This window comes from Passer domesticus, chromosome 6 (genome assembly GCF_036417665.1).
Source record: "Passer domesticus isolate bPasDom1 chromosome 6, bPasDom1.hap1, whole genome shotgun sequence".
Lineage (NCBI taxonomy): Eukaryota > Metazoa > Chordata > Aves > Passeriformes > Passeridae > Passer > Passer domesticus.
Genome location: NC_087479.1, coordinates 70111629 through 70232821, shown reverse-complemented (window position 1 = coordinate 70232821; position 121193 = coordinate 70111629). Strand labels below are relative to the sequence as shown.

General features: G+C 47.6%; 5 protein-coding genes and 3 long non-coding RNA genes across 17 annotated transcripts; 6 read left to right on the top strand and 2 right to left on the bottom strand.

The window, feature by feature from the left end:
• Nucleotides 1–16814: 16814 nt before the first annotated feature.
• Nucleotides 16815–23179, bottom strand: LOC135303958 (uncharacterized). The gene is made up of 3 exons (XR_010365386.1): nt 22804–23179; nt 17818–18063; nt 16815–16859 (listed from the first exon to the last, which is right to left on the bottom strand). It is a non-coding gene; the product is annotated as an uncharacterized LOC135303958 (long non-coding RNA).
• A 70-nt stretch (nt 23180–23249) lies between these two features.
• Nucleotides 23250–36117, top strand: LOC135303956 (serine/threonine-protein kinase PAK 3-like). 2 transcript variants are annotated; one of them, XM_064426262.1, is made up of 13 exons: nt 23250–23488; nt 24433–24470; nt 25260–25391; nt 26962–27297; nt 27710–28001; nt 28910–28973; nt 29666–29714; nt 30477–30589; nt 31258–31375; nt 32061–32160; nt 32610–32806; nt 34114–34251; nt 35600–36117. In XM_064426262.1, exons 1-13 carry the CDS (start codon nt 23410–23412, stop codon nt 35720–35722), a joined length of 1779 nt encoding a protein of 592 aa, XP_064282332.1. In that variant the 5' UTR covers nt 23250–23409; the 3' UTR covers nt 35723–36117. The 2 variants fall into 2 exon arrangements, with proteins under 2 accessions (XP_064282332.1, XP_064282333.1); XM_064426263.1 differs by lacking the exon at nt 34114–34251 and having other exon boundaries at nt 23251–23488.
• An 18086-nt stretch (nt 36118–54203) lies between these two features.
• Nucleotides 54204–56079, top strand: LOC135302212 (maestro heat-like repeat family member 5). Its single transcript, XM_064422646.1, has 6 exons — nt 54204–54373; nt 54558–54706; nt 54949–55096; nt 55311–55498; nt 55581–55717; nt 55997–56079. The coding sequence occupies exons 1-5, from the start codon at nt 54230–54232 to the stop codon at nt 55702–55704; spliced, it is 753 nt and encodes a 250-aa protein (XP_064278716.1). The 5' UTR covers nt 54204–54229; the 3' UTR covers nt 55705–55717; nt 55997–56079.
• Nucleotides 56001–57839, top strand: LOC135302351 (uncharacterized). Its single transcript, XM_064422721.1, has 6 exons — nt 56001–56111; nt 56282–56419; nt 56620–56796; nt 56924–57079; nt 57238–57401; nt 57731–57839. The coding sequence occupies exons 1-6, from the start codon at nt 56001–56003 to the stop codon at nt 57837–57839; spliced, it is 855 nt and encodes a 284-aa protein (XP_064278791.1).
• Nucleotides 57840–57885: 46 nt separating this feature from the next.
• On the top strand, nt 57886–59608 carry LOC135303955 (uncharacterized). 2 transcript variants are annotated; one of them, XR_010365385.1, is made up of 3 exons: nt 57886–57992; nt 58303–58550; nt 58642–59608. It is a non-coding gene; the product is annotated as an uncharacterized LOC135303955 (long non-coding RNA). The 2 variants fall into 2 exon arrangements; XR_010365384.1 differs by having other exon boundaries at nt 58303–59608.
• A 5248-nt stretch (nt 59609–64856) lies between these two features.
• LOC135303954 (serine/threonine-protein kinase PAK 3-like) lies at nt 64857–74986 on the top strand. 3 transcript variants are annotated; one of them, XM_064426259.1, is made up of 12 exons: nt 64857–65077; nt 65986–66023; nt 66425–66547; nt 67066–67593; nt 68542–68605; nt 70482–70530; nt 71680–71792; nt 72361–72478; nt 73117–73216; nt 73718–73914; nt 74502–74639; nt 74788–74986. In XM_064426259.1, exons 4-12 carry the CDS (start codon nt 67359–67361, stop codon nt 74875–74877), a joined length of 1104 nt encoding a protein of 367 aa, XP_064282329.1. In that variant the 5' UTR covers nt 64857–65077; nt 65986–66023; nt 66425–66547; nt 67066–67358; the 3' UTR covers nt 74878–74986. The 3 variants fall into 3 exon arrangements, with proteins under 3 accessions (XP_064282329.1, XP_064282331.1, XP_064282330.1); XM_064426261.1 differs by having other exon boundaries at nt 64857–65809; XM_064426260.1 differs by having other exon boundaries at nt 64857–65809; nt 65986–66547.
• A 530-nt stretch (nt 74987–75516) lies between these two features.
• Nucleotides 75517–86356, bottom strand: LOC135303953 (uncharacterized). Of its 6 annotated transcripts, none has more exons than XR_010365382.1 (4): nt 81772–86356; nt 81233–81410; nt 79891–79978; nt 75517–78480 (listed from the first exon to the last, which is right to left on the bottom strand). It is a non-coding gene; the product is annotated as an uncharacterized LOC135303953 (long non-coding RNA). The 6 variants fall into 6 exon arrangements; XR_010365378.1 differs by lacking the exon at nt 79891–79978 and having other exon boundaries at nt 81772–83194; nt 83363–86348; XR_010365379.1 differs by lacking the exon at nt 79891–79978 and having other exon boundaries at nt 81772–83194; nt 84476–86348.
• Nucleotides 86357–91593: 5237 nt separating this feature from the next.
• Nucleotides 91594–94859, top strand: LOC135302211 (zinc finger protein 541-like). The gene is made up of 4 exons (XM_064422645.1): nt 91594–91960; nt 92295–92383; nt 92912–92998; nt 94482–94859. The coding sequence occupies exons 1-4, from the start codon at nt 91897–91899 to the stop codon at nt 94488–94490; spliced, it is 249 nt and encodes an 82-aa protein (XP_064278715.1). The 5' UTR covers nt 91594–91896; the 3' UTR covers nt 94491–94859.
• Nucleotides 94860–121193: the final 26334 nt, after the last annotated feature.

The window sequence follows — 121193 nt, the reverse complement described above, 5'->3', positions numbered from 1 at the left end:
ACTGGGCAGCCTTTCCTCATGACCTAGCCCAGCTCAGTTTGGTCTCAGCAACCAAAGCTGAAATTGCTGTTGCCTGACCTATCACACACGGGTGTGCCCACCAAGTATCTGCAAAGGGACAAAAGCCCAGCCTTTGCTCACAGCCCTGAGCTCATCAGCACTTCCAAGTCACTCTGCAGGTGCAGGACAGAACAGGGCTCTCCTGGCTGACTCCTCAATGCTCATGCCATTCATAGTGGACGTATAGGTACTTTGTTGGCCAGGCACTCTCTAAGTAAAAGGGACTAAAGGAATTCACCAAACCATATAGCAAAACCTCTGGCTTCTAGCAGCATGAGTAGGAAACCAGAAGTAGGTTTCTATCTGCACAAGAACTCTCTAGGAGGAGGGACAGATATCCGGCCAATTAAATTACTGGAATTGGATGAACAAGACCAATTGCTACCTTTATTTTTGGCTAACTAAGCCAGCAGTGCCCAAATATCTGGGCACTCTTTAAAAAGGAAGAACAATCAGCCAAAAAGATCCTTGACAGGTTACAGAGGTGACTGGACAAGTGGGCAAGAATCAGTGCGCAGCAAGAATCCCCAGACACTGTCAAGAAGTCACAAGACCTTTCCCTTCTGCTGCTGCTGCTGTTTGTAAGCAGTTCTAGGTTCTGCACCATCCATCACAAGAGTCAGCTCTGCAGGCTCTCAAGATTTTCAGCATGACCCTCCAGCTTCACCTGAAGCGTCAGCGCCCTACTCACAACACATCTAAGAGCCTTGAATTCCAAAAACCCCATGTCAAACAACTTGGCAAGCAAAGATTGATGGTCAGATACACTGAAGGAGAAAGCAAAACCAGAGGGAAACTTCTGGATTCAGCAAACATCTGCACAGTGTTCCTGGTCCTCAACTGAGTGCCAAGTTGGCTTGCTTTGCACTTGTCACAGGAATGTGCAAGGGGTCCCAAGCAGGCACCCAAAAAAAGCTTTGAGAGTTGAGCTGGCAGAAAAGTAATATTCACATCACAGTATCCTTCCCTTTTTGCTCGTATCTCTTTGCTTCTCTGCCCAAGAAACATCTGGAGAGCACACAGCAGGCAGTAAATCCTGGCATAATGCTCACCACCTTTGTAACTACAGACCTTCAGTAATGTCCCACCCAGGGTCTCCTCCCTGCCTTTACCTGGCCTCTGCCAGCTGCTCTGAAAGGCCTCGCAGGTCCCGCTCCGTGGCTGCCAGTCGGGCTTCCAGGGCAGCGTTCTCCTGTGCCAGCACTGCCTTCTCTCTGCACACCTGGGACAGGGTGTGCCCTTGGCGGGAGAACTCCTGCAGCAGCTTCTCCAGACCCCTGTGGGCTGGCCGCTGCCGGCGGAAAACCTGGCAGTGGGGGGGCACCATTTTTCAAGAGGAACAACAACAACAACAACACAGACTCGGTCTCAGCTTGCTGCCAGAAGCAGCATTCGGGGGAGTCTTGCTAGGACAAATCCCTCTCCCACAGGTGCTGCCTAGGAACAAGGTGAGCGTACCTTTGGCACTGCCAGAGGAACCGCTTCCTTCAGCAGATCCCTCTGAGGCTGCCATTCCTCCGCTGTCGGTGCTGCCACTTCAGACGCCCTCTCTAGTGAGGAGTGGCGCTTTCTCTCAAATGCAGCCAACTCCTTCCACCTACGGCAAGCAGACAGACAAACAAGCCTTTAATTGCAACACAGTCTCCTTGCAAGACCAGGACTGCATACCATGTCCCACACAAGGCAGCCTCAGGGGCTTCCAACAGCCCTCTACTTCCACCTCAAGAGAATGCTGCAATTCCCTCCCTAGACCAGCATCTCTCTTTGTTGTTCCTGCAGGTGAAGGAGTCACGGCTGAGGAAGTCAAACAAGCTTCCAGAAGCCACAGAACACTTCCAGAAAGCTCAGGTACTCTCAGCGTAACAGCTTCCTGCCTGCTAGCTCTTACACTCCTTTCTGATTACAGTGGATACTGGACTTGTAAAAGTTCTTCTTTGGCTAAGACATGCTTGCTAAGTCTAGATGAGTACTGCCACAATTACTCTTGCTTTCACTAGTGAAACAAGGAAAGAGCCTGCAAGCCATAGCTTGGGCAGGAGGTGGGGACGATTTTCCAATCCAATCATCAAAGGATGGGTTAGGCTGGCAGAGATCCCAGGAAGCCTCTAGCCCAGGCTTCAGTTCCAAGCACTTGGGGTCAGCATCTGGACAGGCTGCTCAAGGCCCCATCCAGCTGGGGCTTTGGAATGTCTAGGGCTGGAATCTGCCCAAGCTCTCTGAGACACTTGTTCTGCTGCATGACTGCCTTTGCAGGTCAATGCTTTGCTCTCCTTAAGCCCAGCCTGACCCTCCCTTGCTTTTACTCTGGTCTAGTTAGGAATGCTTTTTGTCAGGGTTTAAGGAGTGAGTCCCAGGAGGCAGCTGTGCTCTAGGTTGCTCAGCAGCCAGACCTGCCCTGGGCTGCCTTCCCCCGTCTGTGCTGAGCAAGTCCAGCAATGAGAAAGCCAAATTTGTTCTTTGACACTGGGCCTCCTAAAGCCCAGCAATGCTCAGCCCTGCTCAGAGAAAGCGAGAAAGCTCAACACACACCTGAACTCCTGGGCACCGTGCACTCTGTCCGTGCTCTCCTGCCTTTCCTGCCTGGGCCCAGGAGTCCTGACTGGCAAGATCCTCTCCTAGCGGGACCTGCAAGGAATAGGCAGGGAAAAAGCACAAACAAGCAATCAGGAGCAGGGAAGTTGGCTCCTGAGAGCTGGCAGAAGCAGCAAGCAGCAGCTCCCCCTGAAGACAAAAGCTGTTGTGTGGGGCTGTTTATGTGGTGTTGATGTGGTGTTTATGTCCCAACTAACCCTGGAGTTGCTCTGGAAGTGTCTGAATAGAAGCAGGCAACACTTCCCTGCCCAGCTTTGCTCAACTGCCTTCCCCTCAGGATTTCAGGCCTTCAAGAGCAGCCAACAGGAACTGCATTCCAGCCCTTCACAGCCAGATTTTGTCTCTGCCATGCAGAGCTGCTCAGGAGTCTCCTCAACACACTTGGGTCATGTCAAAGTTAAGGGGGCAGTGGAAGCAGTGCCTGTAGCTACCTAGATAGGGTGTGGAGAGGGGTGGGTCCCTGCAGGCAACAGCGGCTCCTCAGCACCCCACAAGGCTGTGAACTGCACCTGGGGACCTCTCTCTGCTGACAGCAGGGAGCCTGCACAGACTCTGTGCACAAAGGGGCTGACTTCCACACCAGTAGCACTAAAGGACATCATGCTACGGCTTCTCTGACACCAAGGGAAGTTCACAGTCCCTGTGAGAATGCCAGGAAAATGATGCCTGCATGTCAATTTTCAGATGCCATTTCTCATGGGTCAGTGGCTGGGCTGAGGAGCGAGGTCATGGCAGGACTCCAGCCCCCAGCATCCTCAGCCACAAAGGGCAAGGGCTGCCTGCTCAGAAACTTGCAGCTCTGCACTGCCCCAAAGCTTTGCACTCAACCAACCAAAGCTGCCACTGATTGCTGTAGGATGCTCAGGCCCTGGACTGACAACACCTGGAGGTTTGTTGTCCTTTGTGTCCCCTTTAGCCTCTGGAGGAAGAGAGCGAGCCAGAGGAGGTTCTGCTGCTGCTGTGGTGCTCTGCAGACAGGCAGCAGTGTGAGGGACAGGGAGTCACCTGTCATTTAGAGCCTGATTTCTCCTGAGCTCTATTCCCAGCTGTCCTAAGCAGAAGTCATGAATTTGGGTAAAAGTGAGATGCTCAGGCATTAAAACTCAATTAAAAAGGGCTGATAAGTCTACTGTTTAAACAGGATTGTGCATGCTTCTGCAGGAGATATTTCAGGCTGGCTACAATCAGCATGCAGCCTCCTGTCTGCAAAGCTTGACTTCCATTAGTTAAAACCTCTTCAGTCGAAAAGGAGGAAAGGGATGGAATCCTTCTGGTAGTGTTCATGCAGATGCTGATGTGGACTTTCTTTCAGCTTGCCAGGCTGGCACCCTACTGCAACAGGCCAAGCCCACAGCTTTCTCCACACTCCTCAGACACCAGGAATGTCAAGGGTGCCCGTCCCACTCACCGAAGTGCGCGCTTGACTCCTTCCATCTCTGAGGCGAGCTGCCGGGGGCAAGGGAAAATGAACCAGGTGCTGTTAGAAAACTGTTTGTGCTGAGGAATCCCCCAGAACAAGTCCACCCCAGCAGAGAGCATTCTCCTTCCACAACATCCCTCCAGGAGCAACACTTCTTTAACACAGCAAGCAAGACTGCAGGCCAATACCCTAGGCTGTGTCTACCTTTTGTTCAGCTTTGCCACTAAGGAACTAGAAACTTGGCCGTGAAGACGCAAATTGTTCCTTAGCAGGCAGTGCCTACATTGGAGCTCACTGTCCAGCCTACAGCTAAAGCAGCTTTTTTCTCCTCTCTTTCCTGGACTTGCTTTTTCTTTTTGTAAATTGCATGCAGCATGTGCCATGTGGTTGCTGTAAACAATTCCCTACAAAAGCTTCCACCAAACCCCTCTCAGCACTTGCAGTTCTGTTGGGACACAGCACAGGCCCAGCTCCAGGCTTCAGGAGCACACACAAAGTGCTCGGCAGTTTGCCCTGCAGCGCAGAGCCAATGGCTCTTGGAGCACACAGAGGGGGTCCAGTTAGACAGGCACATCCTTTAAGGATGGAATGCAAGCAAAAGATGCTTTTCCTGAGTTCTGGAGAGACCTGCACAGTTTTTGGTAGGATGCCTGCAAAGCTCTCCCAGTCTGCATTTTGGAGGTTCCTACACCCTGCCGGACAAGAGACACCCCCTTCTCCAGCTGAAGCTCTTGACAGGAGCTTTACCAGACATATGGCATCTTTATGCCATTTTTGCTCCAACGTGCTGCCCCAAAGGAAAAAACAACTTCTATTTACCAGCCAAACGAAGAAAAGCTTTCCAAGAAGCCGCCAATGAAAAGGTGCTGCTGACTGCTCTACGGACTCGCTCCATCCTTTGAGCAGGGCTGCTCGAGTCCGTAGGCCAGGAAACAAAAATGGAAAAAAAAACCCCACTTGCACAAGTCTCGGGACTGTGCAAGTAAAAAGGGGGAAAACAGGACACTTGCACGAGTCCTGAGACTGTGCAAGTAAAAAGGTGAAAAACGGGACACTTGCACCAGTCCACGGACTGTGCAAGAAAATAGAGAAACAAAAGGACACTGGCTGTAATCTGAGAACAGCTCAGACGAGGTGATCCTCCTGCAAGGAGCACACCAAGAGCTGCTCTGCACACTGAGGCCTTGTGGGCACCAGGAAAACCTCCTGCTGACAACGCTGTGACGTGGCAGCCCTCTGCTGACATCACAATAGCAGCTGCTCTGGCTTGCTCTGTGAGTTCATGCATGGCAACCAAACCTTCCCTTCAGCTAACACAACAGAAAAGCCCAGAAAGTTCTCCTCTGCCCCAAAGCAGCACAAAACCCCCTTGCAGTCCACAACCCACAGCTCAAAGGATCCCAGAGTAACACAGAACAGGCACCAAGCCCATTCACCCTGTACACCAAGCTGAACACTCAGAAAGAGCCAGCATGTGAGGAAACCAAAGGCAATGTGCCCTTTTGCCCAGCAGCGCTTCTGACTAAAACCAAGAACATTTGTTTAAATGCTGTGGATGAAATCATGCTTTGCTAATATCCTGGAGAGTTCCCTCAACTGGAATGCCTGTCATTCCCACTCACTTGCTGCATGGCTAACATCAACCAGCAAACTGTAGGGCTTGCTGAAGGAAAAATGACACCTAAGTGGGGAGCAAAAGCCAAGTAACCAACCTGCTGCACACACAGCACACTGCTGCTGCACAATTACAGCACCTCAAAGTAGCCTTTGGGGCCTGTGCCTCACTTCTGGCAGCTTCCCTGCAGTATGCATCTGGCAGTCACAGGGATCTGACTCTAATGGACACACAGAAAGAAAGAAAAGAAGCTTAAATCCCAATGTGGGACAATGTAGAAGCTGGTGGGGGGAGGAAACCCACTAAAATGGGCAAGTCCCACCTAAAAGGGAGTTATAAGGCAGAGACCAAATAGCTCAGCTGGTGGCCACACCTTAGCAAGGCAGGCTCAGGAAAACAGAGCAACCACAAGCTTTCCAAAATTCAGAACTTTCCTTCCCCCTCCTCTCCTCCGCCCTTGAAAACAGGTTTTTTTCTCCCTCCTAAAAATACCTTCATGAGCATTAACAGAAAGTGCTTGGAAAAACCACCAGGTCTCAGTTAAAAACTAAAAAGAATGGAGAAAGATCTGGGCTTTTGCTGTTTGCCTGCTCTTGCAGCCATGGCAGCATTTTGGAAGGGCTCTACACAAGTCCAGGTGTTTCCCAGCCCCAGGACCACCTCTGGCATGAGCCCAGCAAGTGGAGTGGAGAGAGCAGCTGGTCAGACACCACATGTGACAGCTGGGAGGCTGCATATTGTCCTGATGCAAATTCCCTCTCCATGTCACACTGGAAGTCAGGAGAATTCTCCAGAAATGTCTGATTAGATCAGGAATGCCTGTGGATCTACAGACCCCACATTTGTGCCTTACTGGTGTCATAATCCTGAAGCTTTAAGGTGTTGCTGGGTGACCCTAATTTCCTCCAGGCTAGAGATCAGGGAATAGTTTCAAACATGCACTGCTTACAAAACAGTCCCCAAAGCCGTTTTCTGCCCACCATTCACAAAACACTGCTGTTTCCTCAAAGGAAAGCAACAGGAAGCTCCAGCAGCCTGCCCCCAGCCCAAGAGTGTGGCCACATTCTCTTCACAGAGAAAAGCAAGGCACAAATCTTCCCAGGAATATTTCTGGGTTTCACATTTTCTGAACATCAGAGAAAGAGAAAACACAATTCTTATGACTGTGTTGTGCCAAAGTAGAATGTAATATGGAGATTGTTTACCCAAAGTGAGGATGTTTTGTTCCCTTGGCCTATCAGGGCCAGGAGAATGTGTGTGTCGGGACTGCCACGAGACAGACACGAGAGAATCAGAGTGGATGCAGTTCTGTGCAGCTGTGAGCAAGGGTGAATGTGTGGCAGATTCAGTTTAGATGCAATGTATATCATATGGTATAACAAAGTAATTATTTAGCTTTCTGATAAGGTGGAGTCAGATGCATCCTTCTCTCTCCCTCTCCACAATGTCAGAGTCCCCTTGATTTTCCATACAAGAGTTTCCAACTGATTTTTTTCCTCTACTTACTTTCTTTGTCCTGTGTCTCAGCAAAAGTGGCTTCTGCCAGCACAATGAAGTGGACACAGACCATTCGTTTCCATGCAACAGCACGGGTTGGTGCTCCAGCCTGAGAGCTGGAACTCAGCAATTGGGTAACTCTGCTTTGAGATGCAACAGCAGCCAGAGAACGAGGCTGAGGGTGACAGCCTGGGGACAAGGCTGGCCCAGCAATGGCATGGCACACAAGCTGTGCAGGAGGCACTGTCAGCATGACAGCCCTAAGAATGCCACAAAACCTACACAGTTTTACACATTTGTGGGATGCTGGTTGCTCTGCATGTATGTCTGTACTGCTGCCTTTATAACCTTTTGGAAATGGTCAGAGCTAGCAGGATTCACCCCCATCAGGAGCTGATGCAGCCTGGCAACCTGCTGACTTACAGAGGCTTCTGGCTTTCCAGGTGAAGCCAAGGCAAGCCCTGCCGCTGCTGCTGCTGTGGCAGAAAGCCCCGTCTGGGCAGGGATGGCACCACTGTGCCACGGGCTGTTTCTCCTTCCAGAGCTGGGCGCTGCTTTTGAGCCACTGATGACAACTGGCGGCAGAAGGAAGGGGCCTTTTCCTGCACCAGCACTCATGGACGCACCAGGGCCACCTTCAGGGGAGACGTTCGGCCCCACAGAGTAAAGCAGAAGGGCCACAGCTGGAAACGCTTCCTTTGGAGCCTTCCTCTCTCTGGAAAGAAGGGAGCCGAGGGCCAGGACGAGCAGCAGGGCCCGACCCCGGCCCGGGCCTGCAGGGAGGGGCGGCTGCCGCTGGGCGGCGCCATGGGCAGGGAGTGCGCATGCGCGGGGCGGGCGGGGCCGGGCAGCCGCCAGGGGACGCCCGGGGCGGGGCGGGGCCCTGTGTGAGGGGGGAGAGCCTCGGGCAGTGCGGAGCCACAAACGGGACTGGCTCTGCTGATGTTAGTAAGCACTGCTGTCCAAAAGGAAAAAAGACAAAGGCCAAACCAGAAAGGAGCTATTCATTCCCAAGCTGAATTCCTCACAGGTGGAGGCAGGATTCCTCTGGTTCCCAGAAAGGTGCAGAAACAGGACATGAGGACACTATGTGCCCGTTACCTCCATGTCCAGGATTTTGCTACTGCGGGCCAGTGTAGCTCACAATCATATTCACCCCTTTACCCAGGTGTCTTTAGCTTGCTGGGATTTTCCCCTGAGAGCAGCTTGAGAATGCTGCTTGCTGTCACAGGGCTTTGTTCCTTCCAGGAAACTCCACAGACTCACTCAGCTTCCTCCTTTCTAAGACACAGCCCGGGTTGACTGCCAAGAGGATAAGCATTGTAAGCTGTTCCTCAGCAAATGCCATTCTCCCTAAGAAATGCTGATTCCAGTGGGATTTAGGCCCAAGTGTTGTTCTCAAGAGCACTGAAATTCAGCAGCAGGACAAGAGCAGGCAGCTTGGCAGGCCTCCTCCAGCACTCACCTGCCTTGCAAATTCCTCTGCTTCCTCCAGCCATTGGCTGAACTCCTGTTCTTGACCTGCGGCCTTCTCCTGTTACCCGTGAGGCTGGCAAGCAGGTTTGGCACTGCTTTGGGACAGTGTGCGCCCTGTCAAAGAAGTCCTTTTCATCACCTGTTTTTACAGAGTCTGCAGACACATGCAGGTCTCACTTTTTCTTCTTCTCTCTTGTACAGTCTGTGGATTTGTGCAGGTGTACCTTTTTTCCCCCCTTTTTTTGCTGTACATTCTGACAACTTGTGCAAGTGTCCTTTCATTCTCCTTTTTCTGCACAGCCTGCAAAGTCATGCAAGTGTCCTTATTTTCCATTTAATTGCATGGTCTGGGGACTTGTGCAAGGGTCCATTTTTTTCCTCTTTTCAATGCACACTCTGGGCATTCTTGCAAGTGGGTGATTTTTCCCTTTTTGTTCCATGTTCCACAGACTGGAGCAGCATTGCTCAAATGATGAAGCGAGTGCACAGAGGAGTGAGCAGCGCTTTCCCTGGACCGAGCTCTGCCACTCGACAGAGCAGCCACCCAGCCCGAGCCACTGGTGCCACATTCAGATGGGGATGCCCGGTATGGGGCGCTTGGTGGGCCATAGTGGGGAGGCTGGGGACCGTTCCCAATCCTGGCCTGAGCACTGACAGCCACGTCTCACCCGCAGAGAGAGTGCAGGAGGTCCTGCGAGAGCCGTTCCGCTGGGGTCACTGCTGCTGCAGAGTGGCTTCGGCACTGTCTACTCGGGGACGTTTCCCACGGATGGCACCCCGGTGGGTGGTGGGGGTGGGGCGGGGGGCAGAGCAAGGATGGGGCTCAGCAGGGCAGGATCTGAGCTCAGCCCGCTGCCCCCCTTGGCTCACAGGTGGCCATCAAAAGTGTGTCACAGGATTGCATCCGTCATTAGGGCCAGCTGGTGAGTGAGCGGGGCCAGCGGCAGAAACTGGGACATGACAGGCGGGGTTGGCCGAGGCCCAGCAGAGTGGAAGCCACCAGGACGCCCAGAGGGAGAGCGGGCGTGAGCTCTGTGGAGGGCTCAGAGCATCCTGGGCTGGGTGAGGGGTTCTAGACGCCTGGCAGGGCATCAGCCCCACTGACACCATTGTGGTCTTTGCAGCCTGTCGGAATCCGCGTGCCCAGGGAGATCGAGCTGCTGGACAAGGTGTCCCCTGGGTTCCATGGTGTTGATAAGCTCTTAGATTGGTGTGAGCTCCCTCACAACATCATGTTGGCGATGGAGTGCCCTGAGCACTCACAGGACCTTTTTGATTTCATTCTGGCATGGGGGCTCCACGTTGGAGGAGGTGGTGCAGGGGCTGTTCCTCCAGGTGCTGGAGGCTATGCAACACTGCAGCAGCTGTGGGGTCCTGCAGCGGGACATCAAACCGGAGAACATCCTCCGTGACCGGGCCACAGGACAGGCAAAACTGATGGACTTTGCATATGGCACCTACCTCCAAGACACAGTCTGCCCACACTTCGCAGATGAGCCCACCCAGGGCTATGCTCCTGGTCAGTCCCGGCATCCCAAGGCCCAGCCTGACTATGGCTCCGGGGATTCCCCTGTTTGCTGCCAGTCAGGGGCACATCTATGAGCCACACAGATCTGCCTGTATGAGACAGAAGGAAAGATCAGAAGAATCATTCCACTTTCTCTCGCTGCTAAACCACTTCTTCTCTTCCTCATAAAGACAAAATGCAGTATTTTCTATGCATCAATAGCAGCTTATAGCACCTGCAGAGCTGAGAGGATTTTTCCTCTGCTGCTGTGCTACAGGCAGATTTAGCAGCACTGTCTAACATGGAGATACACAGAGGGACCACAAGCAATTGACTTTGTGCCACTTAATCTCAAAGGGCACCACTCAGCAGATGGAGATTGAAGAGACTCGTGCACTCCCTGTTTGCTCTGTTGACACACATCTGGCTGGCACGGCTTTCCCTGATGGAGAATAACAACAAGGGACAGCTCCCTCCCAGCCCTGCAGCCCAGAGATCTGCAGGGCACTATCAGCACCCGGCTTCATAAGTGACCAGTTCTTCTGGGATGGAACCAACCACCAAATCCTCACTGACTTCAGCAGCAGCAACAGCAGTTGCTGCATCTGATCCCTAGGGCTGGGGCTGGGCTGGACAAAGGACACGCACAGCACATTGCCCCTGAAGAATGCGACTTTGGAAACAACCACCTGCCACTGCCTCCTGGTGTTTGTGCTAGAGTCACAGCAGCCTGAGGCACTGGGCAGCCCTCAATGGCACCTGGGACTGCAGATGACAGGCTCTGGCCTCTGGGACCAAACATGGGGGGAAGTCACTCTCCAGACAGACGGAGCTTGCAGATTGAAAAGGCTGCTGTGAGCAGCCACCTCAAAGGGCAGACAGATGAGGTTCTCCTGCACTTTAGCTGTGACACACAGCTACACAGCTCGACACTGTGGAGCACAGGAACAACAGAAGGCACAGAAAGAGGGACAAACCCACTCAAGCACAGAGATTTTTCATGATTGCTGAGCCCCAGACAACCCCAAGTGTGGCGTCACCCACCAGTCCTTACCTGTTGACAGACAGCAGGTCCAGTGGGTGCTTTGCGTCGCTGGCCAGGGTCCTGCCAGGTGCTTTCCTCTCTGATCTCCTGTACTGCCAGCAGACCTGCCCACCTTCTTGGTTCCACTTGCAGAGCCTCGTACCAATTAGCCATGGCTGCCTGGGAGGTGGGAGCAGTCACAGCGGGGACGTGCCGGCTACACCGAGCAGGAACCAAAAGCATCTGTGTGCACAGCTGAAAGCCTGTATATCCACGGGGTATTTTGGCTGTCCTGCTTTTCTCACTGGGTTTTGGCTGGAAATGCAATTGCACTTTCTTCCTCATCCACAAGTCCATGGCTGGGCAACAACTGGCCAATAGGCAGCATTCCAAAGGCAGTGTAGGTTGGAGCTGATAAAGGAAGGAGACTGTTCCCAATTCCAAACCACACCAGAACGCCCTTAGGAGGTGTCAGGATCTCTGTGGTCGAGATGACCCCAAGAATGTTAGAAAGTCTCTTTTTTCCCAGCCCGGTGCTCGAAGCAGGAGTCGTAATTCCTTGGCTCTGGTTTTCGAGGTTGTTTATTTTCTCTTATCCAATACATTCTTTTCCTGACCCGCTGCGGTCTGACTAGCAGGTCAGTTCGTGGCACACTGCACTGCCCTTTGGGTGGTGTCAACATTTTGTACTAAGAACTATGTGTAGTTTATTTATAATTATTTTCCAGTACCTATCACCTATGTTAGACAGTCGGTCTCTAGTCTAAACCAATCTAAAAGTGCCAGAATCACACAGAAGATGGAGGCTATGAAGAAGAAGGAAGAAGAAGGAAGAAGGACAGGGCACGCCAAAATACCTCCATCTTGCCTCCTGAACCCCCATTCGAAAAACCCCAAAATTCTACCTTTTCACCCTGAGACAAACTATTATTCTGCTTAAATTCTCGTGACTTGTAGCTCTTCACGTAATGTTGGCAATTTTCTCCATGGGTCAAAATCAAAGACACCTCAAAGGCGCAGGTGTCTTTGCATTCATGCCAGGGTCTCTGAGCCCCCTGCCAGGAGCTCGAGCCACCCAGGGCAGCCAGAGGGATGTCCTGGGTTCCGACAAGGAGGGACTTTCCATCTTTAAGAACGAATGACCAATTCAGAAGTGAACGTAGAGCCTTATTCCCTGACTGGCAAGGAAGGGAATTATCGCCCGCCAGGGGCTGTGTACAAATCAGGAATAGGACAGGACTGCTGAGGAACGCAGCTTGAGCTATTTTATTTTCCAGCATCAGTCTCATGACCTGGTTATGACAATGCAAAGATGCCATCAGCTCACATTCCAGGCAGCAGACCAAGAACTTAATGTTACAACTTACTTAAAAGTTTTTTGACTAATCACACAAAGCAAAAGCATATTGACAGTACTTCCATCCAGTCACTGCAAGCACACCTACCTTTAGTTAAAACAATGCTTGCTTATTTCTAATACAATACTGGATTGTAAGCCTTAAAACAAAATGCACAGAGCTCTATTATTAAGCTTCGAACTTCCTAATATCTTGCTAGATATACTTTTCTGCAGCTTAGGGAGTTATTCTAGCCAAGCATTAATACACAGACCATTGTTCTATTTACCCTTACTTTTCTACTTTTTACATAATTTTTCTGCTGACCTATCTTATGGCTACTGCTTAGCTCTAATCACAGTTATGTCTCTGAGACCTTCCTCTTGCAGATTTTCCAAAACCCTCTGATGTTATGGATTCCCACAATTCCCCTCTCAGTTCACCTAAAAAGAAACCTTCGCAACCGTGTCTTTTATTAACTGCCTTGCGTTTCATAGCTTTACTATAGTATATCTGCTTATTATTTGCTTAAAGCATCCTTTTTGCTCACATTAAGTGTTGCTATATTACATCACAAGAATTTTAATGCTGTAAAAGTCCAGTCAGTTCAAAGGGCATAAGTCATGTCTGATAGCAATTACAAGTCAATGTTCAAAAAATTCTCACCTGTTCCAAGGTTTAATTCAAAACCTTCTTCTATGTCAATACCTTCATCCACCATCTCTGTGAGATTTTGAGAACTCTCTGTGAATCCATTTCCTACTTCTCCCTCTCGTACGATAAAATCTGTTTTGATAGTTTTGTCTGGCATTTGTTGCACGCACCGAAGTATGCAAGGTATTACTACAGTATTGCTACCAAAACACCCAACACATATAGACCTATTTTACAAAGTTCTCTTTGCCAAGGTGCAAAGCTCCATCCTTGGAACAAATCATCTAACCAGGACCCACCATCTTCTTTAACTGGAGCTGTCAAATCTTTCAGCTTTTGTATGTTTTTGTGGATGGATTCAGAATGATCAGACAGGTTCATACAACACACAATCCTTCACATTCCTCACAACCATGTCCATATGCCAGTGAAAAAAAATCAACTGCAGCTCTATTTTGAAGGGTAGCATGCCCAACACTATTAACATCTGTCAGCATATCACTGATTGCAGTGGATGTGGCATTAGTTTGTTTACTCAGCCAAGATCCAACCTGATCTAATTGTTTCAATGCCCTGGCTGATTGGGGTAAAAACCTGCTGAAACCCTTTTGGCAACATTCCAAGGCATGAAATCACTCTTACAGTTTTCATGGTAGTGATGAGCAGATCTTGTTCCCCTGTGTTTCTTCTTAATGACTGCTTTAGCAGTAGGTGCTATCACAGTGAGCATTCCAAGGCTACATGGGGCACCTTCAGGGTGTGATGGGATGCCCTGCCAAGCCCTATCTCCACCAATGAACCAACATCCTTTTGGCAATTGTCGTGGATATTGGTCAGCCTCGGAAAGCACATCCCAACTGTTTGAATAATTACACCAAAACCTAGAATTTCTATATGCAAAATAATGGGGAGTAACATTGCACTTTGGAGGATCACCTTCTTGCCAATCATTAGCTTCAAACGTAAGGCAGAAATCCATTGTTAAAAGACCAAGGATTTCAAATTCTTTGGGTTCAGGTCCTGCTTTGGGAAGTTCTTTGGTCCAAACGTTCCAATCCACTACAAGATTGCTCCAATTGTCAATATCACCAGGCTTACTACTGAATTGCTTTTTGACCAAGGGCAAATCTTTTACTGGCACACCGACTAGACATGTAGAGAAAAGCTTTTCTGGTTCCAAATTAGACAAACTTATGGTGTTTGAGCCTGCTGCTTGGTGGCTAAAGTCACCCAAACATTTGTTTTTGGTTGTTCCGCTGGCAAATCTGCACTACAAGAACCAATTAAAACTAAGCAACACCAGTGTATAATTTGATTTCACTCCATCCTTTTCATGAGCTAATTTTCGGCAAAAGATCTTCCCATATATATCAATTTAAAAACTTTGGTTTTGACTTTTCATTAAAATTTTGCCTTTGAAAATCCAATAGAGGGGATCTGTAACATAAGAAAATAAAACTCATGCCTTTGCCAAAAAAGCTCTATGAAACCAACAACTGACACATTTATAAATAGCATAAAATCAGAGTTTGCAGGTTCCACTGATGAACAAGGAACGTCAGGCGTGACCTGTGATCCTTCTGTTTGGCTCACGTCTGCATACTTGAATGAATTGCCATAATTGCTTTTAATCAAGGAGAGTACATTGGCTATTTTAGGCTTGGAAATTTTCCTTTGGTTTGAAGAGGAAAGTAATAAAGTCTCTTTGGCCACCATTGATTTCACTGCCACTAGCACAGAGTTATTATTATCGTGGTGGGTGTATTTATCAAGACCCCAAGGCCCCTTGCCATTATGATTTTGGTCTATTTTTGATGGATTCTGCAAGCTGAGGTTTGAGTAGTTCCAAGTCTGTGTCTTATGTTTCTAACTGACATCTTTCAAAAGCAGAATGAGCTCTCTCATTCTGGCTTGTCAGCGTTAGAGCTTGGTTCTGCATGAACCACATTGGATAATGTTCATCTGATGCCTGGCCAAATTCCACTGTAATTCCTTGGCCTGAGGAATATCAGGAAGACCTGCTGAGCTCCATGAACACTGTCAGCTGCATGGAAGAGAACATCCTTGGCTTTACTGAAGAAACTGGAGCTCAGCTTAGGTTAGATACTCTTGAGCAGGAGAAAGGCTGGAATCGTTTTCCTGAGGCCTGTGTGCCCAGAGGGACTGAGATCTGGGGAGCAGCTGGGTGTTTCTGCACATGGATGTAAGGGGACTGCCAGGCAGCTGAAGCCTTAACACAGGCAAACACTCCCCAACTCTTCTCAGGCAACACTTTTCTTCGGGTTTCAAATTGTTCCCATTTGTCTGTCTGTGAAGATGCCCCTAAAACCACAAGGCAAGCCTCTCAGAACTGGTGTTACATTTCCAGCAATGAAGAAAAGAAACCCAAAGCCAACAAAGTTTCTAAAACAATGATTTTTAGAGAGGAACTTAATTCCCTGTGCTGGAAGGCTGGACATGAGGGTGTAAATGGCTCAGTCTCTTCTGCTTCTTTTCCAGTGCTGCTGAAACACCTAGTGACCGAGTTTTTTCTCATAGCCCAAGCCACATCACCAAGCCAGAGCCTGGTGATGTGGAGAGCCTGCCAAAACCTCCTGTTTGTTTCCTGGCACTTTTTGGGATGGGCCTACCATTAATGCATTGACTTGAGTAGCCAAATGAGCAGAGAGCGACCATAGGGATGGCACCTCTCCTTCTTCTGACCATGGAAAGTTTTCTTTTGCTGCATAAGGGAAGCTGAAATTTTCCGACTGCTGAGAGACGAGCTGCAGGTGTTTCCTGTGTGCCCAAGCAGGCATTTTCATCCCAATACATTTCTGCAGGCATCTTAATGTGTCTGTGTGGAATTTGAGATTTAAATGTTTGTTTCCTTACCTGAGGAATACCTGGTGGATTTCCTTTCTTTCCTTCCAATTACCATTGTTTTCAAGAACAAAGGAGAGAACTTGATGAGTTCTGTTTTATGGCAGCTGTGCTTAAGGGACCAACAAGCACTGCAGAGATGCCTTTCTTGTACTAATCCTTGGAAATAGCAGAGTTAGTATAGCAAAGTCCCTCTTCCAAAAAGCCTATCAAGCTGGTGTGAATTCCCAGAGAATCAAACGTGCTTTGCTGATGTAGTTCCCACTTGTTAGGTCTGTCATTGAAATCAGCTGCCAAGGCAAGATCTGCAGGATGTTGGAAAAGCTGTGTGGTTTGGGTTTTTTGTTGGTGAAGGAAAGTCATCTCTGTGTCTCTGCCAGGGCAGAAACTGCCACTGCAGAGTGGAGCTTAAACAATGGGCTCAGGGAGAGCAGTTACAGATGGGCAAAGCAGCAGGTAGAACCTCCCTGTTTCCTTTTTCCCCAGCCTCAAATCCTGATAGGCACAGGAGGGAAACTAAAGCTGCAGGAGCCCAAGATGTTTTCACCTTGCCTGTGTGACTTCCTGAGCTGCTGCCTGCAGGCAGACGAGGCGCGGCGCTGGTCTGCCAAGGAGCTCCTGCAGGTAAAATGAAAAGGGGCTGCAGGTGAAACAAGGTGTGAAGGATGGGCTCCTCCTCCATGGAAGTCCAAGGCATCAGATGAGCCCCCTTCCTCCTCACCTCCACTCATGGTGCTCTTCAAATGGAAACAGTGAGAAATCCTAGAGTGGGTTGGGCTGGCAGGGCCCTGTAAAGGTCATCTGGTGCAAGTGTCCTGCAATGAGCAGGGACATCTTTAAAGAGATCAGATTGCTCAGAGCCATTTTCCACCTGACCTGGAATGGTTCCAGGGATGAGGCACCTACAAGCTCTTGGGGACCCCTGTGCCAGTGTGGCAGAATGTTCTAAGTAAACAAGTTCTACCTAAGATTACATCCCCTTTGTGTTTAGAAATATTTCCCCACATTCTGTTGTAACTGGCCCTGTTCAAAAAAGGTGTCCCCCACTTTCTTCAAAGCCACCCTGAATTTTGGAAAATGGCTATAAAATCTCCTTGGGCCTGTTCTTCACACAACTGAATAACTCCACCTCTCTCTGTTTTTCCTGAAAGGAGAGGTGCTCTGTCCTCTGACTGTTTTCTGTTGCCCTGTTCTGCAATTTGGTGGGGTGCCCCATTTTATCCAATGGCAAAAGAATTGAAGTAGAGCAATGCAGGGTACAGAGACATGCAAAGGTGGTGCAGGAACCCAAGGAAGCCAGGCTGGCTGAGTGGTCAGAGATTTGGCTGTGGGCAGGAGGGGCTGTGGAGGGCTCACTGTGAGCCTCTGAGGGGCCCTGGTTTGTGCCCCCAGCCCACCCTTCGAGGTTTCTGGCACGCAAACAGGGAGAGCTGAGAGGGACTTGTCCCAGCCCCATCTGCTGCCTGGCACGCTCAAGCAGACAGGAACTGCCCCAGGGTTACTGCCAGCTCGTGTGGCAGAGAGGGAAGTGCAGCAGCCAGTGCCACTGGGCTGTCCCTGCTGGGAAGGAAGGTGCCATCCAGCACAGGAGGGGCAGGGCATGGAAAGGTAGACACTGCTCTGTCTCCCTGTGGGAATCAGCCCAGTGCCTATTGTTCAAAGACAAGGACCAATGTGAGGCTTTGGAGTTTCCTGAAAAGAAGAAACTCCAAGGACTGAAAGCACCATTTCTAGAGCACTGTCAGTGCAAAAATCCCAGCAAGATGAAAACACCTTCATAAAAGGATGAGTGGGATTCTGGGCCAGGTTTGTCTGTGATGGCAAGGTCTTGCACATGATGATTGAGGTGCAGATGGTCCATCTTTCTGGATCTTTCTAGGAGCCCTGTGAATCCTGTGAAGCACTGAGTTTGGAAAGTCATGGTTCATTGACTTCTCTTGATTTTCTTTTTTCCTTTGTGCAGCATCCATTTATAACATCTGCTGAGCCTGCATCCAGCCTGGTGCCACTGATTGTTTCCTTGAAGAAGAGGAAGGAGACAAGAAAGTGAAAATCACATCAGCACCACTTGTTTCTCAACCAGCTTAGAGCAGGATTGTAGGTTAGGACAAGGTTAAGGGTTAGGGCTTGGTTAGATTTAGGCTTGGTTTAGGCTTAGGTTTAGGCTTAGGCTTAGGTTTAGCCTTAGGCTTAGGCTTAGATTTAGGCTTAGGCTTAGGCTTAGGTTTAGGCTTAGGCTTAGGCTTAGGACTAGGTTTAGGAGTAGGTTTAGGACTAGGGTTACAGTTAGAGTTAGTGTTATGACTAGCTTTAGGTTTAGGGTTAGTGTTAGGGTTAGCGTTAGCATTAGGGTTACAACTAATCTTAGGGGGTTAGGGTTAGGGTATGATTGTCTAATAGGTCTGCTGAGTAGGATTTGAAATTAATAAAATTTTTAAAACCAAAACTCTCCTTGTAATTTCCTTCCTTCTTACTCTGTGAATAAGCTCAAGAATTCCTTGTAAATTGTCTGTTGTTTGTTAAAGGAGGAAGTCACCCCCACAGTGTCTTTGGCATGGTGTCAAATTGGGGAATGCTCTTCTTCATTTATCCCCTCCAGACCATGCTGCTTTTGGAATATGACCCACTTGTCTAGTTTTGGTCTGCTGTGGTACCTCTATTTGAGGTAGAAAGGGCAATGGCGTTTGCAGGGAAATACAATGGAGGAATGGGGCAGCCCAAATACTCTATGCGGATGCAGGCTCTCTGCTGTGACTCAGGAGCATTCGAGTTCCTGCCACTTAGATTTGTATCCCCAAGTGCAATCTCTTTGGCAGAAGGAGAGCCTTGCTCAAGTGAGAAAGCAGAAGGATCAGAGAGGGGGCTCTGAAAGGTCTCCTCTGGTGCAGAGCTGGCAGCGCCTGTGAGGTGAGAGCGGGCCCGGCCTTGGCCGGGGTGCAGCCCCAGCAGAGGCCTGGCAGAGCCCGGAGCAGCCTGAGCCTGGGCAGAGGCAGGCTGGAAGGAGGCCCTTGGAGCTGCAGGAGGCAGCAGCCGGGCCCTGGGTGCCTCTTCCTGGCAGCGGGCAAATCCTCCGCTCTCAGAGCCCAGGTGGCAGCTGGCTGCTCCCGAGGGGAAGCGTAGCCGTGCTGGGCACAGCCCAGACTGGAGGCATTGGCCGTCTGGAGTCTGCCCAGGAGCAGAGGAAGGCCAGGGGCAGCCGAGGGCCGGTGGCCTGGCTGAGGATTCCTACTCTTCTGCCGGCTGCCCTGTGACTCCTGGCAAAGGGCAGCAGTGTGTGCAGCACTCTGGGCAGCGGCGCAGGGAGCCGGGCTGCTGGGCAGGCTGGAGCACAGGGCAGCGTCCTTCAGGCACGGCACTTCTGCCAGGGCAACCCAGGCCAGCCTGAGGCACTGACAGCATGGCAGCTCACATCTGCAGGAGCCAGTGCCTCCCACAGCTCTGCCAGGAAGCGCCTGCAGGCCTGCAGTTCTGCCCTGAGCCACAACAAAGGTGTGAAATGCAGAGTGTTTTGCAGAAATATCCAGGGCCACCAGGCCAGCTTGCTTTGTGCTCTCTGGAGCACAGCAAGCACTGTGCAGTGCCGCTCTGAGCTGCTGGGAGAGAGGGAATCAGGGATGTGCCTGAGGTTGTACTTGAGTAGTGAACTGATTTGGAAAAGAGCAGAATAATTTCAGTAGGCAATCTGTGCTTTCCTGATTAATTTCTGAAAGAAAGTCACCATGTGTTGCACACAGGTAGGGGTATTAGAAAAGAAAGGCCTTATAAAATCAGGCCTTGCTCTGCTCAATTACCAGCTGGCCTGTTATGTCTTCTATGTGCAGCTAGCTAACTTCCCATGTGAAAAATTGTGAGTGCAGTTAGCACAGCAAGCTGTTGCAGTTAGAAAACAGTTTGCATCTGTAATAAACAGGAAATCTGACCCATGAGAGTCCACAAAGGAAAAATGTAAACACCTGAGTAAAAGAGAAGCTCTTAGCATGTACACACAAAAACACCTTCTAAGCAATGAATGGTGTGGCAAGGAAACTACCAGGCAGTTGGAGTTGAACATGAGGGCTGTGAAAACCGTATAAAAATGTATTATATGAATAAAGAATTGGCTTTCCCTGCATGAAGAAATGGAGTCCCAGCTGCTTTATTGACACAGCAATGTGGTGTCACTCAGCAAGAGCACTTGCAGGGTGTATTGATGAAATGCTTGTGTTTGATTCCCAGAAAAGGAAGGAGAGGCATGAAGTGTAACAAACGGGGCTTAGTCTTGTGAATTCCTTCAGCTTTAAGAGGCAGTGCTGAACCCTGTATTCCCCCATTGCAGTGATCAATGTGTGCAAGTGGCTATCTTAGCCTTGAGAATAAAGAGAGAGGTCTTGCTAAGAAGGCAGCTGGAATGCATTGAAAGGGAAGAAAGTGTTTTTAGGAGGCTCTTGACTAGCAGAGGGGAATTTGAAAATTGAGATATTTCCTAAATGACTGTGTGAGGAACAGGAGTCGTGTTGGAGTGTCAGAACCCAGGACATCCCTCTGGGTGCCCTGGATGGCTCGGGCCTTGGCAGGGGGCTTGAAGATCCTGTCAGGAAGCCAAAGACACTTGGGATTTTGATCTTAAGCCATGGAGCAAATTAACAACCTTGTATGAAGAATCACAAGTCACAGAAGTTGAAGTAGCATAATAGTAGTTGTTACAGGGTGAAAAGTAGAATTTTGGGATTTTTAGAAGAGGGGTTTGGAGTCCCAAGATGGAGGAATTTGGGTGTTCCCTGTCCTTCTTCTTTCTCCTTCCTAACATCCATGTTCTGGGTGATGCTGGCACTTTTGGATTGGTTTAGAGTAGAAGTAGACAGTCTAACATAGGTGATAGGTATTGGAAAATAACTGTAAATAAAGGGCATGTAGATTTTAGTATCAAGAGATAGCACTGCCTCAGGGCAGGGCAGTGTGCCCTTGACAGACCTGCAGATCAGACCTCTGCGAGTCTGAGAGAAAATATTTTAGATACTAGATAATGAACAATCTTGTGAATCAGAGCCAAAGAATTCCGACTCTTCCTTTGACCATCGGGCTGGGAAAAAGGGACACTCGGGTCATCCTGACAGCAGGAAACCCAAGATCCAAGGCCCTGCCATATTTGATCCATGTTTGAGCAGGTTGACAAGACAATGAAGAAAAGTGTGTTGTTTAAAGGGGGAACTTGACCCTTGAAAGAGAAAGAATGTATTGGTCAGTGGGTGGGCAGTTCAGCTTTGAAAGGGCAACAATGCATCATGGAGCCCTTGTTGGCAGGGAGTCATGGACTATGGTGAGCCATGGTGGCCTCATCTCACACGCCGGCCGTGTGTGAGCTGATGCTGTAACTGGGAAAATCCCAGTCCTGAGCAGGAGATAGAAGGCCTGGTTCTGGGGTGGAGGGGTGAGAAGGATGAGATGCACACCGTTTTGATCCAGGGGATGTCCTGGAAGTGCACTGCCTACCTGTGCCTCCTACTGAGCACCACGCTCCAGCTCCTTCTCCTGCTCAGTGGATGTTTGGGAATCCAGGGGTTGGTATGTGTTATTTGCTACTGCAACTAATGGAATAAATTTGCTTTGCAAGCTCAGTTGTGTCTTAGGTCCTTTTGTGCATGGGTCTCCTCCTGAACCTGTGGCAACCACCACCAGGGACCTACAAGACACTCCTACTCTGATGTCAATAAATTCTGAGAAGAGGTTTAAATATGTCAAATAATTTGGAGTAATGTTTAGCCTGTGAATTTCAGCAAAGTATTGACTATGTCTTAGTTCCATGGATACAAACTACTACGTCAGATTGCTGGGTGTGCAGGTGTTAGGGAAGTGAATCCCTACACACCCAGCGCTGAAACAAAGTATTACTTTCTTTCTAACCCTGAGCTGGCAGCAGGGATCAGGCCCTGCTTGGTAACCTTTCATTTTGGCAACTTCTGTTAGCAGGTAAGAAAGGTCCCAATGAAACCTTTTCCAGCTCTTTCCCTCTGGTTTCTCTTTTTAGGCTCCAGAGCTCTTTGCTACAGGTGTCCTGGGTGTGTGCCGAGCAGAGGAGCCCCACAGAGCCCTTGGTTTCCCACAAGTTGTCCTGCCTTGTTCCCAGGTGTGCCCAGCTCTGGCAGGAGAAAGAGCCCGCAGCACAGAGGGCACCGTGCCCTGCCCAGCTGGGGCTCCCTGGCACAGAGCAGCAGCAGCGCCAGCGCCGTTCAACCCGCTCCTGCCTTGCCTTCCCCTGGCACACAGAAGCCTCTGGAAATCAGCACCTCCAGTCACGTTCCCAGCATGGAGCAGCTGCTGCTGCTGGGCAGATGCTGCCAGCGTGACTGCTTCCAAAGGGGACTAAAGGCAGAGATGTACATGCACAGGAGCCCTGCGCATGTCCGAAAATGTGGAAATATATGGGGAGATTTTTAGCAATTATTTCAGCTGTTCTGCCAACAACAGTGTCTTCTCTCCTGGCTCTGTGTGTTACAGATGAGTAATGTAATGGTTGGCTCTCAAAATTAAGAGGTAAATATTATATGGATGTATAAATGTAAAGTGATGTTATTGTAATATATCCTCCCATTGTCCTCTTTCCCCTCCGCCTTGTAATAACCTTGGTAGTCAGGGCATTTGGGGAGGGCTGGCTTGTGACCAGGAGGTGGGGTGTGAAACACCTGACGTCCAATCAAGATGTAAGAAACTAGTAATGGTCAGCAGAGAAAGAGTTGACTGACCAAACTCTTGGAGGGGCTAAGGCTATCAAAGGCAGAGTACCTCTTTTGTAGATGAGGATGTGGCTGCAAGTCACAGAGACTGCCAGTGCTGAACATTTTTCCTTGTTCAGTCCTTTGTTAAGGTTTAATAAACCCTTAAAGTTTTCAAAGTGAGAGTCGTTTCTCACATGTGCAATGCTGTGGGCCATTTTCTTGATCTGGCTTCCTTTGCTTAGGTCCCATCTGAGTGCTCACTTGGGCTACAGGCTGTAGGTGCTTGGGGCACTCTTGGAGTTGCTCTTGGATCCCTTGAACAACAGGGTTTGGCCCAGGAGGGCAATTTGTGCTGCTGTGTGACAGAGGAGAACTTCCCAGGCTATTTTGTGTTTGCTGTGGGGAAGGTTGGTTATTGCTTTGTATAAAGTCACAGACCAGCATGGAGCGTTTGCTTTGTGATGTCAGGGCATGGTTGCCACGTCACAGTGGTGACATGAGAAGGTTGCCTTGGTGCACGGAAGGCCTCAGTGTCAGAGCAGTCCTAGGGCTTGCTCAGAGCAGGAGCACCCTGCGCCTTGAGGCATTTGTCAGTGGGCAGCTGCACACTGACAGGAGCCTTGTTTGTTCTAGTGTTGGAGCACAGCGTGCAAACTTGCACAGCAGTGCTACAATGATTCAGCAGCTTGCTGCTGCAGTGGTTACTGTTTGTGGTGTTACTTATTCCGGCTATTTTCTGACTCACCTGGCACGTAAGTAGAGATTTTCCCTCTACTTAGGTTAGGGTGTAACATAACCGGCTTTTGTATGTCTTCCTGCTCCTTCTTAGTGACTGAGCTGATTTAGAAACAGAAAGAGCATTAGGATGCCACTGGTTTAATAAAGCTCCTGTCAAGAGGTTCAGCTAAAAAGGGGGTGTCTGTAGCCACAGGGGCAGCATTGCCAGGGAACCTGCAGGGGTTCCCTTCCCTCCCTGGGAGAGTCTGTGGCAACAGGGTCTGTCATTTCCTCAATTTGCTGGGACAAGCAAGACAGCTTTGAAACTGTAGACTGGGAGAACTTCTCGGAAGGCCTTCTAAAAACTCTGTTGTTCCCAGTTGCAGCTGTTCCCAGAATTCAGGGAAAGCTTCTTTCTTTCTAAATTTGGTCATGAAAGAATTTGATTGTCCAACTTGACCCTTTACCTAGTGCTAAAAGAGTAATTTCCTTTGCAAAGAAGTGCAAACTCCAAACCAGTGAGTGTCTCCTCCTGAACCCTGCAGCTGCTGCTGTGCTGTTTCACAATAGAACTGCCAAAGCTCAGAGGAATTTTGGGGAAGCTTTTCTGGGCAACTGTTTACAGCAAGTTAATGAGAATTAGTGCATGCAACTGATTTTTTTTTTTTTTAAACCACCTGAAGGAGAGGATTTTAGAAGCTATTTTAAGTGTTTACTAGAACAGGAGTATTGAGTGTTAATGAAGTATTTGTATTTTCTTGATCATATTTGTATTATTTTGCTGGCTAAAGAGGTTGAAGTGTAGGAACAAGCAAGAACATTGTCCTGATCTCTTGGTGGCTGTGTGAATGAAATGTGTCTCCTGGAGGGATGTTGTGAAAGGGAAAATAATCTCTGTTTGAGATGAACTCTTGTGTGGGATTCACCAGGCCAGGAACTTTTCTCACAGCATCTGATTCATTTTCCCTGCCCACTACAGGTCACATAAAACATGTATTCAGCGGACCTGATCCTGAGGTGAGTGAGAAAGGAAGATTTCATGTTCCTCCTATTTAAAAATTCGGGAGCGAGCTGTCACCTTGACTAGACACAGAAGAGTATAGAGGGCCAGCAAGGACGGCCAAAAGAAAATCCAGAGAGAAAAGCCCAAAGAAAATAATTCCCATGACTTCAACAACAACAACAACAACAGAAGTGGATACTTCCTAATTTCAATCTCAGAAATCTGAAGAAGGAGAACTGAAGAATTTCCATAGATGCCCATATGACAGTGCTCAGCACAAGGGCTGTTGCCCTGCCAAACCTGCCCTCAGTGCATCCAAGTGCTTTAGACACTGGAATGGCTCACTTGCATCCTGTGGCTTGTAGGTGTTTTTGGTATGCCAGGATGAGAAGCCCTGTTCTTTTTCTCTTTCTCCAGCCAGCAAGGGGGTTTCTGCACAACATCTCCTGCCCTTTTCCAGCACTAGATGGGATTCTGATCCAGTTGTAGTTTTCCCTGTCTGCAGCAGCAATAGCAACGGCGTTGCTGGCTCTTTGCTACTTGTCCATTTCTGAGCTTGCAAGAAGTATAAGCTCTGTTTTGCAGAGACAACGTTGCTTGCTGATAGCAGCCAGGAAGGAATATCAAATTCATAGCCATATAGTGTTGAATTGGCCCATTTTAATGGGGTTGGAGACACTGAGAATGCCATTGCTAACACAGTTGATGAGTTCTCCTTACAAGATGTGGTTGTAAATGCCAGGAGAAATGAGGTTAGAAATGGTAGGTAACTGGCTGTCCCTCATGCTTCTCTCTTGCCACAGGAGACAAATGCAACAGCCATCTCTCCCCTGGCTCCCTCTGCTCCTGGAGAAGAAGCCAAAGAGGAGCAAAGGGAGCAAGATGACCACGAGACTCCAGCCGTGGTCACAGCCCAGCCTGATCATCCCAAGAGAGTAAGTGCCAGTTGTGGGTGCTGCTGTCTTTAGTGCAAGGCAGAGGTGCAAGTTTCTGAGCAGCCAGCACTTGCTGTTGCTGGCCGAGGAGGCAGAGTGCTGGAGTCCTGCAGGACGTAGCCAATTCCTGCAGGCAGTGCCAGCTGGAAATTGGCCTTTGCCCTGTCATGTCGAGGCACCGAAGAGCTGGGGGCTCTGGGTGGGCTTTTGGCTGCCTGGCTCAGTGAAGCTCTATGTCTGGGCTTCTGCAGTGCATTGGCCAAGGGCACAGGTGGTAGTGCTGGAGGTCCCAGAGCTTGCTTTTTTTGTTTTTCCTGAGTGGAAAGGTGTATTTGGCTTGTGGAAGAGTTCTGCAGTTTTCTTGAGGAGTTCTTCACTCGTACAGATTATTTTGGCCCAGCTGCCTTTTGCCTTCTGATAAGCTGCAAGGAGATGATTGTGCTGCCCGTGAAGCTGTGGGGAGCCATTCTTGTCCCCTGTGGCCAAGGAAAGGAGGCGCGTAGTTGCGAAGCCTTCTGGTGAGGCAAAAGGCAGAAGGGGTGAGTTTCTGTGGCTCCTTTTAGCGGTGAAGTCTGCAGCTTTGGAAAGTGCCTTGGAGCCTGGAGTGGGGGTGAAGCTGCAAGTCCTTGAGTGCTGTCTTGTGTTGCTCAGAGCAGGAAGGACATGTTGAAATGTTGGATGCAGTATTTGCAGTCAGATGGGCAACTTTGTGTCTAGGGAGCTGCGTGGGCCAAAAGGGGGCAGGGCTGCTGCCGGTCCAGAGCAGCTGAGCAAGAGCCAGCCTGTGGGCAGGTGGCCAAGAAGGCCAAGGGCAGGGTGGGCTGTGTCAGCAGCAGAGGGGCAGCAGGAGCAGGGCAGTGAGTGTCGGCCTGTGCTGGGCAGCGCTGCGGCCGCAGCTGCAGTGAGTGCTGTGTGCAGTTGTGGGCCCTGTGAAGCAGCAAGTCCTTGACGGGCTGGAGCGTGTGCACAGAAGGAGATGGGAGCTGGGCAAGGGTGTGGAGCAGCAGCCCAGAGACGAGGTGCTGAGGGAGCTTTAGCCTGGACATGGGGAGTCTGGTGAGGGACATTCAGATTTTGCTCACTCAATCAAAATATTTTAGCCACTTTTGGAATTTACTTTTTTTTCCTTTAATTAAATTGTTAATTTTTCTTTTCTTGGAGGATGAGGCTTGTTCATTTTCTTTTTTTTCCCTACCATGCTACTTTTCCTCATTATTTTCAGCCTTTTTACAGTACTTGTAGTGGGTCAGCTAGAATTTTATTTTCCAATGTGTCACTTCTGGAAAATTAAGTCGTTTTTCATGAGCTTGGTGCCGATGGATCTGTTGTGGTTCCAGGCTGGCCAGTATGGCATTAGAGATCACGTTCAGGTTATCAATGTCTGTTCCTTTTTGCAGCCCAGGGAATCAGAGTGTGTTTTGTTTGGGAATTGAGCAGGATATCAATGGCCTTTCATTCCAACTGGTCCTCAGAGATCAGAGGAGCAGGGAGGGGCTGTGCTTTATTTCTGATTACAGCAAATTTAGCAGTGTCATTGTGCCAGTCACTTGCTGTGCATTTGTGTGTACAGAACATCAAGTCAGAGCCCCAGGCAGAGCTGCCCGAAGCTCAGAGTGCCATCATGGCAGTGAAGAGGAGGAACAAAGATGAGATGAGAGGAATTCAAGAGGAGATGAATCGCCATCAGCACAGGAGCGATCAACAAAAACAGGTAAGTGGAAGAGTGGCAGCCACTCCACTCATGAAACTTCCCATGCATTGTTGTTTACAGACCATCAAGGAAGATGTGGAGGCAGAGCTGCAGGAATCTGAGGACAGGAACAAGGCAAGGGAGAAGAGGCTGGAGGAAGAAATGAAAATCATCAGAGAGAAACTTAACCGCCTCCCTAAGGCTCTACAAAATGAAGTGAGTGAGGGAGGGACAGCCACTGCAGTCACCAAACTGGTGCTTTCTGCCCTTCTTGCCTTTCCACTGCAGAGCAGCCGGGAGTGGGGCCGTGCCTCTGAGTGCCATCCTGGTCTAGTGTGGATCACAGTCTCTCTGAAGGACATTTCCTGCTGTGCTGAATCTCAGCTGCTGCCCTGGACAGTGGGACTTGTCCTTTGGCCTTTTGGCCAGCAGTCATCCAAATTGATTCCTGATGGCCTGTTGCTGCTCTCCCTGTTTCTTTGCAGTGGAACATGGTGACCCAGATGGAGGACTGAATCCCTGTCTGTATCCCTTGTAAATGGGTTCCTTCCCTTTCCTCACAGTCAATGACTCTTGGCTGACAGGGACAAGCTGTAGTCTCTGACTGCTTTGTTCTCTTTGACTTGAGGTGCAAGTGTCGACATCTCACCTGGCAGCCTGCAAAGACTTCCAGCAAACAACGGGCAATGAAGGGCCCCAAGGTTGGCGTGAGGCACAGGAACTGTCCCCACCAGAAGTGCGACAGGTTCAGCACATCATGGGCTCTGGCATTAAACCTGCTGCTGCAGCAGCATTACCTGGAGGAAGATATACTGTTGAATCTTGGAAGTCAAGCTCGGACAGTTCGTTCATCACCAGTTCTGACAGTAGCCTGGCTGCTCCAAAATGGGAGATTGAGGAGAAATATCTGCAGATACTGGGTATGTCCGATATATTTCTTATCTAAGGGACAGTGTACTCTGTGCACTTTTTCATACCTGATTCCCAATCTTTCCCATGACTCTTAGAATCCTACTCATTGGCCCAAGCCCTGCTCAGATCACTCTCTAGGAAAACACATCAAGTCCTTTGTGATTCTGCAGCACAACCCCATCAATCTGCTTCTTGCCCACAACAGCTGCCAGTGCTGTGCTCTCAGATAAGACCTGGTGGGGCTGAGAGCAGAGCCCAGTGGATTCTGGGTCTGCCATCACCTGTTGGGACAAGAAGGGCATTGATCTGCACCTCGCTGTGTCTGATCTCAAAGCCCATCCTTTGTGTCCTGAATGGGGGCAACAGCTTGTACGGGGCTCAGGCTGCTTGTGGCTTCTTCCCACTGCTTGTCAGTGCTCCTGCTTGGGCTTTGCTAGCCTTGTTGTGGTAGCTGCCCTGTCCCTGAGGGCTGGTGGGACTGCAGAGCCTGGAGCCTTCCTTAGCTGGGAGAGGGGCATCTTTGAGCTCAGCCTGCTCATGAAGGGTGAGGGTCCTGATGCTGAAAGCCCCGTCAGGATTGGTTATAGCTTGAGCTGCTGTGGTTTACAAACAGAAAGGCATTATTTTGGCAAACTGCTGAAAGATGGAAAAGATGTCCTCCTCTCCTGGGAATGCATCTCCCTGTGCTTTGTTTCCTGTCAAGAGAACTCTTTAAAGGACTGGACAAAGTCAGTCTCTGTGCCAGCCATCTGCACTGCAGGGCTGCATGTCCTGTTGCTGTTGTGGTTGTTGTGGTTTTTGTTACCCAGCTGACCACAAAGGACTCAGAGCCCCAGACAGTGGGGCTGCCTTTTGTATCTCCTGGAAGCTGGCATCTCTGCTTTAAAGTGAGCATCTTGCACTTTGTTTCCCTCAGGGAGAATGGTGACCATGGAAAATCCCACAATGAAATACACGGAACTGGAACACATTGGCAGCGGGTGAGTCCAACTGCAGTTACTTCTGCACAGCCATGGGCCAGGAGTTTTTCTGGTGGAATGTCTATCCAGCATGAAGTCAGGCCAGCTGCAAACATGTTCACACCCTTTGGATAGATTGTCCCATCTCTTAGCGCTGCTCAGAATTTGTGAGTGTGCTCAGAAGGCTTTGTCAGAGACATCTCCGTGCTGCCGAGGTCTTGCCTGCATCAAGGGACAGAACCTGGAATATCTTCTCTCTCAAGTATAGGACAGCATTGTGTTAATTTCTTTAGCGTTTTTGTATGTCTCAAAATCATAGTGCCACACTAATGAACAAAGAAGAATCTTGCTTGCATGAAAGAGCAACCTACCCCCTATCAAAGCTGTCAGGTTACAGTTCTCAGGAACATTTCTTTCCTATGGTTTGCTGAAGGAAATACTCTGTCGTTAGGATAGGAACCACACAGTTTAGAAACTGAAACCCAAGATGAAAGAACAAACTCTCTTTAGGAGCTGAGGCAGTGAACCCCAATGCTTCAGGAACAGGTCCAGTGCCCATGAACTTGAGAGGAAAATGCATCATCTGCCTTCTGGCAGAGCCCTCCTGCATCCTGCAGGTTTTGGGCATTTACAGGAGACATCTCCTGTGTGGGCTGGCTTTCACTCCAAGAGCTAAACAGCTTCTCCTTTCTCTGCTTCTGTTTTGTTTCTAGGTCTTTTGGAAATGTGGTTAGAGCACTCGACAATGCCACATGCGGTGAGGTAAATGTCAACAGCCCCTGCAGACTCTGCTGCATTCGAGGCCTTTCCCCTTTGCTGTGAGCTGGGACTGGAGCTTTGGGTAGAGCTGTGCTGAAAAGGCACAAGAAGCACAGACTGGTGCCAGCCTGCAAAATACATTTGGGGCTTTGTCCTTCTCAGCTGCCAGAAGGAAGGCACGGAGGGCAGCGGTTCCTTTCAGAGAAGGACGCGCTCACTCGCTCTCCAAGGCTAAAACAAAGGTGGTGCCTTAGAGCACCTCACTGCCCTTTGGGGCTACAGCTTCAGAGTCCTGAATTCTCATTTCTGGCTGCCAGCAAATACATCTGAAAGTTCCTGGCAGTTCCTTAGCCACCTGCAGTGCTGCACTTGGGAGCTGCACATAGGGAGAGATCTGCAAGGCGTCCCTAAAAGCCCTAAGCCCTGCCCATACCCCAAGATGTATCCACAGAGTATCAAGGCCTGGATTACTTCTGAATCCCATCCAAAGCAGCAGAGAGTGTGGTCAGAGGTTTGTGGCTGATAGTTGACACACCACGGATACCAAGTTGTCAAGGCAACATCAGTGGCCCCACATGTCCTGTAACTGCCCCCCAAGGGAGCAGAGAAATGGGCTGTTGGAATGTCAGTTCCTAATTACTGCAGTACTAATCACAAGGCAGTTTGGCACAGCTCAGCTGTGTCATTGCAAAATCCCTCACTCCATGTCTGTTGTGGTCTCTTGCCACCAACTTCTCAAGTTATTGGTTTTCAATGTCTCTTTAGGTGGCTATAAAGAAAATAAAGCTTCGAGGACGGAAAAGGAAGCAGCTAACCCTTAATGAAATCATGATCATGAAGAGGCATAGGAGTCCCAGTGTTGTGAATTATTTAGACAGGTGAGAGGTCATGGTCTTATCCCGTGAATGTGCATTTACATACAGGAAACATGAGAGGTTAAAAACTCACTTTGGTCAGGGGCAGAAAGTGGAGCTGTTAATTATTTCTTAATATTTCTCTTCTCATCTCCAATAGATGAGAAGAGAGTGCATCTTGTCTGCATGAGTCCTCCCTGGCACACATAGTTTAAAAATTATTCAAAAATATTCAAAACCTGGATCAGCTGTATCTTTCTAAGTCAATACCCTCAAAGATCACTGTCTCCACAGTTTTACAGGATTGATTTTTTAAAGTTTCTTCAATGCTGATGAACCTTCCTAAAGTGGATTTGTGGATTTCCCTTAGATCCTTGCCTCTCTTTGCCATTGCTATGCATGCCAGAAAAACTGGGTGCTTATTTCCAGAAGCACCATGCCTGACAGGTTTTTTGTCTGGGCTGTTACTAAACTGCACTTTTTGCTTGCTGGCCATCTAAGCCATCTCCTTTTTCACAGCTGTGCCTTTCTCCTTGAGACTGCACAGACTGCAAACAATGCCCAGCCTAGAGGGAATGTCTATTCCTTTGATTCTGTCCTCATCACAAAGGGACTTGGAAACATGAAACCCGGAAGGAAATATAAATGTAGCCATGCATGTTTATCTCCACGCCCTTGTTTCCTTCTTTCAGCTACCTTCTGGGTGAGGAACTCTGGCTGGTTATGGAGTACATGGACGGAGGCACCCTGAGCGATGTCATCAGCAAGAGCTACCTGTCTGAAGAGGAGATGGCAGCCATCAGTCGGGAGGTCAGCAATCCCATCTGTGCTGCCGAGGGCTTGGGCAGGATTGTCTGGGAAACAGGGGCTCAGGACAGGAGAGGTTTTATGTGCCAAGCTTTGTTTCTGTGTTGCTGCTACGCTGTGGGCAAGTAGAAGAATCTCAAGTGAAATGGCTGCCAGTGCCCCTGCACTCACTGAACTCAGTTCTTGTACTCTTATCTCCTGCTGTTGTGTTCTCGCTCTGCCTCTTGTATTTGCTCTTCTCCATCTTGCCTCTCTAAACTTTTGCCTGTCTTCACTGCATTCCTTGCCTGTAAAAGCAAAGGTGCTGGTGGCAGGATTTGAAAGGAACAGCAAAGGAAAAGAGAGAGACTCGTTTCTCTCAGTCCTCAGCTAAAAAGGATAGGAGTGCAGCCAAAGCACTGTTTGCTTCTGAGCACATCCCCTGCAGCAGCAGTCATCCTGGCTGGTGTGCAGGGGACAGTCTACAACAGCAGGAGCTGTTGCTCTTTCAAAAGCTGACATGCCTTTTCTTAGAAAGGTTCTGCTCTGCAAGTGTTGCAGCAGCAAGCTCTTCCTCTCAGTGGCACTGTCTTCTGCCATTTTTTCCCATTCCTCTGGAGAGGGAATCTTTTTGATTCTTTGTGTCCTTTCTTATGTGATGAAATCACATCACTTAGTTTTGCCTTCTTGTTTCTGTTTCCTCTCTCAGTGCCTGCAAGGACTGGATTTTCTTCACTCCAACCACGTGATCCACCGAGATGTGAAGAGCAGCAACATCCTCCTCAGAACCGACGGATCTGTCAAGCTGGGTCAGTGTATTCTTGGTCAGGTGCAACATTCCAGGGATGTGGGTGTGGGGCTGCTTGGAGTGACTGCCAGCTCCCCAGAAATGGTGCTGGTGACAGTGCAGGGACATCTGCTGTGAGCTGGTGACACGGCTGCAATGTGCTCAGAGGCATGACAAGGAACAAGCAGCCAAGAGTGGTGTTGCTCTGTGTGTCCCTTCCACAGGGAGGGAGCTACAGGTCTAAAGCTTCCAAAGAACAAAAGCCACTGCTGGAGGTAGTGTAAAAAAATGTGAGGATTTTTTAAGTCGCCAATGCCATATTTCCTTGGCTAAAGACCTGAGAAAACAGAGCAGGGACAGTTGTCCAGGACATTGAACAGCACATTCTCAAACTTCTACAGAGAAATTATTTTGCTTGGTTTCCTAATTGCACAGAATAAAATAACAACAGTTGTTTTGCTTTCTCCTCAGCCGATTTTGGCCTCTCTACTCAACTCACTCCTGAGAAGAATATACGGAGCTCGTTAGCAGGGACTGCTTGGTGGATGGCACCTGAAGTGGTGACGTGTCAACCATATGGCCCCAAAGTGGACATATGGTCTTTTGGAATTGTGGGAATTGAAATGGTGGAACAAGAACCTCCTTACTGGAACCAGAGTCCTGCCTCGGTAAGGAGCAAATCCTCACTGATCCCGCTGTCTTTCTCACCTGTCCCATGTTCTGTGTGCCATTGGACAAAATCCCATTGCCATCTGCTGGAAGTACTTCCAGCACAGTGCCCTCCTAAAAATGTCCCTGCAACACATCAGTGTCTGCTGTAGTTTTGGTTGCATCAGTGGGGGAACTCAAGCCTTACCACATGCAAAAAAACTCCATTCTCAGGCAACACTTGCCTTTGGGTTATAAGTGGTTCCAGTTATTTGTCTGCGTAGATGGCTCCAATAATATGAAACAAGAATCTTAGAACTACTCTTATGCTTCCAGAAATGAAGGAAGGAAACCCAAACCAAACAGAGTTTCTAAAACTGTGGTTTTCAGAGGGGGACTGCATCCCCTGTGCAGTTTCTTCTTTCTGGGAAGCTTGCCTGAAATCTGGGCAGGAGGGTGTAGAGACCACAGAGTCTCTTCTGCTTCTTGTGAAACACTCAGTGACCATGTTTCTCTCACAGTTGAAGCCACGTTCTCCACGTCACCAAGCCAGCACCTGGTGATGTGGTGAGCCTGACAAAACCTCCCAGTGTATCCTGGCACTTTCTGGGATGGGCCTACCATTAATGCATTGACTTGAGTATCCAAAAGAGCAGAGAGTGACCATAGTGATGGCACCTCTCCTTCTTCTGACCATGAAAAGCTTTTCTTTTCCACATAAGAGAAGCTGAAATTTTCAGACAGTTGAGAGACAGAGCTGCAGGTGTTTCCTGTGTGCCCAAGCAGGCATTTTCATCCCAACACATTTCTGCAGGCATCTTAATGTGTCTGTGTGGAATATGAGATTGTAGGTGTTAGTTGCCTTACCTGGGGAATAACTGATGGATTTCCTTTCTTTCCTTCCAATTACCATTGTTTTCAAGAACAGGAGAAAAAGCTTGATGAGTTTTGTTCTATGGCAGTTGTGCTTAAGGGACCAACAAGCACTGCAGTGATGCCGTTCATGTACTAATCCTTGGAATTAGTATAGTAAAGTCCCTCTTCCTAAAAGCCTGTCAAGCTGGTGTGAATCCTCAGAGAAGCAAACGTGTTTTTGTTGATGTAGTTCCCACTGAGTAGGTCAATGAAATCAGCAGCCATGGCAAGATTTGAGGGATGTTGGAAAAGCTGTGGCTGCATCGGGGTTTGGGTTTTTTGTAGGTGAAGGAAAGCCATCTCTGGGTCTCTGCCAGGGCAGAAACTGCCACTGAAGAACAGGATTTAAACAGTGGGATGTGGGAGAGCAGTTACAGATGGGGAAAGCAGCAGGTGTTTCCTTTTTCTCCAGGCTAAATTCATGATAGCCTCAATAGGGACCCCACAGCTGCTGCATCCCAAGCTCCTCTCAGCTTGGCTGCGTGACTTCCTGAGCTGCTGCCTGCAGACAGACGAGGAGCGGCGCTGGTCTGCCAAGGAGCTCCTGCAGGTAAAATGCAAAGGGGCTGCAGGTGAAACAGGGTGTGAGGGATGGGCTCCTCCTCTACTGAAGTCCAAGGCATCAGATCACCCCTTCCTCCTCACCTCCACTCTTGGTGCTCTTCAAATGAAAATGGTGAGGAGTCCTAGACTGGGCTGGGCTGGCAGGGCCCTGTAAAGGTCATCTGGTGCAAGTGTCCTGCAATGAGCAGGGACATCTTTAAAGAGATCAGATTGCTCAGAGCCATTTTCCACCTGACCTGGAATGGTTCCAGGGACAGGGCAACTACAAGCTCTTGGGGCAACCCATGCCAGGGTGGCACCATGCCATGAGGAAACAATTTCTTCCTTCGACCTACTCTGACTTGATCCCCTGTGTGTTTAAAATTTTTCACCCACATCCTGTTGTAACTTGTCCCGTTCAAAAAGGTGTCCCCCACTTTCTTCAAAGCCAATCTGAAGTTTTGGAAAGTGGCAATAAGTGCCTCTCTGGGGCCTGTTTTTCACACAACTGAATAACTCCACCTCTCTCCGCATTTCCTGAGAGGACAGGTACTCTGTCCTCTGACTGTTTCTGCTGCCCTGTTTCGTAATTTGATGGTGTGCTCCATTTTATCCAATGGCAAAAGAATTGAAGTAGAGCAATGCAGGGTACAGAGACATGCAAAGGTGGTGCAGGAACCCAAGGAAGCCAGGCTGGCTGAGTGGTCAGAGATTTGGCTGTGGGCAGGAGGGGCTGTGGGGGGCTCACTGTGAGCCTCTGAGGGGCCCTGGTTTGTGCCCCCAGCCCACCCTTCGAGGTTTCTGGCACGCAAACAGGGAGAGCTGAGAGGGACTTGTCCCAGCCCCATCTGCTGCCTGGCACGCTCAAGCAGACAGGAACTGCCCCAGGGTTACTGCCAGCTCGTGTGGCAGAGAGGGAAGTGCAGCAGCCAGTGCCACTGGGCTGTCCCTGCTGGGAAGGAAGGTGCCATCCAGCACAGGAGGGGCAGGGCATGGAAAGGTAGACACTGCTCTGTCTCCCTGTGGAAATCAACACAGTGCCTGTTGTTCAAAGTGAGGAACCCATGTGAGGCTTTGGAGTTTCCTGAAAGGAAGAAACTCCAAGGACTGAAAGCACCATTTCTAGAGCACTGTCAGTGCAAAAATCCCAGCAAGATGAAAACACCTTCATAAAAGGATGAGTGGGATTCTGGGCCAGGTTTGCCTGTGATGGCAAGGTCTTGCACATGATGATTGAGGTGCAGATGGTCCATCTTTCTGGATCTTTCTAGGAGCCCTGTGAATCCTGTGAAGCACTGAGTTTGGAAAGTCATGGTTCATTGACTTCTCTTGATTTTCTTTTTTCCTTTGTGCAGCATCCATTTATAACATCTGCTGAGCCTGCATCCAGCCTGGTGCCACTGCTTGTTGCAGTGAGGAAGAGGAAGGAGACAAGACAGCACCACTTAGTTATCAACCACCTTAGAGCAGGATTGTAGGTTAGGATAAAGGTAAAGTTTAGGCTTAGGCTTAGGCTTAGGCTTAGGCTTAGGCTTAGGCTTAGGCTTAGGCTTAGACTTAGGTTTAGGCTTAGATTTAGGCTTAGGTTTAGGCTTAGGCTTAGGTTTAGGCTTAGATTTAGGCTTAGATTTAGGTGTAAGTTTAGGCTTAGGTTTAGGTTTAGGCTTAGGCTTAGGGTTAGGCTTAGGCTTAGGGTTAGGCTTAGGACTAGGTTTAGTCCTGCGGTTACGGTTAGAGTTACTGTTATGACTAGGCTTAGGTTTAGGTTTAGTGTTAGGGTTACAACTAGTCTTAAGGGGTTAGGGTTAGGGTATGATTTTGTAATAGGTGTGCGGAGTAGGATTTGAAGTTAATAAAATATTTCAAACCAAAACTCTCCTTGTAATTTCCTTCCTTCTTCTTCTTCTTCTGTGAATAAGCTCATGATTTCCTTGTAAAATGTCTGTTGTTTGTTAAAGGAGGAAGTCACACCTACAGTGTCTTTAGCATGGTGTCAAATTGGGGAATGCTCATCTTCATTTATCCCCTCCAGACCATGCTGCTTTTGGAATATGACCCACGTGTCTGGTTTTGGTCTGCTGTGGTACCTCTATTTGAGGTAGAAAGGGCAATGGCGTTTGCATGAAAAAACAAAGGAGAAATGGGACAGCCCAAATACTCTATGCGGATGCAGGCTCTCTGCTGTGACTCAGGAGCATTCGAGTTCCTGCCACTTGGGTTTGTATCCCCAAGTGCAATCTCTTTGGCAGAAGGAGAGCCTTGCTCAAGTGAGAAAGCAGAAGGATCAGAGAGGGGGCTCTGAAAGGTCTCCTCTGGTGCAGAGCTGGCAGTGCCTGTGAGGTGAGAGCGGGCCCGGCCTTGGCCGGGGTGCAGCCCCAGCAGAGGCCTGGCAGAGCCCGGAGCAGCCTGAGCCTGGGCAGAGGCAGGCTGGAAGGAGGCCCTTGGAGCTGCAGGAGGCAGCAGCCGGGCCCTGGGTGCCTCTTCCTGGCAGCGGGCGAATCCTCCGCTCTCAGAGCCCAGGTGGCAGCTGGCTGCTCCCGAGGGGAAGCGTAGCCGTGCTGGGCACAGCCCAGACTGGAGGCATTGGCCGTCTGGAGTCTGCCCAGGAGCAGAGGAAGGCCAGGGGCAGCCGAGGGCCGGTGGCCTGGCTGAGGATTCCTACTCTTCTGCCGGCTGCCCTGTGACTCCTGGCAAAGGGCAGCAGTGTGTGCAGCACTCTGGGCAGCGGCGCAGGGAGCCGGGCTGCTGGGCAGGCTGGAGCACAGGGCAGCGTCCTTCAGGCACGGCACTTCTGCCAGGGCAACCCAGGCCAGCCTGAGGCACTGACAGCATGGCAGCTCACATCTGCAGGAGCCAGTGCCTCCCACAGCTCTGCCAGGAAGCGCCTGCAGGCCTGCAGTTCTGCCCTGAGCCACAGCAAAGGTGTGAAATGCAGAGTGTTTTGCAGAAATATTCAGGGCCACCAGGCCAGCCTGCTTTGTGCTCTCTGGAGCACAACAAGTGCTGTGCAATGCCCCTCTGAGCTGCTGGGAGAGAGGTGTTAGAAATAAACAAATTCTTAATTACCATTAAGTGGAGACAAAGTCATTAAAGCAAAAGAGAACCTTCTTCTTAGTAAGGATTCAACTGAGCCGGCTGTGTATCTCTGTCTCCTAAGAGCTGAACATGCACACACACCAACACAATGCTGCTTTTGATTGCTTTTCACAGCCTTGGGTGATCCCTGTCCCCTTCCCCTTTGGCTGGGTGCTAGGCAACTTCTCTTCTCTCCTGACAGCCTACTTTTCTGTCCCCTCTCCTCTTCTCCTACCTCTCTTTTACTCTGGTGTTCAAGCCTGCCCCTTTTCCAGCTCACAGCAACACCCAAGAAATCAACTGGAACAAATGCAAACCAGAACTAACACCACCTAGCACCAACAGCTTTCATTCTTTTTTCTAATAACCTTTTGGCTGCAGCAAAATATTACCTCCTAGCTCTCTGAGGGAATCACGAGCCTAATTTCAACATATTTTTGGGATGATGATGCATCTTCAGTGATTAGGTTTTCTTTTGGGAAGGGTATAAGGACATGAGTTCAAGGCTGCAGGACAAACCAGTTTTTGTTAGTTAGAAATTTTCATTATGACCATCCCATGCCTAGTTTTTAACCTTTCTGTAATATCAAATGACCTCAGTTCTGTGATTATTATATCTGCATACTGGCTGCAAAAACCCAACATTAAAAGCCATGGTCATATTTTGGTTGAAAATTAAGAAAACATGCCAATTAATATTTCAGTGATAGCAGTGGCAGACCTTTTAGGTTTAATCCTATTCCTGCTATTTTCAGAAACCTGCTCTTGACTTCAACAGGAGCTGGCATGAGTGCTTAACCATGAATAAATATGGAAGGTAGTTGTTAATGATTTTCAGCATGAAAATTATTTTATATCCACTGTAAACAGAAGTGACAGGTGGCAAATAGTCAGAAAACTCTGCAACTTAAAACCTGCTGATGAAGCACTTCTGTGTATACAGACCTAGCCTTCAAACACCTCTCAAAGATCTGTGGAGTTCATGGGAACCTCTAGTGCCTTTATTTATAGTACCTTTAGTTATAAAGGTGTAAATTTTAATTTAAAGTTGTGAACAGAAAGGGAATATTTAACCACGTGCAATGTCTTTAGACACTGCAATCAAGGTTTTCTTTTGCTCTACCATACTCCAGTGTATTTGGGAAAATAATCTTTATGCAAACCTGTGTGTCAGTGTAGTTAATCACAGTGGTATTGTGTGGATGGATGTACATACAAAGTCTTGAGACAGAAAATATAAGTTCAGACCTTGTTAATACTTAGTAATAGATTAGGAGTGCTTTGGTTGATCTGATTTGGTGGGGTTCCAGTATCTCTTATTTTAAGGCAGTCTGTAAGATATAACTCTCTACCTCACACATAAAGTAGGTGTTCTGTCAAACAAACAAAACAAAACAAAACGGCTTGAGACAATTTGAAGTTTTTTGAGAATTATAGCCCATGCCTTGTTTGTGTATAGTGACTGTTTAGTGAATTAGCACTCCCAAAAGGCAGATTTGGATGCAGCAGTGGGGAACAAAGTGACACAGATCCCCTCATGCATCTAAAGGAGATCCCTTTATTGTAAACATGGCACCCTTTTTGTGCCTTTAGTCCCAACCTGACATAACTGAAACCAAACCGAGACCTAACAGAACTGAAGAGAAAGAAGGCACCCATTGGCTGGTGCTCCCAAATGTCAGAGATGAGCTTGCTGCCAAGCCCCGGGATTGACTGCCAGGGGCTTCTCCCAGTCAGATCTCTTAGGAAGCTGCAAGCATTTCACTGGCCAGATGCCGAGGGGGTGTGGAGTTCAGACCAATGAGAATATGCAGACCGGGTCTTTCAAATGCTCTGTGTGAGGGGTAGGCTGGGAAATAAACCCTCTCTGTGCCACACAAACCTTGGGGCTGAGTGATCTCTGTCTCCTGCACCCACAATCCCCAGACATGACCTAACACGTGGTGAACCCTGAAGTGATAAGAACTCAGAAGCACAGAGCAAAGGAGACACACGGCGTTAGAGCTGGAAATCGGTGTACAACCGGATTACAAGCAGCGTAAGAGCTGGGAAACGGTGTGGGAACCAGATTACAAGAGCAACAGGCCCAAATTGGTGTTTGGAACTGGAGAAATACAGCCTGGGAGCTGGGAATGGTGACAGAGCTGATATGGTGAAAACCTGGGACTTTGCTAAGTAGCATAAAGTGCTGCGAGGTTTCTAGCCCTGTATTTGTGGACTGGAATCACTTAGGAGACCATGGGAGCTTGGATGTCAGGACCAGAAAACTCTGTAACGAAGGTACTGATTTTCGTCCTCCAAAGAAGAGAAATAAACCACGATGAGCGAGCTCTACAAGCTTTATTCACATGGTGCGAAAACCATGAGCTGCACGTATCAAAAGGGGATGCTTTAGATTTGCCCTTTTGGGAGAGGGCTGGACAAAATATATTTGAGGCAGTCTCATTTGGCGATGATGCAGCCATTGGTATTATAAAACCATGGACACTTGTTCTGGACTTATTAAAGAACTGGATTATGAAAGGCAAAGGGGGAAGGGCAGCAGCGCAGCCGCCCCTTCGTTCCACCCTGTGTGTGAGCTGGCATTGCCGCGGGAGCCGGCAGGCCCCGGCCGCTGTGAAAACGTGCTCTGCTACTGGGACTGTGGCTGACCAATGTGGAGCGGCTGTGGGAACCAGCACAGCCCCAGGGAGTGGGGGAATCCCGGAAAACAGAGACCATCCGGGGGCTGCCGGAGCCAAGGACGCCGGTGTCGTCCAGAGGGCCGGTGGCGCCGATTGCACAATCCAGACACGTGGAGAGATGGCGGCCGCCACAGTCCCGGCAGCTGACCCGGGCGGGCACACCACGCTGCCCTGCCCTGGGGGAGCAGACCATGTGGGGAACGCTTCTGCTCCCCACCGGGGACACCATGCCATGCAGCCGCTCCAAGCCCTCCCAGGTTACAGGGGAATTCCGCAGCCATTACACCGTGCCACGCAGCCACTGAGATCGCCCCCCACCATTCGCACCGGGGCCGCCGCAATTCCCATCACCACGGAAACCGAGTGGACTGGCTCCAAAGTCACCCCTCCCTGGAGCCCAGCGTGTCTGCATCGGGAGTGGCCCTGCCCCCGAGCCCCGAGCCTGCCTCCAAGGTCGGATCTGAGAAGAGCTGCAGACACCAAAGCCAGAAGCAGAGTGTAGGAAAAGCCCCTGCAAGGGCCCAACCAACAAAATTCAGTGGAAAGAAGCGTGCGAGGGTGTGGGACCGTGTCAGCAATAGCAAGCAAGCCGTCCTGAAAAGATGCTGCTGGCCACATGCCACGGCCATTTCACAGTAGCTGAGAGAGGGCCACTTTCTCACCAAGTCCAACAGAAAGCCAACATTGCCCTACAAAGCTTTTCAAATCAAGGCTGTCATGTTCCAAAAACTCTAACAAACACACTGAAGGGTTATCACACAAAAGTTAGAAAAATGTACAACTGTTTGTAAAATATGCCTTAGAGTTCATAGAACAATACTCATTATGACTGTTTGCAATTGTTAGGACCAAAATCAATAGGCCTATAATTGGGAAAATGTGCTATTTCTTCTTCAGGCAATAACTGCTGTGCATCAAGGAAACCTTAGTGTGTCTATTAATATGTGTTTTCCTAGTACTCCTACTAATTATTATTGCCTTGTTTCAAGAAGGATGGTTAAGATCCAAGGGATATCCACTAAGATACTAATTTTAAAAAAAAAAATATCAATTTGTCATAACCAAATTACTGCTGCAAAGTTCTTTCACTGAAGTTCTACCACTTGTCATCATTTTGTCCTAGATTGCAAGGTAATGTGTGTATTCTATTTGCCATCTGTTAGAGGTGTGGCTCTGTTATCTTCTCTTAATTGGGCAGTTTTCTTTATCTCTTCCATGACCAATCCTCCCTCTGGGGACACATCTGCTGTTAATGGGCCATTGAGTGCCACAGCATGACTGATAAAACTACATCATCCCACATTGTGAGAAGCTCTGCCCAGAGGGAGGAGCCAAGCATTCCTAACTGGATATCATCTGAGATTTTGGACACCAGGACAGCCTTTTCCACTGGATTCCCAGGCCCATCTACACCACCACTGGATCTTGAGAGGATGACTACACCTTTCTACAGGATCACTGCTTCAACAGAACCACACCTGACACTCCAGGAGGACGGCAGCCATCATTCCAATTGGACTGCTACCAACCCCCTGACCAACAGGTGTCTCTTGGAGTGTTGGAGGACACAAGGCAGATGATGGACTTTGGACCTGGTTAACATAAGAGATTTGATAACAGGATGCCTTGGCAAAAGCAAATGGAACTTTGAAAGTTAGATTGCAAGAAGATTAAATCAAAGAGGTTTACCAGAAAAAGAAAATCCCATTAAACTCTGCAAGCAGGAGATGTTGTTATATGCATAAGTTTGTGTATGTGATTTTAACCTAATCAATGTAGTACACATTACTAGTCTCCCTGAAGTAGTATATAATATAAAAGTGTTTGTATCCCACAATAAAATTGGATTCTATCACTGAGTCAGTCTTCCATCTCTCTCCATCGCTGACAGGTGTCAGGTTGTATTCTGACTCTGGCAGTGTTGTTTTGTATTACTGCATTGTTTATTTGACTTTTATTTTCTTCCCTAATAAAGAACTGTTATTCCTGCTCCCGCATCTTTGCCTGAGAGGCCCCCTTAATTTCAAAACTACAACAATTTGTAAGGAGGGGTTTCACATTTTCCATTTCAGTGGAGGTTTCTGCCTTCCTCAGCAGACATCTGTCATTTCAAACCAAGACACATTTTAAAAGTTAAAAGTCATCTATTAAATCACTAACAAAATGTATAACTTTTAACAAGGGGAGAAGGGTGGATTACTTGCACTGTTATTCATGTCTAAAGTTTTCGTGCACTAGATATTAGTAAAAGTTTGTTTTTAAAGTATAAATACAAAAAACCTCCCCCAACCAAGCTCATGATCCTGATCAAGCCATGAACTTGGCTGGTAAAGAAAAATATATTATTAAACCTAGATTCTCTTTTTCCGTTGAGAGAAATGAAAAAAGCCTCATCCAGAAGAGGTTTTTCTCAGGTTCTCATAGTGAAAAAGAGACTCAGGCAGAGCTCAAAACCCATGTTTTGTCCTTATTTTTATTTATTATACAAAGAAAAAAGGGGAAAAAGGGGTTGTTGTGAAGGTGCATCTTTGACTCTTAAGTAAATAATATAACAGTATAATAACCCTATGATATTCAGCTGCCTAAAATACACTTCAGTGGAAACCACAGACAAGCATCCTGAAGTCTACCTACCTCATGGACAGTTCATATAAGAACTTGATTTGTTTACAATCTATTCCTTAAAATATTAGACCACATCCTATTGTAACTGGTCCTGTTAAAAAAGCTGTCTCCCACTTTCTTCAAAGCCACCCTGAAGTTTTGGGAAGTGGAGCTAAAGTCTTCCTGGGGCCTGTTCTTCACAAAGCTGAATAACTCCATGTCCCTCCACATTTCCTGAGAGGAGAGCATTGCTGGCCAGGGGTCTGTGTCAATTCATCAACGGGACGGGAATGCTGAGGAACGCGCCTCGAGCTGTTTGTTTTCCAGCTGTTTGGTTTCCACTCTCATTACATGGTTATGACAATGGGAAGATGCCAACAGCTCACGTCCCCGGCAGCACACAAAGAACTTAATGTTACCTTACCTTAAAAAAGTAAACTTTTTTGACCAATCCCACAAAGCAAAAGCATATTGACAATAGTTCTATCCAACCCCTAGAAGCACAGGTACCTTTTGTTCAAACAATGCTTGCTTATTTGGAATGAAATACCCATTGTAAGCCTTAAAGTACAATGCACAGAGCTCCATTATTAAGCTTCGAACTTCCTAATATCTCACTAGATATACTTTTCTGTAGCTTAGGGAGTTATTCTAGCCAAGCGTTACTACAAAGACCATTGTTCCATTTGTCCTTACTTTTTTACGTCTTATGTAATTTTGCTGCTGACTTATGGCTGCTGATTAGCTCTAATTGCAGTTCTTATGTCTTTGAGCCCTGCCTTTTGCAGCTTTCCCAAAACCTTCTGATTTTAAGGATTCCCACAATTCTCCCTCTCGGTTTGACTAAAAAAACCCTTCATAACCGTGTCATTTATTAACTGCCTTGCGTTTCATAGCTTTACTATAGTATATCGGCTTTTTACTTGCTTAAAGCATCCTTTTTGCTCACATTAAGCCTTGCTATTTTACAACACAGCAATTTTAATGTTGTGAAAGTCCAGTCAGTTCAAAGGGCATAAGTCATGTCTGATAGCAATTACAAGTCATTGTCAGAAGAAGTCTCACCCGTTCCAAGGTCTTAATTCAAAACCTTCTTCTATGTCAATACCTTCATCCACCATCTCTGTGAGATTTTGAGAACTCTCTGTGAATCCATTTCCTACCTATGTCTCTTATATGCTAAATACTTCTTTGATAGTTTTGTCCGTCATTTGTGGCACGCACCGAAGTATGCAAGGTATTACTACAGTATCACTGCCAAAACACCCAACACATATAGACCTATTTTACAAAGTTCCCTTTGTCAAGGTGCAAGGCTCCATCCTAGGAACAAATCATCTAACCAGGAACCACCATCTTCTTTAATTGGAGCTGTCAAATCTTTCAGCTTTTGTATACTTTTGTGGATGGATTCAGAATGATCAGACAGGTTCATGCAACACAATCCACAAATTCCTCACAACCATGTCCATGTGCCAGGAAAAAGAAAAAATCAACAGCTGTTCTATTTCAAAGGGTAGCATGCCCAACAATCTTAACATCTGTTTAACAGTGATATTAAACAGATGTTAACATCTGTTTAATATCACTGTGTTATTGCAGTGATATTGGCATTAGTTTGTTAAATTGTTAAACAATTAAAAACAACCAACATCAGTGTATCATTCAATTTTGCTCCATTCTTTTCGTGAGCTAATTTTTGGCAAAAGAACCTCCCATATCTTCCTCAATTTAAAAACTTTGCTTTTGACCTTTAATAAAAACTTCACTTTTGAAAACCCAATAGAGGGGATCTATAATGTCACAAAACAAAAACCACACTTTTGCCAAAAAAGCTCTACAAAACCAACAATTGACACATTTATAAACAGCATAAAATCAGAGTTTGCAGGTCCCAGCAATGAACAAGGAATGTCAGGTGTGACCCGTGATCCCTCTGTTCAGCTGACGTCTGTGTACTTGCTTCTACAGTCTTGGACTCATCAACACCTTCTGGGGTGTGATATGGTTTGATGTTTTTCACTGGGATCCACTTAATTCCTGCACCTGTAGAGACAGAAGCATACCCTTTGCCCCAAGTGGTTAATCAGAAAGGACCTTCAATTTGTCCTGTCCCAGGGTTTCTAATTAAAACAGGGGGATTTTCTTTTCATTTTGCGTGTGTGTTATTTGAAAAATGCCTAAAAATTGGTGGATCAGGTTCTGCAACAGAGCAGTTCAAGAAATGAAAAATATATAAAGCTTTGTTCAATCTCATCTGTGGTGTGATCTCTACTCCCCCCCTCATTCTTGATCAAGAATGTGTTCTAATGTCTGATGTGTCCTCTCAACAATTGCTTGACTTGTGGGAGAATGGTGATGAGCAATCTAATCCTTTAAAAATGTGGCCAATTTTTGAGATATATATGTGGGACCATTGCAGACTTTTACTTTTTGGGGCACACCCAATGAAGCAAAAGCTTGCAAAAAAATGTTGACAAGCATGGTTACCTGTTTCACCTGTGTGAAGAGAAGCAAAAACTGCACCAGAGAATGTGTCTACTGAAAAATGAGTATTTTTAAATTTACCAAAGGAAAGGTATTTAGTGATATCCATTTGCCACAACTGCAGGCTCTGCAAACACCGCGGGTTGACCGCTCCTGTAGAAACAGGAGGCTGCACAAGCTGGCAGTCAGGGCAAGTACTGATGACAGCTTTAGCCTGACTTTTAGAAATTTGAAACATTCGCACAAGTGCTTGCACATTTCAGTGAAAAAGGACATTACTCAGTTTTGCTTGTTCAAAAATGTTTTGCAAAGTGTTTGAAATAACCATTCCCAGTTTGTCTGCTCTCGCATTTTCTTCCACTAGAAATCCAGGAAGTGAAGAATGAGCCCTGATGTGAGAAACAAAATATGGATTAGTTCTATATTGCAATGATGTATAAAGACAGGGAAGCCAACAATATAAAGTGTCATTACTAACATCCTTTAGAACTGATCCTTCTAATCTTTTAACCACATTAGCAACAGAATCTCTGATTAAATTAAAAGGTTGTGGGAAGAGCTGAAAAGCCTGAACCACAGCAGCAAGCTCAACAATCTGAGGAGATCCTTCTATTATTAGAAAATCTGATTCCCAGGTTTTAGATGTTTGGTTCAACCAAATTACAACTGATTTATGACTTTTCCCAGATCCCTCAGGGAAGAGAGTTATTGCATTTAAAGGTTCCTCACTTAACACAGGTTCCTCTCTAAAACTCAATTTTGCTTGCAATAATTTGTGAGCCACGTAAGGAACAGAACAAATACCTGTAAAATTTAATAATGCATATTGTAAATCATCAGAATTTTGCATTGCCCAATCAAGAGAATCTTTTTTTCAGTGGTAAATAGATAACTGCAAATTCTTGACTTGCTAAACTGAACAATCTTGTTCTGGCCTCAATGACAATTTGTGCTATCATCCCTAACCTGTAAAACTAGTCTTTGGAAACCTGTAGGGAAGACAAACCCATTCTATTCTCAACAAAGGATATCTCTCAGAAAGGTCCATTGAAAAATGAGACCATAAAGTCACATTTTTAATGTGACATTTTTAAAGAAAGAAGTCCAGGCTGAAGAGGTCCCATGTCTTCAGTCATTCCATTCATCTTCCTCAGGTCATGAAGCAACCTCCAGGAACCCGATGTCTTCTTGTGGATGAGGAATATTGGTGAATTCCAGGGACTATTCATGGGTGTGATGTGATCTTGGACCTCTAATTGCTCCTTTACCAATCTCTTAAGGATATTTAATTTTTTCTCTGTTAAAGGCCATTGATCAATCCTTATAGGATTATTGTGTGGCAGAGGGCCCTCGAATGGGGGGAATAATGTGCATTGACTCCATGATTGCAGAAGGCTGAGCAATTGCTTTATCGAGCTATACTATATTATAGTATAGTATAGTATAGTATAGGCTGAAGAATTGCTTTATTAAGCTATGCTATATTATATTACACTACTACACTATACTACTAGGAAAAACCCATCTCCATTCCCAGCCAGTCCAACACACTGGATCCAATTGGTCAAGGAATCCAACACCAGCACTAGAGTCCAATTAGGAAACTACCTTTTGGTAAACAACCTCCAGAACACATTCCACATGTGCACAACAACAGGTGCAGAGATTAAGAGAAGAATTAGTTTTCTCTGAGCTTTCTCACAGCTTCTCAGGAAAATCCTGGCAGAGAATGAAGTCTCTTTCTGTCCACAGAATATGTGAATACCACAAGAGGATGATCGGATTTCCAGTTCAGGTTTAAAGTGGTAGGTTTTGATGTGGTTTGCTCCCTTCCCTGACGGTGAGAAGCTTCTGAACAACAAAAGGACACACTGTGGCTGTCCCTTCTTCAGGAGCTCTGCTTTACACTGTGTTTTCTTTTTTTCTCTCATCACTCCTGTATCTGATACAGAAGAACAGGTAGTGTTGGCACAGTAACCAGCTGCCCCAGGAGCCCTGCCAAGAAAGGCGCAGGAGCAGAGCTCCAAGTTCTTGGCAGTAGGGTTATAAATAAGTTAGCTTTTGTAGGCGGGGACATGAATTGTTACTTAATGCAATCAATTGTTATACTTAATTTAGGTAATAAGTTATAGAGTAATAAGTTACGGAATTAAATGTGCTGAAATAGGAATGCATGCCCAGTAGAGGGAGGGTGGTGAGATCTGGGTGAGGGAATTTGCTAGAAAACTGCCTCAGGAGATGATGACATTAATATGAAACATGATTGCAAGAGCAAGCAGCCAATGAAGCCTCAGAACTCTGGAATGATTGGCCAGAGATGTACCATTTTATGGAGCAACCAACAACCAAGAAAAGGAGCAAGCAAAAGGTGGATTGAGAGTGCACCACTCCTGTGGCTTTAAGAGACTTTAAAAGCCGCGGGTGCTGAGCACCTGGGTCCTTCTGCCCAGCCCGTGCCCAAGGAAACACCCTGTACAGCACGCAGCATTGTTAGCTTGGAACTCGGACTTGCCGCCCAGGTCCCAGGCTCACCCTGGGCTTTCCTCTGCGCTTGTCTTGACTTTCAATAAACAGGCCCGAGCCTTTGGAAAGATCTTGGCTTCATTTTGCCAATTTCACTCAGCAGTGAGGCTCTTAAGACAGGGTGGCCAAACAAACTTTCTGCTTGTGTTGGGTTTTCACCAGCTATCGGTCACGCGAGTTTTTCAACTAGAAAATATTTTCTGCTGAATCATGACTCCTGTCACAAAATGTTAACTATCCAAATCTAGCACACAAATTCCACACTGAGAGGAGCTAGAAATAAATTTATACTTCTTGTACTAGAGGAATTACTTTCATCTATACTACAACACTTATCTTTCAGCCAAATGAGGCTGCCACATAAAGGAAGGAGGTCAAGGGCTTCTCTTTTCTTGGATACTTTTTTCCTATTCTTTTTGCTTTGTTTTGTGCTGTGGCCTCATCACAAACCAATATAGAATGAGATTGGTTTGCCAGACAGCAAGCTGGCACCTGATGAAAATAAATTGAATAAATGTGGAAAGCAGAAAATGGAGTGAAATTTCTTACATGGAGAAATAATTCAACTGTGTTAACTGTGCTATTAGACCTCTTAAAAAAAAAAAAAAAAAAAAAAAACAAAAAAAAAAAACAGCAGATGAAAAAGTCACTATGGCTTTCAGAATCCATTATGATACAGAGTTGGATATATAGAAACAAATAATGTAAAGAAAAAACCCTTTTCTTTGATTGCATAAAACAAATGTTAGTGGTGGAACATCAGTTACTGCATTCACCTACTACACGAAGAGAGCTGTCACATGCATGTGATATAGAAAACACCCACCCACTCAGCCTGAAATACCCACAGGCCCACTTTTGAGCAACTAGTGACATGTGCTCTGTATGCATCACCACTCTGCAGTCAGGTTTCTTGTGTGCCATCAGGATGCCTATTAAAGATGGATATCATAAAAGGATTAAGGAGTCTGTCACATGCATTGTTTTCTGCTCTATTTCCTAGCCTGAGGGATTAGTCGGTGTAAACAGCTCAAGATCTCCACATTTTCCAGATGAGTCTGTGAACAGAAAACAGTCATGAGAGCATCCAATATGAAACTTGAAAAGAAATGTGATTGAAGGCTGTCCTGACTTGCAAAATGATTGGTGCTAGTTTGCACTGTTGGAAACTCCTTGCTCTATGGAACCTCTTGTTTTCCTGACAATGAAGTCTGTCATTCCTGAGTAACAGCAGGCTCACACTTCCATAGCAAAAAGGTACCATCACAGCACCTAGGTGTATTTCCAGTCAATCACAGTCCATTTATATCTCACTAAGCCATTCTGAAAGCTTCCTTATACATTTTACATCTTATTAAAAACCTATAGTACTTGTTTAAATAATTTAACTTTGGAGACAGGAAGTTTTAGAAGTGACTCTCACAGCTGATGTTCTTTAAGTTGCTTGCAGCTGGTTACTGCATAAAGCAAGCTGCTGAGATGGATGTCAGGTCCCAATATCCCTAAAGATTAGTAGATGATATTGGTCCCAAGTGCAAAATCAGCATTCAAATGTCATGTATTATTCAAAGCATCAGATATTTCAAGTATGAAGAGACATGGGTTAGCTTCTTCTCTAACAAAAAGAGTTTCCTATCTTATAGGCTGGAGATGATTTAAACAATTTAGAAGTGATTTAGAAATCACTTGGGGTGATTTAAACAGAACTCTTCACAGCTCTCCCACAGCTTTCTGAAATATAGAAATAGTATTTAATTTATGCAGCCATTTGTAAAGAAGAAAAGAATTTCTTATGTTCAATAAACAGAAATTCTTTTATTCATAAAAGTCATCCTAATTTTACAGAACAATGAAAGTAAAATCAGAAAAATACATTTCTATTTACAATGCAATTTTCAGAAATCCTTTCTCTGCTAATTCATATTTGATGGGATTTTTTAACTCTTTCACCTGCACTTTCAGAATGCAGTCTGCTCAGAATAGTGAGCAAGTTTCTCCTAATTCAAGAAGCTGCTCAACTGCAGAGCATTGACAACTGCCTTTGTGAAATCCAGTATGAATTCACTTGTGAAAGTCAATTAGAATTTGGTATTTGGTTAGAGATTCTTATGCACACAACATCCAGACACCTCGCCAGTCAGAGTGTCTCAACACAGATGTGCACAGATTTATTTTACTTGCAGTTTGTTTCTTTACCTTATCACAGAATGAGATCCCTACCAACATAGGAACAAATTAAATCCCTTGCCCTTCAGCACTAGGGGTATTCAGCCCACTGCTGTCATTTTTTAGCAGCCTGCTGATTTCCTGCTTGTAGATAATTGTATTACAATATGCCAGAAACCCATCACAGAAGTAGCGTAAAGCATCTCAGTACTTCTGTTTCCCTTCTTTCTAAGGAATGCAAATTGATTCCTCCACCCCTCCTTGCACTCCTTTGACATCCACTACAGCTGCTCCTTGTCATATCTTATGGGCACACAAAGAGCATGACACAGCTGACACAGCTTCCAGCAGTGCAAAAACAAAGTGCATAAAGTTTTTGTTGTCTGGTAAGTAACTTACCATGGCAGTCATGATGTAGATTACAAACAAAACAAAACAAAAAAAAAAAAAAAGAAAAAAAAAAAAAGCTGAGATAATATTATAGATTTCCATAGACCAGAAAACAAATAACCGAAACAAAGAAATGTAAAAAATAGATAGACAGAAACTCTTAAGCTATCAAGAGACCAGAAAATTTTAAAAAGCAAACAACAAACAAATCAATGCTAGTCAAGACTTTTTTATTCTCTGTTCCTCCCTTTTCGAGCCCTTCAAGCCCTGAGCGAATACGAGTGCCCCTCCTTCATAAACCAGTTTGTCAAGCTGACCTTCGACGCAAGATCTGCCGAACTTCATCTGCAGGCTCAGAAGATCCAGTGTCCTTTGGCCACTCCCACTTCCCACTGAAGATGGGAGCACCTGCAGAGCAGAGGGGACCAGCTGCAGCTCCAAGCCCAGCTCTTGCTGGTCACAGCTGAGCCTGTGGCAAGCTCCAGGAGCTCCTGCCTTCTTGCTCCCTGTTTGCAGCTCCCTCCCTCTAGCCCCCTGGCCCTGCCCATCCACGTTTTTCCCTCCCAGTTCACCCCTTTGCTTGGCCTTCCCTTAATAAACACTTTGGCTTTTTCACTTGACCCGTGGCTCCCTCTGTGGAGCTGAAGCAGCACAAATCCTGAGCCCGGGGACACACAGGGCCCTGCTGCCGTTCTCTTCCACGCCGTCGTCTGTGCATGGGCAGAGAGGAGCAAGAGCAGCTCAGGCTGCAAAGGTCCCTGTCCTGCTGCTCCAGTTGCACAGCACCGTGGAGTTAAAGGTTGTGCTGAGAACACTGAAGGGAACAAGGACCCTGGGTTTTAGAAGAGCCAGCTTGAGTATGCTCTTCTATGGCAAACATCCACCAAGGGCAGAGGAGCTTGCCATGCTGGAAGTTCTCCCCGAGAGCTTGCTGAAAGCACAGGAATGCTCCATGCATACACAGGGACAGGAAGAGGGCAGAACCAGACACCATGATGGCCTAACAGTGAGCTCTGGGTGTGCCTCAAAGCAAATGAAGCAGCAGCAGCAGTGCAGTGGCTGTGACTCAGAGGCGCGAGCGTCCCAGTGGCTGCAGCGCTGTCAGGCAGTGCCTGCAGGCTGGGTGCGCTTCTGGCAGCTCTGCTCTCCCCACAAGTGAGGAATCACAGCCTCTGCCTCAGGCCCAGTCAGAAAGACAACCAAGTGAGACCAGAGGCAGGGGACCCTTCCCAGCTGTCTTGGGCATGGCTGCAAAACAGCGGCTGAGTCTTCCTGTGCCTGTGTTTGGGGAGTGCTGAGCCCAGAGCCGGCCAGCTTGTGCTCTGCTGTGCCAGGAGTGCTCTGGGCGGGCAGAAGAAGTGCTGCGTGCACAGCGGAGCATCCTGCAAGGGGCTGAGCAGAGCCTCCTGCGGGAACAGGGCTCCGCTCCCTGGCTGGGAACAGCCTGGTTTTGCTGCCGTGAGCGCAGGCAGGAGTTCAGGCACGTGCAGAGGCAGCGGCAGCTCGTGTTTGTAGGGACCCGGGGCTGCACGCCCAAAGCGACACGTGGGCGTGGGGAAGGAAGTGACACAGAGCTGGGGGAAGGAAGATGAGCTCGAGCTGGAGTGCCTGTGCTGCAAGGAGCAGAAGGAATTCAGCCTTGCCAGGGTTTCTGATGTGTGTGTTGGTGTTCTCTGGGAAATGCAGACATTTGGGGAAGTGTCTTTGGAGGAGAGGAGCTTGATTCTCAAGGAAACTGCTTCCCCAGGTCCCAGGGTCAGAATCCCACCTGCTCTACCCTGGCTAGATGTTTCTTTTCACCAGATGGAAAGAGGGAAGCTCGAGTCCTGGATAATTTCAACTGAGTTATTGCAAGGTGCAAAAGTGATAGGAAAATATGGAGGATAAACTGAGGAACGGACGGTGAGTCAGAGGGACAGCAGGATCGGGTAACAACCAGTTAGAAGGACACCAGGGGAGTGCAATGTCCTTGGGGAAAGTTACTGTTTTTAAGCACAGCAGCAAGTAAGAGGGGTTAGGTACAAAATGACCCAACTCGTGGGTCATTGGAAAGTTCGTGGGGAGGGCAAAAGGTGGCGTGATACATGTTGAGGGGGATGGGGAGGGAAAAAGTTTTTACAGGAATAACTAATGAAAGATACAAAGGGTACAGGTGTGAAAGGGAGTACAGCATTTGAATCAGCATTTGAATCATGGGAAAGGAATGAATTTTCCCTAATGTAGACAATGGTGCTTTCCCATGTTATTCCTGAAAATCTGGCTTTCTCACCCCCAATGCCCATGCCCAGGAGCCCCCAGTGAGGTAGGTGCAGCTGTCTCCCTTTGGCTCCCTGCGCTCCTTTCAGTCCTTGAGGCCCCTTGCACTTGGCAGAGGAGCAGGGAAGGGGGAAGGATGTGAAGAGCAGCTTTGACATCTGCCGGGCTTGTGGAGACCAAGCCAAGCACCTGTGGTAGGGTGTGTTCCCCCGCTTTGAGCACAGGTCTGAGACGGATCGTCTCTGTCCACGTGAGAGCCCCAAAGCTTTCATGGAGAGCTGTGAATTCAAAGGCCTTTATGCACACACTAATGCCACGTCCCTGTCTGCTGTGTTTTAACTCTTGGCAAGATGCATTCGCATCTTGCTTGCTGGAAGCTGCTCTGCTCCAGGGCCAGCACTGAGCTGGGCTGTGCGAGCCAGGCACTGTGGAGAGTCCTTCCCTGAGCACTTGGTTGATTTTGGTGTGTCCCGGGCCGCCTTAGACACTTGGGGCAACACATTCCTTCCAATTGGAGGCACTTTGGGTGGGGTGGGGGAGGCCCCAGGGCACATGGCAGCGCGTCCGAGGGCCCTTTGTGACACGCTGCAGCATGGTCACTGTGGAACGGAGTTGGACAGGGTGTGCCAGCAGCCCTTTGTGACACACGCTGACATAGGTGCTGGTGGCGACGCGGGCAGGCCCCAGTGCTCGGTGCACACGACGGGACAGGACAGGAGAGAGTGGTGCTGTGAGGAGACCCCGCACAGCTGGCTCACCCCTTGCTGACCCGGAGCTTTTCTGAGACGTTACTCCTGTGGCTGGCCCTGCGGCCAGACTGCAGGACTTGGTGACTCAGCGCTTTCCTGAGGCATCTCCCATCCCTGCGGCCGGTGCCCTCGTGGCCTGGCCGTGGGACTTGGTGACCTCCATCCCTCACAAGGAGTCTCCTGTCATTGCGACAGGAGCCCTTGAGACCAGAGTGCAGGACTTGCTGTCCTGTGGCCTTCCTGAGACTTCTGGAAGGCGCGACTGCTGCACCCGCTGACTTGGACCTTTGCCGAGGCATCTGTCTCCAACGTGCCCTCGAGGTCAGACAGCGGGATGGCAGGCAGAGTGCTCAGCCTATTCAGGATGCTTCGGGGGAAGAAAAAGAATGGCGCTGCAGCTGCCCCAGCGCAGCAGCCTGCAGAGCCAGAGCAGTTGCAACCACTGCAGGACGGTGAGTGGCAGGGCTGGGCCGCAGGGCTGGTGCCTGCAGCCAACCTGGCCCCATCCCATCCCTGCCCCTCTGGACATGCCCATGGACAGGATGGAAGAGGGGCCAGGGCTGCCCTCTCGGTGGCCGTGCTCTGTCTCTTGGGCATCCCAGGGCTGTCCTTGCCTAGGGATCACAGGGCTGGGCTGTGTTCTCCAGCCTTTCCTGCAGCCCCTCAGCTCTGGCTGCACTTGCTCTTTGCCAGATGCAGGAAAGGATGGGACACGAGAACAGGATCCCACCAGCGGACGCTTCCACAGAGCAGCACAGGTACCTGCGGCCATCCCGGCCTGGGCTGGGCCTGCTGGCACTGCTCGGCACAGCCCCGCGCTTGGAGCAGACCCTGGAATGTCCCTCTCTTCCCGCCCTTCCTTCTGCTGCAGGCACTGTGGAGGTTCCTGCGTGTTCGGCGCAGAAAGACCAGTGCCACCGCCACCGAGGGCACAGCCGAGCGCGGCTCCAGGCCCAGCGAGCTGCGGGCACGGCCTGGTGCCAGCGCGGCGTCCTCTGAGCATGCGGCAACCTCAGACAGGGCAACAGCTGCGGGCCGGGCGAAGGCTGTCATGGCTCCGACTGAGGGCACGGCCAGCACAAACAGCTGGAAGCGAAGGACACCAAGGACTCGGGCCATCTCAAAGATGAACAGCACGGCCACTTGGACTGGGATTCCTGCTCCCATTCCGGATATTTTTTCATCTCAGCAGCAGGTAAGCAGCCTGGGGCCAGGGCTGCAGGCCTCCCAGGATCGTGTGGCCCCTTAGGCCACGTCCCCTGGGTCCCCTTAGCCATTGAGGCCAGCACAGTGGGGTGGGAAGGCAAGCACTTCCTGGGGGAAGGTGGGCAAGTTGCTCCCTTAGACAGCACTCCAAGCTATCCCCATGCCTCCTCCAGGTGGCAGCCAGGGTGGGGGACATTCACCAGAGACTCGTGTCCCGTGTCACTGCGGACACGGGGCTGGAAACAGACTTTCTGAGCCTGGCTGAAGAACACCCTGCTAATGTGGTGATGAGCCTCCTGCGCTGTGCCCCATCCTGTGACAGGTACGGGGCACAAGGGCCTCAAGAGCTTGGTGCTCACCGGCCCATAGGACCCCTCACCCTGCACAGCCTGTCCAGAGGGGTCTGCCAGAGAGACAGGCAGAGAGCTCCAGGACCCTCGGGCCCCTCTGTTTCCTGAGCTGCTGCCATGCTCCCCCCCTGCCCCTCAGGGCACCGGGGCTCTGTCACCCGGCCCCACGCGGCTGCACAGGGCACGGTACTGACGTGCAGCTCTGCTCCCACAGAGCTGCTGTACTGATGTGGAGAAGCATCGGCACGTCAAGACCCGCAGTGCAGAAGGTGCTTCCAGCACTGTTCTCTGTGATAGAGGACAGGCCACTGTACAGTATGTTTTTCTACAGTGGGGATAACGAGGCCGTCTTTGCCCTGGCTGTGAGTTTCTGCAACTGGCCTTTGCTCACCCTCCGGGTTGCCTCTCCATGCTCTCCCTGCCCTGCAGCTCCCTGCCTCAGCTGCTGGGCTGAAAGCTGGGCTAGGGGCAGGCTCAGGGCCAGCAGGCTGGGTGCTCGCCCTGCGTTTCCCCTTGGGCCCTGCCACATGCACAGCTGGGCACTGAGCGCTGCTTCGGGCTGCTCTCTCCTTGCAGGCAACTGTGGTGCTGTGGAAGATTGCCCACATGCCCGAGTGGCACGACGCAGTAGTCCTTCATTCGGCCCAGCTGTTTGTGGCTCTGCTCTTCCAAGTTTTCTCCACCACAGAGCAGATACCAGAAGAGGTTGAGGACTTCTGGAGAGCGTGCCAGGAGGAACACCGCCTTCCCACCAAGCCTAACAGGTGCCAGTCGCCCTGTCCTTCCCATGGCCCTGTGGCCAGGGCCAGTGCTCCCAGTGTGACCTGGCCTTTGCTCGGCACACAGGTTTGCAGTGCAGGCCGTGAAGGCTCTGCTCTGCCAACTGGGCTTTGAGAACAAGCTGGTGGCTCTGGAGTGCAAGCAGGTCTGGGACACCTGCTCTGTGCCGACACCCAGCATTATGCAGTAGGTCTGCTGGCCAGGTGAGAGCCCCTTCTCCCCGCCACCACCACCAGCATTTGTGCCCTGTGCCCGGAGTGCCCCACACAGTCCCTGTGGTTTTGGGCCAGAGTGCCTTGCCACATAGGGGCACCCAAGCAGACTGGAAAAGGCTGGCAGAGGAGGGTGCCCGGGAGCAGCTGCCTCCCAAAGCACCCACGTCCCCTGGCAGTGCTAGGGACAGATCAGACCTCTGTGAGTCAGTCCTGGGAGAGGTTTTCCTGCCTGGCTTAGGGCTTTGGTGCCTTTTTCCCCCCTGCCAGGGAGATGCGCCGTGGCTTGGCCCCCTTGTGTTCCCGCATCGCCTTGTACCTGCTCAGCCTGCTCATCAGGAAGCAGCCACGCTGTCATCTGCCTGCCCTGGCGTTCTTGGTGGAGGTGAGCCTAATGGCCAGCGCTGCCTGGCTGAGCTGCCTCCCAGCTCTCTGGCCTCTGGTAGCTGCAGCCCCTGGGACGCTGCCCGTGCCCGCTGCTGCTGCCTGGGCCCGGCCCTGTGCGGCTCCAGGCTCCTGCTGGCCAGGTCCCCATCACTGCCCTGTGCATTTCAGCTCCTGGAGTGTCTGGACTTGAGCAAACACGGTCACAGTGCCCTGTCGGTCGTATCCAGGCACCTGCCCAGCGAGTGCAGGGACAGGCTGCGCCTGGAGCTCAGAGGCCTCGTGGTGCTCAGCAAGGAGCCCTTGCTGGTAAGAAGGGGGCAGTGGCTGAAGCCACACTGGCAGCGTGGGGCTGGGGAACACAGACCTTTGGGCTCAGCTGGCCTTTGGCACCAGAGGCAGCTGCTCCCAGCTCTCCTGCCTCCCGCTTCAGCTGCCCGAGTGCCCCAAGCAGCTGCTGCTGCTGCAGCTGTCCTCAGCTTCACAGCACAGCCTCGTCTTGCACACAGAGTGGAGGAATACGTGGCCTGTATCAACACCTGCTGGAGCAGCTGGCTGATCCTGATGCAGAGATGGTCAGGATGATCCTCTCCGTGCTTACATATATGCTCCAGGAGAAAGACCTCAAGATACCCGGCATCACCGCCCTGAAGCTGGCTGAACCACTCCTGCCACACTTTGAGAATGTAAGGCTCTGTGCCCCCAGCCAGGAGCACTCGAGGCTGCCTAGAAATTTTGTATCTTGTGCAGTTTTAGGCCTCTGCCCTGCTGGGCCTGGAGTAGTTGGTGCTGAGGTCTTTTTCTTTGTTCCAGGAGAGCAGCCATGTGCAGCTGCTCTCCATTCAGCTCTTCAGCAAGGTGATGGAGCTGGTAGTGGAAGAGGGCAAAAAGCCTTTGACAAGAATTGTGAGCCGCAGCCTGCTCCCTCTCTTCTTCTGCTGGCACAATGAGAACCGGCGTGTGGCCAAGGTGAGGCTTTGTGTGATGCTGCCACATCCCTGGCAAGGGGTTCGGCTGCCTCCAGCCCTGGCAGCTGGCAGGCTGCAGCCTTGCATGGCCTTGGCACAGGGACACAGGTCCTGTGCCCTGGGCTCTGGTTCCACCTCTGGCTGTGTGCTGCTCTCCAGGCCTCTTTGGAAACACTGCTTTGTGCGGCCCGGTTCCTGAGGAGGAGGGACATGGAGGAGCTGCTGAGGAAGGAGCAGCGGATGAAGTTTGCCGAGCACCTGGTAAGGAGAGCCTGGAAGCGCCAGCCGCGGGCTGGAGAAGCCCCCTGGCCCCGGTGCTCAGTGTGCGGGGCTGGCAGCTGTGTCCCTGCCCAACTCTGCCCCCAGGGCCGCCAGCCCGCGCCCCGCACGCCGCTCCCTGCCCTGGGCCGTGCGGGCCGGCTCGGCCGGTGCTGGGCGCAGGGAGCGCCCGGCCAAGGGGCAGAGCCCGCGCCGAGCCTTTGCTCCCCGCAGCTGCTGCAGGACGCGAGCCGAGCGGCCGAGCACCTGCGCTGGGCCCTGCCGCGCCTGCAGAGCCCGCAGCGGCCCCTGCGAGAGGCGGCCGTCAGGATCATCGGTGAGCCACGAGCCCGGCGTCCCTCCCCGCCTCCCGGCCCGGCCGCTGCCCCGGCAGTGGGAGCCGCGCCCGGGCCGCTGCAGCCCCGCCCGCCCTCGGCGCTGCCGCCGCCCTCCCGCAGCCGTGCCCTCCCTCGGGCGGCAGCGTGCGGCAGGGCCCGGGCTGAGCCCTGCCCGGGGAGGAGGGCGTGCGGCCCCGGGGCTGGCAGCGCCCGTGTCGGGCAGCTGTGCCGCCTGGGGCCCCACAGCCTCTGTGTTGCCAGGGGTGGCCGGAGTGCTCCTGATGGGACAGAAGGAGGAGCTCCAGGTCCTCAGTGAGGGTGAGTGAGGGCAGCCGTGTGCCAGCAGGGACCGCCGGGGGCAGCTGCACATCCTGGCCCCGGAGCTACAATCCCTGCCCGGGCTGCCCAGGGCTCTGCTCCCTGTGCGGACCAGGGGCAGCGGGAGCAGAGCCCGGAGAGCTTTCAGAGACACGTGCGGGATGCGAGGCCAGCGCCTTCTGGCCAAAGCCCTTGTCAGCCGCTCACTCCTGGCCATGGCAAAAGCTGGGTGGGAAGGCCCTGGCAGGAGGCTTTGCTTGGATGCCAGCAATCAGGCCTGTGACCGTGGCACTGTTCCTTTCTTTTCCAGCCCTTCAAGCCCTGAGCGAATATGAGTGCCCCTCCTTTATAAAGCAATTTGTCCAGCTGACATTCGACGCAAGATCTGCCGAACTGCGCCTGCAGGATGGGAAGAACCAGTGTCCTTTGGCCACCCCCACTTCCCACTGAAGATGGGACTAACTGCAGAGCAGAGGGGACCAGCTGAAGCTGCAGGCCCAGCAGCTCTTGCTGGTCACAGCTGAGCCTGTGGCAACCTTCAGGAGCTCCTCCCTTCCTGTTGGTAGTTCCCTCCCTCTAGCCCCCAGGCCCTGCCCATCCCCTTTTTTCCCCTCCCAGTTCACCCCTTCACTTTGCCTTCCCTTAATAGACACTTTGGCTTTTTCACATGACTCGTGGCTCCCTCTGTGGAGCTGAAGCAGCACAAATCCTGAGCCCAGGGACATGCAGGGCCCTGTTGCCATCCTCTTCCACGCCGTCGTCTGTGCACGGGCAGAGAGGAACAAGGGCAGCTCAAGCTGCAGAGGTCCCTGTCCTGCTGCTCCAGTTGCACAGCACCGTGGAGTTGAAGGTCGTGCTGAGCACACTGAAGGGAGCAAGGACCCTGGGTTTTAGAAGAGCCAGCTTGAGTATGCTCTTCCATGGCAAACATCCACCGAGGGCAAAGGAGCTTGCGGTGCTTTTCACTACACCCGTCCTGTACTGAAGTGGCTGTTGTGAAAAATACAGCCAGCCCCATGAAACTTACCAGTGTGAAGAAACTGCTGCACAGCAACAGCTGAACTTCAGTGTGTCTGAGCCAGTGCTGCAGGCTCAAATGCTGCCAGCATTATCTCTGCACCCTGGGACACTTCCCGGTTCCTGTGCCTTGACACTGCTTTCCCATGGGGCTGGGGAAGGAGTTTGGCTCTATGAACTGCCTGGTGCTGTGAAACAGGTTCATTTTTGTCAGATGAGGTGATGGTGTGCACGTGTCCACATGTCTCCCTGCCTTAGTGCCCTTTGTGAGCTGCTTACTTCTGCTAGAATTTGTGGAGTGTTTAAAGCTTGCTGCCTTTTATTTCTTTGCTCCTATTCAGAGAAATGAGTTGTTGAAGTCTTTGAAATGTTCCATTTTCATCCTTATGCAAGATAGTGAGGAATGCCTTCTTTTCATCCCTTAGGTAATTCTTTGCTTTATTATTGCATGCAGTGAGATAGGATTAGTGTGGGTTACAAGTAGTAAGAGAATATGGAATAAGAGAACAATAAGCACAAGAGCAAAAGATAAAAATAGTCTCAGGAATTAACCTAGTAGTTTGATATTTCTATGAATATATAAAACACTTGCAACAATGCTTAAATCTCTTTTTCTTTCTGATAAAAAATGTGTTTTCAAGTATTTTGCATACAGGATTCCCCTGGGATGTAAGAACTTGAAGCATTTCAAGTCTGCAGCTTCAGGAATGAAATAAACTTTTGACTCAAGTTGTCAACCTGAATAAACTCTTAACTACCCCACAGCAATTGCAAGTTATAGCTAATAAGGATGGAATAGAAACACAATTGCTCTTTTTCCTCTTAGCATTTTCTCCCTGGCCCTATAAAATTTGGTTTTTTGCCTTGTTCCTTAGTTTGCTTTCCAAACCATTCCATGTCCTCAGTAGATCTGGAGAACTGTCTCATGCATAGATCTGAAGAATCAGTTTTGAATCTAGGAAATTAAAGGAAGAATCACACTTCATAAGCTTGGGCTTGGATTGAAAGCTTGAGATCATTCAAGTAGACATTGCTGAATGTTCAACCTGGTCTGGCAGGCTCCTCTCTCTGAAAGGTGGGCAACTGAAACCTCTGTGTTCGCAGAGAAAGGCAAGTTTTGGGGTAGCTGGGAAATGGCTCTGGCCAGCTGGTGTCCCAGGTGTCATCTTTAATAGTTGTTTTCTTATGTTATTAGTAACCAGGCTATTAGGCCAAGCACCTGTAGTGTTTGGGTTTTTGGTTGTGCTTGTTTTAGTTTTGGCCAGCTGCATTGGCAGGTGGCTGTGAGTGCACTGTAGTACCCCCTGCTGCTGCCCAGTTCTGCTCTATTATGTTTCTTTTTCTTAGCCAGGTCTCATAAGCCCTCAAAAGAAATATAATACACCCAAGGACAGCTTATCTATTACTCTGGGGGCATAAAATTAGCAGGATGACTTCTGCTGCAGTGTTAGAAACAAAAAGGTTTAATAAAAGGTATAATAACAAAGAGAAAAACTCGAGCCAGGTGCAGCAGTCTGCTCCTGGTAAAAACACTTCACAAAAGCACTTAGCTCTTTTCTTCTCTTCTTTTCCTCCCTGATGGATCAAGCGGGACTTTTTGGCTTCTATCCAATTAGATGTCCTCAAGTATTTGGTGAAGTCCCTGAGGTCCCATGAGGTGGCTTTTCACCTAATCCTTGAGAGAAACTTCTGGCCTTCTTTTCTTTTCTGGGGGACAAAGGCTAGTTTTGCCACTCTGCCATTAGGGTGCACATTCCTACAGACATGGCTCTCTTTTCTTTCTTGGTCTCTTACCCCTCTGGCACTCAAAGCCATACTTGCTATTGTAGTCATTAGGTACATGGTCCTGCTAGGATGGTTGACTAATTCAGGAACAAACAGCCTTGCTGCCATACCAGGGACACTGCTCTGGAAATGGGCAAAAAGAGAAAACATTTAATGTTTTTCATTTTAGAAATGTCCACTGCAGCTTTATTTGCAGCAGAGTTACATTTACTGGACTGTCCAATACAATTCCATGTGTCCAGAGCTAACTTTAATCACATAATTTAGGAGTGTCCAGCTGTAAATCTCACAGCCATGGGATCAAAAGTCCTTTCCACTTCTGGTTAAGTGCCTCTCCTTTCCGGGTCTGGATGTACACCCAGTCTCCTGACTAGTGAGGACATTCTTGAACATTCAGGCTTATTAGTGAGACCAAAACAACAAACTTGCACGATGATAAAAGCATTTTCTCCTAAGGGTTATGCTCTAGCAGCAGCATTTCGGCTTCCAGCCTTTGGTGGCAGACAAGGCTCAATAGCCAGGGCTGCCAGAAGGAGGCAGGGCAGGAGCAGTTTGCAAAGCTTCATTAAGAATCCGGGGAAACTGAGTCCCCATTTAATCCCCATTTTCTTTCCAGAGAGCCTCTAGGGATATTTCAATCCACCACCTTCTATCAACAACCATAACTTTTTGGAGGTGGTGCCAAGATTTTGTTTTCTCAGTTTTGATCCTTGAATGTTGAAATAACTTACAATAACACAGAAGAAGGTCAACAGGCATTAGCTGTTTCTCATGCATTGTATGGGGTTCCCCCCTCTGCAAGGGGTCCAAACTTTTCATACCACAAGTTGTTCCCTGAGCAAAAGACCAGCGCTTTTCACCATGTGCTTCCTTCTCCAAAAGTTCTATTTCATTCCCCCAAATCCAAATTCGCAAAACATTCTCCATTTCCCTTTCTTTGCGATCATTGCTTATTTTCCCGTGTAGTTCAACCACTTCTGTTGCAGAATGAGGTATCACTGCAGACACTGCATCCTGGTAAGTGAATTCCTTCTTTATCAGTGAGCAGGGCTTGGGATGAGGAGGGAAGAAGATTGGCTTTGCAGAGCCGAACCTCTCCTCCAGGGAGCAGAGGAAGGTGACATCATTTTCGGGGCATCCTGCCTCTGTATTTTATAGGGGTGGGGAGAGTTTAGGGTGAGGGGCGGGGTTGGACTTTGAGGCACTAAAGGCCTCCCAAGGGCTGTGGGGCTGACCTTGCAGTCAGGAAGGCCTGGCTGTTCCTGGACTACGGAAAACACTGCTTCCGGGCCTTCCCCAGCAGTGTTGAATTGCAACTCTAAAGCTCTTTGGCTTTGGAAGAGCGTGTTTCACTGGTTTCTCATGGTTTGGGGGCTGGCTTCATCCTGGCATTCAATTCCTGCTCTGGCCTGAGGCTGGCTATTGTTTCAGGCTCAGCAATTTGCAGCTGATGCAGCTCCTTTTCCAGCTGATGGGCACCATACAGCTCTGAGTCAAACCTCCATGCATATGCATACCAGGCATGGTCCTTTACTGGGAATTTTTAATTTTCTTCTACCAAATTTCATGTTTCTCCACAAGTAACTGTGGATGGTGCTAGTTTCTCTCCATCCCCATCTCTCTTTAGGGCTGGACAAGCTTTCTATATAAGCTTTTAGCAAGTGCGTCAGTGGAGAGCAGTTCAGATCAGTTTCTGCGTGGGATTCTATTACTTTTCTGCCAGAAAAGAGCAGCTTTGACTGACAATTTATTTCTCCTTTATTATGTCATGAACAGTTAATGCTGTATAAAAGGCCCATCTCACCTCAAGAGTACCCTGCTTGCTGTGCCAATTAAAATGCAAGCCTCCAAAAACATTGCTCTATGAGATACTTTAAAAGGATTTAAACTTGTTCATGTACTCTAAGTTAGAAAAGCAGGAGAAATACTGACGAGATGTTCTCAAGAGTTCGGAACAACATCAAAACCCTTCACTGGCAACATTTGAAAATAAGAGAACTTTAAAGCCAAAAATAATTTAGAGCAGGATTCAATCAACATAAAACATTCTATGAAGCATTAATTTAGCCCATTCAACTTATAATCTTAGTAAGTTAATTTACATTTAGATTACTAAACCTGTTACATTTTAAGTTATTTTCAAAAATCTGAGAGGAGGGAAAAGGGAGAAGAAAGAGAAAAAGAGAATGACAGAAAAGAACCAACACAGCTATCACTCCAGGTTCCAGTGGTGTTCAGCTGATAGAAATTCCAAGAAGAGGTAGGGTCAAGACATGTGGTGGCCACATATCCCAAGGTAAATAGCCTTTGGCTCTCCTGGGGCCTTCCCCCACATGGGGCTCCCACTCACCTGGCCATTTAGGAGCTGGGTTAGGGGCCCCAGACACAGGTGTGGAGCATTGCCTCTGGTGTGCCAGGGATCAGTGGCCACTGCTGGGCTGGGATACAGGCCTGGGGGTGTGGGGCATGCTGAGTGGGGCATGGCCTCACCAGAGCAAGGCTTGATCTGCCCCTTCCCCACATACAAGCCCCTGAAAAGTGTTGAGCCAGCAATCTCCTCTAGTCTCTCACAACAAGGTGTCCAGGTTCCTGTGCTTCTTGGCTGTCAAGACTCCACAGATTTGTGGCTGGATATTAAGAAACTTGGATATTTATTCCTTGCAAAAGCAGCAGCATGAGGGTTGTTTATTCTTTCTAAGGCCTTCCCTCCATTCTATGTCCTCTTCTTGAGGTAGTCCTTGTAAAGCCTCTCCTCTCTCTCCTTCTCCATGACAATGGAAAGGGTCAATGGAGAAAACAATAAATGAGAGGTTAAAACTATTAGAGTTATAATGTAGTGAGGAAATAAAAAGCAGTGCACAACAATAAGAAGAAAATAGTGCAAAAGGAGTAATGGCTTAAGCAACAAAGGTGAAGTGTCACATGGGGCCCCTGGAACAAAGACAGGATGGCGAGGGCTTACAGAATGGTTCTGATGGTAGATGGGGGCTGCTGGTGCTGCCTGGAGCAGCTGTGCACCTGCAGTGGCAGTTTCCTGCTCCCTCTCTGCAGCAGGGATGGTGGCAGTGGCGATGGTGATGGGTGTCTCTCTGTCCCTGCAGAGCTCTGTTTGGCACTGCCGCTGCCATCAGTCTGCCACGCTGGGCATGTGTGTGGGAATGGGATCTGCCACTTAGCTGCCTCTTCCTACCACCCTGCTGGGCTCCACTTGGCTTGGCTGGACTCACTTGGGATCAGTGTCACCACTCTGGCTTGCCTGGTTCTGCTGCAGTGGAAAAACAGTCCCACATGCCACACTGGCCCTGATGGTTTCAGCTGTGTGTCAAAGCTGTCACTTCCGTGCCCCCCATCTCAGCCCCGCCTCCTGACTAATACTGTGGAAGGAGAAAAATGGGGGAAAAAATGGTGGTGGTGCTTTGGTCCCAAGGCCTCCCTGCTAGAGTGAGTCATACAGAACGATCCTCCTTGCATTTTCTGTCATGGCATTTCCCTGCTGTGGGAATGCCATTTCCCATGGCTATGATGTAAAATGTTTTGAATATATAGTATTCAATAATATAATACACATACATATATATAGATATATATATATATATGTATATATAAATAAAATATATATATACAGAAAGATCCATGACCATGTCTCTGTACCTAGGAAAAACCTCTAAATGTAATTAAAGCAGTGCTTCTCCTTGTTTTCTGATTTCTAGAACAAAGGAATAAGCTTTCTGGTTTTTGCTCAGCAGAAATAGTGGTCAAAGACCACTGCTGCGGCTCCTCACATCCTGGTCCCTTCTCAGTGCTCAGCTTCTCAGTGTGGGCTCTAGGGGCTAAGTGTGTTTCTACTCTTACATGCCTTGAGCAACAGGTGATGGACTAGGAGGGCTTTTTGTGTTGCTTTGTAGCAGAGGAAAACTTTGCAGGATTTTTTTGGCATTAGGTGTAGAGCAGGTCTGGTTCTATGCATGAATTCACAATCCAGCCTAGGGTGCTGCTATTGTGATGTCAGCGGCCGCATCCCGGCGTTGTCAAGGCAAAGTTGCTGTGCTGAGGCCCGGAAGGGCTCAGTGTGCAGAGCAGCTCTGTGGCACGCTCACTGCAGACGGAACCTGCTGATCGACGAGGTCTCTGCCAGCAGGACTCGGAATATTTTTGGTTTTTCCCACAGGCGTTGTCTGGTACAGACTTGAGCAGCGCTGCTCAAGCCATGGAGGGAGTGTGTGCTGCAGTTTGCGCAGCTTTTTCCGTGGCTTATTCTGGGTACTTTCTCACCCACCTGGCACGTAAGTAGATGTTGCAGCATATGGAAACCAAAATGCCACAAAGAGGCCTTTGGTTGGGTAAAGCCGCTGTCAACAGCTCCAGCCAAGAAGGGGGTGTCTCTAGCCAGTGGGGAGTGGGCAGCATTTGTAATGTGGCCTGCAGGGGCTTCACTCCTCCTGTGGCACAGCCTGTGGCTATGGAGTTTAGTCTCCTCAGTTTACTGGCTCAAGGAAGACAACTTCCAAGATAGGAAGAGTGGGAGAGCTTGTCAGGAGTCCTTGTAAAAGCTGTGCACTGCTCTCCAGGACTGAGGGAATGTCCCTCAGTTCAAGTCTTCTTGTCTGCATTCCCTCATCCCAGCATGTGCCTGTGGACCTTGACATTTCCTGCACACTAAAAGAGCCATTTGTTCTGTGATGAAGTCACAGAATCAGCTTGGAAAAGGCCTCTGAGATAGACATTTCAGAGGAGTTCTTGTATGCTCCCGAACCCTGGAGCTGTTCCCGTGCTGTGTCACGATAGAATTGCCACCCTGGCTAAGGGGCACTTGGGTGAAGCTTTTCCGGGGAAAGGTTTTCAGTGAGCTCATGGCAATTGCTGCATGCAATCTCTTGAGAAAACTGAAGCACAGGAAAGGGAGGAGCTGTAGCTCCTGCTGGGTGGGGTGGGGCAGAAGCAGTGATTGTTACAGAACCACTGGGCCTTTCTGAGTCTCAAGTTTCTGTGGGTTGAGTGGCCACAGAGGACAGAAGGTAGACACCAGGCAATATTTTGTGCTGTTGACTTGCTTGCTGTGTGACACAGGGGTTGCAGCTGGAGTGATGTAGTGAAAGCAGAATGCTCTGTCTTTGGGTTGACTTTTTGTGGGCTTGCCCAGCACAGGCAGTTTTCTTACAGCATCTGGTTGTTTTTCCCTTGTGTGTTGCAGGTCACATCACCCGTGCCTGGAGAGAATCCGGTCTTTGGGTGAGTGGGAAAGAAGTCTCTGGCCTTGGTAGCATTTGACAATTGTGGAGCAAGCTGTGAGCTGGGTGTGTTGCAGTCCAGTGCCAGCCTGGTTGGATGAATGAAACTACAGTCCAGACCCTTTGCAGCAAGAGCAGCAGCAGCAGGAGGAGCCCAGGCTGTTTTCTCCAATTCCTTTTCAGAGCTTTTAAGCAGCTGGAAGTGGGGTTGCTTGGTGCTTTAAGCCATGACGGAATTTCCCCTGCACAAGAGAGTGCAGTCCCCTCTAATTGTCCCATTTTACTTCAGTGGGAACAACTTAGAAACCCATTTCTCTGCAGATGATTTCTCCTTAGTGCATCTGGGTCTAGAGCTGAACATAGAAAAGGTCACTTGTCCCTCACGCTGCTGTCTGTCTGCAGAGCCCAACACCAACCTCGGAGGATCCTCTGGCTGCGTGTCTTCCTGCAGAAGAGGCCAGAGGGGAGGAAGATGCTCCCCAAACTGCGCCTGCTGCCACTGCAGGGCCTGAGCATCCAGCATCAGTAAGTAGCAGCTCTGGGTCGTGCTGTGGCTGGAGCAAAGCATAGCTGCAAGTTTCTGATCAGACAGCACCTCCTGTGCCTGGCTGAAGATGCTGGAGGCTGGAATCTTTCTGGCCCTTCCCCCAGTCAGTGGAGCTTGGAAAAGCAGAGTGGAACTTGGATTGTTTATGCAGCAGCTTCCTACTGTTCTGAAAGGGGCTGTGAATTTGTCTTAGTAAGAGACAAGAGGTAGCATTAGGATGTCTTTGGATGCTCCTGGGGTACAAGTGAGGTCCTTGGTGGCCAGTGGCTGTGCAGGCTCCCTGTCCCCTGTGAGGAGAGCAGTGCAAAGATGCAGTTCACAAGCTTGCAGGATATGAGGAGGCACTGTCCCCAGCAGGGACCTGGCCCTCCCCACAGAGCAGCTAAAGTCAGTAGCTAAAGGAAGAGCTGAGCTGCAGCAGGGCCTGTAGCTGAATATAGGTAAGGTGGTGAATGACAGGTTCTTTCCTATCCCTCATGCTGCTGTCTGTCCACAGAGCACAAGGGCAGCGTCAGCACCTGCTCTAGCTGCCTCTGTACCTGAGGAAGAGGCTGAAGAGGAGGAAGGTGCCGATGAACCTGGCCCTGCGGTCAGCCCATGGCCGGAGCAAACAACACCAGTAAGTGCCCGCTTTGGGTAGCAGCGTCTTTGGTGTCATTTTGTCCGTCATGTAAAAGCAGCCTTTGGATTTTGTGCCTTGAGCTGTTGAAGCGGGCTGCACAAGCTGAGAGGTGAAGAGCCCTGGGTGTGGCCAGCAGCATCTTCCTAGGGGCTTGCATTTGAAATGGAATGGGGGCATCTCTGCCAGGCTCATTTGTGACCCAAATTCATTTCTTGTCCCAGAGCTCCATCTCCTCTGTCCTGGCACCTGCACGAGCTGCAGCTGAAGGCTCGGGAGAAGGCTCCAGTGCCCAGGCTGGAAGCTCAAGCACGAGCAGCTCGTGCACCTGGAGCACAACCAGCTCGTCTGGCAGCAGAGAGCAGCAGCGAGAGAGGACAGAGGACAAGTGCCTGGCCATGCTGAGTAGGTCCTTTGTGATCCTTGTGTGCCGGAGCAGTGCCTTGTGTGCGCGTGTGCCGGCATGAGCTGTCCCACCTCCTGCTCAGCTGAGTGCCAGGTCCTGAGGCCTCCTCCACACAGGATCTGTTGTTGTGCTCTGAGGTGGTGAGGGATCAGCGGGGTGTTGCTCCTGCCTCTGAGAGCAGCTTGGCCTGGTTTGGCTTTGCCTGAGCTTCCCTGTAGGCAAAAGGCCAAGCAGAGATTGTTTCTGGCTGAGCAGGAGGCCGTGACCTCGCGAATGAGTAGGCCTCAAGGAGCTCCTGCGGGGCCCAGCTGCTGTGGGCACGGCCAAGGTCATCTTCAGCACTCAGCCTGTCCTAAAGGCTGAGGGACCTCATTCCTAAGGCCATCACAGTAGCTTATAACATGAGCTGCTGCTCCTGAAAGGCTGAAGGGCATTGTTTAGGCAAAGTCCTGCTTAAAGCTGGAGATCTGGGCTCTGCTGGAAGCACTTTGCAATATTCTTCCTGTTCTGGAGAGGGCAGCTGATGACAAAAATTGATTCCAGAACCCAAGATGCCTTTGATGTTTGCAAGGATGAAAGCTTGTGTTGAATGTCGCAGAGTGTTCATTGCCAAGAACAGGAAGGTTTTGTTTTTCCTGCTGCCCTTAATGTTTATAGACAACAATCACTTCTCTTGGTTAGAGTTTTCTGATCCCTGTCTCCTCTGACTGTTTCTCTGTGTGCTTAGATTTTACTTTAGGCTTTTAGTTTAGTGCTGGCCATCTGTGCTGCAGGGCTGCTTGTCTTGCTGCTGCTGTTTTTGAGGTGGTGCTGGTGCAGTGGTGTTGTTGTTTCCCGACTGACTGAGTTGAGAGGGCCCAGTGTCCCGAAGAGTGGGGCTGCCTTTGTGATCTGATGAAGGGTGGGATCTCTTTTGAAGTGAGCATCTGTCCTTGGGATTTTTACAGAGATGCTGGTGAGCGAGGGAGATCCTGAGGCTAAATACACAGAACTGGAAACTCTTGGCAAAGGGTGAGTGCAGCCACAGTTCCTTCTTCAAAGAGAGGGGCAGTGTGTTTTGCTCGTGTCCCATCTCCCCAGAGTGACATCAGGCAAGTTCCAAAGCTGTTCAGACACTGCGTTAAGATGATGCCAGGTGATCTCTCAATGCTGGCCAGCATTTATAGCTGTGTTGTGAAGGCACAGCCAAGACACCTGGATGCTGGCAATGTCTTGTCTGCGGCAAAGAGCAGCACCTGGCAGCTCTCCTGTCCCTCAAGTGTGTTTGCACCTGTTTGCCGCTTTTCATAGGAGAAATAATTTTTGAGTGTCTCAAAAGAATACAGAATACGTGGGAATGAAAGGAGGAGAAACTTCATTGTCTCAAAGGTCAAGCTAGCAGCTGACAGCTGTCAGGGAACAGCTCTCAGTAACATTTCTTTCCAATATTTTGCTGCAAATAAAATTCAGTAGTCAGGATGACCACCACCTAGTCTAGAAGCCAAAAGCAGAAATGAAAGAAGCAGCTCTCTTTTGTGGCTGCGGTGGCAAAAGGCAAAGTTTCAGGGGCATGCCCAGTGGCAATGCACTCTAGAGGAAAAGGCATCATCTGCCTGATGGCAGACTCCTCGTGGATCCTGTGGGGTTTAGGCGTTTGCTGCAAAGAATCCACCAAGCTATTCCCTTTGAAAGCCAGCTCTGCTGACTGTAGATGGGATTGATTTGCAACATTTTCTCTGTACCAGGTGTTCTGGTTTAGGGCGAATTTTGGAGGAAACCTCCAGAAAGGGCCCCTCCTAAAAGCAAACCCACATGGCCACTGCCCCCAGCCAGTTTGGGAATAATTTCCTCGGACAGAAGTGGAAAGAAATTGTTTATTTAACAGGGAAATCACTCCCCAGCACACAAAATGAACAATACCGGATGACAAAACTCATTTGCTGCTCTGAAGAGATGGCAAGTTCAGAAAGTCTCTCCTGGGGGTTGTCATTCTCCAGTGCTGGGAAAGGCTGCAGAGTAGGCCCTGGTGGGCTACAAAGTGTGAGCTCTCGGTGTTTTGCTGGGTCCCAGTCTGGAGCAGGTTTGAATGGCTCCAAGAAAAGGGAAAGAAAAACACTAAAGGCGAAACTCAGACTACCTTAGCTAGCTAAACTAACTAAAAAGCAAAAGGAGTGTGGTGTGTGGCCCCATCTGTGCCCAGACCACAACACTGGAGTTCTGTGTTCCAGCAGACTGCGGGGGAGAGTGCAGCTGATAACAAAACTCTGTGCTCCCTCTTCTCCCGGCCCCTACTGTCTGATCCCGTCTTGGAGGCACAGAATATAACATCCAGCATAAACAGAACAAGTGACTGGGGAAACAAGCATCATAACGTCACCCCAGAACAGAAGCCAAATGTACAAGAAGTCGCCAGAAAAGTGGAGTCCTTCCAGTGTCTGTTGCATCGAAGAGAAGCAGCTGCCAATGGCTCTGGACCCAGAACACAGCTGCCTAAGGACCCTGTGTTTTGAGGATTTCTCCATTTGTGTGCAGCAATGGAAGCCTTTGCCTGCTATGGCTGTGGCTGGACACTACTTTCCTTGCAAGCTGGAGAAGGGATCTGTGTCTAGAGGCTTTCCTCCAATGGCTGTTACATGGCTTCAGGCTTCTCAGAAAAGCCTGAGTGGTAGTGCTTGAGTTTGGCAGACAGACTCCAAGGAGAGGTGTAAGAAGACCCAACGGGCATATTCCTGGAAAAATCTGACACATGCACAGCTAGAGAAAGAGAAAAGGGAGAAAAGACCCAGAGAAGAATCTGTCATGTTCCATTTACTCTTTGCTCCAGGACTTTGTTCCTGTTGGACTGCAGTGTTTTGCACTAGCAGGGACTAAAGGACTTGTTCTTTCTCTGCTGCTGTTTTGTTTCTAGGGGTTTCGGCACTGTGTGCATGGCAGTGGAGACTGCCACAGGAGAAGAGGTAAGCCTCAAGCAGCGCCGCAGCTTCTGCAGCTCTCGAGTGCCCTCCCCTCTGCTGTGAGCTGTGGCTGAGCTTTGGCTCGCCAGTGGAGCTTTGCTGCAAAGGCAAATGGAGTGCAGAGCAGTGTCTGCCTGCCAGATACAGTGGGGACAGATTTTGTCCTTCTCAGCTGCCCTAGGGGATGCAAGGAGGCCAAGCGGTATCGTTCAGAGGAGGACACAGGGCTGGGTCTACGTGCCCAGGTGGTGTCTCAGAGCATGGCACTGCTCTTTGGGGCTGCAGCGTTCCTGAATTCTCATTTCTGGCTGTTAGCCAATACATGGAAATCATGCTGGCAGTTCTGCAGCCACCTGCAGTGCTGCCCTTGGGATCTGTGCTTAGAGAGAACAAGGTCTGCAAGGAGTGTCTCAAGGGCCTGAGTCCTGCTCAGAGCCTGGTGTGCATCCCTAGAGGATCAAGGCATGGGTTATTTCTTTTTACAGTCAGGCAGTAATTGCAAATATCAGTGGTGTGAATTAAAGTATTTTAGTGGAACGAAATGCAAATTCCTGAAGTGAGGAAGTGCTTGGATTGTCTTTTTTGGAGGTGTCCTTAATGATGTTTTCATCATCACAGCATTTTTTCCGTGAAATATGTAGGGTTGTGTTTCTTATGGGGAATAACCCTGAGGATGATTTTAGGACAAACAGCATTTTATCAGTCATGTCTGTAAGAGTTTGCTTTGTAGTTGTGCAATGGAGAATGCTAGTGGTTGCTGGAGTAATGATCAAGCCCCCTAGAAGTGCCCAAGGTTTCCCAGCAGTTTTGTTCCATTTCTACTGGCACAGAATCGATTCCTGCTTGCAAGAGGTGTGTCAATGACAATGGGGATGATAAAGGAAGGTCCTGGGGAAGACAGTGGGCACAGTGAGTGTTGTTAGAGCTTTGAGGTGGAGAGCTTAGACCATGTTTCTCCCAGGTTTACAAGGCAAAGGATATCTGTCTCTCTGTCCTGGGAGGTGCCCAAGCATGGGGTCTGATGTCCAGTCACAAGGCAGTTTGTCCCAGCCCAGCTGGGGCTACTGTCATCCCATAATCACTGTCTTCATGTTCCCTTTGTGCTCCTGTGCCACAGACTTCTTTGGTTCATGGCTTTCCATGTTGTTTTAGGTGGCCATCAAGAAAATTAGTCTCCTGCAAGAGAGCAGCAGCGAGCTGTGCCTGAATGAAATCCAGGTCATGCGTGGCAGTAAGAATGCCAACCTTGTGAACTATGTAGACAGGTGAGTGGTTCTGCTGTCCTGCCATGAAAGGTCATTCTCATCCTGCAAGCCAGAGGTGCAACCACTCCTTTGGTCGCTGGCAAAAGAGGATGGAGCTGTTAATTCCTGTTCTTGGGCTGATCTACAGCGTCTTGGGAGGAGATTGCATTGGGCCTGCATTCATCTTTCCTGGCATACCTAGTGTGAAGGGCACTTTCAAAGACAGGACTGGGCCCTGTCTTACTGAGCCAACAGCCTCCAAGTTCCTGTCCTCTCTCCACATTTTTTTTGTTGGGTTTGGGATTTGATTTTTTCCCTGTGTCTGAAGTGCTGACAAAGCACTGTCTATTGTATTTCCCTTGGCCAGTGTATTGTATTGGACAATACACTGTCTTGGTGTATTTCCCTTTCACCTTGCATTGGTGTGGATACCGAGCTGTCTTTTAGACTGCTCAGAGTTCAAGCCCTGCAGAGCGTCGGGAATGACTACTCACTTCCTCCTGTGTTCCTCTGAGAGAGACACAGAAACAAGAATCCATCAGGTTGTGTAAGTGCGTGCGTTCATCTCCAGGCTGTTTGCTCCTTTCAGCTACCTGGTGGATGAGGAACTCTGGCTGGTGATGGAATACATGGACGGAGGTTCTTTACATGATGTCATCAGGGAGACTCGCATGGCAGAAGGAGAGATAGCAGCTGTCTCTCGGGAGGTAAGGGATGGCACTTGTGCTTCCCATGGCTTGGTTGGGATGGTCCTTCCAAATGGGTGATAAGGAGAGGAGAGATTTCATCTTCCAAGCCTTTCTCTTATGTCCTTGGCAGTAGCAAGAGCATCTGAAGTGCCTGCCAGTGTCCCTGCCCTTCTTCTGGTGTGTTTGTCTTTGCCTCTCTAAACACTTGCCTGGAGCCTGTGTGTGCTGCATTCCTTCCCTGTAAGGGCAAAGGTGCTGGTGGTGCAAAGTGAAGCAAGGGGCAAAGACGAAGAGATACTCACAGGACTTTCCCAGAGCTCAGCCTCAAAGGAGAGCCTTGCACCCAAAGCGGTGTTTGCAAAAGCATCCACTGCTGTCTGGCTGCAGAGAGCACAGCCACTGCAGCAGGGCTCCTTCAGCCTGTGTTTGCAGGGCACTGGCCAGAGGAACAATTGCCCTTTCTCTTTCAGAAGCAAACATACCCTCACTTAGAAAGGCACTGCTGTTCTCGTGGTGGAGCAGCAGGCTCCTGCCCTTGCCAGCAGCCTGTCCTGCCATGGCTCACCATCCCCCAGGAAGTCAGTGTTGCAGATGTGCCACTTTTCTGCCTGTGGGATGAAGTCCACTTAGGCTCGTGTTTCTTTTTCCTCTTTCAGTGCCTGCAAGGCCTGGATTTCCTGCACTCCAAGCAAGTGATCCACCGAGATATCAAAAGCCACAACATTCTCCTGGGCTTGGATGGATCAGTCAAGTTGGGTGGGTGTTGCTGGCCAGGCTCAGCCGTGGCAGGCTGCAGTGTGGGGCTGCCTTTGGGTGGCTGCCAGTTCCCTGCAGTGGTGCCTGTGGCCAGGCTCACCCGTGGCGGGCTGCGGTGTGGGGTTGCCTTTGGGTGGCTCCAGTTCCCTGCAGTGGTGCCTGTGGCAGTGCAGGCTGCCCTGCTGCAAGCACAGAGCACAGCCACAAGGTGCAGGGAAGTGTTGCTGGGAAGAAGGGCTCAGGGGTGGCTTTGGGTTGTGTGTGTCCCTTCCCAAGCAAGGCAGTTACAGTCTAATAGCTTCAGGGGACTAAAATCCACTGCCTGAAACTGGGGGGTTTTGCTAAGTGGCCAATTCCGTATTTCCTTGGCTGCAGGCCTGAGGTATGGCCTCTTTACAGCTGGGTTCCACACTGCCTTCTTGGACATTGGTACAATGGGGATTTCTTTTGTTTGCTTTCCTAATTCACGCTGGCTTGATCAGAGTGGTTTTTCCTCCTCAGCTGATTTTGGCCTTGCTGCTCAGCTCACCACCGAGCAGAACAAACGGAGATCAGCTGTTGGAACAACTTACTGGATGGCGCCAGAAATTTTCACCAGGAAGCCCTATGGCCCCAAAGTGGACATCTGGTCCTTTGGCATCGTGGGGATCGAGATGGTGGACGGAGCGCCTCCGTACCTGATGAAAACCTCCCGCACGGTTCGCTGCAGCTGCTCTCAGACACTGCTGTCACCCTAACAAAATCTGCTCCCATTCTTCTGCCTGGGAAGCTTGCCAACACCTGAAAATGATAGGTTCCAGGCTGCACAGTCTCTCGTGCTTCTTGGCCAGATCATCCCATTGCCATTTTTGTGCATGAACAGGACCTAAAAATCAGGATGCCTTTTGCTTGGCAGAAGCTTTGCCTAAGGGAGCAGTGAGCAGTGCTGAGCTGCATTTTATGGAATAATCCTTGGAAATAGAAGAGTAAGATGAAAGTCACTCTTCCATGTCACTTGTAGAGGCTGTGTCAGTGCTCAGAGAAGCAAAGTGTGCTTTAGCTGATGGAGCTGCTGCTGATTCCATCATCCAGTGAAATGAGTGGTCAAGGCAAGAGCCTTTGCCTACTGGACTGGCTATGGCTGCCTCTGGCTTTGGGTTGTTTTAGTAGGGCTAGGAAAGGTATCTGCCACCCTGTGGCAGGGAGTAAAGTGCCACTGCAGAGTGGAGCTTGTCCAATGGGCTCTGTGTGAGCAGTTCGGGGTGCGAAGGAGACAGGTAGAGTGTGGCATTTCCTTCTTCTCTAGGTTCAACAGCTGATAAGCACCGGGGCCCCCCCGAAGCTGCAGAAGCCCAGGCAGCAGTCGGCGTGGCTGCGAGACTTTCTGCACTGCTGCCTGGAGAGGGACGAGGACAGGCGCTGGTCTGCCCAGGAACTTCTGCAGGTAACAGGCAAAGCGGCTGCAGGTCCTGGATGTGGAGAGAGAGGTGCACAGAATGCCCTCCTTTCTGTATCTTTCTGCTAGCCAGAGAAAGCCTGCTTCAGGCTGTGGGGAAAGTAGAAGCTCATTGCTTCTTTTTCTCTTTGGGCAGCATCCATTTGTAACATCAGCCAAGCCAGCCTCCTCCCTGACGCCTCTGATCATGGCCACGCAGGAGTTCATGGCCGACAGGAGATACTAGCCCTGGAGGAGGCCTTTGTTGTTGTTTGTTGTTTGAAGTTTGTAGTTTGTAGTTTATAGCTCGTAGTTTGTAGTTTGTTATGAGTGATAGTCAGAATAAATACTATAATAAATAAATAAACCCTTTGTGTTGGAAGCTTCCTTTTGTTCTCACCCTGTGAATAAGCTCTAAATTTGCTTCTGAATGGTCAGGTGTTTCTGCTATGTGGGAAGACCCATGGATGGGGTTTGTGGCACGGTTTGTTTGTGAGCAAAGATCTTTTTCTTTCCTCGCCTCCAGGCCACAGCCTCTTGTGGAGATACAGGCTTGCAGCTGTGACTAGAGGAGCAGAGCAGGGCAGAATGGAGCAGAGCAGTGGTGTCACTGCTGGGGATGCTGCTGTGCCTGTGGTTGTGTTGCAGCTCTTGGGAAAGGTTGGGAGTGTCTGTGTTGCTGTGGGCAGAGGGGGAGGGAGCCGGGCTTCTCCACAGGCTCAGGTGCAGGTGAGTGTCCAGTGGGAAGGCATGTTCTGCCACGGGAACTGATGCCAACACAAGAGAGTACTACACATACTTGCCTTGGTGGAGTAATCTTCATGCTTTGCTCCGAGGAGCTGGCATGAAGTCTGAAAATTTACTGAATGTGGTAAAAAGATACAGCTTTGGCGATTTGAACAAAAATAGGGTGTTTATTTAAAGGGGAAAAACAAAAAGGGAGGTAAGGAAAAAGAAGAAAGGAAAGAAAGAAAAAAGGATAAAGTCCCAGGCCCAAGGATTGAGGAAACCTCTAGCTGAACTGGCGTCTGGCCCCAAGGCAAGAACCCGAGGGCATTGCAGTGAATGCACTTAGTCTGCCCTCAAATCTGGAATAAGGTCTCTAAAAAGAGATATTGACTGAAATCTGCAGTGTGGGGTCCCCTGCTGTAGGTAAGTCACAGTCCCAGGAACAGTAAAAGACAGCAAAGACAGCTCTTCAGGCCAGGCTGCCCCTTTGATGTTCTCGGTCCCCTCAGTCTGTACTTGCAGTCCTGCCCCCATAGTCTCAGGTGATTGGTGCTAGTAGATGATGGGCTAAGATCTTCTTTCCCAGAGTGTGCTGTCACTGGGGTGGGATGATATCTCTGAGGTTTTTGATGGGAAGCTCTCTCTCATTAGTATGCACCATTGCTGTGGCATCAAGTTACCAGTTCAACCTGGAGTGGGCTAGAAATTGTCTGTAAAATGCTGCATGCTGTTGGTGAGAGGAAACTGCACTGGGAACTTTGAAAGTATAAGGCTACTAAAAAGAGATAATTAAATTTACAAATAATGTAATTAGGTTAAGAACAAAGGATTATAAAAATAATATAGTTCTTATTTTGCTACCTATTTTAACAGGACTGTTAAACATTCAGTTGGGATCTACTGAATAGCTAGTATAACTTGATAATGATTTTATATTATTTACTTCATTAATTTGAACACTTTTATTTGATCAAACTAGTAACTTTAAACAGTTATAAATGCAAAAGCTAATTAACAGTTACAAATATAAACCACTCACAAGTGCAAAAGCCATGTAAGGGATTTTATAAATGACAGTTCCTCCCTCTTTCTCTTATGTTAGTCATTGGCTTTTGCATTTACATAAATGTAAAAGTTCTTTGTTGATAGTGTTTAATTGTTTAAAATTAATCTAAACTTGCTGGGCCTTTTTACCCGTTTTCCTATCTCTTTTGATTGGATTGAGATTTATGATTTTCTTGACAGTAGGCATAGAATGTTGGCTCGTTTGAAGATTTTGACTAGCGAACATGCTTTGTACTACTGAGGTAATTAGATGAATGAAACATGGGATTAAGCGCGGGAGAAAGAGAAGGCTAACTAAGGAAACTCGAAAAATAATTAAGGCTTTCTTCTACCACTCCCTAGAGAACATATTTTTCCACTAATCAGGTGAAAACTGGACTGGAACATGTGTAAGCTTTCTGATGTTTTGGGTAATTTTAGTAATAGTTTCACCATGGTCATCAATATGCAGACAATAGTCTGATGTGTTGAAATTGCCGCATATTCCACCCTCTTTGGCTAATAAATAATCTAGGGCTAAAGAGTTTTGATATACAGCTGTTTTCATTTGCTTCTGTTGGGCGTTGAAAAAATCAATTGCACTCTTGGCCTGATTAGATATGACGTGAATCAGGGCTTGTAGTCCAGTAATGTGATTTAGCATGTAAATGGGAGTTTGATAGCCCCAGCTCCCCTCCTGAGCCCAAGTGGCAGGTCTGTAAGTTTCTAAAATTCTCTCTGGTGGCCACTCTTCCTTACCCCATTGTTACATTCCCCCTATTTCACATCTTTTTTGTCTCTTTAATTTATCATCTAGGGGAACTCCGAGCTGGTTTCCAGCTGCTTCTGATAGTAGAAAGGGGCTAGGTCGTATTGCTCCTAAGGTACAATTGCCACACGAGTAAGAAGGGAGTTTAGAATATGCTCTTTGCCCACAATTCCAGTATAAACCTTGGGGGGCCTCCCAAAAATGTGAAAGCGTGATAAAAGTGGAGGTCCAATACTTAGAAACTTGGGGTAATACTGAATAAAGGCTGACTTTTAGGGTCCCAGCACTGATAAAGTTGTTCATTGGGATGTAATATGCAGTTCTTGTTTCTGATTTTCTTCTTTGACCAAAAGGTATCTGGTTCGTTCAGTATCCACCACTGATACATCCATGTGATCCTCAGTTAGTAAATATCTTTTACAGGTAGTTTCTACAACTTCCTCAGTGTATCTTTTTCCTTTTCTCCAGATGCATTCTTCTCCAAGAACTGTGTCCCTCAATAGCCAATTGTCTTGATCTCTTGGAGTTTGGGAGGGGAAATAATTTAGTTTAAGTCATTTGAGGGGTCCAATACTGACTCCTTGCTGAGGCCAGGCTTCTGATTTGAAGGTGCCTCCACAAACCCAACAATTGGTTATATTTTGATTTTTACTAATTTGTTCTGCTAAAACAATAAATAAGTTTTTATCGGTAGCTAATGGATTGTCCCCCTTTTGTTTCCCCCTTTCAGTTATTACAATTTCTCGAATCAAATCAACATCATAAGTTTTCCTTTTTAACAAATCCTTCTTTTTCGTTATATAATTAAATTTGACATATAGCCAAATCTCTTCATCAGGACACTCTCCATTCCTTTTCTGGTTTGCATTTCCAATATTTCTACCAATCCATTGGTTTTTGTCTGATTGTCAGTATCTACTCAGTGTCATCATATTATAACAAAAGGGATTTACATAAGAATGTGCCTGGAATGAGTGTTTTATGAGGTAGGAGTTTCCTTTGGTCAGGTACACTGTATGTTAGCATTGGTGGCAGCAGACACAGGCTCTGACAAGGGGGATCTACAGGATCCAGAGGGAGAGTATGAGGAGTAGGGCGCACCTTCCCTTCCCTCGCTCAGGGGTCAATGGGAAGATTGAAGTGCTGTGGTACTCTTTGATAGGTGGTGCAGACCATTCAACCTCTCTGGTTTTCCTACTGGGTTCAGACCCCTTGGTTTTCATGGGAGTGTACCTGGATGCAGGAAGGGACCTAAATGCAGGAAAGTCCTACCTGGAACTGGCCTTGGTTCTATTCATGTTGTTTCTCCTAAGGAAATTTAAAAAAAAAAAAAAAAAAAAAAAAGACATAGTTATTGGAGAGGAAGGGTCATTTCTCAGGGAAATGATACTCTTCACTGGTGGAGAAATGGAATTGAAAATTCATAATAACTTGTTAAATAGTAAGTACAATAACCATTAGATTCTCTACTGTAAAACAGTGAGAGAATAACAATTGATATAATAATTTCAGGAATAACACCGGGGAGGACTGTTGTAGAGAGTAGTTCATGGAGGTTTCTCGTTATCTTGCGGTGGTGTTACTGGACCTTTTACTCGGCTGACGGAAGTGCACCCTTTTTCCTGTGCTCGGATGGCTGTCTCTGTGGTCAGTTGAACTTGGAAAGGACCTTCCCCTGATGGAGTCAGGGATTGTTCCTTCCAGCATTTAATAAGTACCTACTCTCTGGGGCATATCTTATGTAAATAGAAGTCTAAAGGAATGTTCTGGGGTACAAGACCTCTCTGCTTTAAGTCTTTTAGATTCTGGGCAATCATTTGAATATCCCTTTGCACATTTATATTTCCTCACTCTTTGGCAGTTACTTGATGTGGGGTGGCTAAATAGGGAAGCCTGTATAACATTTCATATGGGGAACAACCTAAGTCAGCTCTGGGTTAGCTCTGGATTCTGAGAAGGGCAAGGGGTAGGCACTTTATCCAAGTCCACTTCATTTCTAACATCAGTTTGGTCCAGGCTGTTCTAATAGTCTGATTCATGCGTTCTACCCCTCCCGAACTTTGAGGGTGCCAGGGGTATGTAATTTCCAAGTTATTCCTAATTGTTGAGCCAACTGTTGCAATACTAATGATGTAAAATGGGTACCTTGGTCTGAATCAATGTTATTTATAATTCCATATCTTGCGACTATCTCTTCTAGGATTACCTTTCTTACTGTTTGAGCAGTGGCATTAACAGTGGAAATGCTTCAACCCCATTGGTAAGGTGATCTACAATCAGTAAGAAATACTTCCATCTTTGGGCATGGGGCATTTCTGTGAAATCAATTTGAATACTTTGGAAGGGTCTAATTGCAATTTCAATTCTTCCAGGTCTCGTTCTCCTCGTTAATTTTCTATTGACTTTTTGGCAAATTATACAACCTGTGGTAATTTGATTAGCTAATTCATCAATTCCCCGACATCCAAAATTCTGAAGAAAGTGATCTGCTAAAGCTTTAGATCCCCAGTGCGTGGATTGGTGGAGGTTCTGTAAAATTTCTCGAGTGAGCTCTTTATTTAACATTTGATGGCCATCAGGAAGATGCCACCGTCCCTCAGAATCTTCCTTTCCAGCTAGTGATATGAGTTTCTGTTTTTCATTGTCTTTAAAAATAGGGATAGGAAGGGTGTTGTCTGGTGTACTCTCGGGTGTGTCTCTTGGATAAAATCTGTATACCTTTAATTCCCCCTCAAAAGCAGCCTCCTTTGCAGCATGGTCTGCTAGGATGTTTCCTCTGGTTTCTCCAGAGTTCCCTTTTGATGACCTGGAACACGTACCATTGCAATTTCTTTCGGTAACTTAAGTGCCTCTAAAATTTTTAATATAAGTTCTTTGTGTAAAATGTCTTTGGCCTTAGATGTGGGAAACCCTCTTTCAGCCCAGCTTTTCCCAAACGTGTGGACTACTCCATATGCATATTTAGAGTCCGTATAAATGGTTCCAATAGCTCTGTCTAGTCTGTGCAATGCTTTTTCCAAAGCATCTAATTCACATACCTGGGTAGACCAGGAAGGTGGTAGTTTTCCTTTTCTAACCTGTACAGTTCTATTCCATCTCTGATGGAGTATCCAGAGCACCTCTTTCCATTTACTACTCTAGATGATCCATCGATGAACAGGATTTCTCCTTCATCTAATGGGCTCTCTAGGAGGTCTTCTTGAATTTTTGTTTGCAGGTTTATAAAAACTCTGCAGTTGTGCATGAGATCTTGTTTTTGGGGAATTCCACATAGGAACTGTGCAGGATTGGTGTGGGTGGTTGTTTTCAGGGTTACAGTTGTGGAATGGATGAGGGTGCTCCCATATTGTATAATATGAGAGTCTGTTAGCCATTCGGCTGCTCGTTGTTTAAGAATGGTTTGGGTGGAGTGTGGTATGTATTCTGTCAGATTTCTCTCAAATGTAAGTTTTTGGCTGGCTGTTACTAGGATGGCTGCTGCAGTGATTGGTTGGATGCATGTTTGCCATCCTTGGGACACAGGGACCAACAATATGGACAAGTAGGCTACAGGTTTATGGATTCCTGACCACTCTTGGGCCAAGACCTCATAAGGAATTCCTTTCTCTATGTTAATATAGTGGTGAAAATCTTCTTCTAGTGAAGGAAGAAAGAGAACTGGGGTCTGAATCATCTTTTGCTTTAAATTTTCTAAGTTTTTATTATCCTCTTGGGTCCAATTAATAGGTTCTGATGTAGTTAATTTTTCATATAAAATTGTGACACTTTGTGTGTATTCATCAATCCATATTCTACAGTACCTCATTAAGCCTAATAATTGTCTAACCTCGCTCTTTGTTTGGGGAGGTTGTAAATTTAAAATCCCTTCTATCCTTTCAGTACTCAATTTTCTGGTACCATGACCAATTACATGTCCGAAATATTTTACTTTGGTTTAACAAATTGTAATTTGGATTTAGATACTATTAGTCCATTCTCTCCTAGAAGGTTCAGTAACTGAATGGTGCCTAATTTTACAGTGGATTCTTGCTCTCTGGAGAGTAGTATGTCATCTACATACTGTGTTACTTGTATTCCTGAGGGTGGAGAAAAGGAAATGAACAGGCTCTCCAAGGCTTGACCGAAGAGTGTGGGAGACTCCATGTACCCTTGCAGTCACCAGGTCCTGGTCAGCTGCTGTTTCCTTCCAGTGTCTGGATCTTCCCAGGTGGAAGCAAACAGGTGTCTAGAAGGAGAATCTACAGGGCATGACCAAAATGCATTCTTCAGGTCAGTTACTGAGAACCAAGAGTGCATAGGTGATAACTTAACAAGGTGTAAGGATTTTGTACTAATGAGCACACAGCTTGCACTCTTTTATGTACTTCACGTAGGTCTTGAACTAGCCTGTAGCTATTGTCAGGCTTTTTAATAGCAAGAATGGGGTGTTGTATGGGGAAGTACATGGCTCTAGTATATTATAATGTCACAGTTCAGTTATTATGGGTTTTAGCCAATACCGTTTGGTCTTTGTAAGGGGGTGCCAGGGTACTTTTGCTGGTTTAATATCTGGAAGGAGATTAATTACAATGGGTGTAATGTTCATTTTATCCCAGTTACCTGGTTGGGCTTACACTGTAGGATTAATCAGTTTTCATCTTGTGTGGATAAAGTAAACAAAATGACCTTCATCCTTCCTTCTTGTGGAACTACTCCAACTTTCAAAGGTATCTGGAGATCCTGGCCAAGTAAGTTGTTACCTGCTGGAGGTAGAAAAACAAATCTCCCTTTCTGGTTAGTCCATTACCCTTTATAGTGACATTCTTAATGATGGGAATGGGGAAGGATTCCCCTTTAGCAGCACAAATATTGAAAGTGTCTTTGCTTATGGCACATGCATTTGGTTTTTCAGTTAAACAAGTTGTCTCTGCTCCTGTGTCTACTAATAACTCCATTAATTGTTCTAGGGGTCCTATCCTTGATTTTATCAAGGGCTCTTGAAGATGGTTTTTGTGCCCCAAGAAGAAGAGCCCCTGACCCCCTCAGTTCTCTGAGGGTTGATTCTCCACTTGGAGAATCTCTTAAGTCCCTCAATGTCTTAAAACAGCAGGATTGCATATGGTCTTCTTTCTTACAATAAAAGCAAATAGGTTTCTTCAATTGAATATTCTCCCCATCCTGCCTAATTGGTTTAGGAATTTGGACAGCAGCCATCATCTTAGCTTTAGTCTTCATTTTCTCTTCATTTCACCTGGCATAAACTTACTGTGCTTCAGCTAATAACTCATCTAAACTTCTTTCTGGCCATCCATCTAATTTCTCTAATTTCTGTTTTATGTCAGGCCAAGAATGTAACCCAAAGTGGACCTAGAACATTGTCTTCCCTCCTTCACTACCTAAATCTCTTTCTAAATATAATTGGATGTTATTATTTAAGCGAGTTATACAGTCAGTTGGGCTCTCATGTTTTTATTGTTTGCTACCAAAGGCTTTCTTCATGTTATTAACTCTGGGGACTGCCTCTTTTATTCCCCTTACAATTCGGGTTCTGTATTCTGCTATACTTTTTCTTCCCTCATCTGAGTTAGGGTTCCATTCTGGATCTGTTAATGGTAATTTCTTCTCTCCAGTTGTTCCTAAATTATGTTCTCTGTCCAATATATTGATCCCTGCAGTCTAAATAACTTTTCTCTTCTCTGGAGAGAAAAGGGTTTGCATTATTGAATTTCATTTTCCCCTAGGGTAAATCCTAGGGCCTAAGAACTGGTAAACTTTTTCTGACATACCTACTGGGTCACTGAATAATATCTCCATTTCTTTTTTAAAATGCCTCACTTCTGAAGAGGTGAGGGGTGCATTTACATATCCTATTCCACCTTGTGCACCCTCCATTGGGACCTCTCTGAGGGATGCCACCTTTGTTTTATCTTTACTGCTGGAGCAGGAGGAACATTTTTGTACTACCAGGGTTCTCCTTCAAGTGAAGAAGGCTGGACCTTCTTGATTGGATGGAACTTCCTGCATGGCTGAATTTGTAATTTGCCTGGAGGAGAATGATAGAATATACGTTTCTTCTGATGTCCCACTGCTACTTTCAATTTCTTCAGCCCTCTCAGTTACATGACTCATTGAAGCCTCCAATGACTCAGCTGCAGTTGCAGCTGGTTCGTTGGGAGGTGCAGTAGGGGGGAGGAAATTTAATGAGTCCCACCTTGGTTGATTGGTTTTCCTCCTTGTGTCTTTATCATTGATCATTACAGAGAGAATTTGGTTTATCTGTTTCTACTTCCTTTTCGCTGTTCCAATATTTAAACCAGACCTCCACATACTGCAATTCCAGTCTGCATTTAATTTATTTTGGGCGTAATTGTAAAGTACTTCGCAAATCCACATCCTGGTAGACCCATGCTTCAGCCAGCGAAGACCTTGTTTTAATTTCTTCTTTGGCCATTCTAACATGCAATGCACAATCTTGAGCTGTGGGTCTTTATCTTTAGTAAGTTGATGTTCTTCCCATTGTTTTAACATGGTTTCCAAGGGATTTTCAGGGAAGATACTGTATTTCTGTAATTGCTTGTTGTTCTTCCTATGCTTTTGTCCTATGCTTTTGTCTGATATTATGGGGGCAAAATAAATTAATAAATATTTAATTAACCAAGGTGAGTATAATGATTTGAATAGAGATGCTGTATTACAATGTTGAAAAAAATGAAACTTTGGGAATTAAAAAGAAATGAAAACTAAACCACTCAATATGGCTGTTGTCCATCTGTGGGAAAAGGTATGATCCCTCCCTGTGGGTATGATCCTGTGTGGGTGGATCATTGGGCCTTCCAAATGACAAATTAGAAGTGCTCCATGCCCCAGTACAGGAACAATTATTAAAAGGACACATTGTACCATCAACTAGCTCCTGACCCATGTCTTTTTATAAAAAACCTGGCAAAGACAGATGGAGGTTATTACAAGACTTTTGGAAAGTAAATGATGTTTTAGAAGACATGGGCTCCTTGCAACCAGGGCTCCCCTCACCTTCTGTACTTCCCAGGGACTGGCAGCTCACAATCCTTGATATCAAAGACTGTTTATTCAACATCCCTCTCTGTCCCGCACTCCCAAATTCGCATTTTCGATACCAATCAACTGTCAAGAACCCTTTAAAAGATATCATTAGGTCACATTGCCACAGGGAATGAAAACTTCCCCTGTTTTATGTCAAATGTTTGTGGCTGGGATTCTATCTCCAATCAGGAAAGCCTTCCCTGAAGCTATATTTCGGCATTATATGGACGACATTTTAATTTGCTCCCAAGAAAAGACTTACCTTAACCCAGTGATCAGAAAGACTATGACAGCAGTTGAAGATGCAGGTTTTGATATTGCTCCTGAAAAACCCAGTAGACCTCCCTGTGGAAGTACCTTGGATTCCTTATCAGCGGGTGAGCCATTATTCCCCAAAATATCTCCATCAAAGATAAGGCTCAAATGCTAAGGGACATACAACAGTTGTGTGGCTCCATCACCTGGATCCGACCACTGCTTGGACTCACGAGAGAAGAGCTGTGCCCTTTGTTCAGCCTACTGAAGGGGAGCCATGACCTGATTTCCCAGCTCATCTTAACTCCAGATGCCCACGACGCGCTGCAAAAGGTAGCACCTGCTATCTCATCTCGAAAAGCACACCGCGCTGACTGCTCTCTAACCTCCCAGTTTGCTAGTCTTGGTAAATCCCCACATTTCCAGGCACTGCTTTTTCAGTGGGACCCGTCTTCTACAGAAAAATTGTTAATTGTAGAATGGGTATTTTTGCCACACCAAAAAAACTATTACAATCCCTCAAGAGCTTTTAGCTCAGTTAATCATTAAAGACAGGAACCACCTCCGAACCCCTGCAGCGTGTGACCCAACATACATTTATCCAGCATTTCAACTACACAAATTAGAATCGCTATTACAGACAAATGGATACCTTCAGTTTGATTTAGACAGCTATCCCGGACAAGTCTCTATTCATTATCCAAAACACAAGCTACTAAAAGAAACATTCCATCTAGTCCCAAATTCTCTAAAAGGTAAGGTTCCTCTTAAAGCCCTCACAGTTTTTACAGATGGCTCTGGAAAATCACACAAATCGGTTATCACTTGGAAGGATCCAAACAATCAGAAGTGGGAGTAGGATGTTCAAGTCATTGAAGGAACCCCCCAAATTCCTGAGTTGGCTGCTGATGTCAGAGCATTTAAAAAATTCCGACAACCTTTTAATCTAGTAACTGATTTGGCCTATATTACCAGGACAGCTAAAAGGGCAGAACACTCCATGCTAAAAGAAGTGTCTAATCAACAATTATTTGGCTTGCTCTGCAAGTTGGTTTGCCTTGTCTCCCACTGGGGAATCAGAAGGCAGATCTTCTGGCTGTGACTGGTAACACCAATCACAGTCCCATGTACTGGGAAAGGTGCAGCAGATGCTGCCCAAGGCTTCGTTATGCTGCTAGCCTAAAATACGGAATTCTGGAGCAGAACGTTGACCCAACAAAGCAGCACCACCACCAAAATGGGCTTTGACTCTTTACAAATCAGTATCTCAAGGGCTGGCACCCTCAGATTCCAATCAGACCTTTCATTCCCCACTGCTTGCTAACATCAGCCATCCAGGCTGCCTTCATGGAGATGCTGCCGAATTTTAGAGATCTTTTGCAGCACCACAGCGTACCCCAAGAAGGAGCTGCCGGTGCCATGGCACCTTTAATACTTTCCTTAGCAGCAAAGAGCAGTTTTCTTCACAGAGAGAGACAGAGAGAGGGAGAGAGAGAGATTATTTTGGGTAGCAGAAAATGGGTAATCATGTGTCTTCACTAGTTTGACTGAATGTCAAAGCCATGCCCTAGACATGTGGGGAGGAAAACCAGAGATACATAGATGTTAGGCAGAGAGGTAGAAATAAGACATGAGGAACTAGAGATAGCCACGTATTTATCCCACCCCCTTAGAGCTGTGGTAAAGGGGAGTATTTTCCTCCAACCTCCATCGTTGGCAGCCTGCCGCAGCCCCCTGCCATATCCAGCCCTTTTCTCAGCTCTTCGGGGTTTGGAAGAATTTGCTTAGGCTGATAGATTTTTGGGGTGGACGCTGCGAATTCCAGCTTTCTGAGAGGAAGGAAGCACTGATAAGGATTCTTTGATTCCCAGACTGCGGGCAAACGGAAGAGGAGGAAAAGCCCTCCCAGGAAGGAGACTGGGGAGACAGGGAAGAGAAGCCGCAAGCGGGCTGGCAGCGCGGAGTGTCCCTGCTGCCAACCGCGCCAGCCGCCCCAGGCGGCGGGAGGCCCCTTTCCGTGCGGGCAGTGCCAACGGTGCGCAAGCTCCTCCTCCTTCTGCTCCCAGCTGCCCCTTTGGCCTAGAGCACGCTGACCCTTTCCAAAGGCACCACAGGGCAAGCTGAGGCCACTTGCAGGATCGCCCCTGGCAGCTCAAGCTTACAGCCCACTTGAAACCCAAACAGCTTCGTTCAAACCCAGCATTCCCAGTGAAACCTTGCCATGCCCCAACAAGACACAGTTCATAGAAGCAGGAACACATGCATCAAAGCTTGCTTTGGTGCTGCTGATCCAATTAAACCTAGGATGAAGCAAAAGGAGGAAGACATTTCAAGCAATTGCAACCAGAAAGATCAGACTCACAGTGCTGATCACTTTACAAAGATGTCACAGCCTGAAAAGATGGAAATTCATCCAAAAAGGGAGATCTCGGCGCCTGGCTTCATGGTGTGTATGAAGTTAACAATGGATGGTTTGTTTCCTGTCTTCCAGGGAGTTTGAAACCATCAAGGAGAGGAACAAGCATAGGAGAAGACATCACCCACGCAAGGATGCACAGCCTCTCCCCAAGAAGAAAAGGCCAAATTAGCCCTGCACTTGTCCAGGACTAGCAAGAGTTAGGCCTCAAGAGGATTAGAAAGAAATAAGATAGCTTTTTAAGATTTTAGGATTCTTTATTCGTCCATTAAATTTACGTGGTAGGAATTTCTCAATTAATTAGTTCAGATACATTAATAATATAAAAGATGTATTAGTACTATTAGATGATAAGTTGTGTTAAATTACTAGTAGATTAATAGTATGTTATTTATCATTACATGTAAGAGGTTACATGTTCACTATGCTCCATCCTTTCTCATTTTGTCTTTGTTGAGACATGATCTGTCTTTATCATTAAACCAAAGTTTGTTCCATTTTGCCTTTTTGTCTGTATGAAATCCCCAAGGCAGTGTTCGTTACATTTCCTTGGTGTTGGAAACACGACATTTGCCCTGAGAGGGCAATGGGGGCACAGGAGTCCCCCCCAGGCCCAGCCCCTGGCTCAGCTGGCAGCACTTCCAGAGGCGTGTCCCCATTACTGCCAATGAAATCATGGTGGAGCTTCCTCCTTTGATTCCTGAACATCTCAGCTGGGAGTGGCTGGGGAGGCTTTGCTGAATTCAATGCACTGGATCTAAAGGAGTGCTCTTGTCTCACTGTACTTGCTGGGATAAAAGTAGTGGCTTGAGGCCTTTTTGTTGCCCAGCAACATAACTTTGTTTCGTTTTGGGGGACAGATGGACTTGAGCACCTTGGAGGACTTTTCTAACCTCTCTGATTCTAGAAAAGAAACATCCACATGCACCACAAAGACACCAGGAGTTCAGATTCAGTTTCTATTTAAAGGACCAGGCGCTGAGCCTCCAGTAATGTCCTCAGCTAAAGCAGAGCGGCTGTGAACCTGATCCTCTCACTTCTCACAGCTTTGGTATTTGCGCCAAAGAAGAATCCAAGTCACTCTTTTACCGAGCCCAGCAAATGGCTCTGCCTAGCAAGGCTTTGGCAGCAGGGGCTGTGGAGGATGGCAGGGGGCGAGGCAGGGGGGAATGGCCAGGCTGCTTCTGGGAAGCGACCAAAGCTTGCCCTTGCCTGCTGGAGCCAGTGCAGGTGGGATCTGGAGCCTACAAAGTATCTGCCTTGCAGTGGGCCTTGTTCCAGGTGTTTTCCCAGCTGGTGGCTGGCGTAGGTGTAACATGCAGGCTGGGAAGGAAGCAAGATTTGCTTTTGCTTAAACCTTAGGCAGGGAAGCAGTACAAATGGCTGGGTTTTGCCATATCTGGCACCTAAGTAGTCAAACAAAGCTGAAGGTCATTAGTGTGGAAAAGAAATTCTCTTGGTGTTCCTTCCTTAGAGGAATGCCAGAGTAGTAGAGATGAACATTCTCCCTTCTTCAAGGGAGCTGGAAGAGAGACCTAGAAATTCTGCATGACCTGTTGACTACAGCAATGCTGGTGCACTGCCCCAGTGTGTGTGTCCGCATCAGCTGCCCTGAGAAACATCCCGATTCTCCAAGTTTCCGGGATGGGGTGTTGAGGTGAGAGACCAGCTCAGCAGGCCAAAGGAGGGAAAACATCAAGTGACATTATTGGGCACCAGACAATTGAGAAAGGGGGCAGGATGAATGCCGCCACTTGGAGAGAAAGCTCTGCACTTGGTTCTGCATGGAACGATTTGCAAGCTCTAGCTCCTCTCAGAGCCAGAGGAGAGGCAGCGGCAGGAGTCCTTGTGGTTCTGCAGTGCAGGAAATGTGGAATGGGCCCTTGGACAGAGCCAGCCTCCTCTGCCTGTTCAGCTGCAGGCACCTTACAGAGAAGCACAGAGGAGAGCCAGAGCTGTCCCTGCTCTGCTTTTCCCCGTCCAGAGGACTGAGGAGAAAAGCCTCAATGGGAGCTCCTCAGAGCAAACTCTCAGCAGAAGAAGTAGAAGGGGCAAAGGTGGCCTATCCCTGTTTCTGTCGCATGGCTCCCCTGGGGTTCTGCATGGAATGTTGGGCTGTGCCCGTAGCAACTGCCCTTGTCTGCTGCTCCTGCGGCCGTTGGTGGAACACTGGTGGAGCAGCTGGAGCAGCAGCTGCAGCATCTGCTCCTGGGCTGTCCCTCAGCAGCCACCTTCTGCACTCAGCACCACAGCTGGCCTCTGCAGCGACATCCTCATCTCCTCGTCTGCCGCCAGGCATCCCCACAGCACTTTGGCACTGTGCAAGGTAAGAAAATACCCGTGGGCCCCAAAGCACTCACAGAACAGCAGGAGGCTCAAGCTGGCTCTGCCACCAACCACCAGAGATATGGTGTGTGGTCACTTTCCCCAGACGAGGTTGCACATGAAAGCAGGGTGCAACTTCTCCAGGAATAATGCTGCCTCCAGGGGAAATACAGACCTTTCCATAGAGGATGTAGGGAGCTGTCACGGTGCACTTGTAGATTCTCGTCCACTGATCACCTGATTAGAAGTTCTTAGCACCCATTTACGTTGTGGTAACCCCAAAACCACTTGGTCATTCCGGGGGAGGTCAGGGGTTCAGTGTCCACTAATCCTGTTACACCCTCACTCTGGTCACACCTCCTGCAAAGCTTCAAAAACCAGAAGGATGGGACTTCTCCTCTGGGATGCCTGCCCATCAGAGCATGGAAGCAGTTTGCTGGGCTTGTCCTGCAGTACTGGCTTTCATCCTCAGAAATGATCTGGTTGCAGCAATTCTTATGTACTCACATACTTACATCACTTACAGACACTGGAACAATATTCTATTTTCATAGCTTTTTTGATTTTTTTCCACCTGCCTTGCATCTCTTTTCCAGAGAGATATTGCTATAGATTTGTCTGTGTTGTTCAATGTGTGTAGGGCTGGCTCTGCCTCACGGTCAGAGGCAGCTGTGAAATGCCCTCTTGAGTGGTGCTTCTCAGGAACACAATCACAGTATCACAGCATTTTCTGGGCTGGAAGGGACTCCCAAAGATCATGGAGCCCAGCACCTGGGTCTGCTCAGGACAGCCTTAAGAATCCCAGCCTGTGCCCAAGAGCAGTGTCCAAAGACTTTTGGAGCTCTCTCAGCCTTGGTGCTGGGAGCCCTTCCCTGGGGAGGCAGTTCCAGTGCCCAAGCCCCCTCTGGCTGAAGAACCTTTTCCTTCCATCCAACCCAAGCCTGCAGTAGTGCATCTTCCATGCATCCTCTTGGCTCTTCTCACTGGCCCCAAGACTCACGGCACTCTAGTGCCTGCCCTTCAGCTTTCCTTCTTCAGGAAGCTGCAGAATGCTAGAGGGACCTGCCTCAGAAATTCCAAGTGAAAAACACAGCAATGACACCTAATGGAGGGGAGCTGGGACAGAGGAGCTTGGGGTTTTCAGTGATGATGAGGATGAAAAGCAGGCTACCGACACATCTTGGCAGAATGAGTTTTATCTGGAGCGTTGTTTTGATCTCTTTCAGGTGGAAAGGAGAGGCACAATGAAAAGGAAAGCGAGAGCCCACACTGAGCCGTGAGTTTTGGCCTAGGGTTAAAGGACAGCAAACTTGAGGAATGGCGAGAAGGACAACTGCTCTTTCAGAGTCAGGGTGGGATTGGTCCAAGGCCGTGGCTGCACACCAGGTGTCTCTTGACCACTTGCCTTTCTTACGTCCTACTCCTTCTTCCTCTAGACACATCAATGTTGGCAGTGACTTTCAGGCCGAGCTCCCCGAGCTGCAGACCGGGCCGCCAAGTGAGGCTGAAGAGCCTGCAACCCTGGTCTGGAAGCCCTTGGAGGAAGACGACCCTGACCTGGATAAACCGGACAGAGGTAGCTGTCTAGCTTTCCTTCCACTCCTGAGATAGTCGGGCATGTAAAATGCTGGTTTTTGGGTAAAATGGCAGCTTTTGGCAGGCTCTGCTTCTCTCCTTGTCATGCCCATCTTCCCTTGTGGAAGTGGTAGGGGCAAGGAGAATGCTCTGCTTTTGCAGCAGAGCAGGAAAAAGAGCAACTGTGCTGCTCTCCAAATGGGTCAGGGGCATCTGCCACTGGAAGAGGGGAGATTGGCCCCCACTCCTTATGCCAAAAGCTGCTTGGAAGGGAGAGGCAGCACTAGGTGGGCCCTTGCTTCAGCTTCCCCTTGCTTTGCTCTTCTTTTCGTGCTCTCCAAGCTTCAGGCTTTAGCTCTTGTGCTTTCCTCCTGCCTTGTATGGCAAGCATTCCCCTTTGTTGGCTCAAGGCTGACTTTGGGTGGGTTTTTGTTGTGCTTGCAGTCAGAGAACTGTTGGACATGGCCAGCTCCCGTGGCCTTCCCGGGGCAGCATCTCAGCTGGAGCTCGCCCTGCACTGCCTGCACCAGGCTCGCGGCAGCGTTCCGGTAGGAAGCGGCTGTTTGGGCACGGGCAAGAGTGGGCAGGGAATTGATAAGGCTCGGGCAGCGGGACAGCCTTTCCTGGCTGCTCCTTGAAGAAGGGAGTTCACAAGCAGCAGAGCACTCGCTGCCTGCTGTGTCTCGTCCAGCTGCGGCAGGGCTGAGCCCAAATGGCTCCAGCAGGAACAAGATCTCTCCTGGAGGCAGCGCCACAGGGTCCTGCAGCCTGCTGCCTTGAAAACCTCCTGGAGATCTGTGTTCTCGAAGACATTTTGAGGGGCAATTCCCAGAAGCCGCAGTCAGCTGAGGCAATTCAGGGTGCAGGAGGAGCAAAATCATGGAGTTGGAGAGGAAAATGCTACCCTTGGGAGCAGGAGCCAAGGGCTGGGCAGCAAAAATGAGGGACTGGGAGCAAAGCACAATCTTTGACCCATATGAGATCCAGTGGCCTGAATCCTCAGCTGAAGACGCAAAGCGGCTGCAGGGCAGCATGGGTGGGGTTTGGCTCCTTTTTTGTGTTGTGGGGCAGCTCAAGCCTTTTTCCTTTGCATCTTGCAGGAGGCTCTGGAGATGTTGCTCTCAGGGGGTCCTCCAACAGCTCAAGGCCATCCCTTGGCTGATTATCATTACGCAGGTAACCTAAGCCCAGCTTCTTCCTTCACTGACACATGCTGCCGTGCCCTTAATGGCTGTGTCAAGCATTTCTGCTTCAATTAGTTGTGCTTAAAACCAGCACACGATCTCGCCTTCTCTGGGGGCAGGGAAAGCACCAGCATCTACTCCTTCAGCTTGACTCGTTTTCCATGCTTTTTTCCCTGGGGAATGCCTGCTCTCGTCTTCATCACCTTCTGAGGGAGCAGACATGCACACACGTGAATGACGGCTGGCACCAGCTTGCTTTCGGCAGCCAGTGGGATCTGCTTCAAGTGGCTAGAGGGATCAATTCAGCTGCTGCTTTTTCTTGCCAGGCTCTGATAGATGGACACCTGAGGAGAAGGAGGCCTTCCAAAAGGCTTTCCACACCTACGGCAAGGATTTCCATCTCATCCAGAAGCAGGTAAAGCCACAGGACATTCCACACCTTGGCAGATCATCAGAAGGACAAGTTGACTATTGTGGTACCAAATACTGCACCTATGTCCCTCTCTTCTCAAGTACCAGAACTGTTAAAGTAGTCACAGAACAGGACATGGAAGGCCTGTGTGAAAATGGTGATCCTTCCTCTGCAGCCCTTCTCTCCAGGCTGTTTTGGAAGACAAAGCTCTGTTCTGTTAAACCTGTCTCCCAGGTGTGCTGCTGCTTCCACAACACCTTGTGCTGGGATAACTGCAGTGAACGGGGCAAAGAAGAACTCTGCTAGAGGGACTTGGTGTTGATCTGTGCATTACATGCGTTACCACGTAGCACAATACTCGGTTTATTACATTGCATAATGCCTCTCTGACTCCTGCATATTCATTTCATTTTACACCCTCCTCAATTTTCTCCGTGACTTTAATTCCTACTTTACTCTGTAATCTCATTGTTCTCCAATGCACCCTACAGGATGGCCATTTCAGATTCCTTCTTTTGCTTTTCACAACAGATCCCAAGTAAGACCGTGGCACAGTGTGTGGAGTATTACTACTGCTGGAAAAAAGAGCAGAAACTTGCCAGCAGCACTCTTGCTCAGGTGAGTGGGAAGAAAATCCAGACATGCCAGCAGGGTCAAGAAACGGGCAGAAGGGCACAAGCCCTGCTGGCAAGCCACGCCAGACGCCGCTTTGCCAAGCTCCCTTGGTCCCACGCACTGGGAGAGGCGCAGCAGGTGCTGCCCGGGGCTTTCTTGTGCTGCTACCCTAAAATACGGAATTCTGGAGCACAACTTTGACCCAACAAAGCAGCACCACCACCAAAATGGGCTTTGACTCTCTACATATCAGTTTCTCAAGGGCTGGCACCCTCAGATTCCAATCAGACCTTTCATTCCCCACTGCTTGCTAACATCAGCCATCTGGGCTGCCTTCATGGAGATGCTGCCGAATTTTAGAGATCTTTTGTAGCACCCCAGCGTATCCCCAAGAAGGAGCTGCCGGTGCCATGGCACCTTTAATACTTTCCTTACCAGCAAAGAACAATTTTCTTCACAGAGAGAGACAGAGAGAGGGAGAGAGAGAGATCATTTTGGTAGCTGAATATAGGTAATCATGTGTCTTCACTAGTGTGATTGAATGTAAAAGCCATGCCCTAGACATGTGGGGAGGAAAACCAGAGATAAATAGATGTTAGGCAGAGAGGTAGAAATAAGACATGTAGAACTAGAGATAGCCACGTGTTTATCCCACCCCCTTAGAGCTGTAGTGAAGGGGAGTATTTTCCTCCAACCTCCATGGCTGGCAGCCTGCCGCAGCCCACTGCCATATCCAGCCCTTTTCTCAGCTCTTCGGGGTTTGGAAGAATTTGCTTAGGCTGATAGATTTTTGGGGTGGATGCTGTGAATTCCAGCTTTCTGAGAGGAAGGAAGCACTGATAAGGATTCTTTGATTCCCAGACTGCGGGCAAACGGAAGAGGAGGAAAAGCCCTCCCAGGAAGGAGACTGGGGAGACCGGGAAGAGAAGCCGCAAGCGGGCTGGCAGCGCGGAGTGTCCCTGCTGCCAACCGCGCCAGCCGCCCCAGGCGGCGGGAGGCCCCTTTCCATGCGGGCAGTGCCAACGGTGCGCAAGCTCCTCCTCCTTCTGCTCCCAGCTGCCCCTTTGGCCTAGAGCACGCTGACCCTTTCCAAAGGCTCCACAGGGCAAGCTGAGGCCACTTGCAGGATCGCCCCTGGCAGCCCTGCTCAAGCTTACAGCCCACTTGAAACCCAAACAGCTTTGTTCAAACCCAGAATTCCCAGTGAAACCTTGCCATGCCCCAACAAGACACAGTTCATAGAAGCAGGAACACATGCATCAAAGCTTGCTTTGATGCTGCTGATCCAATTAAACCTATGATGAAGCAAAAGGAGGAAGACATTTCAAAGAGTTGAAACCAGAAAGATCAGACTCACAGTGCTGATCACTTTACAAAGATGTCACAGCCTGAAAAGATGGAAATTCATCCAAAAAGGGAGATCTCGGCGCTTGGCTTAATGGTGTGTATGAAGTTAACAATGGATGGTTTGTTTCCTGTCTTCCAGGGAGTTTGAAACAATCAAGGAGAGGAACAAGCACAGAAGAAGACATTGCCCACACAAGGATGCACAGCCTCTCCCCAAGAAGAAAAGGCCAAATTAGCCCTGCATTTGTCCCAGGCTAGCAAGAGTTAGGCGTCTGCAGGACTAGATAGAAATAAGATTGTTTTTCAAGTTTTTAGGATTGTTTATTCTTCTATTAGTTTACATGATAGTAATCTCTCTGTTTATTAGCTAAGATATATAAGTATTATTCAAGATGTATCAGTAGTGTTAGATTTAGCAATAAATGTAACAGGTTTGGTGTTTCTATGCTTCAACTTTTCACATTTTGTCTTTGTTGAGACACAATCTGTTTTTATCATTAAACCAAAGTTTGCTCCATTTTGCCTTTCTGTCTCTATGAAATCCCCAAGGCAGTGTTCATTACATTTCCTTGGTGTTGCAGGCACGGCATTTGCCCTGAGAGGGCAATGGGGGCACAGGAGTCCCCCCCAGGCCCAGCCCCTGGCTCAGCTGGCAGCACTTTCAGAGGCGTGTCCCCATTACTGCCAATGAAATCATGGTGGAGCTTCCTCCTTTGATTCCTGAACATCTCAGCTGGTAGTGGCTGGGGAGGTTTTGCTGAATTCAATGCATTGGATCTAAAGGAGTGCTCTTGTCTCACTGTACTTGCTGGGATAAAAGTAGTGGGTTGAGGCCTGTGGTAATCGGTGGAAGAAATGCGGCACTCAGTATGAGTGATCAGCAAATCTCAAAACTTTATTGATAGGCACATACATTTATATTGGTGCTAATGAGGCCAATACATATTGCAAAATGCGAGCTCATTATTGGTTAGTTACTTATCAGCTAACTACGCCTACCTTAGCATTCTTGTGGCTACTATGTTGCAGCTGTCCACATATTTTCTTCATATTTCTAACTAACCATCCTCTCCCCCATCCTGATGTTGCACCAAGGGCACAGTGCCCTTGCCAGGTTTGGACACTGACTGCTGACTCCTATCCTCATCTCCTTCTTGCTTAACTAACGGTATTAGATCAGTGTGACCTTTGTCAACTGGCTAGCTGTTCACAAAATCCTCCACACTTCCCCTGTTTTTCTGTTGCACAAGCATAGTCTGATTAGATGCAGTAAGTATCATTCTTTGAACCATGTTGTGTAAGCACATGCAAAAAACAAGGCAAAACTAACACTACTAACAAAGCTATAATGCCTACTATAATGATGACTCTAAGAATAGAGTGCAACCATGATCCCAAGCCTAAAGATTTGAGCCATTCATCAATACCGGAGCCCGATTCTACCTATAAGTTACCAGTTAACCTTCGCAACTCAGAGAGCTGGGAGTGGATGGACTGGGAATGATCAGAGAGGTTCATGCAATGCATGCCCTCAAATTCTTCACAACCATGGCCTTGTGCCAGTAAAAGGAAGTCAATTGCAGCTCTATTCTGAAGCGTTGCATGGCGAATAGAATCAACATCAAGCAAAAGGCTAGAAAGTGCCAAAGAAGTGGCATTAGTTTGTTTAGCAAGCCAGCATCGCAGCTTGTTTAAAATGGCATGGGCACCTGCTGCTGATACCCCTGGAGCCAAAAAGGATGCTGCCACTATGGCCCCTGGGGACCAAAATTTTACATCATCTTTGCAGTCAGCAGTAAACGCATGGGCCATTCTTTTAATTCTATGATAGCGGTGGCTCATATTTAAGATCATGGACGTATTGGGTGTGAGTAGAGACAACCGTCCAATTGTACATGGCCTCCCGCTCAGCATCGATGGGACACCAAGCCAAGCACGGTCCCCACATATTAAAAAGTAACCTGCTGGTAATTGAATAGGGTCATTTGATGAGATTGACACCCTCTTTGTGGTATAATTGCACCAGGTTGTTGCATTACGGTAAATGGCCATGCTAGAAGTTACAATAGTAGAATAGTTCTTGGCTGGCAGCTGACTTTTATGCTTAAACCTAAAGCATGCATCCGCCATCACTGAGCCTAATAGTTCCAATTCTTGGGGTTCCTGCAGTGCTATAGGAAAATGAGAAATCCATTGGTCCCAGTTATCTACACTGACCCTGGCGTCATTGGTTTTGCAGGTGGGTATTTTTGATGGGCATGGCCAGGGATCTGCCGGTAGTCCAACCAAACAGGTGGTAAATGGATTGCTGGGAGAAGATAATGACAAGCAAATAGCCTCCTAGTTAGTTAAATTTGCCATGGTGATCCAAATATTAGTCTTGGGCTGAGGTGGAGCCCATGCTTGATGGGTTCCCACTCCTTTGGCAATGTCTGGGCTGTCTATTAAGAGGGTAAAAATGAGTAAAACAGCAGCATAAGTCTGCCACATCACCCTGATTTTCCCGGGCGCTGTTTTGAACCATCCAGACATTTGGGAAATTAACAGGTTGCTCACAAACTGTTAAGAAAGTCTCTTCTCTCCTTTCCCCTTTTTCTTTCTCGAGCTGCCCAGACTTAATCTTTTTAGAGCCCTTAAACAATCATCCTACGCTTGGTTGGGATCTTGATCCCCCAGAATCGGACCTACTATATCTAACTGGGAGAGGAGAATACCCCGACCACACTTACACAGTAAGATACACATTTGAGATTGCTGTAAACGTGTTTGGCAAAGTGCTGTTTCCCACCTAAACCATGCGAGAATTTTCTGTTCTGGGGACTCATACAACTGTAACCCTTGGCAGCCAGGTAACCCTGTAAAGGCCTGGAGTTCTACTTGCCAGGAATCCCACTGCCAATAAAATGCACAGCTTCTGCACCACAGCTCAGGTAACTGGGACTGAAGCACCCACTTAGTTTGCTGACAAGCCCCGCAAAAAGGCAATATCCATGCAGCACACTGAGTATTTTGACACTTAATGCAAGCTAATCTCTTATGCCTTCTATGATAAAATGTATGAAGTGTCGGAATCAGGCTTAGTATACTGTCCAGAGATTGACACCGATCAATCGCTCGGTCAATGGCAAAGCTACAGTGTCCTTTCAGCTTGAGAAGTATCAGTCGAATGGTGATCAGCAGCTTTGCCTCCACTCGCCGACCGTCCTCTTCGCTCAGTTGTCTGGGGTCTGGTTCCATCTAACACGGCTGCTGGGGTCCATTTAGCAGCTACCCACAAGGATCCTGTAGGGGTAGAAACACAAAGATACCCGCGGCCCCAGTATAATACCTTAGCAGGACCTTGCCATTGTCCTGTCTTGGGATCTCTGTATTTTACCCATACGTCCTGCCTCACACTATCTTTCTCTGTTACATAATGATGAATTACAGCAGGAACTTTGCTTTCCCCAAAAACACACAGGTGTTTTAAGACAAATAGACACTTTAGCAATCTTTCTTGCGGCTCTCTAATATCTTTGTATTTACCTAGATATCTTTTCATGGTACCATTAGCTCTTTCTACGATCACTTGTCCTGTCAGGGAATTAGGGATGCCTGTCACGTGTTCTATCCCCCACATTTGCACAAATTGCTTTATTCTTTTGCTGCAGTAGGCAGGCCCATTGTCTGTCTTAATATGCCGTGGCACTCCCATTACTGCAAAGCAGCTACTGAGATGCCTCTCTACATGCTCTGCTTTCTCACCAGTCTGTGCTGCGGCCCATATAAAATGACTATAGGTGTCTATAGTAACATGCACAAACTTTATCCTTCCAAATTCAGCAACATGTGTGACATCCATTTGCCAGGTCTCATTTGTATTCAGCCCTCTGGGGTTAACTCCTAGACCTAACCCGCAGCCTCCATTATGATGACTACATATGGGACAGGCTTTGACTATTGCCCGTGCCTCTTCCATAGATATCTGAAATTCTCTATGGAGGCCTTTTGCATTTTGGTGAAACATGGAGTGTGCCCCTCTGGCCATAGTCTGCCTGGGAATTGGAGTCACATGTGTGATTGAGACTAGCTTATCTGCTCAGGAATTACCCTTTCCTAGACCAATATCCCACTTATGACTTCTGATATGAATGACAGAGAAAGGATACTTCCTCAGCTTAATTGCCCTCTGTAACTGTATAAACAGCTCATGTAACCTCCTGTTTTGAACCTCTTTTATAGAGGCATCTTCTATTCGCTCGCATACTCCAGCAACATACAAAGAATCTGTCACTATATTGAGGGGCCCAGAAAAATGCATCATGGCCCAAACAACAGCCAATAACTCCATGGTTTGTAAAGTATCCAATTCGGAGGCCTGGAGAATCTGATGGTGCCATTGTCCCTTTTCCTGCCAGGTCACTGCAGCAATTCTGGATTTTCTTCCTGCATCTGTGTAGGCTGTTATGGCATCCGCCAGGGGTTTCTGTGACCTTTTTGGGCATTGAGTCCAACCCCATTGCCCTACCCAATTCAACGGTATATTGGGGATATCATCAGTGGCAATCACACTTCCGGCTCCTAACAGTGCCTCTTGTAATTCCATACTGTTTATCAGGTACCAGGTCAATGTATCTTTCTTCATTGGTACCCGTGTCTGAGCAGGCTCCTTTCCCATGATCTGTGGTGTCCATTCACGACCCTTCTTGATGAAATCAGCCAAAATTTCAATTTTTTGAAGGAGGGTTTTATGCTGTTGAAGTGGAGGAGATATCCATTCCAAGGCCCACGCCTCCCCCGTTTTTCTGTTTTGCTGAGTAAATGCACCTAGTAAGTATTTAGTTCCACACCAAACTGTCAGCTGTATAGGGAGGTTAAGGTCTCGTCTCCGGACACTGCCCTGTGTCACACAGTCCAATATCTGTCTGTCTTCTTTGCTTGTTGAATGGTCAACGTTTCTCTTGCTCTTGATAGAGTTTCACATTCTTCATTGAAATCCATCTGGACTTTGCACCTGTTAAAACACAAACAAATCCCACGTCCCCGCAGGACTGAAGAATTTTCACAAAATCCTAGAGGTGAAGAATGGGTCCTGGTTTCATTTTGCAATGTTACATAGAGAAATGTTAAGATAAGAGTAATTAGGAATAAATTCAGATAATACACACCATCAACAACACATACAAGATCAGAAAATTACCAAACACTACAACACTGAACTCTTATCCCAGAGTCTGCGACAGCTGATAAACCTTAAAATGACAGAGAATTGGAGAAATCATGTCCGGATTCATGGTTCTCCAAATCACCTCTGAAAATGGCTCAGCCATCATAGATGGTCAAATCGCCAAGTCAAAAGGACTTGAATACTATTTGATGCAGAAAACATCTGGGTCGATTGTCAGTCACTCTATCCAAATAGAGTTAGAACTTGGCCAGAGCCCGAACTCTAATTGGTGAGTATCACTTAACACATTTTTTAAACAGGACTTTTAAAAACAGCTGTTATAAACAAGAAACCTTAGGGTTACAAACCAATCAAACCAGCAAATAATTGAATCCTTCTGAAGTTTCTGTCAAGACAGAGATTTTCTAAACACAGCACACTTCTTGAATTCTCTGCTGGAGTATTTCTGTAATAATAATAAAAGAACCACAAAACTGGCAATTTGGATAAAAACCCTCAGAAACATCTAAATAGTTAGGAAATAAAAAGACAGGATCTTGAAGAGACACGTGTCTTGCAGGTGATCACACAAAAAAAATAGAAAAACACATGAAAGCCGGCTGCAAACACCACAACAACACACCAACAACAACTCTCATCACAAAAATCTGAAAACTCCCTAACAAGAAGTGCTTGAAGGGGTTAAGACAACCTTCCCAAAGTATTCATCTAGTATTAACAACAATCACTATCTATCAGCATTACTTACAAAAACCGAAAATAACAAAGGTTATAAACTTAATATAAATAATTCTTAAAACTTTGAATCATTGGGGAATCGACTGATGACCCCACAACAGGATCTGATTCACCTTTCCCAAATGCTTTGTCTTCCAAGACACCTTGAGTAATTAAATCTTTACTAATACTTTCATCTTTACACGACATTTTGTTTCCCAGGGAATAATTTTTTATAATAAAAGCAGTTCCCCCTTTTTTTTTTTAAATTTTGTTTTGTTGTTTTTTTGTTGGTTTTTTTTGGTTTTTTGATGAATCCAGGTGGCATTTTGTTACACTGAGATTTCTTACTGATTGACAACAATCATTAACTGAAGGATAACAGGCTGGTAAAGCTGGACAGTTCGCAGAGATATTTTAAAACATAACTGAGAAAGATGACAGATAATTTCAAACACAAATAATTTCACTTAAAATAAGGACAGTACAAAAACAATTCGCACATTTGCATCCATTTATCTAATGCCATCTCTTAATGAATAGAAGAGAGCAAAGACCATAAAGACCATAGTATACAGAAATATTACAGTTTAAATCTTCTCACATGTAGTCCAAACAGAAACTAGGAAGTTTATTTAGATTCTGTTCCCTTAAAAGGTTGTTCCTGCCTCAGGTAAGGGAAAGGCAATGAAGTCATCAAACTTTAAGCCATCAAACCCAAATACTCTACCACTTTTAAAAAAGCAAACACATTTACAAAAAAAAAAAAAAAAAAAAAAAAAGGTAAACTAACTGTAAAGCCTGTGGAACAGTTGGGTGAAGTGCCCCGTATAACATCTGCTGCATTTTCTGTGGAGTTGCCCTTTTTTTTTTTTTAATAAAAAGCTGGATAAAGCACTGTGTGAATTTTCAGAAGTTTTCCATCCTGATCTTGAAGAAAATTCCTGACCTGTTTTTCTCAGACACTTGTTTGAATTGCTGCGATGGGCTGGCTGCTGTGGTTGCCTGGCAGCTGTGACCGGGCGGTGCCTTGAGGAATGTCAGCTCCCACCCCGTCTCCACCTGCTCCAGCACAGCCTCAGCCTGCGCCACCTCGGGGGTGCGGAAAGGAACGCCCTCGCCCGGACCCGCGCAGCCCCGGTCTCGTTTGGGCTCCGCTCCGCCTGGATCTCCGCTCGGGCTGGTTCCTCCTGGCTCTGCGCCAGCACCCGCAGCCAGCAGGAGAATGTCCCACACCGCTGGTGCTCTTGTGCACTTGCAAAAAGTGAAAAAGCCCTCCCAGCTCCAGCTTTCGGGTTTCACGTTACTGGTGCGCATCCGCCGCCACTATCACTGGCACTGTGCTTGTCGCTGCCGCGTATTCGGCCCCTGCGTCTCGCCTTGGCTGGCCCGGCCCTGGCTGGCACTTCCCTCGCGATCTGTGCTCTTTCTCCACGGACAGCTGCCGTGCGAGTTTTTGTCACCGTGCGCGTCACTGGACCCGCGGTGCGCGTAACCGCCGCCGGCACCGAGCATGCCACCACTGCCACACACGTTCTCGCCGCCGCGTCTGCCCCGGGCTCTCCCACGGCCCCTGTCGCACTCCTGGTCCCGAACTTACGCCACTCTGTTAATTCATGTACTGTATAAGGATTTTGAGAAACTCCTTGTGCATACCCGTAAGCTAACAACTGTGGGAGCTCGTTCTGCAAATCTATGTCCTTAACCTGATGCTTTTTTAAAAAGCAAGTAAATAAATCATATTCTGCTTCCATTTCCATTTCCATTTTTGAGAACATCAACGTTTTTGCAGCCCTTCAAGGTCTCGGCAGCACGTATTGGCCGGGCTCTTCTATAAGGTTGCCCAGGGCACGGCACCTTTCGCTTTTTCAGCGGTGCTTATTCGCCGTCCTTGTTGCTATAGGACCTGAACTCGTTCACCGATCCACCGTGGTTGCCGTTACCGGTTTCACGTCCGGGGTCACCATTTGTGGTAATCGGTGGAAGAAATGCGGCACTCAATATGAGTGATCAGCAAATCTCAAAACTTTATTGATAGGCACATACATTTATATTGGTGCTAATGAGGCCAATACATATTGCAAAAGGCGAGCTCATTATTGGTTAGTTACTTATCAGCTAACTACGCCTACCTTAGCATTCTTGTGGCTACTATGTTGCAGCTGTTCTCATCTTTTCTTCATATTTCTAACTAACCATCCTCTCCCCCATCCTGATGTTGCACCAAGGGCACAGTGCCCTTGCCAGGTTTGGACACTGACTGCTGGCTCCTATACCCATCTCCTTCATCCTTAACTAACGGTATTATATCAGTGTGACCTTTGTCAGCTAGCCAGCTGTTCACAAAATCCTCCACAGTGGAAGGCTGAAGGGGGAAGCTTTGTCCCTCAGCCTTGAAGTCTTGTTGAGGAGCTGCTTGTGCTCTGGGGGACGCACACCAATGATGTTTATCCAAGCCCTGCAGATTCATTCCTGAGCTTCCTGACTCGCCACAGAGACTTTGAGGCTGTCATGTTGGGGCACAAATTTCAGTCTGGGAACTTCTTGAAATGCTTCAATTACTCTGTTTTTGTTTGGTGTTCTTTTTAGGGTTTTGTTGTTGTTGTTGTTGTTGTTTGTTTGGTGGTTTTTTTGTTTTGATTTGGTTTGGTTTTTTGGGTTTTTTTCCTTGCAGAATTATTGCCATAATCTTTTGCTTCCAGAGAATCTTTTCCATGTCTTTAGGAAACTTCTCTCTGCTAGGCTCCCAGATGAGGCCAATTCCCAGGTTCCTTCCCACACTGAGGTGTAGCCCATGTTTTCCACTCTCCAGCTGGAACAGAAGAAAGCAGAGAGTTTGCTGTTGTGGGAGAGCAGCTTCTCTTTCCTGCCTGCTTTCCCTTTGGGACAGGTCGGTGTGTGCTCATTAGATAAAGGCAGGTTTAAACTCTGGAGGAGTTGTGTTCCAAACTGCTCCCTCCTCGAGCTCTTCTGTGGGCATCCTTGGACAAAAGGCCTCTTGGTGGGAGCTCCCAGTGGCAGGTTAAGGAAGGAGGTTGATATTTCAGGGCTGTGACTGCTGAAAGCAGCTGGTTTCCAGAGGTGTCCAGAGCTGGGAGTGGCTCCTTTTCTCAGCTGCCTGCAGAAAAGGAAGTTGCCAAGTGAGAATTTCCTTTGCAGAGATGGCCATCAGGGATTTTTCCAAGAGAAGGGCTGGCAGAGAGGCAGGTCTGGTGCTAAAGTGGCTGTGTGTTTGTTTTGATAGTGGGGAGGGTCGGAGATGCAGACACAGACACCAGCTGGAGGAATAGTGTCATTTACTGTAATGCAAAAGTGCAAGAAAGAGTCAGAAAAGGAGAAGCCAAGCAATGCACCCCAGCATTATTACAAAAGGTTGCCTCTAGTGGTTAAGAAAGATACATCAGCAGATACCCCAATGCTTTCCCCTTCATCCAGAGCGGCACATCAGCTGGGGGAAGCTGTCCCAGCCAAGCCCTGGAGAGCCACGGCCGGGAACTGGGAAATCCTGCAGAGCCTCCACCTTTGACGGCCACGAGGCTTCCGACTGCGCTGTGAGAGCAGCCCGGCTTTGACAGTGCTGGACAGGCAACGTGACAGAGCTTCTGCTGGGGGACAGCTGATTTCATTCTCCTCTTGGTTTTCTCCCCGAGCCTGCCCAGGGCTCAAGGAGGAGCCAGGGCCAGGTGTGGCCTTGTCCATTTTCCTAATGCAGAAAGGTGCAGACGTGTTTCCCCAGTGAATGGATGCATTGATCCTTTTGATAGCAATACTTGGTTAAGGAGCAGATACACAGCACATTTGGTTGGAAGGGTCACCTAGAGGGCAGCTTTGGCTCAGGTCCTGTTGTTGAGGCTTCAGGCAGGGTCTGAAGATCAGCCTTCAGTCCTTCAGTATTTTGTGGTGCAAATCATTGCTGTGCAGAGCTGGAAACAAACAAGTCTGTCTTTAGCACATTTGAGACAGGGAAGAGGATTAGCCCTGCAAGGCCAGGCTAGGGCCAAGAGCAGAAGGCCAGCAGCCTGCATTTGCCCACAGGGAGCCCTCCAGAGCACGAAGCCACTCCAGGCCAGGGGCTGAGGTGCCCGAAGCTGCCTCCCCGCTGTGCAGCTCTGCAGAGCTCGCGCAGCGCCTGGTCCTGGGCAGCTGGACAGCCCGGCTGCCCTGGAGCACAGGGAGTGTCCCAGAGAGAAGCTGCTGCCCTTTGCTTTGCAACTGTTTCACAGGGTTCTGTCATTAATCCATAGTGTCTGATATGTTTTCCTTTTGTCCCCCTTATTTAACACAGCTTTTTGAGAAAATTGTCTGATGTAGCTACTGCTGGTGGTTGTGCTTTTGTCTGCAGGTGAGGGCAGGTGATTTGAGCCAAGGACAGAGTCCACTGTTAACATCCCAGCTTTGCCAAGTCAAGGAAACCTCTCACAATTGGGCTACTGGTGCTGAGCAGTTTTCCTAGTTTTTGGAAAGCTTTGACCTTAAGAAACCCAGCAGATTTTCCTCCATGAGGATACCAGCAGTAGCATGATGCCAATTTTTTCCACGTCTTCTCTGTGTCTTTGTGCTTTTAAGAGTTTCTCAGTGCCCAGCAGGAATGAAAGGACCTGTGATGATGTGATTTGAGAGCTCTGTTGTTCCTTGCCACATGAGTGTTCATGACAAGGTGGACATCCCACTCGTGGCTCTGTTGAGTTAAATTCATCCCAATTCTGTGCAAACAGCAGCCCCGAGGTGCTGAGGAGAGCAAGGACAGTGGGTGGGTGTGCATGCACACACTCGGGGCTGACTGCTGTGTGGGCAGAAGGTTTTGGACTGCTGTACATCTTCACTCTCCCAAGTTGAAGGAATATATCAAATCTGTACAAAATAAAAACATTTATCAAAATATACCAAAATGTATCACACAACACATATGAATTTATTATATATGTAATTTGTCATCTGTAGACTACATACTATATATTTTAATATAGATACTATAATAAACAGAAAATATAAAATATAGACTTGGTCTTTTTCTCAGCCATTGCCTGTGGGTCATACAGACCATCTCCTGGTGTTACTGCATTTGTGTATTCTGGTACTACTTATTATAGCATCCATATCCCTGGTAGTTCCTTCAGGGAACTTCACACAAAGGGCTTCCATCATTTCAGTGCTTGTCAGAACTTGTTCCTTCCCGGTTCTCCAGCCTCTTTCTGGATTTTGGAGCATCTCAGCACTTGTGTCCATGGCCCTTCCTTCATCCCCAGCCTGCAGCAGTCACAGTCACTGCTGCCTCCCCCTTGCTGCAGCTCATTTGCCCAAGTGCTGCCAAAGGCAGCGGAGCTGGCTCAGGATCCCTGTTGGCTTCTGGGCTCTGGGATGAGCTTCAGGGGGACACTTGGAGCTCTTCCTGAAGAGCTGCCCGTGGGATGGGGGGTGGATTTGTCCTCCCCAGGTGTCTCCTGCTTGGAGTTCTGCTCTCAGTGGAGTCCCGGAGTTTTCTCAGCAGACCTTGGCAGCGAGTTCTGAGCCAACGTGTGGCTCTGCTGCCATCCCAAATCTGCGCTGCCCTTGCCCAGCCTGAGTGCAGGTGGGGCCTGTGCTGGGCATGGCCGGGGAATTCCATGGCCCAAGTCCTGCAGCATTTCCATCTGCTCCTGGCTTTGGGTAGCACAAATCTACAGTTCCTTCAATTGAATCATTGCATTTATTGCACATAGCTACACCTGCACTAGTAATGTACAAATATGCAAAAAACCCTTTAGTTTAAAAATGAAATTTATTTTAAATTGCTACACTTGTGCTGCCAATGTATAAACATGCAAATATCAATTTAAGTTTAAATCTAATTCTTTTTGAGATAATTGTGCTTTGTAAATATATACAAATATCAACTTCAGTTTAAAAAATTAGTTTATTGCAACTCTACAACTCACTATACACAAATATGAATTGAAGTTTAACAATTAAATTTTTTACATATTACTACAACTGTACAGCCCATGTACAAATACAGGAATATCAATATCCCTCTCTAAAGAATCTCAGATCCAGAACGAAATAAATACAATTGTAGAACTATGCAACTCCATATATATTTAAGTAGAAGTAAATACATATATATCCATAAGAATATATAGATGTAAATATGTATTACGTATTTAATTCCATATATGACTTATAATACACACATAACAAACATATCTATAAATATACAAATATCAATGGATCAATAAAAAAATCCATACAACCCCAGCAATAGAACTACACAGCTACACAAATGTACAAGTATGTAAATATAACTACAGGTGTAAACCCATCAATATCCATGCATCAATATAACAATATACATACACAGATACCTACACAAATATCAGTCAACGTATGTAAATATCCCTACACTTGTAACTATCCAAGTCTAACTCTACCCATCCATAAACAGAACCAGATCAGCAGGGATTGCAGCCCCCCATGTTCCCAGGCTCTCCCTCGGTCTCCTCCTCCCGTGCAGAGCAGCTCTCCTGGACAGGGACAGCAGATGGGACATCTGGGAAGCAAAGGGAACACTGAGTCAGTATGGGGACGTTTCCCTTGGCAGCAGCTGCACTTCCATCAGGGAAGAGGAAATGTCAGAGCCTCCCCAGGAGGGTCAGAAGGAAAAGCAGCCGAGCAGGCCAGGCTGTGGTGAGCTGTTCACTTCTTTCAGGCATCCCAGTTGCCCTGGGGGAACTCCCTCATGTCACGTTATTGAACCACCTCTGCACTTACCAAGACTGTGGCCCCCAAATCAAGCAGTATTTCTGTCTCCAGCTGCTTGCACCAATGACAGGGAACGTCCTCTGACAGCGCTGGGGCACAAAGTTACCTTCCACAGCTCATCTGACAGGGCCTTGCTCTTCCTCAGCTTCCTGTCTTTCTCCTTATCTTCCACTTGGAATTTTTACAGCATTTCTTTTTCTTTCCCCTTGATCAGTGCTAAAATGAATATTTCTCTTCCAAGCTTGAGTTTGTTCAGTGATCCTGTCAAGCATTTTCTCAGAAGCTTTTCTCATGGAATTGAGTGTTAATTTCAGCAGTTTTGGTGATTTTCTGTGTGATTTCTGCAAATCTTCTGTTCATTATGGCACCACTTAGGAAGGTACAAAGAGAAAAAGGATGTTTCTGTACGTCAGTCCACTAGTGGAATATTCATGGACAGAGAGAGTGATTAGCTGCATTTTACATGTACTCCTAACCTGAAAGTGCAACAGGTAACTTGGGGAGAAATCAAAGCCAGATCTCTCCTTCTACCAGCCTGTATTCAAATGTAAAGTAAGTAGAGCAGGGTGAGAATGTTAGTGCTCCATTAGTGCATCCATAGATTCCTGCTATGCCTGGGAACCTGATGCTCGGAGTCTTCCGCGTTTAGGGGAACTGCATTTTAGCGAACTGCATTTCAGCAAAGAGAGTCCCTGTTCACAGGCACCAAAGGGAAGAGGGTCCCACGGAGAGTCGGCCGAGGAACGACACTCACAGCCCTTGTGGCTGCATGCTGCTCCCCTTTTTTAAGCAACTTTGGCACATTTATCCTTCTCTAGACACTGTCTCACGCCATTAATGCTTAATGCTCCTTGGTTCAGTAGCTGCATTCACACATGCATGTTAATTACTGATTGGCTGTCACACCATAAGCATCTTTAGCTAAGGTGTGCCAAATTAGCAGTTCCCACTTGTGTGTGCTTGGCATTTGGTTTCATCTGGGCACAATGCTCCTTCTTCCTTGATGTATCTGTTGGAGGACAGTACATGGTCTGTCTCGTTCTGGGGACAGTACATGGTCTTCAGAGTAACTGTGTAAACTGCAGACCAGATTTTCCAATTCTCACAGGAGAATGCCATGGCCTTGTTCAGCCAGGAACCCTTCTACAGTTTGTGGACCCATTTTCTGTATGGCCAGAGGCTTTTCCTTGCCACAAAAAAACCCCAACAGAAAAACAAAAAAACCCCACAAACTTTCAAATACAAAACCAAACCAAACAAAAAAAAACAAACAAACAAACAAAAGACCCAAAACAAAACCACCACCCAAAATCAACAATAGCAACAATAGCAAAAAACCAACCAAACAAACAAACAAACAAAAACCAAAAAAACCAAAACAAAACAAAAAGGTAAAAAAAAAATCAAAAAACCAAAAAACAAACCAACTCAAAGAATTACCTCAAGTAGTAATAAAAGAAAAACTACTAAGATTAGGATTCATTTATTCCTTTTGGAATGTCATCCATAGAGATTCTCATTTCAGAGCTGAAACTGTACAAAAGTTATCTAAAACACTCCCAGTTAAATGGGACCTACTCAGCCCATGGAGGTCATTCCCAGCAGCAAGACTGAGAGAACAAATCAGAGTCTAAAATCAGAAATGAATAAAAGTGGCCAGGAAAACTCACTGAAGTGGCCACCAGTGCTTCCCCTTGCTCTCTTGAGGTGCAGAATTCCAGTGGCTTCTAAAGAAAAAGTGAGCCCATAGGAAATGCTCTATGGAAGGCACTATAAAGTTCCAATGCTTTCTAGAGAAAATCATATGATAGGAAATGATAATTTCAGTCCCTTATCATCTTCTTGGAAAGTGCTCTCATCTTTCCACAAGTCTCTGCTGTGACCAACCCTGGTGACTTTGGATACTCAGGTACATCCTCATCAACCTGGGTACTGTGTCTTATGTCAGAAAGCAGAGCAACAAGCCACCTAAAGAAAAGTGGAAAGGACCATTTGAAGTGTTCCTAAGCACTCCTGCAGCAATAAAAGGGGATGGGATCAGTACATTGATACACCTGCCCCCAAGGGAAGACAGCCCCAACACATAAGGGACATTGGGGAGGGAATATAGATGAGAATTTGAAGCCTCAATTTGTTAAAGCATGGAAATAAAACTTTCTAATGCAGTCTAGAGTGAGTTAGAAGAAATCCCATCAAGGGAAAGATATGTCATGAAGGGGTAACCATGAAAAGTCCTCCGTCTCAGCCCACCCTGGGCAGCAGCACTCTGGCACGCTCTGTCAAGCAGCAGCAGGCAGCAGGCCCAGGGGAGGCACCCCAGCACAATTCACCCCATGCCCCCCACGGCAGCGTCCCTGGGGCTGCTGCACTGCAGAGCTGGAGGAGCACCCCTGAGCCAGGCAAAAATGGACCCAAGTCTCAGGGTTTAGGAGGTGACATTTTCTTCAACTTGGCTTGAAGGAGAGCAGAAGGGCAACAATGGCTCAGGTGTTCAATCACAAAACACCCCAAGGGCTCTCAGGTACAGGGACTCAACATCATTGGCTTGGAGACAATGGAGGAATTTGTGGAATGCTCTGCAAGGAAGAAAGGGGCATTCATAGCCACCTTTGAGTGTTCCCTGTTATGAATAGAAAGTTGTATTTTTTTTAAGTTTCAGAGTTAAAAAAACCAAGCCAGACCAAGTCAGACTCCTTTAGGTTCCCTGCCGAAGAAAAGCCCTTAATCACCAGTTAATGGCGGGTGATTAACTGATTGTTTCCCTGATGCTGGCCGTATGCCAAGGAGATACCAAGGGAAACCCTCCAGGGTAAAGGGAATAGGCAGTGACACCAGAGACAACATGCAAATGAGAAATGCAGTGCAACCTGGGTTTTTACAGTTTTACAGTTTTTATAAGAAAAACCCCTAAAATCACGAGCCAACAAGTGACTTAAAGTGACGTCTAAGGATGGGAGCATTGTCCCGTACCTGCTTGAATCTTTTTATTTCTCACCCTAACCTGAAAAGAAACTGATTAAAGAGACCCCCCCGGGTTTCTAAACCAACAAACCAAGGACTCAACGACTCTCCCGTGAAGACAGAGTCCCCAGTTCTGTCTGCAGACCAGCGGACAAAACTGCATCATCCTCCTCCTTCGTGCCACGCCTGGGAGCAGCGGCGGCGAGGGCGCAACCCGTCGATTTCTCCCCACCTGAGCTGATTCTTCTTAATAAAGGCATTAAAAAGGAGAAAGATCTCCTGCCCATTTATTTCAGCTTGGGGGACTCGTCCAGGATAGCCACGCCTGAAGAGGACACCAGGACTGGGACGGCCGCCCACCCTGCACCTGCAGGACAGCTGGCTATCGGGACCAGAGAAGATCGGCTTGGGACAGTGACACGGAGCAGTGCCGGATAGGTGAGAATATCCGGCGGCGGGAGAGGGAGGCGAGCGAGTGTGTGTGACTGAGACGAGGGCCGGCAGCCCGGCCCCTCGAAGCGAGTGAGGACCCCTGAGTACCGCGGTTCCGCACCCCCGCGAGGGGGCCGGCCGGGAACAGGGGGAAGCGAGTGGAACTGGTGATTGAGGCGCCTCCAGAGGGGTAAAAAGGACCCCCCTCCGGGCATGCGGAGGAAATAGCTGTGTGAGTGGCACACACCCCAAAGGCCCTGATACAGGTCCTAACGAAGGAAGTTAGGATTTAGGATATCAGGCAGTTTGGCCCTGATACAGGTCCTAACGAAGGAAGTTAGGATTTAGGATATCAGGCAGTTTGGCCCTGATACAGGTCCTAACGAAGGAAGTTAGGATTTAGGATATCAGGCAGTTTGGCCCTGACAAAGGAGGTCGGGCACCTCAGAAGCCAGGGTTTTGAGGTTTGACTGTTCGAGCCTTGGCAAGGGAAGGCCAAGGTCTCTCTAAGTCCTGACGAAGGAGGTCAGGCAAACCTCAGAGGTCAGGACCTTGAGGATGTTTTTTTGTATTTTGGTTGTTTGTTGAGTCTTAGCAAGGGAAGGCGAAGGTCTCAACAAAGTCCTGACGAAAAGGGTCAGTGAAATTGGAGTTTTGGCAGGAGGTCGAGACTTCTTAAATAAGATATATTTCCTTTAGAGAAAAAAAGACATCTTTGTGATTTGTTTAGAGGCAGAAAATATGGGAGGGTGCGGTAGTAAGAAAAGTGGCCAAAGATTGAAGAATATACCTCCTCACAGTCCCCTAGGTGAACTATTAGAGAAATGGGACTTTATAGAAGGCACAGAAGGATTAGATAAAGTTAAGATGATTCATTACTGTTCAGAAGTGTGGCCAGAATTAGAAGTGCAAGGAGGATGGCCATGGTGTCGGACGAAAGACAAGTGGATGTGTCAACAGCTGAGTAACTATCTGACGGCTCGAGATACTGATCCTGAGGAATTATTGTACGTAGCTTGTTGGTTGAATGCTATAAAGAATGAAGGAGTGCAAATTTGTAAAGTGCAGAGCAAGAAAGAAGGGAATGAAAGAGGAGATGCTAGAATTAAGGAAATTGGTAAAAGGTGGGACCCCCTAGACTACTGGCCTCCTGATGCCCCTCCACCTTATAATCCTCTCCTTCGAGCACCTCAAATAGCAGATCCAATTCTTCTCCCGGCTGCCATGGGGGCCATTCCCTCACCACCCCCTTCGACTCCTTCAGCTGCTTCTGCACCACCACTAATACCTACTACACTTGCTGCATGCTCCACCCCTTCTCCAGCTCCACCTAACATGCACCCAAGCTCTTCTCCCCCTCCTACTGCAGTCCCTCCACCTCCTCCTAACTGGGACATAAATGCCTCCTTATCTAGTAACCCCTTATCACCAGGTACAGCCGTTAGCCTACAGCAAGTCCAAGCTAATGCTAATACCCCTCAAATGAACAATCTTGTGTCTGAAGATGGGCCATACTGTAGTACCCGATCCAAGACCTCCAAAGCAGAGAAACTTTTTCCCCTTAGAGAAGTTCCTATGGGAGGAGTAGCAAGAAGTGTTAGTTTTGTAAATGCCCCTCTAACTGCTTCTGAGGTAAGAGGATTCAAGAAGGAGTTAGGGAATTTAGTTGAAGACCCCGTGGGCATTGATAACCAAGTGGATCAGTTTTTAGGTCCAAATTTCTACACTTGGGGGGAGATGAATTCCATTCTAAATATATTATTTTCCCCAGAAGAGTCCCGAATGATTAGGGCCGCAAGCATAAGAGTTTGGGAAAAAGATAATCATCCAGGGCCCCAAGTGCCATCAGGAGAAGAAAAATTGCCACTAGTGGATCCCAATTGGAATCCTAACCAGGAGGAAGGGAGGAAGGCCATGATGGAGTACAGCTCCTTGATAATTCGAGGGATAAGAGAATCAATTCCCAAAGAAACTAATACAAAACTGGCATTTGAGGGTATACAGGAGAAAGATGAAACTCCTGCCACTTGGCTTAATCGCCTGAGGCGGAACTTTCAATTGTACTCCAAAACAGACCTGGACACCAGCGAAGGTGAAATGCTACTAAAAGTCCAATTTGTTACTAAATCTTGGCCTGATATACAGAGAAAACTGGAAAAGATTGAGGATTGGCAAGGAAAAGACATTAATGAGTTATTGAGGGAAGCATTGAAAGTGTATTTAAGGAGAGAAGAAGAAAAAGCAAAGGCCAAAGCTAGGATCATGGTTGCTATAGCCAGAGAAAGTGTGGGAGCAAACAACTCTTTCCTACAGTACGAGGCCACAAAAGAGTGGGAGGGTCCACCACCAGGAGCAGGCCAGGATATGGCAGTACTGTCAGGGACAGGAGGCATGGAGAGGCCTCGAGTCCCTTTGAGTTAAAACTTGAACCCCCCCCCCCCCAAGACTGTTTAGCCTAAAGTTGTGAAACCTTTGCTAGCTGATCAAGATAGCAAAGGAAGCAGCTTTAAGACCAGAAGATCTGGTAAAAGTTTTTTTTAAGCAGAAACCACACCCGAGTAGGGAAAAAGAGAGAAGAACTCATATTTTTGTGAAATTTAAAGTTACGTCAAAGGATATGGGGGAGTGGTTAATATCTGATGGACGGGTGTTTCTAAACAAAGCACTTGTTAGGATGGTGCTAACAGAACTACAGAAATTAACCCACTGGAGAGTCCAAGGACTATGTGATTATTTCCTAAGAAATAACCTGTGCATAAGCGTATATGACCTAGCAAAAACAATTACAAAAGGGTGTTTAATTTGCCAAAAAGTAAACCAGAAAGTCATGAGAAAAGTAACACCTGGAGGGAGAGAACTAACTCTAAGACCTTTCCAGAGCATACAAATAGATTTTACTGAAATGCCCCCAGTACAAGGATACAAATATTTACTAGTTATAGTAGATCATCTCACTCACTGGGTAGAAGCCTTCCCAACCAAAAGGGGAACAGCCCAAGTAGTAGCAAAAGTAATCTTAGAAAACATTATCCCCAGATATGGAATAGTAAATACCATAGACTCAGACCGAGGTCCACATTTTGTAGCTCAACATTGCACAATATAATTGAAGTTTTAGGAATAAAATGGAGATTGCATACTCCGTGGCAACCCCAGAGTTCTGGGAGGGTGGAACAAATGAACAAAACTCTCAAAAATGAATTGGCTAAAGTGTTTGCCCCTAGCGCTCTTGCGCATCAGAACAAGACCCCGGTCTGATATAGGGATTTCCCCCTATGAAATGATGATCGGATTGCCATTCTTGTTAACACCCTATAGCACAGGAGACTGCCTGGAAGGAGAAGAAGCTACAAGGAAATATTTAGAAGTAATTGGAAGAACTCTAGAAGGACTTAGAAAAAGAGGATACCTCCCCCAAACCTCCCCTCTTGATACAAAAGCACATGACATCAACCCAGGAGATTGGGTTTTAATAAAATCCTGGAATTATAGACCATTGATGCCTAAATTTGAAGGCCCCTTTCAGGTACTCCTCATCACTAATTCAGCTGTGTGAACCGGAGAAAAAGGTTGGACCCACATCACGAGAATTAAAGGACCAGTCTCACCCCCGAGTATTGGACAAGATTCTTCAGTGTCTCCCTCTGGTATTGGACCAGATTCTACACCACCCTCACACCCTAACTCAGGACAGGATTCAACCGCATCGGGAGTTAATTCAGCTGAGTATACTATTATAAAAGGACCAAATGACTTAAAATTGACATTCAAAAAGACTGATGAACTGCGCAAGAAAAAAGTTTAGAATCATAACATGTCTTGAAGTGTTTTAAGAAATTTGTAAAAGTTAAAAATTGTTAATAAGTAATTCTGGTTAAGTCATCCCAACTTGGTACCAAAGACCCCAGGTTAATCTTCTCCAGAGTGCTCCCCTAGGAGGGACTAAATTAGCAGGGACAGATCAAGAGAGGTTTAACCAGAGGAGCAAGAGACTCTAAAGAACTTGGAGACTTCTTTTCAGTAAAATCCTCAAGAGGCAAGGCCGGGTGGGCAGGCTGTGCAAGATGACCCATACCGGACTCTTGGGAAGGGTAGTAGTGCTGGCTCTGATTGCTGGTGGTGCTCTGGAGAGCCCAGGAGAGCTGTGCAATGAGTACTACCAACCTTTCTATGAGAAAGAAGTAAGCTCCTTGCTGAGAGTCCACAACAATTGTGTTAACCTCTCCCAATTGATCTTTTATCAAGAGAATAAGAAAATATATTGGATGACCCGGAACACCGCCACCTTTAGGCAGCCACTCCTGGGAGAGGACCCTGTAGGAGAAACCTGGTGGTGCTTTGAACGTGATGCTACTGAAGCAAACCTGGTAAATCTAGTAAAAAGAAAAAGTATTTCTAAATATTGGGAGGGCACGACAAAAATTAATATCTTTCAGGAAACCCCTAAACACCTGTTTTGGGTCAATGGTACCACAACATCCACTGAATTGCCAAGAGGCTGGTCTAGTGGTGGCATCATTAGAATTATAAAACGAACTGTCTTTATATTACACAAAGAATCTGGATCAAGTTTAAGAGTTCCTATATGTGAGGATTTGAGAAAAACAAAACTGAAGAAATAATATATGTTAAACAAAATTTTGAAACTACAATCAGAATTAGAAGTAATATCTAATCGGACCGCATTGGCTCTTAATCATATTAATGACCAACTCAACCAAACCAAAACAGTAGTTTATCAAATCAAATTAATTGTAGCAGTCATTAGAAACACTTTAAATGAAATAAAAAAACTAGCATACTTAAGAAATCAAAAGACTCTTACACTTGATTCCAGTTGGTGGGATAATCTATGGATTTTCAAAAAAAGTTGGAAAACTATAACCTTCACTGTGGGTACACTTGTTAGTCTGTTCTTATTTCCATGTTTAACAAAAACAGTGACATCTGTTGTACAGAATAACCTAAGGATCTCTAAAGGAATTAACCTGAAAAAACCAAAAAGGGTAATGAAGTTTAGTAAATATGATCACCTGAGTGCTAAGGAAATGTATAATCAATATAAAAAATATAGGAAATTCTATGTTAATGAGCCAAAAATTATAAGTTGATGCAAGCTTAAGCTTAAGCCTGATCAAAGAAAAAAAGGGGGGCACATGTTATGAATAGAAAATTGTATTTTTTTTTTTTTTAGTTTCAGAGTTAAAAAAGGCAAGTCAAACTAGTCAGACTTCTTTAGGTGTGCTGCCAAAGAAAAGCCCTTAATCACCCGTTAATGGCTGGTGATTAACTGATTGTTTCCCTGATGCTGGCCACTTGCCAAAAAAAAAGACACCAGGACAGACCCCTCCGAGGTAAAGAAAATAGGAGTGACATCGGAGCCAGTATGCAAATAAGAAATGCAGTGCACCTTGGGTTTTTACAGTTTTGCAGTTTTTACAAGAAAAACCCCTAAAATCATGAGCCAACAAGTGACTTAAGTGACGTCTAAGGATGGGAGCATAGTCCCGTACCTGCTTGGACCTTTTTATTTCTCACCCTAACCTGAAAAGAAACTGATTAAAGAGACCCCCCGGGTTTTTAAACAAACAAACCAAGGACTCCACGACTCTCCCATGAGGACAGAGTCCCTAGTTCTGTCTGCAGACCAGCGGACAAAACTGCATCATCCTCCTCCTTCGTGCCACGCCTGGGAGCAACGGCGGCGAGGGCGCAACCCGTCGATTTCTCCCCACCTGAGCTGATTCTTCTTAATAAAGGCATTAAAAAGGAGAAAGATCTCCTGCCCATTTATTTCAAGGTGGGTTAGGCCCGGACGGGCCCTCCCTTCCTGCAGTGCAGCTGCACAGGCTCAGCTGCAGCAGTGCTGCTGCATCCCCTCATGGCATTTGCAGAAGAGGAGGGAGAAGTGTGTGTGTGGTATAAAGCCCTGGAAACTGCTCGCAGCTTGTGTCAGGGCAGTGGTGTTGGCAGGGGCAGCTAGGCCTCCTGCAGCTCTGGGGCTCTGGGGCAGCTGCGGCCTTTGGAGCAGGCGCGGCAGGGCCCCGGCTCACATTGCTCCGGGACCGCCCAAAATGGGGAAAGGCATCTGTGGTTTTCTTTTCACAATTATCCTGCTAGTCAGGTGTATCTGGCCTGGGATGCATCCCTAGCATAAGTTGTTGTCTGTCCTACTACTGAATTTCAACTTGTTAGCAATTTACTGCTTGTCAATATTAATCTCAGGGTGGTTTGAAGGAACTGATTCCGATGTGGAGGGAGTTTTTGTCATCCAATAAGAACCAGACCTTCAGGCCCAGAGGAGCAGAAGCATTGGTGTGAGAGTGTTGGCAAGTGGCATCTATTGTTCTCATTGCCACTTCATCTTGGATTTCTATCATGAGCTTGATAAACGTCACACCTGCTGATTTGAGAGAGAAGGGAATGAAGAAGGCTTGACTCCCATCAGTGGCTTTAAGCATTAATGAGTTTTGGCCTCCTGAGGAGCTGATGTGCTTTGAGTATTTCTTCTTGTAGTTTCTGACTTGTCTAGAGTTTGTTTTTATGGCTTTGTTTTCTTTTGTGTGTTAGAAATGCCTCAGTTCCCAGGTCAGTGATGTAACTGCTGTCCACTAGAAGAATCAAATATTATCATTAACTCTGCTTGCCCTTAGACAGGCAAGAATGTAGCTCAAAAGTCCAACTCTGCACTCAACTCCATAAATACATTCCTTTACAAAAATATTTTGCAGATGAATTTTCGCAGTCATATGTAACTTAATTAAGGTTTTCCAGCATAGGAAGAGATTATAATTTAGTTATGTTTCTTCTCTTCATGAAGCTGCTGTGTTTGTTTTTCCTTTGACATTTGAAATGAGGACACATAATTTCTAAATGTGCTCCTGCTCATGAAGGAAACCTCTACAATATAAGCGATGAGTAACTAGAAATGGGCCACATAGAAATGTGGCAGATTCCCAGAATTACCTGACTACATTCTCTTGATGCACATGAGCTTGAAAGTAGAAACCGTCTGTCCCAGAGCCACTGACTCAAAGCTTGGGTGTCTGTGTTTGACATTACCCTGTGCTTGGTGTCAAATTATATGTGTGTTTTATGGAATTGAAACACACTCAAATGTTCTCTTAGAGTTCACTCAGAGAAAAATGGTCTCATTTTGTCCTTTAGAAAATACGGAGCCATTGTCTCCTTGGAGCAACGCCAGCGCTACAAGGACGACTTCAATGCAGAGTATGAGGAATATCGGAATTTATATTTTAAGATTGACAAGATCATCAAGAAATTCAGACAATTTCAGGAGCAATGGAAGTCTCTGACTCCAGGCTCCAACGCTTATCAGGTAAAGAAGGATAAAACCATGAAGCTTTATCATATCAGAGTTTTGGATTCCCTGGAGCTGCTCAGTGAGACAGAGGGAAACTGTGGAACTGGCAAATATGCTCAGACACTGCTTGGGCTGAGTCTGATTTTTGCAAGACCCTGCCCAAAAGCCCCTGTTTGAGCTGTCTATGAAGAAACAGTTGTCCACGAGAGGTGTCCCAAGCAGAGTCTTAGAGCATGGGCTGCTTCTGTTGCCTATTGAGAGGCTTAATTACAGATCTTGGGTGATGCTGGGAGATGGAGATTTGTTTTGCAAACCTCCCAGAAGAGTGGTGGCTCACAGAGAAGAAAATCTCTAGAGTCAGACTGAGTGTGCTTTTACTATTTTACCAAAGTTTGCATTTTAAGGTGGTAGTGAAACATTCTGATTGGTTTTTTTGGTTGTGGTTTTTTTTTTCTTGAAGATGCTGTGTCATCGAATCCTAGCAGATTTTCAGCAGTTACAACAGGTACGTGTGACACCAGACCTGCAGGGCCATGGCAACTGCTGAGTCTGCCTCAGGGCTTTCTTAAAGCAAAGGACATCAGATTCTAAACTCTGCAGTTTTTACAAGAAAAACCCCTAAAGTGTTTGCATGCCCTGATTTTCTTTTGCTTTCTCCTTCACAGGGTAGCCCCAGCTACTCTGAAATGAGGAGCAGGTGCCAGTACCTCCACAAGAAGCTGGCCCATATTCAGAGCCACATTTCTGAATTGGACCAGCAGTGAGTGGAGTACTGGCACCAGACATCTGCTTCAGCCTGGTGAAATCTGTGACATCTGGATTTTTTATTTCAATGAGAAGATTCGGTTTTTAGGATTATTTAAGTTAGTACAGATTCATAGGCTATGTTAGCACTTTGGAGTAGATTATTTCTTAAAAATGTAGGATTAGTTCAAAGAAGTTTAGTAAGTTTAAGAAGTTGAAAGATGATAGTATTGACTATTAACAATAAAGAAATGTCACTATTGGTAATTCCTTCTCTCATTGTTGCTTGTATCATATTTGGATTGGGTTTCTTCTGGTCACTTGTTTTCTTCAAGTCCTAACTTTGTTCATTGAAATAAATTGATCAGTAGAGGGCACTACCTCTACTATGAAGTTGTGCTCATTTTAAGAAAAGATTGTGGCAAATGGACATTCTTTATGATATTATAGAATTCTTTATTGTTCTTGTTAATTCAAACTCCTTACCTAAAGTGGTGGGAAGTCTAGAAGTTTGTACAACCCTGTCCCCAAATGACCTTGTTGTGGAGGGTTGCAGAGGAGCTCACATGGGCTGCTCTAAGCTGTCAGCTGAAGCAGCTCCCAGGACTGCTTGTAAATCATGGCCTCCCCTTGCCAGTGAGCAGAGGAATATCCAGTTCTTTTGCGAGTGGTATGTTAAACACATTTACAAGTGTTGGAGGCAAGGTCCTTCAATGGGTTTTAAAGAGAAGTTGGGTTCAAGTGTCCCTATGTAAACACTGTCCCTTGTTTAGCACTTTCGAAACTAGTCTGTAGCACCAGTCTTTCTAGAGAGATACAGATGTTGATTCCTGCACAGACCTATGGGGATTTTGAAGACTAGTCCTTTTCCTAAGTTGCCTGCCATTTAATTACTTATTCAGCAGACAAGGTGAAGATGTTACCAACAATGCCATAACCTTGTTTTATGGAGAGATATGAAATTGTCTGAGAGAGGATATTTGGGAACAGTCAAAGGTGGCTGGGAATGCCCCTTTCTTCCTTGCAGAGCATTCTACAAATTCCTCCATTGTCCCCAAGCCAACGATATTGAGTCCCTGTATGTGAGAGCCCTTGGGGTGTTTTGTGATTGAACACCTGAGCTGTTGTTGCCCTTCTGCTCTCCTTCAAGCCAAGTTCAAGAAATGTCACCTCCTAAACCCTGAGACTTGGGTCCATTTTTGCCTGGCTCAGGGGTGCTCCTCCAGCTCTGCAGTGCAGCAGCCCCAGGGACGCTGCCGTGGGGGGCATGGGGTGAATTGTGCTGGGGTGCCTCCCCTGGGCCTGCTGCCTGCTGCTGCTTGACAGAGCGTGCCAGAGTGCTGCTGCCCAGGGTGGGCTGGCACTGAGGACTTTTCATAGTTACCCCTTCATGACATATCTTTCCCTTGATGGGATTTCTTCTAACTCACTCTAGACTGCATTAGAAAGTTTTATTTCCATGCTTTAACAAATTGAGGCTTCAAATTCTCATCTATATTTTCCCCTCCAGTCTCTTATGTGTTGGGGCTGGCTTCCCTTGGGGGCAGGTGTATCAATGTACTGATCCCATCCCCTTTTGTTGCTGCAGGAGTGCTTAGGAACACTTCAAATGGTCCTTTCCACTTTTCTTTAGGTGGCTTATTGCTCTGCTTTCTGACATAAGACACAGTCCCCAGGCTGATGAGGATGTATCTGAGTATCCAAAGTCACCAGGGATGGTCAGAGCAGAAACTTGTGGAAAGATGAGAGCACTTTCCACAAAGATGATATGAAATGGGACTGAAATGATCATTTCCTATCATATGACTTTCTCTAGAAAGGGTTGGAACTTTGTAGTGCCTTCCATAGAGCATTTCCTATGGGCTCACTTTTTTTTAGAAGCCACTGGAATTCTGAACCTCAAGAGTGTAAGGGGAAGCACTGGTGGCCACTTCAGTGAGTTTTCCTGGCCACTTTTACTAATTTCTGCTTTTAGACTCTGATTTTTTCTCTCAGCCTTGCAGATGGGAATGACCTCCATGGGCTGAGTAGGTCCCATTTAACTGGAAGTGTTTTGCATAACTTTTGTACAGTTTCAGCTCTGAAATGAGGATCTGTATCTGATGACAGTGCAAAAGGAATTCCTAATCTTAGTAGTTCTTCTTTTATTATGACTTGAGGTGATTCTTTAGGGGTTTTGTTTGTTTGTTTGTTTTTTGGGGGTTTTATAAATGACAAGAAAAAGCCTCTGGCCACGCAGAAAATGGCTCCACTAAACTGTAGAAGGATTCATGGCTGGACAAGGCCATGACATTCTCCTGTGGGAATTGGACAACCCTGGCCTGCAGTTTACAGAGTTACTCTGTACTGTCCCCAGAACAAGACAGACCATGTGCTGTCCTCAAACAGATACATCAAGGAAGAAGGAGCATTGTGCCCAGATGAAACCAAATGCCAAGCACACACAAGTGGGAACTGCTAATTTGGCACACCTTAGCTAAAGATGCTTATGGTGTGACAGCCAATCAGTAATTAACATGCATGTGTGAATGCAGCTACTGAACCAAGGAGCATTAAGCATTAGTGGCGTGAGACAGTGTCTAGAGAAGGATAAATGTGCCAAAGTTGCTTAACAAAGGGGAGCAGCATGTAGTCACATGGGCTGTGAGTGTCGTTCCTCGGCCGACTCTCCGTGGGACCCTCTTCCCTTTGGTGCCTGTGAACAGGGACTCTCTTTGCTGAAATGCAGTTCGCTGAAATGCAGTTCCCCTAAACGCGGAAGACTCCGA

What these genes read in the sequence shown, in the direction of transcription:
- LOC135303956 (XM_064426262.1), top strand. Translation starts at nt 23,410, where the DNA reads ATGATTCAGCAGCTTGCTGCTGCAGTGGTTACTGTTTGTGGTGTTACT. An exon ending in GTTGTGAATTATTTAGACAG is followed by an intron (nt 30,590 to 31,257) that starts GTGAGAGGTCAT and finishes TCCTTCTTTCAG; the next exon opens with CTACCTTCTGGGTGAGGAAC. An exon ending in TGGCAGCCATCAGTCGGGAG is followed by an intron (nt 31,376 to 32,060) that starts GTCAGCAATCCC and finishes TTCCTCTCTCAG; the next exon opens with TGCCTGCAAGGACTGGATTT.
- LOC135302212 (XM_064422646.1), top strand. Translation starts at nt 54,230, where the DNA reads ATGGCTCCGACTGAGGGCACGGCCAGCACAAACAGCTGGAAGCGAAGG. An exon ending in TTTTTTCATCTCAGCAGCAG is followed by an intron (nt 54,374 to 54,557) that starts GTAAGCAGCCTG and finishes TGCCTCCTCCAG; the next exon opens with GTGGCAGCCAGGGTGGGGGA. An exon ending in CTTCCCACCAAGCCTAACAG is followed by an intron (nt 55,499 to 55,580) that starts GTGCCAGTCGCC and finishes CTCGGCACACAG; the next exon opens with GTTTGCAGTGCAGGCCGTGA.
- LOC135302351 (XM_064422721.1), top strand. Translation starts at nt 56,001, where the DNA reads ATGCGCCGTGGCTTGGCCCCCTTGTGTTCCCGCATCGCCTTGTACCTG. An exon ending in CCCTGGCGTTCTTGGTGGAG is followed by an intron (nt 56,112 to 56,281) that starts GTGAGCCTAATG and finishes TGTGCATTTCAG; the next exon opens with CTCCTGGAGTGTCTGGACTT. An exon ending in CCCTGGCCCCGGTGCTCAGT is followed by an intron (nt 57,402 to 57,730) that starts GTGCGGGGCTGG and finishes CTGCCCCGGCAG; the next exon opens with TGGGAGCCGCGCCCGGGCCG.
- LOC135303954 (XM_064426259.1), top strand. Translation starts at nt 67,359, where the DNA reads ATGGGGGCATCTCTGCCAGGCTCATTTGTGACCCAAATTCATTTCTTG. An exon ending in AGACTGCCACAGGAGAAGAG is followed by an intron (nt 70,531 to 71,679) that starts GTAAGCCTCAAG and finishes ATGTTGTTTTAG; the next exon opens with GTGGCCATCAAGAAAATTAG. An exon ending in CTTGTGAACTATGTAGACAG is followed by an intron (nt 71,793 to 72,360) that starts GTGAGTGGTTCT and finishes TGCTCCTTTCAG; the next exon opens with CTACCTGGTGGATGAGGAAC.
- LOC135302211 (XM_064422645.1), top strand. Translation starts at nt 91,897, where the DNA reads ATGTTGCTCTCAGGGGGTCCTCCAACAGCTCAAGGCCATCCCTTGGCT. An exon ending in GGCTGATTATCATTACGCAG is followed by an intron (nt 91,961 to 92,294) that starts GTAACCTAAGCC and finishes TTTTCTTGCCAG; the next exon opens with GCTCTGATAGATGGACACCT. An exon ending in TCCATCTCATCCAGAAGCAG is followed by an intron (nt 92,384 to 92,911) that starts GTAAAGCCACAG and finishes TTTTCACAACAG; the next exon opens with ATCCCAAGTAAGACCGTGGC.